This window comes from Panicum hallii, chromosome 1 (assembly GCF_002211085.1).
Source record: "Panicum hallii strain FIL2 chromosome 1, PHallii_v3.1, whole genome shotgun sequence".
Lineage (NCBI taxonomy): Eukaryota > Viridiplantae > Streptophyta > Magnoliopsida > Poales > Poaceae > Panicum > Panicum hallii.
This window is the reverse complement of record NC_038042.1, coordinates 9,341,964-9,484,365: the sequence shown is the minus strand read 5'-3', so window position 1 is coordinate 9,484,365 and position 142,402 is coordinate 9,341,964. Positions and strand designations below refer to the sequence as shown.

General features: G+C 45.8%; 10 protein-coding genes, 1 long non-coding RNA gene and 1 pseudogene across 12 annotated transcripts; 7 read left to right on the top strand and 5 right to left on the bottom strand.

Moving 5' to 3' along the window:
- The first annotated feature begins 46,221 nt into the window (after positions 1-46,221).
- Positions 46,222-49,941, top strand: LOC112885733 (abscisic acid receptor PYL3). The gene is made up of 3 exons (XM_025951368.1): positions 46,222-46,624; positions 47,972-48,187; positions 49,265-49,941. Exons 1-3 carry the CDS (start codon positions 46,415-46,417, stop codon positions 49,478-49,480), a joined length of 642 nt encoding a protein of 213 aa, XP_025807153.1. The 5' UTR covers positions 46,222-46,414; the 3' UTR covers positions 49,481-49,941.
- An 8,686-nt stretch (positions 49,942-58,627) lies between these two features.
- LOC112872513 (probable polygalacturonase) lies at positions 58,628-62,665 on the top strand. The gene is made up of 4 exons (XM_025935583.1): positions 58,628-59,903; positions 61,171-61,345; positions 61,633-61,703; positions 61,813-62,665. Exons 1-4 carry the CDS (start codon positions 59,420-59,422, stop codon positions 62,445-62,447), a joined length of 1,365 nt encoding a protein of 454 aa, XP_025791368.1. The 5' UTR covers positions 58,628-59,419; the 3' UTR covers positions 62,448-62,665.
- A 5,757-nt stretch (positions 62,666-68,422) lies between these two features.
- LOC112895688 (RING-H2 finger protein ATL39-like) lies at positions 68,423-69,070 on the top strand. The gene has a single exon (XM_025963677.1). The coding sequence runs from the start codon at positions 68,423-68,425 to the stop codon at positions 69,068-69,070; it is 648 nt and encodes a 215-aa protein (XP_025819462.1).
- A 1,610-nt stretch (positions 69,071-70,680) lies between these two features.
- Positions 70,681-71,352, top strand: LOC112895680 (RING-H2 finger protein ATL39-like). Its single transcript, XM_025963666.1, has one exon. The coding sequence runs from the start codon at positions 70,681-70,683 to the stop codon at positions 71,350-71,352; it is 672 nt and encodes a 223-aa protein (XP_025819451.1).
- Positions 71,353-76,423: 5,071 nt separating this feature from the next.
- LOC112895671 (ABC transporter F family member 4-like) lies at positions 76,424-77,176 on the bottom strand. The gene has a single exon (XM_025963655.1). It carries the CDS (start codon positions 77,174-77,176, stop codon positions 76,424-76,426), a length of 753 nt encoding a protein of 250 aa, XP_025819440.1.
- A 3,091-nt stretch (positions 77,177-80,267) lies between these two features.
- Positions 80,268-81,613, bottom strand: LOC112873909. The gene has a single exon (XM_025937007.1). The coding sequence runs from the start codon at positions 81,546-81,548 to the stop codon at positions 80,541-80,543; it is 1,008 nt and encodes a 335-aa protein (XP_025792792.1). The 5' UTR covers positions 81,549-81,613; the 3' UTR covers positions 80,268-80,540.
- A 7,088-nt stretch (positions 81,614-88,701) lies between these two features.
- LOC112895661 lies at positions 88,702-89,103 on the bottom strand (annotated as a pseudogene).
- A 3,387-nt stretch (positions 89,104-92,490) lies between these two features.
- Positions 92,491-96,164, top strand: LOC112900189. Its single transcript, XR_003230159.1, has 3 exons — positions 92,491-92,587; positions 93,117-93,980; positions 94,659-96,164. It is a non-coding gene; the product is annotated as an uncharacterized LOC112900189 (long non-coding RNA).
- Positions 96,165-96,825: 661 nt separating this feature from the next.
- Positions 96,826-111,901, bottom strand: LOC112902819 (sulfate transporter 4.1, chloroplastic-like). 2 transcript variants are annotated; one of them, XM_025972102.1, is made up of 18 exons: positions 111,153-111,901; positions 109,836-109,884; positions 109,530-109,731; positions 107,542-107,710; positions 106,489-106,554; positions 106,272-106,379; positions 104,240-104,347; positions 104,101-104,166; positions 103,694-103,754; positions 103,448-103,575; positions 99,350-99,391; positions 99,084-99,200; positions 98,938-98,989; positions 97,889-98,027; positions 97,708-97,793; positions 97,471-97,547; positions 97,334-97,385; positions 96,826-97,217 (listed from the first exon to the last, which is right to left on the bottom strand). In XM_025972102.1, the coding sequence occupies exons 1-18, from the start codon at positions 111,447-111,449 to the stop codon at positions 97,114-97,116; spliced, it is 1,923 nt and encodes a 640-aa protein (XP_025827887.1). In that variant the 5' UTR covers positions 111,450-111,901; the 3' UTR covers positions 96,826-97,113. The 2 variants fall into 2 exon arrangements, with proteins under 2 accessions (XP_025827887.1, XP_025827818.1); XM_025972033.1 differs by having other exon boundaries at positions 96,826-97,385; positions 111,153-111,900.
- Positions 111,902-119,047: 7,146 nt separating this feature from the next.
- Positions 119,048-119,815, top strand: LOC112880107. The gene is made up of 2 exons (XM_025944595.1): positions 119,048-119,098; positions 119,190-119,815. Exon 2 carries the CDS (start codon positions 119,289-119,291, stop codon positions 119,697-119,699), a length of 411 nt encoding a protein of 136 aa, XP_025800380.1. The 5' UTR covers positions 119,048-119,098; positions 119,190-119,288; the 3' UTR covers positions 119,700-119,815.
- Positions 119,816-124,769: 4,954 nt separating this feature from the next.
- On the bottom strand, positions 124,770-126,234 carry LOC112875505. The gene is made up of 3 exons (XM_025939384.1): positions 125,756-126,234; positions 125,407-125,652; positions 124,770-125,310 (listed from the first exon to the last, which is right to left on the bottom strand). The coding sequence occupies exons 1-3, from the start codon at positions 126,137-126,139 to the stop codon at positions 125,023-125,025; spliced, it is 918 nt and encodes a 305-aa protein (XP_025795169.1). The 5' UTR covers positions 126,140-126,234; the 3' UTR covers positions 124,770-125,022.
- Positions 126,235-128,314: 2,080 nt separating this feature from the next.
- LOC112874339 (protein THYLAKOID RHODANESE-LIKE, chloroplastic) lies at positions 128,315-133,604 on the top strand. Its single transcript, XM_025937618.1, has 8 exons — positions 128,315-129,063; positions 129,873-129,975; positions 130,066-130,131; positions 130,271-130,345; positions 130,452-130,526; positions 130,648-130,728; positions 132,965-133,201; positions 133,290-133,604. Exons 1-8 carry the CDS (start codon positions 128,456-128,458, stop codon positions 133,335-133,337), a joined length of 1,293 nt encoding a protein of 430 aa, XP_025793403.1. The 5' UTR covers positions 128,315-128,455; the 3' UTR covers positions 133,338-133,604.
- The last annotated feature ends 8,798 nt before the right edge of the window (positions 133,605-142,402 follow it).

Here is a 142,402-nt window from a genome sequence, read left to right as displayed (position 1 = left end):
TCGATTTAGTCGCACTGGACCTCAATGCGCCATGGAGGAAGAGGGCCTAGAATGAGCTCGCCCCTGCTATGTCCGGCGGCCGACTCCGCTCCGCTCTAGCTTCAATGTGTGCTAGTACCAGTAGCAAGAGTCGAGGCGCCGCCTGTCATCGTCCCCTGCCTACCCCGTCCCTGCCCCACCTGCAAAGTCATCTTCGTCCATCCTCTCCAATCTCCATGGCCTGCGTGGCTGCGTCACCGCCTCCTATCACTCTTTGCTCCATGACAGGTGGGGATGAAATTGCCATGGTGTCATGTGTATCCCACGTGTTGTGCCAAGTCAGTAAAACCGGATTGCAAAACCACCTAAAGGGGTTAGATAAGTGGTTTTTAGGAGTTTAGGGTGTAAAAAAGCCGGTTTTGAAGGTCGGGGGTGAGGTGAACCACCATCTATAGATTGGAGGGTTATGTAGACTTTTTCCAGGAAGCTTTGTTCATGCACGGTCATATTGGTCTCGATCTCAAATCGCAAGCAAAAGTCGGAGCTCAGGGAGTCGGGGCAGCAGTGGTGTAGGTGAAAGTGCATTTGGCCCCCTAAGTGGGTTTTGGTATTGATGACATGTATAATTAAGGAGATAATATGGTTATCGAGCTATGAACAGGTTAAAATTCAATGAAATGATTTATATGCGTGAAAAGACGCCAATTTACTTGATAGAATGTGATGGAGCTCAAAAAAAGATCTTTATTTATTTTTTAGTTTGAATTTGAGTATAGGAAATACCGTACTACTAAGAGGGATGCGAATGGATAGATTGAAGATGTCAAAGTGCTTAATTGAGATGCTAACTACCCAAGAGAGACACAAAATCACACACTTGTGCTCTAAGTTTTCTCACTGACTTAGTGTGTATCGGAAGTTCCGACCTGTGTTGGAAGTTGGTTAATAGTTCTGACAGAGGGTCCTCGGCTGGCTATTTTTAATAGGGTCGGAAGTTCCGACTCTGTGTCGGAAGTTCTGACAATCACTTAACCAACACACTAACGACTAATGTTTGGGGGTCGGGTATTCATACCCCTCCGCCCCCCTCCTCACTTGATGTTGTTCTTCCCTGAGAAAACACCTCCACAAGCTTCTAGTCCACTCTGCAATCTTTCCTTTGAGCAAATCTTTGAGTTGATTCAAGTTAGGGCTTGGGTGAGAGTAGGATTGAGATGTGAGACTTGAGCATTTGAGTGAGAAGGCAGCCACGTTCATCTCAAGAGCACTTGGAGCATCTTATCCATCGATTCACGTTTGTTACTCTTGAAGCTTGCTTCTAGACGATTTGGTGTCGCCTGGTTGAGCGTTGTCGCCCGGTTGAGCGTCCTCTCGTGTGTGCGCGCCCCGGGAAGTTTGTATTACCCATTCTTTGTGGATTTCATAGTAAGTGACTCAATCCTTTTTTGTGGTTGATTGAGTGAGATATTGGGTTAGTGGAAGATCCAGCTCTTTATAAGCTCCTCAACGGAGACGTAGCTTCCTTAGTGGGAGTGAATTTCGGGAACAATTCTCTTGTGTCTTGTGCTTATTGTATTTATTTAGTTCTTGTTGATGTAGAGTTTGTTTTATGCCGATCTATGTACTCGAGTTGTTATGATTGCAAAGATCGCCTGCAGAAGTCTCCTAGTATCATTGCGCAACTTTTAATTCAGCCAGGTTCTGAAGTTTCAAGTTTAATTTTGAATTTTATATAAGAACTTTCCTTTTGTCGGAAGTTTCGGTCCAGTGTCGGAAGTTCTGACCCATCAGAACTTGCTACACAATATCGGAAGTTCCGATTGATTTAATTGCTGCAAATAATTTTTTCAAGTTTTTCAGATATGCCTATTCAGCTCACTCTAGGCGTCGCCAAGATACTTTCAATTGGTATCAGAGCCTAATCTTTTGATTAAAGCTTAATCGCTAAGGGATATCAAGATGTCTATAGTTGAGGATGGTGCCGCCGCTGCCGCTGCTCAAGTCGCTGCCGATACCGGGTTAGTTGGTGCTGGAAATTCCTTTAGGCAAGCAAGCTGTCCACCCTCCACTCATGATGCCGACTCAAGTTCAAGTAACGAAAGCGAGGGTGAGATATTGAAAGCAAGAAGAATGAGAAAAGAGAAGATGAAGGCTAAAATTGAGAAGAAGGCCGAGAAGTTGATGATGAAGCGAATCAAGGAAGAAAAGCGAGAAGCATTCTTTCTTCGGGTTACATCAAGTTCCTCATAACTATGCATCATCTCAATATCCTACTTCTCAATTTCAATCAGTCCACTTGGGAAAGCCTCCTTTCTTTGATGGGATGGATTATCCCAAGTGGTCTTATGACATGAAAATGCATCTCTACGGGCTTCACCCCTCTATTTGGGAAGTTTTGGTTGTAGGTGTGACTCTTCCTACGAATGGTGTACCCACGGCCGAACAAGCTGAAGACTACTTCTACAATGCACAAGCCGTGAGGGTCATCACAAGTTCTTTTTTGCGCTCAAGAATCAATAAGGTCCGCAATGTTGAAGTAGCCAAAAAAATTTGGGACACATTGAGAGAAGCTCACGAGGGGACCGATGAAGTTAGAGAAGACAAGATGGATTTGTTGCAAGGAGACCTAGAGCACTTTGTCATGATGATGAAGAAATCGTGAGGCAAATGTATGATAGACTAATGATCCTTGTATTGGATATTAGATCTCTTGGAAGCACGGAGTGGGAAGATCACAAGATGACAAAGAAGTTACTTAGGGCTTTCACACCAAGGAACCCTACACTTGCAACAAGGATTAGAAGAGATTCCAAATTCAAGATCAAGACACCTAATCAACTTCTTGGTAAAATTCTTCTTGAAGAGTTGGTTTAGAGGGATGTAGCCAAGTCGCTTAGCCACAAAGTGAACAAGAGTGTAGCACTCAATGCTAGCTCAAGTGACAAGGTTGAATCAAGCCCCAAGGCTCTAAAGTCAAGGAAGGAAGATTCAAGTTATGAAGGCTCCACCGATGAAGAGATGGCCTTGGTGTTGAGAAATTTCAAGAAGTTCATGAAGAAGAAGTACTACAAGAAAGATGGTGATGACAAGAAGAAGCCATCACAAAGAAGATGCTATGAGTGTAAAGAAGTGGGCCACTACATTGCCGATTGCCCACAATAGAAGAGTAAAGAAAAGGAGGAGAAGAGGTACAAGAAGAAGAGCAAAGATTACAAGAAGAACTATCAATATCATGCTCATGTTGGTCAAGAGTGGGAGTCTAGTCATGAAGACTCCATTCATGAAGGTATGGCAACTCTAGCCATCCCAAGTCTTCATGTAAACTCTTTAACAACATCTCCAATGATGAAGATGATGCTCCTTTTTGTCTCATGGCAAGAGGGACTAAGGTAAAAGAATCATCCACCCTTCTTTTCATCCTTCCACCATATCTAGTAGTACACAAAATAATTTTGATGATGAGGAAGAGCAATATAAAATGTTCATGGTAAAAGAATTTGGAAAGAAAGGTTTTAAAGAAATTAAAAAACTTATGGAGAAATTGGAGAAAAAATAAGGAGTGTCTCGATAGGCAAGAGGACTTGCTCATCCTTGAGAAAGAGAGAAACCTTGCCTTAGAGAAGACTCTTGCCGAAGAAAAGGTGAAGGTTGAAAAATTAGCTATTGATATATCTCTAGCTAATGATTCAAAAGAGAGAATGTCAAAGGAGACCACTTTGATAAATCAATCTCTTGCTTCCCTAAAGGCCACTCATAGTAAATTTGAAGAAAGCTTCTCATGCTTAACGACCAAGTACAAATGTCTTGAAGTTAGCTATAATGCCCTTTGTGAAAGCAAAACCAATTCTAAAGGAACTCTTGACTCCAATGTCTCCACAAGTGAAGGATGCTCAAAATGTTATAAAGTTGATGTACAAGCTTGTGTTACTAACATGGCTAAGCTAGAAAAGTTGATCCAAGCAAAAGATGCTCAACTTGAGAGATTGAACATGTTAATAAAAAATGGATATGAAGGTAATACCAAGCCCAAGCCTAAGGTGTCGGTGTTTTACCGCTTGCCCACCGAGGGGTATACCTGAGGTGGTGAGTTTTAGGTAGGGTGTCGCCGAGATCAGGAACTCGAAGGTGCAAGCAGCACAAGGTTTAGATAGGTTCGGGCCATGATGTGCGTAATACCCTACGTCCTGTTTGGTGGTTTGTATTGCCTTGGGTGTTCATGTGTTTTGAGGGGGTCCCTGCCCGCCCTTATATATCTAGAAGGACAGGGTTACATGAATTCTAGTCCGACACTAGCTTAGGAATCTTACCCAAGTACAACTCGAGTAGCTTCCTTCTGTATCGACTAGTTCTACTTTGCATGCGTGTAGAGTACAACTCAGATAAGGTATAGGGCATATCCTATCCCCTATTCCTGTACGAACTATGTTATGTACTCAGTCCCATAGTCCCGGGTCCGACAAGCCCCCGAGCTCTTCGTAGCTGAGTACTGCAGGCTCCTCAAGTACTTCCGAAGTAGTCTTCGGCTTCTTTTGAAGCTCCGTCTTGAAGTTCTTCTTCGAGTACTTCCTTGGCTGCATCGAAGCTATGAGGTGCTCATGCTCCGAATTACTTCTTTGGTATGGGATGCGATGGAAAATCGCACTCCATATGGAGTAGCTCCTGAGCCTTAGGTTGAATCAAAAAATTAGGCTGAGGGTCACATTAGTCTTGAATCTTCCTTGCTTACTTTTCGGATATATTCGAAAAATAAGTAGTCGATGCAATGTATCCCGCAGTCCCCGAGCTTTGAATCCAAATTTCTCAGGTTTGGAAAAAAGATCCAATAGTCGTGGCATGTGAAAAAATGTTCCCTTAGGAAATAATTGGTGTGATGGTACAGATGATAGAAGTTTAGATTTGGAATTCGAAAAACCCCTTTTTTCGGGACAATTAACCCTGAAAAAATGGTTAATCAAATAACCCCTCATCTTCCGAATATTCCCTATGACACCTCTTCAACTTCGAAACAGTAAACCTGTATCCGGCCGCTGGTTATTTAACCCCGCGGTAACTTAGGGTAAAACCCGTGCTTCCAATCTTCAATCGGTCGAGTAATTTCCGAGTCTCCAATTAGATCCGTGCTTCGCCTTCACCTCCTTTGACAAGCCCCAAACTAGCCAAATCTCTCCACCCCTTCTCTGCAGCCCCCGAGTGCACGCGAGTAAAGCCGCTCGTGACAAACAGATCTGAAATGGCGCCCAAGAGATCCAACGAGAAGGATGGGAAGGGGAAGGAATCGCAGCCGCTTTTCAGGGAGTGGACTTATAGTAAGTGCTCCAATAACGACCTCATGAATCTTGTTTCAGGGGATAGATCTCGTCAACAGACGCCCTTCTTTTTGCCAATCTCTTCCCATGGAGAATGTAGACAAAATCATCTCATTCTACCATTTCGCTGAATGGGGTTTGGCTCTCCCCACCTGCTCCTTCTTCTGTGGCCTTCTTTATTTCTACGGGCTTGAGCTCCATCATCTCAACCCGAACTTGATCTGCCACATTGCTATTTTCATCCACTTTTGTGAAGCGTTCCTTGGAATTAAACCCCATTGGGATCTTTTCCGCTATCTCTTCCACGTAAAACCGCAACCTACCTCCAAAAATCCATCCATCGTAGGGGGCACCGGCATTCAGCTTAGACAACAAGCCGGTGACAAATATCTTACCTACAAATTCCGCTCCAACACCCTGGATGGAAAAACCATTTGTTCTACATCGGAAACCATACCCCCCAACTTTCTGAAAGATCAGGTAAGCCCCCGGTCCTGCGGTCGGAGTGGAACACCGAGCCCTCTAAGGGGGAGATGGACCAAGTTGATGAGCTGCTAGATCTCATAGCAAACCATAAGGAAATGCGGGTGACCGGCGCATTTGTAATGTTGTCATTTTTCAAACGCCGAATCCAACCCATTCAGCAACACCATATGCTAGGCTTCGAGTACATGGGTGCTGAAGGCCCATCTTGGATGTGCGCAGAGGAATTGGCCAACGATGCCGCGCTCACCCGGATCAAGCGGGTGCTGCTGGATGTGAACACGGTTCCCTATATTCTGGAGCTGTTCTCCACACAAAATCCTCCAGAGCCTGTAAGCTTTCGACTACTTGGAATACTTTCTATTGTTCTGGAACTTCTACTAACTGAGAACCCTCTGCAGGGACACACGGCATTGTATCGGAGTTATCCGCCACAATCCGACATCCCCCGACTGTACCACCTTCTCCCCAGCGTCGCAGCTGAAGCAAAAAAGGCTCAATCGTCTGATGCTCTGCCCAGCGGCAAGACAACCGAGAGTGAGAGCCCCCTGGCGGAAAAAGCAGCTGAAGGGAAGGCGAACAAGGACAACTCCTCTGGATCAGCCATGGAGTTGGTAGAAGCCTTGCCATCGGTTCCTCGGGGTCGTCGGGTGGTGTGCAAGTGCAAAGCGAACATAGTCGAATCCACCAGGTATGGGACCGCCGTCTTGTGGAATTGTCAAGTCCTGTGGTTGTTGGATGCTTACTTTATCTGTGTTGCAGTCCTTCTTCTTCTCCTCCGGACCCCAAGCGCCAAAAGGTGGTCGGGACCATATTGCTGGGGATGATGTTCCAGCAGGTGGTTCTGCAGAAACTGCTGGGACGGACCCGTCGACTACTTCTGCAGGGGTCGTGACCATTGCCGTGGCGGGTACCTCGCCAGGGCATCTCGCACCCTCGGCTGGTGTGACCCCGCCACTGGTAATGGGTACCGTGGTTGTAAAGCCACGTGTACTGAGGCTTAAGAAGCCCGCCATGAAGAAATCCTCTCTATGAGTGCAGCTCCTTGTTCATAATGTATCTTCTACTTTTTCGACTTGTTTGATGATATATCTGATTCTGCTTTGTTAGGACTTCGTCTGCTTTGGGGTTGGATGAGCCAGAACCTATCTCGGCTACTCCAGCCCCCGAGCCACCAGTTGGACAACCGGAAGAGGAAAGCGCACAACTACCGCCGCCCGGGATTGAGGATGTGACTCTGCCCGACCCATCACATCTCGAGCCCCAGCAAACCGAATCCAATGCTGGTGGTGGTGAACAAGTTGAGACCACCGATGCCGCTCATGCGGATGGCACAGGTAAGTGTCTGACCCCCTGCGGCTAACTGCTTGGATTACAGGCTTCTATTGAACGCTTTTCGACTTGCAGGTGCCCCGCAGCCATCAACTGAAGAGGCTGCGGGTACGTCCGGCAACTCTGGAACTCTGTTAACGTATGGGAGAGGATTCAAGAACATTATCACCAATGATATGTTGGATGGTCCTCTTCTCTCGGTCGACAACATGAGGTATTTCCAGAAGATCTCGAAGGAGATGTACAAGTTTACCCTGGTAAGGCATGACTGATCTTCTGCCATTATGCTTTGTTGAGTTGTTTTGTCTTGTCAGTCTTCCCCCTTATACAGGATGTGGCCAAACGCTCTCAAGAAAAATCTGAGAAACTAAAAGCAGCCGAGAGTGGCCTCCGGGAGCTCCAAGTGAAGGATCGACGCATCGAGGAAGAACTCTGAAAGAACATTGTTCTTCGCAAAGAGCTCGACAAGCTGAAGCAGGAGTGGACATGAGAAACATGGCTGCTCAAGAACGACATCTGTAATCTTGAGAAGTCCAACTCCGAGCTGCAGGAACAGCTCAAGGAGCAGAAAAAAGCACATCAAGGCAAGTCCTTTCCTCGCTCGAGTACTTTCTCCAGCAATTGGTCTTGTATTCTGAAACACTGTCTTCACGGTAGAGCTTAAGAAACTCTTAGCTTATAAAGAAGAGTTACTTACTGACGTGAAGAATATGCTGTATCGTCGCACAGATGACGTCGTGAAGTTGCAAAAGGTGATCACGAATACGGAGAAGCAGTTCATCGATTGCCTGCAGCAGATCAAGACACTGGGCGAAGAGAAGGAACAACGCTAGAAAGAGCTGGAGGACCTAAGGGTGGCCGCTCGACAGCTGGTTGAAGTGGTGGATCCGCTGGAAGACAGCGCAGCAGACAGCTTTGTCACCGAGGCTTCCACAACATATGTTAGCCATGCCTTAGGTCTTGTAAAGTCATTTTGGTTTAAGGCTCGACTAGAGGTATTCGCACAGGGTGTACCTTCTAGAGGTCAGGCCTGTAGCTGAACAAATAGTAGAGAGTATAGAATAGAATTGAGTTATTGTAAAGACAAGTACTCTTCTCCTTGTAATATATCTGTCAGGGCTGTCTATACTATCATTGCCTTATGATTTCTGGATTGCCATCCACGTTCATAGGCTAAATAGTAGACACTACCCCGGGTGCAGCGACTCTGGGAGTAGTCGATATAGCTCCTCAAGTGAGCCCGTCAAACAAGTTAGATTGAATCCGATCAAGCGGATCTAACCTGTTCGGAGTACGCGATCCTCATCGCAACGACTATAATGCTCGTAGCAAGTAGTCAATACTACCCTGAGTACAGCGACTCTGGGAGTAGTCGATATAGCTTCTCAAGTGAGCCCATCAAACAAGTTAGATTGAATCTGATCGAGCGGATCTAGCCTGTTTGGAAAAACATGATCATCATCGCAACAACAGTTATGCTCATGGCAAGAAGTCGATTTATATGAAACTTGAACGTGGCTATAGCCTCCAAATTTTAATAGAAAATTTACATTCCTGATTCTGTGGCACATGACCTCCAAATTGAATCGGAAAGAAACCGCCTTGGCGCACGAAGAACAGCTATTACTGTGTGTCTTCTTATGGGTAAAACTTTCGTAGGTTCTGTACGTTCTAGGAATTTGGGACGTCTTGGCCCTCGGGGTATTATAGTCGATAACACCCGGTCTTGTAATCTGCTTGATGATCAACGGTCCTTCCCATCTCGAATTGAGCTTGTGTAATCCTGACTCGTCTTGGATGTGGCGTAGGAACAAATCGCCTATACTGAAAGACCATTCCCTGATGTTGCGGTCGTGATATCATCAAATCCCCTGTAGGTATCGTGCTGACTGAACAAGAGCAGTGCAGCGAGCCTCTTTGACAGAGTCTAGCTCTAGTTGCCTTGCTTCGTCCACCTCGCCTTCGTTGTACATTTCAACCTTTGGGGATTTCCACATGATGTCAGCCGGTAAAATTGCTTCGGAGCCATAGACAAGAAAAAATGGTGTTTGTCCTGTGGCTTTGAATGGATGAGTCCTGAGCCCTCAGACGATATGTGGCAACTCATGTATCCACTTTTCCACCTTTCTTGCTATTTTCATCATAGAGTCTTTTCTTGAGGCCCTCGATTATCATGCCGTTCGCCCTCTCGACTTGACCATTAGCTCTTGGGTGTGCAACAGAGACGTATTTGACTTCGATGGACGCATTTTCACAGAACTCCCAGAACTGGTTAGCTGTAAAGTTTGATCCTAGGTCCGTGATGATGGTGTTCGGGAAGCCGAAGCGATGCAGAATGTCAGAGATGAAATCAACGATTCTGTTTGGTGTGAGCTTGGTTATCGGCTTGTACTCGATCCACTTGGTAAACTTGTCGATTGCCACCAACGTATGGGTAAAACCGCCTAGCGCCGTTGTAAATGGCCCAATCATATCAAGGCTCCAGCAGGCAAACGACCAGGATGACGGTATGGTGAGAAGATCGTGGGCTGGGACGTGAGATTGCTTACCAAAGAATTAGCAGTTTTGGCATCTCCGCACAAGGTCTTCAGTATCTGACACTGCGGTGGGCCACCAAAAACTAGCTCTCTATGCTTTCCCAACTAGCGTTCTTGAAGCTGTGTGGTTGCCGCATACTCCCTCATGTATCTCCCGCAGAATGTCATAGCCGTCTTCAGCCATAACGCATTTCATGAGTACACCTGATCGTGCGCTACACTGGTAGAGTTTATTGTCGACTAGGACAAAACCTTTGCTTGTGCGCATAACACGAGCTGCCGCTGCACTTTTTGTGCACATCCCCGCTTGTAGTCTTTGGTCCCGGATGAAGTTGATGTAAGTTTCTCTCCAGTCCTCCCCGAGCATCATAACCTCCCGATCAGGCTTCTGAGGATCAGTATCGGTGGTTATCTGAGGTGAGAACTTGATGGATGGTTGCTTCAGCTCCTGGACGAAAACTCCCGATGGGACTTGTGCATGGGTGGGTCCCAGCTTGGATAGTATATCTGCGCAGATATTGTGTTCCAATATCACTTGGTGAACCTCCAGTCCAGAAAATTTGTTTTCCAGCTTGCTCACTTCTTGTACGTAGGCGTCCATTGTCTTCTTGTTGCAGTCCCACTCTTTGTTGACTTGCTGAACGACCAGGAGGGAATCTCCGTATAGAAGTAGTCACTTGATGCCTAGTGATATCGCCAAACGTAGCCTGTGGAGCAAGGCTTCATACTCGGCTTCGTTATTGGATACCTCTCAAAAGATCTGGAGGACATACTTCAGTTGTTTGCTTTTGGGGGAGATAAATAGGACTCCAGCTCATCCGCCATCGAGCTTAAGAGATCCATCGAAATACATGATCCCGTGCTCTTGCTTGTCGACTGGAGTTGGAATTTGGTTCTCTCTCCATTCGGCCATAAAATCGATTAGAGGTTGAGATTTAATTACAGTGCGTGGCTTGAAGTCGATTGAAAGAGCCCCCAGTTCCACTGTCCACTTTGATATACGTCCCGTGGCATCCTGATTGTATAGAATATCCACCAACGGAAAATCCGTAATCACAGTGATCTTGTATTCGTCGAAGTAATGGTGTAGCTTTATTGATGTGATCAGTATTGCATATAGAAGTTTCTGAACTGCCGGGTATCGTACCTTAGATTTAGAGAGTACCTCGCTAATGAAGTACACGGGCCTCTGCACTCCAAATGCATGGCTCTCCTCGCTGCGCTCGACGACGATGGCACTGCTGATGACATGAGTTGTCGCCGCAATATAGAGTAGCAGATTTTCTCCCGGCAGTGGTGCTGTGAGGACCGGGGGTGACTGTAGGTGTTGTTTCAGATCCTGCAGGGCCTGCTCAGCCTCTTCCGTCCACTGAAACTTGTTTTGGCGCTTCAGGAGTTTGAAGAAGGGTAGTTCTCTTTCCCCGAGTCGGGAGATGAACCTGTTCAGGGCTGCCATACATCCTGTTAGTTTCTGCACATCCTTGATTGTGGCCGGAGCCTCCATGTCAGTGATGGCCGTGATCTTTTTAGGATTGGCTTCAATTCACTGGTGGCTGACGATGAACCCATGCAATTTTCTTGATGGTACTCTGAAAATGCACTTTGTTGGGTTGAGCTTCCATCGGAACTTTCGTAAGCTGTTGAACGTTTCTTCCAAGTCTGCGATCAGGTCCTCAGGATTCCTGATCTTGATGACCATGTCATTCACGTAGGCCTCAACATTCCGATGTAGCTGATCGGCGAAGCACATTTGAATTGCACGTTGATAGATTGCACCTGCGTTTTTCAACCCGAACGGGGTGATAAACATGGTCTTTATTTGATCTTCTTCCTTGAGCGCGATCTGGTGGTACACCGAATAGCAGTCAAGGAAATAGAGGAGTACACAACCCGCCGTCGAGTCGATGACTTGATCGATGCGCGGTAGCCGGAAGTGGTCCTTTAGGCAATGCTTATTGAGGTCGGTGTAGTCAACGCACATTCTCCATTCATTGTTCTTTTTCTTTACAAGGATAGGATTAGCTACCCACTCTGGATTGATTACTTCTTTAATGAAGCTAGCCACGAGGAGTTTAGCTATTTCCCTTTTGATTGCCTCTTGTTTGTCTTGAGCAAACATGCGAAGGCGTTGCTTTTTGGGCACAACTTGTGCATGTACATTTAGGCTATGCTCGATCAGTTTCTTGGGCACCCCTGGCATATCCACTGGTTTCCACGCGAATATGTCTCGGTTAGTCTGAAGGAAACTGACGAGCGCGATTTTCTATTTCTCACTTAAACCTGCACCGATAACAGCGGTCTTAGATGAGTCGCCCTCCTGGAGCTGGATCGTCTTGAGGGCCACGTCATCGGTCGACTGGATGCTCGACTTGCTTGCCTTCCTTGTTGGAATTTCCAGCCCAGCTTGGGAGAGTTGGTGCGTGGCCACGAGTACTTCTCCTGAAGCATCTGGCACACGCGTAGTCGAAGCGTACTGGATGGCCTTCTTGTTGCAGTCATATGACTTCTTCAAGTTGCCTCGGAGAGTGAGTACCCCACTTCGTCCTGGCATCTTGAGAAGTAGATAAACATAGTGTGGCACCGCCATAAATTTGGCCAGTGCCGGCCTGCCCAGTATGGCGTGATATGAAGATTTGAAGTTGGCAACTTCGAATTTGATGAACTCGGTACGGTAGTTCTCCCTCGTGCCGAAGGTGATTGGAAGGACTACCGTGCCAAATGGATGCACTGTGTTGCCTGGGACAATGCTGTAGAAGGGAGACTTGCTTGGGACGACCATGTGCATTAAATCTAAGCCCATCTTTCTCAATGTGCTGGCAAAGATGAGGTTGAGACCGCTTCCACCGTCGATGAGTACTCTGGTGAGCTTGACCTCTGCCACCACCAGGTCCAGGACCAGGGGGAATTTGCCGGGCTCCGAGAAGCTGGTCCATTGATCATCTCGTGAGAACGAGATGGGGACCTCCGACCATCGGAGTGGTCGTGGTACCGCCGGCTCGACGGACATGATTTCTCGGAGTAGTAGTTTCTGTTCCCTCCTGGAACTAAACTCTTTGTCACCTCCGAAGATGATGTTGATGGTTTTTGAGGCACCTTGGAACTTCGCGTTGCGCGATTTGTCCCCTTGATCATCCTCTTCGGGCTCTTTATCCGTCAACTTGTTCTTCTTGTCATCGCTAGGGTTGCTGAATGTCTTCCAGAGGTTGTAGCAATTGATTGCAGCATGACTGGCACCTGGATGCCATGGGCATTTCTTCTGCAAGAGCTTTTCGGATTGTTCCTGCGTCATTGTCTTCCTGCCTCGCGGAGGACAATCCACAGCCGCGACGAGGTCATCTGGCTTGTGCTTTCGGGATGAACCTGAGTAGTCCCGCTAGCTCTTGTTAGTACGGTTGTCATCTGTGCGCCTCGGGTTGTTGTCATTGCGCCTCGGGAACCATTCACGCATCTTCTCCTCTTGCTCAGACCAATCATGCATCATGTCATGAAGTCCTGCAACAGTCTTTGGTCTGTTCTGCCCAAAGTCTCTATAGATGCCTGGGTCAGTGAGGCCATTGTAGAAGCAGTTGATAATGTCCTCTTCCGAGATGTTCGCAATGGTGGCTCGTATGTCGAAGAAACGATGTGTGTATGATCGTAGGAGCTCGTTGCGTTCCTGTTTACACTGAGCAAGATCATGACGAGTACCTACGCAGGTGATCGCCCCCTGAAAGTTGTTGATGAAGACTTTCTTGAGCCCCTCCTAGGAGTCGATCGAGTTGTGGTGAAGGCTCTCAAGCCATGTGAGGGGTGCAGGGTCCAGAGCCATCAGGAAGTAGATGACATTGGTGATGTCGGAGCCTCCTGCAACTTCTATGGCGGTAGAGTAACATTGTAGCCATTCTTAAGGAGCTTGTTTGCCGTCGTACTTGGTGATCCCAATTGGCTTGAAGCCCTCAGGGTACTTGTAACTGTTGATCCATGCGGTGAACACTGGAAAGCGATCACTGCAGTCGATACTTTCTGGATTGGCTACTTCACGCTCTCTGCGTCTGGAATCAGTTATGGATTACGCATCGCGTCCTTCATTGATTTTCTGGCGCAGGTCTTCAATGGGATGATTAGGTTGTCGCGGGTTGCCTCCTGGAGGTGGCTGTTGCCTCCCGCCAGTGGCCTGACTTCCACGAGCGTTGTCGTTGTTATTGCGTAGTTGATGTCGAAGATGGCCGCCTGCCGTTCGACTGTTAGACTGGCTGCGGCTTTCACCCATGTGTTCTTCGCCGATGGCTGACGCCGGATTTTGTTGATCGAGTTGGATCCATGCTCGCTCGAGTATGGCGGTTACCCTGGCGATGTTAGCCACGGGGGTTTTGAAGCCCCGCTCGCTCACGATGGCAAATTCGGCGTCCAGTTCATGATGCATAGATCGTATGCGCTCGTTGACCCTCCTTCGCCGGGACGCGTGGGCTCTGTTCCTGGCCCTTCGTGCCTCACACTCGGTGTTGTTTTCGTCGCCGGTGTTGGCTGCGGCCTCGTCTTCGGATATCATGTCAAGTGTTTCATTGGGTGAGATGCCATCGTCCTCCCCCTCTTCTGCCATCAACACTTGGCATGATATGAGTTCGTCGGAGCTCGCTTTGACTAGCTCGGTCGATTCTTCTGCCATGGTGGCTAATGGCTTGCCATTTTGAAAAGGCAAGGGCTCGAGGTGTGCCATGAGTCGGTCTTCATCTTCGAGTAGATCGAGAGTTTCATGCCCTTCCAATGCACGAAACGGCCGTCTGGGGTGGAGGTGATCATCAGACCATCGTCACCAAGGCAACCCGCAGCCCCCCGATGTGCTGTGGCTTCGGGTTTTCCAATTTGAAGTAAAAAGTCCTAGTCCTTTTCCAATGCGGAGAGGGACTCGGAATTGTTGGCCTCCTGAGGCTCAGTGGCCGAATTGTGTGACCGAGTCGTGATCGGTTATGCAAGTCCTCAGATTGGAGCGAGTCCGATCTGAGCGTGGTTGTTGCAGCACGGGGTGGAGTCGCGTGAAAACGGACTCCTCCTCGATCTTCCTGGCGGAGCCAAGGGTCAACAAGTCGTCGAGATTGTCGACAAACTCGTCGAGCTTGCTGTGAAAACTTGCTGCGAGAGTGTGACATCCCGGGAAAATTTACCAAAGAAATCATACGCTAAAAATATCTTTTTCAGAAACCTCTTTGTCGAAGCCCTAATTCCCCGGAACCCCGAACCGACACCCGAATCCGACCACTGTCACCTCCCCCTTTTCTCGCAGAGCGTGCGAACATCGCGCGCGCGTGGCCGACCAGTCGCGGTTGCCGCCGCGAATATCGCCAACGCGCGTCACCCCTTTTTCTCCCTTTCTCCCTTTCTTTTTTTTCTTTTCCTTCCACCATTTCTCTTTTTCCTTTTCTTTTTCTTCATTTTCCTTTCTTTCTCCTTCTCTTTTCTTTTCTTTTTCCTTTTCTTTCCCTCCCTTTCCTTTTCCTTCCTTTTTCCTTCTCCTCCCTTCTTCTCCCTCCTTCCTCTGTTCCCGAGCGCCGCCCGGCCACGCGCCGGTCCTGCCCACGCCACGCACGAGCCCTGCCCCGGCCTCCCTCCGCGGCGCGCACGCGCAACGCGTGGCCGTGCGCCACGCCGTGCCGCCCGCCGCTTACACCCCCGCCCCTGGCCCGCGCCTCGCCGCGCCGTGCGCGCACGCGCGCGCCCTCCCCTGCGCGTGGCCGCGCCGCCCGTCGCCTGCCGTGCCGCCCGCCGCTCGCACCGCTGCTGCCGTGCCCCGCACTGTGCCTCGCACTGCACCCACGTGCACCACACGCCGCTCCACGATAGCTGCAAGTGGCTGAACGCCATTAATGGCGCCCGCCGAGCTCGAGGACCGGCCACCGTACGGCCCCCTCCTCCCCACCGCCTCATTCCGCCTATAAATAGGCCCTCGCCCCGCTCACCCTTCCCCCACGGCCTCCACCGCCACCGCCACCGCCTTCCTAGCCCCAACGCCGCCACGCCGAGCCGCCTAGCGCCGCCGCCTCCTGCTCCCGTGGGCATGCCCCCTCGCTCCATCTCGGTCCAAGGTGAGGCCGGGGATGGAATCCCCTTGCCCCCCTCTCTCTTTTACCCCTACCCCCGGCTGCCGCTGCGCCCCAGGCCGCCGGAATCGGCCGGTGCAGGAACCCTCCCCCTCCTCTGTTTCCTGTCAACGAGAGGAGGAAGAAGGAGGGTAGATTTGCCCAAAGCGCCTGTCCTTTCCTCTATTCTTTAAGGAACCCCCACCCATCTTTAGCCTTTTCCCAAAGAAACCCCTTCAACATTTCTAATTGCAAATGAACCCTCACCCATATAAACACATTCATAAATAAACCCCTATCTTTTTCAGGATAACCCAAACCTTCCCCGAAATTCCAAACGAGTCCTTTTCAGTAATTACAAACAAGTCCCTAGGCCCTTGTTTAGACCCTAACACCCCGTTAACTTATCATTTTATGCACCAAACGATCTCCGATCGACCCGAAACTTTACCACGCCCTTTCTAGTATAGTTCTAACCATGCCATTAAGAAACCACCCAAAAATATTACCCCTATCTCCATAACTAAATTATTTCCGATTCAAGCTCAACGATAAAAGCTTATAGTTCTTTCGCTTGATTGTATGCCCGTTTGTTTGCGTCGTAGGACACAGAGTGAACGAAAGGTCCCGACTGTGATCAAGCGAACAAGGACCAGTTCTGCGACCCCGAACCCGAGGGACAGTGCTTCGATCAGGACCTCTCGCAAGGATTTGATGATGGCAAGTTCAATCCCGCCCTTTGATGCATGTTTCTGTCCTAGTGTTTATGAACGCAACCCGTTGGCCTGTTTTATAAAAATGCATGGTTTTGCTTGAGAAAACATGGTAGGATAGCCACCCTTGTTTTGTGATAACCACCCCTTGTTTTGTGATGACTATTCCTTGACCACCTGTTTTATAAATAAAAAAATGTGTGTGTGTGGGGAGAGGTAAAATGTGATTTTGAAAAATGAGTTAGATGAGATGGGTGGCGTTTCTGTGTGAATTGTCGTTGGTGTGCTCGTACCTGTGTGGTTGAGCAAGGAAGGGAGATACCCATCTTGTTACCCCTAAGGACCGAGTTGATGTGTCGTCTCACCTAGCTTCCTATCGTGCAAACCACTTGACCGTTGTATGGGCAACGGCTTAGCATAAATCCCGCTAGTTAGTCTGATAGCCATCAGGAGAGCTGAGAGCAACGGGTGATCAAGGAGAAGGGATAAGCTTTGTGTGACTTATGCCCCGGTTAAACCTCGGAGATAGGTCGAATGACCCCTTGATGGATCCCGTGGTGGCTAGTCAGGTCTAGCTAAGGTGGGTAATGGCTTTGTTGGGATCTGCACCGACACTAAGGTGATCGTACTATGGTACCCCACCTGTGGGCAATGTTGCACACCTCTGCAGAGTTAAAATCTATTCGAGTAGCCGTGCCCACGGTATTGGGCAAGTTATGGTGTGGTCACATAACTAGTGTTTCTCTCTGGGAATTGTTGGACTGGTGTGGGTTGTTTGGAAAGTGTCTGGCAGTTGTGCCGTGTGCTACGGCGGACGGGGAGTCCGGTAGCAGCTTAAAACTTGGATCCTGTGTGGATCAACACCATGTACCCTTTGGTATTTAAAAACTTGTTTCAAAAAATGTTTTTAAACAAACCTTTGCATATAACTGAGTTTTCCGCAAATGAACCCTAACCTTATCCTTGGACTGTCCTGTGCATTGATTTCTGTTATAACCCCCCCCCCCCCCGTGGGTGTGATTGGACTTGCTGAGTACATTTGTACTCACCCCACTCTTAATTCTTACAGCAGAGGATCCAACTACCTCCCCGAAGACGTCGAGTAGGGTTTCATCCTGCACCCAGTCTTGCATGTGGTCAGGGCCACCGCTGGAGTTCCGCATGGCACAAGACTCTGATGACCCTCTTTTCGTGGCTAGTGTAGTAGTGTGGGTTTTAGTTGTAATCCTCGTGATAGTGGCGCTTCACTGCCCATTACCGCGTAGAGTTGTACGGTGATGTACCATCTGATGTAATAAAAGTGTTATCAGCCTTCTGGAACTGATAAAGCATCACTTTTAAGTCTTCCCTGATAGGGGGACGCTTCAGAGAGCTTTTGGCTTCATGACGTCGATGGTGAATCGACAGAAATCACCCGCGCCGTCTGTGATGCAGACCTATGAGCCGAAAATGAACGTTGTGTCCTCGGGGAGCACAGCACTGGTGAACCTGAATGATGCCATCGAGTTCGCCGGTGGATCTTCGATGCGCACGCCTACCTGGCGCGCCAGCTGTCGGTGTTTTACCGCCTGCCCACCGAGGGGTATACCTGAGGTGCTGAGTTTTAGGTAGGGTGTCGCCAAGATCAGGAACTCGAATGTGCAAGCAACACAAGGTTTAGACAGGTTCGGGCCGTGATGTGCGTAATACCCTATGTCCTGTTTGGTGATTTGTATTGCCTTGGGCGTTGATGTTTTTTGAGGGGGTCCCTGCCCGCCCTTATATATCCGGGAGGACAGGGTTACATGAATCCTAGTCTGACACTAGCTTAGGAATCTTACCCGAGTACAACTAGTGTAGCTTCCTTCTGTATCGACTAGTTCTACTTCGCATACGAATAGAGTACAACACAGATAAGGTATAGAACATGTCCTATCCCCTATTCCTGTATGAACTACGTTATGTACTCAATCCCGTAATCCTGGGTCCGACATAAGGTAAACTACAAGGATGGAAGATATCCAAACAAAAATGATGGACTTGGACATTATAAGGGAGGCAAGTTAAATGACCGGAACATGGTCAAAAGTAAGGAATGTGTCATGTTCACCAAGGGATCAAACCTTGAAGATTTGATGAACATTGCTCATGGTGTGACCACCACAATTCCCGCCCAAGTCAAGAAAAGTGCTGAGGCTCCCATCAAGGATAAGGTTGTCAAGCATGAGCCATCACCAAGATACACTGCCGACTACATAGTGACAATGGACCATAATGGTAAAATAGTGGTCAAGTATGTTGGAGCTTACACTAAGAAGGCCATTCTTAGAAGTGTGTGGGTTCCAAAAGTGTATCCATCTAACTCTCAAGGACCCAAATCTTTCTGGGTACCTAAATTCAAAGCTTAACTTGTTTTGTAGGCCTACTTCTCGGGTGGCACTGTATGGTTGTGTGATAGTGGATGCTCGGATTATATGACCGAGGAGAAGGACTTGTTCACATCCCTAGAGCTTCATGACATATCTAAAGAATTTCTTGACGAAGAAGGAATCAAGCATGAGTTCCGCGCTTCATACACACGTCAACAAAATGGTATTGTAGAGAAGAAGAATAGAACATTGATTGAAGCCACAAGAACAATGCTTGATGAGTACAAGACTCCGGATATCTTTTGGTGCCGAAGCAATTAATACAGCTTGCCATGCTATCAACCGCCTCTACCTCCACAAATACTTGGGCAAGACACCTTACGAGATAATCACCGGTAACAAACCCAAGGTGCACTGCTTTAGAGTTTTTGGGAGTAAGTGTTTCATACTTAACAAGAAAATCAAAATCTCAAAGTTTGCACCAATGGTTGATGAAGGCTTTCTACTTGGTTATGGTACTAAAGAACATGCCTATCGTGTCTTCAACAAAACCACCGGTTGTGTTGAGGTCACGGTGGACGTAACTTTTGATGGATCCAACGACTCTCAAGTAGAACAAGTTGATAAAAACCTTGTAAATGAAGAGGAACCCCCAAGTCTATCAATCATGAGGATGGGCTTGGGAGAAGTGAGGCCTCGTGAAGTTCAAGCTCAAACCCTGAATGAAGAAAGAAACAATGATCCATCATCATCCACAAGAGTTGAACTACCAAGCTCTCAACAACCTCAAGATCAAAGTCAAGTTCATTGTGATGATCAAGTTCATGGCAATGATTAAGGGGGAGAACAAGGTGGGGAAGCTCAAGAAGATGCTCCACAAGTTGAAGATGATGATGGTGTACCCATTCAACCTCAACAAGTGCCTCATCCAAGAGTTCATCAAAGCGTTCAACAAGATCATCTTGTTGATTATTTATCCTTGGAAGTATTCAAAGAGGGGTAACTACTCGTTCACGTTTAGCAACTTTTATTGGACATTACTCATTTGTTTCCTCTTTGGAACCTCTCATGGTAGATGAAGCACTTGATGATCCGGATTGGGTAATTGCCATGCAAGAAGAGTTGAACAACTTCACAAGAAATGAGGTATGGGAGTTGGTTGAAATACCAAAGCAAAATATAATTGGCACTAAGTGGGTTTTCTGAAACAAACAAGATGAACATGGTGTCATCATAAAAACAAGGCAAGGTTAGTTGCACAAGATTTCACCCAAATTAAAGGTTTGGATTTTGGTGAAACCTATGCACCCGTAGCTAGGCTTGAGTCAATTCGTATACTATTAGCCTATGCTACTCACCATGATTTCAAGCTTTATCAAATGGACGTGAAAAGTTCATTCTTGAACAGCTTCCTATCCGAGTTGGTGTATTGTAACACCCTAATGTAATTTTCCCTAAATTTTAATGAATTTATTTTGGCTCAAATGAAATTTCCAGGGTTTTCTTTAATTTTGTGGCATTTAAAGTAATTAAAACGCAAGAAAGTAAAATTTATTATAGGATTAACTTGTTTGTGCATTCATGCTGGAGCATTGTGTTATTTGTGTTGAGTGTATAGGGTTTGAATTCAAATTTATTTGAATTCAAATAGAGTTGTTTGAATAGTTTGAGTGTGGAAAAGAGAAAGAAAAGAGAAGGAAAAGAGCAGCCAGCCCAGCCCAACAGCTCCCTTCCCTTCTCTCCTTCACGGGCTCCCTCTCCTTCTCTTCCTGGCCCAAGCCAACCCGAGGCCCAGCACTCCTCTCCCTCTCTTTTTCCCCGCGTGGGCCGCGCCAGCCCATTCCCTTCCCAGCCCGAGCCGCACCCTCCCTCTTCCCTTTCTCTCTGGCAGCTGGGGCCCACACGTCAGCTTCTCCCCCGCTCTCCCCTTCTCCTTCCCCTCCTCTGTTTCCTCCTCCGCCGGCCGGCCGCTCGGCCACTGCCCGTGGCCCGCTCCGCCACACCCTGGGCTCTCTCCCCCGCGCTCGCAAGGCCCCACTGGCCAGCACCCCAGCCTCCTCTTCCTTCTAGAAGCCGCCCGCGCTTGGATTAGGTCAACCCGCAACAAGTCCGCGGGAGGCGCGGGGGCCGTTGCGCGAACGCCCGCACGCCGAGGTCGCCCCACCCTTCTTAGCCGCGACAGCTTCCTCGCGCTCTCCCTCAGCCGCCTCTGCCTTTCCCAGCTTTTCCCCAAGCCTCGCATCGCCGTGCCACCGCTCGACCCGAGGGCAACGCCGCCGTGGAACCAACCCCCCGGCCGCCGCAATTCCACCCCGGCGCCGCCAATCCTCCACCGCTAGCCGTCGTCGCAGCTTCCAGGCGTGGTAAGGAACGCACCGCACCCCTTTTCCCTCCCTCTCTCCCTCTGCGCGAATACGCCCCCCCTCGTCGCCGTGACCCAGTGCCGCCGCCGCCGTGGGGAGCTCTGACCCGAGCCCTAATTAGCCTCCGTAAGTGCCTAGGAGTGTTTGCCGTGCCGTTCTTTACCTCTAGGGCTAGAGCTCGTCCAAGATGGGGGCCGGACGGCCGAGATCGGCCTACGCCGGCGAGGCGCCGCCGCGGAAGCCACCTCCGGCGAGGAATCGCCGCCGCCCGTGTCCCTAAATGCCTCGCACCGTCCGATCTGTAACCAACGTCCTTGATTAGATCCCGCGTACCGTTTCGCTTGGAACCGCCAGATCCAGATCCGAGCGTCCAGAATAGAAGATACCGGTTCGGTCTGCCAGATTTGCTAAAGAGCCCCTGCGCTTTTCAAGAATCAACCCGCGGTCCTCTTTAGTTCAAAAGTATTTACGTTTTAATCCTGTTTCTTCTGTTCGGCCCCCTGGAGTTATTCAAAATTGAACCCGCCATCCAGCCCTAAGGTTTTAGCGTGTTAGACCTTATGTCTAGCCTTTAATTACGTTTAAGCCCCTGGTTTTTGCGCAGAACCCCCCTGTGGCTCAGTTTTTTCTCGCAGATAGGTCCCTGGGTCTTGTTTCAAGTGTAGTTTTCGCGTTCTAGCTCCGTTTTAGGTGATCTTTATGTCCACGCGATCGTTGTGACGCGTAGAATAGTTCTAGCATAGTTTTGTGTGCTGTTTCTATGTAATGTTGTACTGTTTCTTAAATTTTGTTCTCGTTTGCATGTATGTGTATGTGCCGGACCGTGTTGTGACGTTGCGATCGTGAGTAGACGCGGAGCCTTTGGACCAGTACCAGGAGCCACCCTCGTCTGAGCAGTTTGAGCAGCAGCAGGAGGCTTTCGAGGAAGGCAAGTATAACATGAACCTCCTATCACTTTTAAATACATTTTCATACTGCATTTTAATTCTGTATGCTTTTAAGGATTTCCTAGCCACCTTACCCTTTACATTTATACCTTAGGTTGCATTTTGGTTAGTTGTGCTAGGTGCTGCGCTCTCACACATAATGGTCCTTTTAATTAAACCTGATTAATGGTATATGCAACTTAATTCTGAGAGTGGCCCTCTGTGCTGTGTGCTTGAGCGGCTCACGTCTCGTTAAAAGATGTTTTTGTTAGAAACATGGTTTAGGGGCCAGCACGGTGCTTAGTGCTTAGTTGGCCACTCTCCATAAGGACCGGTTCATAGAGCGACAACCTGGGACAACTGCGCAACCACAAGACTGGAATGGGACGGTCTTGACTTACTAATTAGGTCATTTTGGTTCGGGAGTAACTTACCTGCGTGGGCAAGAGGGGTGGTAAGCTTCAATGGTCCCTGCTCCTCCGGCTTGGTCTGTGCTGTGTGCTTGTACCCCCGGAGGTGGGCTCCATCGTCGCTGACCCAGAAACCTTAGCGGTTACACCTTACCAACGTGATCCTTTGTAACGGTCTCGTAGTGTGTTTGCTAGCCATCTCATCTAAGGAAGTGTGATGAACAACTAGCGTAGCTCATGACTTGTGGGTAAAGTTGTGCAACCTCTCGAGAGTGTAAAACTGATATATCAGCTGTGCTCACAGTCATGAGCGGCCCAGATCCTCCTTTTGATTAGTGGGGTTATCTACCTTTGATTAGGCAGATTCCACGGGTGGTTTTGGTTTGGATGGTTCTCAGTAGTTCCTAATTAATTTTTTTTGATTAATTGCTATGTAACTGGGTTTACGGTAATTCATCAACTTGTAGTAAAGAGTTTTAATAAAATTCTGCCAAGACTAAAAGCAAATGCAGTTGAGTCAGCCAACCTAGAGCCTCATAGTTTGTGTTATACTTGTTGAGTACTAGTTGGTACTCACGCTTGCCTCTCTACTCTTCTGTTCTTTTGGATATCTTCTACTGCTGCTCAGTGCCTGGCAACGTGGAGGACTACGTCAGCGGCTTCGACGACTTCTAGGCGGTTGTCTCCCAGTCGACGTCCCTGTGGCGCCCTACTCTTCATGTACTTCATTTTGCGCTTCCGCAACTCTTGAACCGATTCTTGATTCGGTTGTAATAAAATAACTCATTTACGATTTATATTATTATTATTCGTGATATGTGTTATGATATCTTGATGATTCTGTTGTATATATGCGTGACTTGATCCTGGCGCATATATGATTGCTCGATTTATGTTCTTTATAAATTGGGTGTGACATGTATGTAGAACAACTGCCGGACTTTGAAGATCCAAGATTTCTAAATCATGTGTACAAGCTCCATAAGGCGCTCTATGGGCTTAAGAAAGCTCCTAAAGCATGGTATGAATATCTTAAATATTTTCTTCTCAAGAACGACATTGTAATGGGCAAAGCCGATTCTACTCTCTTTACTCAGAAAGTTGATAAGGATATCTTTGTTTGCCAAATATACGTCGATGATATTATATTTGGTTCTACTGATAAGAAATTTTGTGAGGAGTTTAGTAGGATCATGACCAAGAGGTTTAAGATGTCCATGATGGGTGAATTAAAGTTCTTTCTTAGAATTCATGTCAATCAATTGAAGGAAGGGGCTTTCATATGTCAAACCAACTATGTGAAGGATATGCTTAAGAAGTTTGACATGGCCGATGTCAAGCCCATCAAGCTATGGCATTAAATGGTCATCTTGATCTCAATGAAGAAGGAAAGTCGGTTGATCAAAAGGTATATCGCTCCATAATTGGCTCTCTTCTTTACCTTTGTGCATCTAGATCCGATATTATGCTTAATGTGTGCATGCATGCAAGATTTCAAGCTAATCCCAAGGAATGTCACTTAATAGCTGTTAAGATAATTTTGAGATATTTGGTACACACTCCTAACCTTGGCTTTTGGTATCCCAAAGGCTCCACTTTCGATCTACTTGGCTATTCTGATTCGTATTATGCCATTTGCAAGGTAGATAGAAAGAGTACCATGGGGACTTGCCAATTTTTTGGAAGGTCTCTAGTGCATTGGAGCTCTAAGAAATAAAATTTGGTTGCTTCATCCACCGCCGAAGCTGAATATGTTGCAGTAGGTGCTTGTTGTTCCCAACTCTTATGGATGAAGCAAACGTTGAGTGACTTCGGTTATAAATTTAGCAAGATTCCACTCTTATGTGACAATGAGAGCGCTATCAAGCTAACAAACAATCCGGTGCTACACTCCTGAACAAAGCACATAGATATAAGACATCATTTCTTAAAGGATCATGAGGCTAAGCGAGATATTGCTTTATGTCATGTGAGCACCAAATAGCAACTTGCCGATATCTTCACTAAGCCTCTAGATGAGCAAAGATTTTGTGCTTTGTGGAGTGAACTAAATATCTTGGATTCTCGTAACTTGGCTTGACTTGTTACACATACTTGATTGCTGCCTAGATAGGAAAAATGAATTTTCTTGTGTTGAGTTGTTTTTTTAAAAAAATATTTGGATTTTGATCTTTGGATCAAAAACTTGACTCTTGTGATCATTGTTATGTACTGTTATTTTTGTGTCAAGTTGTCTCATATGTCTACAGCCATATCTCTTAAAATCTCCAAAATCATTCCTCTCAAAATCTATCTTTTTTTGAGAAGTTTAGACACCATCGGAACTTCCGACACTAGGTTGGAACTTCTGATCCCCTTCGGAAGTTTGAGGAAAGTCCCGACAAGGGGCTCTCGAGAAGCAGATTAATATTCATTGGAACTTCCGACACAAGGTCAGAACTTCCGACGTCCCTCGGAAGTTTCAACATTCTTCCGACCGAGGGCCCTCAGGAGTCAAAATCTATTTTCATCGAAACTTCCGACACCCCATCGGAACTTCCAACAAATCACTTACTCCTATATATACCCGTTGGACAGCCCCCTCTAAACCCTAACTCCCTTCTCAAAAGCCACCGACGCCTCCACCTCTCCTCTTTCAAATCCTTGAGGAGATATCAAGTTCTAGCCGTGGAATTTCTTTGCTCGTGGATTCTTTGGATTCTCCACTCCTCGGAAGATCCGATCCCCATCATATTTCCTCCAATTTTGCAGGAAATCTTCAAGGTAAATCATTCAAAAATCCCATCGCCCGATCTCTCAATGTAGAAGGAATTATATGATTTCTTTTTAGGGATAGTTTCTAGATGCATCATAGAACTCTTGCCTAGAATCTTGTCAAGTTTGGTGGGCTAAATCTCTCAATCCATGGAAGATTGTGCCGGCTCAGGCTCTGTCAGAAGTTCTAACGCTAGGTCGGAAGTTCTAACAGGCACCTGAGTTGCACAATCTTGACTCATTTGTCTCCATTCTTTCGATCCATCCTAATTATCATCGTATATTCTTCAGATGGCTCATGAAAAGAGAGGGAAGCAGAGGGCAGCATCACCGGAAATTGAGTCATATTCATCATCCGATTCTGAGGCAACGGATGAAGCTTCACAGATTGTTTATCGCATGACAACGAGAAAGGCTGTTCCTAACGTTCCTTTGCGCTCACGTGGTTGTGAAAGACCTAATCCACAAGGAACTTCTGCTCACGGCGCTCATCCATGCATGAAGCGTACCTCTGCTCCGGGCTCTCATATGTCATATGCTAGAGAGTCCATAGAGTATCTTGAGAGGATTATTCTTCGGATGAAGCCTCCAATTAGAGAGACTGCTTCTCAGTATAATGGGACTCGTCCAGTGGACTACACTTAGGGCAAGAACGATCTCTATACTTTGAGATATGATGATCCATCTGAGTATGCCAAAGAGCAGCAAGGGGATGTTCGCTTTTGGATGAATTTTCATGCAGATTGGTATGCCTCAGTGATCCTTTGCAAATCTCATCCTACCACCAAGATGAAATCCATCAACTGGGATTATTTATTTGAAATTGATTTGCCGGTGGTAAGGGAAGTAGAAGATGCCTATAGAATCTCTCCTCAATCATGTCCTTCAACTGTGATTGGAATGAGGAGGTCATTGCTCAGTTCTATGCAACTCTTTATGTCAACCGCTCAACCAAGACCTTTCACTGGACTATTTAAGGCAAGTCCTACGTTGAGTATGCACACTTTGCTAGCATTCTTTGATTCTCTAGTGCTGATCTCATGAGGGAAAAGATACATGAGATGGAGAATGTGTTAGAGGATGGCAAGCTCCACTACATGTATGATAGTGCTTATGGTGACATCAAGTTTGGGACTATACATGGGTTGACACCTTTTTATAACTTGCTCAACCAACTCTTCCACTACACTCTGTGTCCCAAGGGCAGTGATTCGGACACCATCTCAAATATGTCCAAGAACTTGATTGCAAGAATGGCTCTCGGGAAACTTGAATTCAGTGTTTTGACTTCATTTGGGAGAAGATTGTCATTTGTTTTGTGTCACCCAAGAAGAGCTGTCACTATGCACCTTACATATTTGCTATGATCAAAGAAGTAACAAGCGTTGAGATCTTGACCGACAAGGGTCATCAAGTATACAAACCAAAGAGATGTCATCTCGAGCGTCTTCTAAGGCTTGGAGCTCATGCACCTCATCGCTCCACTCAAGGACCATCACATGCCCCTTCTAGCTCTCATGGTCCATCTAGCTTTCATGGTCCATCCAGCTCACAAGGTCCTTCAAGCTATGGTCCTCCTCGTGCCCCAAAGAAGAAAGGGATTTTAAGCTTCATATCTCAAGGTTTATTTGCATGCTTCAATATGGGTTGCCACAATGCGGAGGAGTTGCATGCCCACAAGAAATATGTTGATGAGTAGCTCCTCAAGATTGAATCAAGGCAAAAGGAGATCATGGCCAAAAGTGATATTCCACACTCTCCTATTCGTGCCCCTATGGACTTCCCCCCTCCACCGACCTTCTACAATCCTTGGGAGGAGATGGGAGGTCCCTCCATAATGTTTGGTGCTCCCTAAGTAGATGATGACGACATTGAAGAAGATTTGGGTGGGCGTGAGGAGTCGGATGATGAAGAAGAAGAGGAAGTACCCGCTGCCAATACACCCACGGATGAAGAAGAAGATGATGATGAAGATGATGAGGACGATGAGTGATCTCTATGGAAGGGCCTCTCCTTTTTGGCGCTTGATGCCAAAGGGGGAGTGAGCTCACCATAGGCCATATGTGGATGTTGGGTTGTATCTATCTATCTAGCATCTAGTAGCTTTGAACCTTGAACTCAAAGTGCTCGTGGACAAATGAGACTTGTAGTTGTGTTATGTGTGGTGGTGTGCCAAGTGAGACTTTTAATTTGTAAGACTTATTCATGTTTTGCTATACTAGTGTAATCTTAGAACTTATTGCTTATGTGATGATCACAACTTGATGATTGTTTACTTCCTCTTTGTTGTTCTGATATCTTGTCATATGCATCACGTTGATATTTATCACACTTTGCATCCCACAAATGCAATAATATAGGGGGAGCTCCTTTAATATGAGCAAATGGCAATTGAGGTCATTTTAATTTTATCTCGAAAAATGCACATATTAAGGGGGAGCTCAACTATATCATTGGATTCAAAATGATTCGATATATTATTTATGAGCATTAATTGTGTTGTCATCAATCACCAAAAAGGGAAAGATTGGAAGTGCATTTGGCCCCCTAAGTGGGTTTTGGTGTTGATGAGCTATAAACAGGTTAAAATTCAATGAAATGAATTATATGCGTGAAAAGACGCCAATTTACTTGATGGATGGTGATGAAGCTCAAAAGAAGATCTTTATTCATTTTCTATTTTGAATTTGAGTACAGAAAATAATGTACTATTAAGAGAGATGCGAATGGATAGGTTGAAGATGTCAAAGTGCTTAATTGAGATGCTAACTCTCCAGGAGAGATACAAAATTACACACTTGTGCACTTAGTTTTCTCACTGACTCTATGTCAGAAGTTCCGACTATGGGTCAGATGTTCCAACCCCTGTTGGAAGTTGGTTAATAGTTCCGACAGGAGGTCCTCGGCCGACTATTTTTAATGGGGTCAGAAGTTCCGACTTTATATCGGAAGTTCCGACAATCATTTAACCAGCACACTAACGGCTAGTTTTTTGGGGTCGGGTATTCATACCCCTCCGCCCCCCTCCTCACTTGCTATAGTTCTTCCCCGAGAAAACACCTCCACAAGCTTCTACTCCACTCCCCAATGTTTCCTTTGAGCAAATTCTTGAGTTGATTCAAGTTAGGGCTTGGGTGAGAATAAGATTGAGGTGTGAGAGTTGAGCATTTGAGTGAGAAGGCAGCCACGTTCATCTCAAGAGCACTTGAAGCATCTTCATCCATCGATTCATATTTGTTACTCTTGAAGTTTGCTTCTAGACGGTTTGGTGTCGTCTGGTTGAGCGTCCTCTCGTGTGTGTGCGCCTCGGGAAGTTTGTATTACCCATCCCTTATGGATTTCATAGTAAGTGACTCAATCCTCCTTTGTGGTTTATTGAGTGAGGTAAAGGGTTAGTGGAAGATCTAGCTCTTTGTGAGCTCCTCAACGGAGATGTAGCTTTCTTAGTGAGAGTGAACTTCGGGAATAATTCTCTTATGTCTTGTGCTTATTGCATTTATTTAGTTCTTGTTAACCTAGAGTTTGTTTTGTGCCAATCTACGTACTCAAGTTATTGTGCTTGCAAAGATCACCTGCAGAAGTCTCCTAGTACCATTGCGCAACTTTTAATTCAGTCTGGTTCTGCAGTTTCAAGTTTAATTTTTAATTTCATATAAGAACTTTTCTTTTATCGGAAGTTTCAGTCCAGTGTCGGAGGTTCTAACCCATCAGAACTTGCTACACAGTGTTGGAAGTTCCGACAGATTTAATTGCTACGAAGAATTTTCTCAAGTTTTTCAGATACGTCTATTCACCCTCTCTTTAGGCATCACCAAGGTCCTTTCAGTAGGGCAGACCTTCACTAGTACAGAACTGGCTGGGTGGGGCGAGCAGGAAGGGGCCTTTTGTCCCGGTTGGAGCCTTGCAATGTTTCATCGCTAGGATGCGGGATCAGCTCCTTCCATAGGAAAAAGTTTTGACGATTCAAAAAGCCCTGACAAAATATATTTATGAGCAAGTCGTCAAACCAGATGATGAATTCCACTATGATGGACACAATCATGATAGAAGTAGTAAATATAGCATAGATGTTATATAAAACTTTGTTGTACCTTATATATCTATGTTTCACTTTGTTGCACTTTATTAGTGGTTAATCCCACTTTGTATGTATATGCGTGTGTGTATGTGTGTGTGTATTATATATATATATTAGTGTATTTCATACCCAGCTCAAACAAACGTGTAGGAACATATAGCAGTACTATAGAAGACTACGTAATTTCGAATATCAAAATATAACTGAAACAAAAAAATGAAACATAGAAAAAATAACCTTTAGTTCCTGTTTGTAACATCAAACCAACCGGGACTAAAGGGGCCCTGCCAGGCCGGGGTTAGGAGCTCCTTTAGTCCCGGTTGGTGTTATCAACCGGGACTAAAGGTCTCCATTAGTCCCGGTTGCCTGACCCAGAGACTTTAGTCCTGGATTGACGGTTTCGGTTGGGAAACCGGAATTACAGGATTTTCCAACCGGGACTGATGAGCATTTCTGTACTAACTGCTTATGGACCTCGCACGTAGCAGGGCATCGCCCGCTTAGCTTGTCAGTTTCACCCGTTTCTTCCTCAAGGGAGTTTACCAATTGCTTGCTTGTAATTGTAATTAAATTGATTCACAGAATAGCTAGCTCGGTATTATATCCTGATCTTGGGATTTTGCTACGACGAGGAAAACAGGGGAAGAATGAGCTGACAGAGCGAAGGAACTCCAAACTTGAGGACGTTTCTTGCGTACAAGACTAGGCGAGGCAATCCTGACGACCAAACGTGCCCATAAGTGCTTCATGCTGTCTTTCTTCAAATAAAAATAGTGCTCTCTCTCTGTGGATCGATCATCTCTCCTTCATTACATACAAAAACATACAAAATAGTGTACTCGCACGCATATGCAGAACAATCTACGGAAACACTTCCTAGAGAATCCATTAATCTCTCCCGTTCATTTCATACAAAATTTAGCCTGGAGAATCCATTAATCTCTCCCCTTTATTTCATACAAAATAGTGTACACTCTCGTGCCTGTGTGTGTGTGTGTGTGTGTATAGATGCACCAATCACAAACTACAGAAGCACTTCCTATGTAAAATTTAACCTAGAGAATCTATCAGTTTCATCAGCTACGCGATTAATGTCTTAGTTAAGCTAGCCTACACGGGTGATTGGCAAGGTACGATGCACAGGTAATTGTACGTAATTGCTAAGTTGTGTCATCGCCATATTGTCTCTTGTATCTTGCTGCTGTGTGCACGTGGCCTCGCGTGCCCTCATGTCAATGCAAGTAGCCTGCTGTCAGATGGTTCCTGGATGGACGTAAAGCTACATTAGTATGAAGCTCCAAAGGTGCAGCGGCGCTGAGCTGCCACCCAGTGTGCCGGTGCCACGGCACGCAAGTGACAAATCGCAGGTGACGCAGGGTCCGGAAGCTGTTAGCCGCAGGCCTGCAAGCTCATGTGCCTGCCTCGATGCCTTGTGTCCATGCTGCTGCTGCTGCTGCTGCTGCTCGGAGTTGGGAGTCTTGGAGAGTTGCTAGGGTGGCTGCTTTCTAGCGCGCATGCGCGTGTTGGTGCTGGTCACGCCTTTCTTGTGGCCCGGCCCCCTTATCCGATCTGCTTTTGCTGACAGGAAGAAGATACGATGTGCGCCATCCCGCTGTGTCGCGACCGAGGATGATCGATCGTCCTCGCCACTGGCTGGCGATTCCCCTCTCCGGTGGTTGCACGCGTCAGCTTTTCAGCTACGGTACATAGTTGAGAGTTTGAGTCGACAAGGTTCTGCGTTATTGACTACTTATGTTGTGTGATGGGCGCTGCTTCATCCAAACATTCAGAACAAGTCATTGGGTCGAGCTTGTTTCAGCTCGTAGATTGTGAGTTGCAGCTTTGAGACTGAAGCTGGGAGGAGCGAATTGTCACAGCTTTATTTGAACTTGTTCGTTTCGACTTGCAGACTAAGCTAACACCACGCAAGCTGCATTTTCCAACCTACATTGTCGAACAGTTAGAGGCCGAGCATTACTACACCCTTATTGCCCCGGTACTTGAAACAACAAATTCGTTGAACCTGGACACAAGACGAGCAGCCCGTCGGCCTGCGTGGTGACGAGACGAGCAGCTTTTGGATTGGATAAGGTACCTGGACAAGGCTCTAGCTCGGAGATGCGAATAATGAACAGTCTGCCCTGACCCCATAGTCAGTGGCCCGGAGTAGTAGTGTCCAGTGCAACGGCTAGGTAGCTCCCAATCCATGTTGCTGGGGGTTGGGCAGACACGAACATGGATGGCATCCTGTCGCTGTCCGCGTACACGGTCACGGCCGCCCGCCTAAGCTAGCTAGCCGCCTACCGTGATCCTCAGCAGGATCCTCCAGGCGTGCACATGACAACATGTGCGGGCAAACTGATAAGGGGTAGCATTAGCAAGCAGGGGCATCATGAAGGCAAGGCAAGCGATAGACATCGAGCCTGCCCCCAGCGCCATGCCGGGAGGGGAATCCGGAGGAGAGATACCCTAGCTGCCATTGTGTTATTCATGGAACTTGGGAGTAATTTGGCACAAGCTTGGCTAACCAAAGCTGTTGTTACCTACTAAGACGAGAGATACGCATTAACAATTGCTTTGCTTTTCCTGTCGCGCGTCAGAGTAAAGTTACGGGGGAAAAAAATGTAAGATGATACATGATGACGTGTATACGTGCACATGCCAACATGATCAAATAAGCTAAGGCAGCCACAGATCCAAGTGCCAGTACGTGAGCCCAGCCAGAAACTCTCAGGCATGCATGGTGTATAGTGGCATTTTCGAAACGAAAAAGATCATCGTCCGGCTAATCATCGAAGAGCATCTTTTCAGATTACTCGTATCTCTTTCCAATATCAAAATATTTTTTCTAATAGAAAGTACTCCAACATATTACCAATTGCATCCCTAATACTAAAATATTTTTGTGATTACTAAAACACACCTTCATCTTACTCAAATGCAGAGAGATTCCTCCATCTACTCTATACATTGAGTAATCTGCTACAACACTAGCTACCAAAACACAAAAAGTGTTATTGATGATTATCGGTGTTTCGTCCATCAGCAAGTAAATTAGCGTCGCGCTTCTCCGTAGCCCGATGGCTAACACTTAAAGATACCTAAGTGTGCTTCGCGTTCCTTGAACTCGAGTGCTGGTGCTTACAACGGGGCGCTCGCAAACGGTCAAGGTGTGTGGGTTGAAAGGTGTTCATAGAGAGAAAGAAGGCCTAGCTCTATCTTACATAGTCTGGTGGGCTGGATTACAATGCGAGAGAAGGAGTACCTCACCCGCGGGGATTGACATCCCGATGAGAAGGTACGGAGCCCTACACGCAGGGCAAAGGTAGGTTCAAATTAGGGGGTGATCATGCACCCACGAAATTTTATAAAAATAGTGATTAGATCTATTTTTCACCGTATATGTCCTCCCACAGCTCAACTTCAAGCATCCACAAGGAGAGTGCACCCCTTCAATTTGCTCTAACTTCGCCACTGCCTACACGTGTCTTGTCCTGGGCTCTCGGTTGGTTGCGCTCCATCGTATCCCAAAGCCAAGTCCTATCCGCCCGTTACGGCACCCCCTGACATGGCCTTGATCTTGTCTGCCATCCCATGGCAGGGCATGGCGTCATCGTATTTGTGGCACGTCCGCCCCGGTCCGTAGGAGCGCCTTTTTCCTGTTAGCAGGATCAGCCCGCCGCATTCCTGGTCTCGATGGTACACGGTGGGGCCCGCTAGCTCGGCACGCCTGCCTCACACTACGCCTGACGCGGGCGGCGGAGGATGACCGGTATGGCTTGTCTCGTCAATCTAACGGGGTGGCGCAGCCAGCGTGCCTGCGGGTCCACAGCGTCACGATGGCCTGGCTAACCAGAGGCGCTCCCCCGATCCTTCGGTCTGTAGGCGGCGCCCTTGCCCCGGTTGTCGGGCAGGGCTCGTGCATGCATGTCACGTCGGGACAGCACATTTAATGCCTCCCGCGCCTTTCTCGAGAGGTTGAGGGGTCGGACTTGGTTGTTGGGTCGGTGCTGGCTTCCCGACCCCGCGGAACTCGTCGCAGGTCAGGAAAGTACCACGTGTCTGGGGTTCACCCATTGGGCCTCCGGGCTGCCACTTCGTCTGGCGGGCCGGCGCTGGTCGCACCTCAGTCTTAGCAGGCCGGTTTGTATGACAGAAACCGGCTGATTCCTTCTTTAGCCCTTGAGGGCCTCTCTTTAGGGTACCCATGGTAAGTGACTCTCACAATGATGGAGAGATATAATATATATGATACGAGAGATGTTAATCTGCTGGAGATGCTCTAAGGCAATAACGCATATGCCCTCGTCCTTCTGTGTGATGGCTACGTTTTGGCAGCGATCCGATGGTCATTTTCGTCCATACAAAAAAGCGCTGTCTCACGTTACATTTTTTCACACGACAATAATGCACGTATCACTCGTCGAAACCTACAAAAAATAAGAAAAATTGTATCCATCGTCCGTTGGGCTCCGTTGGTCCCACCGGTCGTGTGTCGCGACATGTGTGCACATCATGTGCTGATCCGAGTGTGCATTAGGTGATGAGTGAGATGAAGCAAACGGAGCACGGTGTTTGCCGTCGTCGTCGATGGCCGTCCTAGTTACACGACGCACGAGCTCCTACCGGTACCGGAGAGACAGAGCGAGCGACAGGTAGAATAGAGAAATCTCCCGGGTGCTGCTGTTGTCGCCTCGCTGGACGCAACGTTCGCTTGTTCCTGTGTTGGTGTCTGCATCCTCCCCCACGTCAATGAGATTTGACGCGAGATTAACCAGAGAAGAGTCTGCCTTTCGCTCTATCACAAGCTAAGAAAAAAAAAGCTCTTAGTAGGTACATCAACATGGACTACATTGGAGCCAGGTAAAAGTCACTGGACGAGTTCTGTTTTTTTTTTTGAGACCAAGGGTTCTGTTTTTTTGGGTCACTGGACATGCTAAAAACTCTCTTCGCAAAAAAAAAAGAACAAGCTAAAAACTCATCCAGCTTGCCGCGTTGCCGGTGTCGGACGCAGAGCAACCAAAAATATGAGGGGCTCATGCACGTCTCTTTTCCTTCCTCTTCTTTTCTTCAGATGGTGCCTGCCTTATATTCCTATATGCTGCTGCTGCTGCTATGGTAGCAATATAATAATATATTCGATCATGCCTGCCCTCATGATCCATGAGCAGTACACACTTTGTTTGCCTTCACTCTCATCTATGCATTTTTTGATTTCATGTCCTGAAAGAAAAAGAGTAAAAATGCACCGTTAGTCCTCAAACTTGATTCCAGATGTCATCCCAGTTCCTAAACTGCACATTTAGATCCATAAATTTGCTAATCATATCACGTGAGGTCCAAATCATAGTTGATTAAGCTAAATCTAAAGTTATATAATTTATTTAGATAAAAAATTACATGCAAAATGTATACACACAAAAATAATTTGTCGGTACATACAGATAGGGGTACCTCCCGCTAGGGTGTCCAAGCCTTCGGCTTCCCATAATCCATACTCCTCCTCGCCTCTGGGCCACGTGGCATACGGCCTCCGGGCCTGACAGCTGGGACCGCGGTCTCCGGACCCTCCCCCGAACTCCATGAGGCCCGGGGTCTCTGCACACCCAGGTGGGCGGGAGAGCTCTCGGGTAGCCCCTGCGGACCCGGCCTCCCCTGGGAGGTCCGAGGCCGCCACGTGTGATGACCGAACCATCACAGGCCAGCCCACTCCAACCGGCCTCGGGGGCCCCGGGCCCCCCTTCCCCCGGGAAGGGGTCCGGTGCCGCCATGTGTTGCCCAGCGGGAGGAGCGGGGCTGGCCCCGCCGCGTGCCTGCGGCCCGAGGCCCCTTGCGGGTCGCCTCCCCACCTACCAGCATTTAATGCGGTAGCTGAGTCGGGCGCGCCAAAGTCAAAAGGTGCGGCCTGCCACTGACACACGGGGCAGGTAAGCTGACACCACGGTAAGCCCGTCTGATCTGAAGGCGGTGCGTCGTATCACCGTGCACAGTGCGCGGGCTGTGTGCTGTCCCGTCACGGCGCTGCGCGCGTGATGATGGCCTGTAATAGGCGAGCCACGGCGTGCGCTGTAACAGTGCATGCGCGACGAGCCAGCGCCGGCTCGCCCCCTGGCAGGAGGTTCCATCCCAACAGTGACAGCACGGTTTCACTGTTGGGCAACGCTGGCACCGGACACTGTGCAAGACAAGGCTGTACACGGCCATATCCTGGCTGTGGATACGCACATCAACTTCTCGATCGAGAGGACTACGGAGAGGAGCTCGAGGAGAAGACCTCCTTATTTCTCGTAGAACGGCCCCTGTTGGCCAGGCCCACCTGTCGGGGTCCCGCACAGTGTAAGCACTCCCCTTGAACTATAAAAGGGAGAGTGCACTCGTTAGAAGGGAGGGGGGGCTCAGCAATCAGAAACACACAAGCTTATGCTGCTTTCCATTCAGGCTCACGCAGCCAATACAACACCAAAGTGGACGTAGGGTATTACGCTCCGGCGGCCCGAACCACTCTAAATCTTCGTGTCCTTCCTGCGTTCATCTATCCACCGATCGAGCGCTCCTAAGTCTCCTCCAAACCCATCCTTAACTAGGATTAGGCGGGTGCTTTCCGCCACCCGGATGGAGAATTCCTCCGACACCATCCTTAACTAGGATTAGGCGGGTGCTTTCCGCCACCCGGCTGGAGAATTCCTCCGACATAATTCATATTAATTTACTTGTACAAATATATTCAAGTTTGTAAAACAATAACTCATATGACTGAGTTTGTAAAAAGAAACCACAAAATAAAAAGATAATCTAAAAATTGAAACACTTCCACTCTATAATTTAAAAATGATAATTTGGACTTCACGTGATACGATTAGCAAGTTTAAGAATCTGAATATGTATTTTAAAAGTTTGAGGACCGGAAGGACACTCCGAACCAAATTCGAGAACCGGCGGTGTATTTTACTAAAAAGATACTGCTCGTTTGGTGGATATCAACCGTATGTCAAGAAACCCAATCCACACGGTGAACCGCCTATTATTAGAGATACGGGTAGAAAAAACATGTCACTAATGACACTTTCGTTAGAGATGTGGGTTTGGAAAATGCATCACTGAAGGCACTCAATGGTGACGTATTTTGCCGATCCATGTCACTGATAATCATCCACATTCAAGGTTTTGATATTTTTAGTATCAATAATGATGAAAAACGAGCGTCATAAATTAGTGACGATAAAAGAACCGTCACGAGATTTATGATGAAAAAATTACTTTCGTCACAGAATACCTTTTATTATAGGGGATAGGCGACGAACGGATTTTCATCACGCAAGTGTCACATATTACGAACCATAAGGAAATATTTAGTTTCAGTGACATAAGTGAAACGTCACAGAAAGCTATACGTGTTGTAGTGTGTATTTAACTAAAAAATACTAGTCGTTTGGTGGATGTCAACCGTATGTTAAGAAACCCAATCCACGATTCCACACGGTGAACCGCAAATACGACTTTTGGCTCCAGCAAAGAAAACAATGCATGGTTCCCCCAAAAATTCAACGCCTAGATAACTCGATCCAAATTAGTCCCCATGCACAGAATCGCAGCTCGTGTCCACACGCGCATCACCCGTAGAATATACCCTAGCTCACGCTCGGCCGATCAAAGTCAACTGGCTAATTTGGCCGGCTTGCCGAGAAGCTGGAGAGCACCGCAAGCATGTGCGCCCCGTGCCGCCTATCAACCACATGCGCGCATGGCGTGGGTCACCACCGGCAAGCACGCGCGACGGAGGAGATGGTTGGTAGGGAGGAAAGCACGGGATGCATGCGGACGAAGCGAAGGGCAGCAAACTATCCGGAGGAAAGAGCTAGGAGGTCCGTCGTTATATCATGCTCATTCTTGTTTTGGTTGACAAATACTAGAATGGTTTGATCATTCTCATCCCGCCTCTCGTACACATGATTAGTACAAACATGAGGGTTGAAATCATATTTCAGCGAGATTTGATAGGTCGCTATCCCATCTAATAACTAATACTCCATCCGTTCTAAATTATAGATCGTTTTGGTATTGTATCCAGAAATATTAAAATGATCTGTAATTTGGAACGGAGGGATCAAACCAGAAGGCGGATTTTTCAAGACAGAAATAGCAAAAACTCTCTCTCTAAATATATATCAAACCAAAACGTGGATTTTCCAATATAGAAATAGCAAATACTATATATTTAGTAGTTATACAACACAGCTAATGTGTCCACCGTGAAATGATTTATTTGGCCCGGTCATTTTCAACCAAACATGATTAGATGGTTGTGTTTTCCACACGCGCTGATCCCGAGTCCACTTCCCCTTGGTTTTGTCGTGACTTGCACTATATGGCACTCGGTGTGACGACACCGCGGTACTCAATGATACAGTACAATATTACACTTATAAATCAAAAGTCTGTTTATCTTGTATCATATAAAAAATAAAAATTTGTACCTGCTATACAATACAAAACTCATGTCGTGATTTTATTTCCAGCAAGAGTCAATTTTAAGCATTTATTCGGGAACTCCATCTCGAAGTTTCGCAACGCGCATGATTACGAGAGGCTGCGTGTATGAATGATCCAAATGATGAGCTAAATCCATTATTGCAAATCGCTAGATTGTTGAACTCCATTTGACACAGGATGCATCTGATATTTTTGACGAATATTAGTATATAAAATATATTATTGTTCTTATCAGTTGGGGTCTGGGATGCCTTGCAAAGAAGCGTTCACTACTAGATTTAAAATATTTTCTGAGTGTTTTTTAGCTAATAGCCGAAAGTTATTGGTCTTCTTTACGGTTTTTTCTTACATATCTAATGGTTATTTGCTAAGTGGCCAACCCATTTTTTTCTTTGTAAATATTGGTTGACAATTCTTCCCCGTCTGAGATTAATTATAAAAACCAGGCTATAAAACTTCAGCTGTTTGTGAAAAATTAAGAAAAATAATAATCCTCGGCGATACACTCTGAAGTTCTAAATTTACCATAGTAAATATAGAACATAAATTCCATTTTACTTGTAATTGGTGTTTCCTCGAACGAAGGTGGTACAATTCTTTTTTCAACTTCTGACATTAACCATGAGCTTTCATCATTCAGGGTCGTTTTCTTCATCAAACCTTCACATGACATTTTCAAGCATTTATGAAAGTAAAACCCCATGTTGAAGCTCTGCATGCAGAATGCATGATTACAAAGACTATGTACATCATAAATGGTGCAAAGTGACACTATTAAAAAACGAAATGATCTGTAGCAATGCCCTGTTTTTTTGGGACGGGTCAAAATGTATCCCTTTCCAACAAAAAAAACGGTGTTAATGTAACAGCTGGCCCGCTGCTGAAAATACATCTTTAGGGATGGATGGCGCCATAACCCGTCTCTAAAATAGGCTTATTTTTAGGGACGGGTGATGGCGCCACCTATCCCTAAAGATGGAATTTCCAGGGGCGGGTGGCGCCATCACCCGCCCCTGAAAATATGTCCTATTTTTAGAGGCGGGTGATGGCACCACCTGCCCCTACAAATGCTTCTTCAATATTATATAAAAAATTTAATTAATTCTCAAAATATAGTAAATCACATAAAAAAACTCAAATTTATACACTAAGGCTATTGTCACCTATAGAACTAGAAAAAATACTAAATATATTTCAGTGTATATAATGCTTAAGAGTTGCAACCATAAAGTATGGCTTGAGTATGACATAGTAAGTGGGAGAATTCTGCATTGTTGTTTCAACACTCTTAACTATTATATATACTGAAATATAGTTGGCATATTTTTTTCTACTTCTATATGTCACAATATTCTTATGGTACAAATTTCACTATTTTTGGATGTGTTTTGCTATTTTTTGAAATTAATTGAATTTGCAGAACAAATTTAAAAATTATTTGCAAGGGCGGGTGACGCCCCCACCTATCCCACAAAATGCCCTCTCTATGTATGGAACCGGCGGTGGAGACTTGGATAAATTTTTGATTTGAAGTGGCCGCTGCCGCTCCTCCCCGCGCCCCACCTCCTCGCCCCGCGCCGCCACCTCCTCGCGCAGATCTACGGCCGCGGGCCCCGCGCTGCACCTCCTCCCTGCCGCTGCTCCTCCCTGCGCAGCGCCTCCTCCCCGCCAGCTTCCTCCCGCGGATCTAAGGCCGCGAGCCCCTGCAACACCTCCTCCCCACGCCTCCTCCCCTCCTGGTATGTTCTTGATTTTTTTTCTTTTTTCCATTTCGATGCACACACCTGGCGGTCGCGTCATCTGTTCCTGCAAACAGTATTTGTAGCTACGAAAAGCAGAGACGGATATCGCGCCTGCCCCTAGAAATGCTGTTTTACCCGCCCCTAAAAATATTTTACGGAGAAGTGTGATGATCTGACCGTCATTGCAAACTGCCAGATAGTTGAGCATCAACTTATAGGATATTCTCCTAAGTTTCTTTTTTTAGTTACCTTTTGCTTTGGTTACAGTAGTAGACATTTCTTTTAGAATGTGCAATGAACAAATCAGTTGTTTCGGCCGCAAAATCAACGTCGGGCGGCTGCCGAGAAGCTAGAGGCAGGCAGGCAGGTCATGCGGAGCCGCCACCCGCGTGTTCTCGGGCCGGTCAAATTCACACACTCATGCAGGCTGGCGCGTACATACGGAGCATTGACAGCATGTGAATCTGGATAAGCCTTCTTTGCATCCCTGTAGAGGAATCAGTTCCATGCATCTTGGATAGGGCTGAATAATGAGCCGGCTCGGCTCGGTCCGGCTCTCGGCTCGTTATCTTAACAAGCACAAAAGCCTGCTCGGCTCGGCTCAGTCTAGCTCGTGAGCTAGCTCGGGCAGCTCGCGACCCGAGGGTACGCTAGAGCAGCAGAGAGGATCAGGGACTCGAGGTCAACGGCAAGGTGGCGCCCGCGGAGCAAGGGGTCGGGGTCGGGGTCACGGCGGCACGCTCCTTCTCCTTGCTTTTATACTACGAGGCGCCTGCTGAGCTTCTCGTCCTCCATGGCGAGCGGTGGAGCCTGGAGGCGGCGCACCCCTGCTCGGAGCAGGAAGGGCCAAAGGGGAGAAGGCGGAGGGAGGGCAGTAGGGATTGGACCGAGGGAGGGGGAGGAGCGACAGGCGACGATGCAACGCGAATTGGGAATGGCAAGTGAGGCGGCGCGCGTCCAGGGGAATCAGGAGGAGGGGGAGAGGCGACACCCGTGACGGGAATCCGGAGGAGTGGGAGGTAGGCTAAAGGGCAGGAGCTGGTTTTAGGGGGGAGGGGCGCTGGCCGGCAGGAGCGGAACCGCTCGCCCGTCGCCCTTCGGCGGATGCAGCAGGTGCGGGAGTACGGCTATGCGAGAGTGCCGAGCGGGTCGGGTTTTGCTGGATTAACACGAGTCGGGCCTATTGGGCCACAAATTTGGACTTCTAGACGGCCTGTAACATAGATGGAACCATAGATGGAACCATATTGCACATGTAGCTCATTAGGCTCGCGAGCAGCTCGCAAGCTGGCTCGAACTTGCTTGTTATACTAACGAGCACAAAGTCCTCCTCGGCTCGTTAGGAATTGGACCGAGCTGAGCCAAGCTGGTTGCGAGTCAAGCGAGCTAACGAGCCACGAGCAATTTTTCCAGCTCTAATCCTGGATATATCTATATATGACATCCGTAGTGTTGGAACTTGGAAATGGAAAGTGAATGGAGCAGAAAACACAAAACCGTCTGATTTCGCCACTACGTACAGACTCAAAAGAAGTGGTCTCAAGCAGCAATTTATTGTTACACACAAAACGGGCTATTTATCATTACACAATTGGAATCAAACACATTACATCTCGAAACATTCTGACCAAAATTTGTTCCCTCTTTGTTTCCACCTCCCGAATAACTGGAATATGCTGAAATTCTAGTGGAACTTTAATCCCTGACTTTTAATTTGCACCATATCTGTGCTTACCTACTTGGGTGCTCTTTTGCTTTCATATACTTAATATGAAATATGTAATAGAAACCTCAAAGTGAATTATTGTATATACCATGGACTAACTCGGCCTCAATTTTTTTCCTTTAATATCTAATACTTTTTGCATATTATTTCCTTATTTTTACTAACTTTCACTGAGAGTCATTTCCAAGCATTTAGAAAACTCATCGATCATGAGATGGCACGTGTGAATGATCGAAATCATGAATCAATATATCGCTAGATTTATGATATGCATTTGATACTAGGATGACACACTCAACCTTTGGGTTGAAAATTATTAGAACCACAGGGGCAGATACAGGATTTAATGTTAAGGGGGCCAGTAAAAATATAGATAATCATGTAGGAAGCGAATATACGTGGGCGAGCACTGGATACCTCCAGTGCGCTCCAACGAGACGAGACTCGAGAGGTACGTTGGCAAGTAGCTCCAAGCTAAGATACGTTGAGGCAATGTTTGAGGGTGCACAGGCGAGTAGCTGGCCTAGAGATCAATTCATGTCGGATGTCCTTCCGGGCCGTCGTGTCTAGGGTCATAACCAACAAAGGAAGGTGACGAGCAGTGATGCAGGGTGTGGAGGAGGATGGGTTTATCCCATCCTCCCTGTTCTCCAACCAAACACACGTTTAGATTACAACTACATTTTTAGAAAAAAAGTTGTGGCAAGTGTTAAATGACAAAAATGAATGTGCACTAGAGTAGTATAATTATATCCAATTTCAACTTGAAGGGTTGGACCATATTAAGCTTTTTTTTTGAAAATAAAATCTTAAATTACGTACTGTAATTTAATTCACTTACAGCATATACTTTTCATTCAAACTATATATTTTTATCATTAAATTCAATCATACTCTGTTTCACAACTTAATATGCAATGCAAGCGCATGGTGTTAATCAACTAATATGCAAATTTCTGGTACCTATTAGAGTAGGCATCCATCCATAGGAGGGGCCATGGCCCCTGCCGGCCTCCTGGCTCCGCCACTAGTCATCCACAAAGCATGTTAAAATCATGCAATGTACACTAAGTGGGTGTTGTTGCCGGACTGCTAACTCAAGCTAAATCATAGGACCGACACTTTCTATTATGGTGTATAGATATGAAATGATTTAGCATCACTTCTTCAAAGTAGTGTCACTGTCATGATACAATTACGCAAATGATTTGTCCGGAGTACATGCATGTATCATAGCCGACCATTATGCATCTTGCAAAATCTGAACTATAGACGACCTAGTAGTTTGAGACAATCACCAAGCAGTCTTTCTCTAATCTCTACCTAGTAGGTGTCTACTAAAATGACTCAGAAGAGGTTCTTACCATGCTAACCACACAAGCAAGAGAAATTATAAGGTGTGTTTGGTTCGGTGGACATCATGGAACGGATGGGTTAATCTTTTTTTTACCTGTGTTTGGTCGGGAGATATGGGACGAAGTTGTCCACTACAGGAAAATGTTCGGCCAATATCTGGGACGAGCTGGTTGGTCATAATCGGGCGGACGGACTCGTCCCTTCCTCACGCCATGACTTCTCCATCATCTTAGGCACGCACAGCGGAGCAAGGCAGGTGGTGGCAAGAAGGAGCTCCCAGCTACATCCCAAGCAAGCTCTGGTCGTGCAGGATGTGTGGTGGGGCGAGCTCCTCTAGCAGCACGTAAGCTCTCCGACATATCAAGTTCCTCTGGCGGCTGTGCGAGCTCTCTAGCATGCCGAGCTTCTACGGAAGCTGCAAGCTCTGTTTCTTTTTCTTTCGATGAGGTGCGCCAGCTCTGGGTGGTTGGAATGTGAGCCACAGTGAGTAGTGAGCCGTGAACGAGGAGGAAGAAGAGTAGTCACATGATGATAAGTGGGACCCATATGTTACTATATCTAACACCTAGATAAATCCATCCCTACAACCAAACACTAGCGAGGATGATTCAATCTAAAAAATTAGGAGCGAGACCGTCCCATCCCACTGCATCTCTTAACCAAACATATGCTTAGTGACTCGCCTGAGTAATTTCAATAAAACCGAGTATTAACATGAAGCAACTACCTCCTGACATGTGAGTTTCTCAAAAAATAAATATAATTACATCGATTTGATTTTTCTACACATTAATTTTTTGTTGCATCAATGCACTAATCTAAACACTGATTGCATAGGCCTAGTCATGGTTAATAATTAAAGTCATTCTAGTAGTGAAACTATATATCGTGAATCCTTTATTTTTGCTCACTTCAATGTAAGCATCCTCTTCCTCCCTTTGTTGTTGATATCTATATCTTGAGGTTTCGCCTCACTCTCTTTCTCTACTTAATAACTTGAAGCACACCCGAGCCTAAAGAATAGAAAATGAAAATAGTGTCTTTGATGCCTCGCTTGAATCAATTGACCTAAACTGCTAGTACTAGTTAGCACTAGTTACTATCCCCATATGATAAATTAGTCTCAACTCCATCAGCACTGGTTATTATAACCATAAACAATAGCACAAATCAAGTGAACAAGGATCTATTACGTGTCCAATATCTTGTTCGTAATGATATGAGAGAACTACATAAAAAATAGAGATTTGCACCGTAATTTCAATGAAAGGTTGGGACATAATGATAAAAAACTAGAAAGCATCATCATGAATTGGGACAATGGGGCTACACTATTATCCTTGTCATTTGTGGAGGGTCCACTGCTCGTATAATTTGTTATTCTCTTTTATTTTTCATTTTTACTCTTTTATGTGTTGCACATCTAAAAATTGTGATATCTCGAGCATGAATGACATGCTTAACATTCACCGGCACCTCTATATAATTGAACTAAAGAATTTATGCAAATATCCCAATAACAAAAGTTGTTTATTTGTATCATGATATTTTTTCACCTTGGAACACAATAGTGAATTGAAACACTTATTTCTTCATTTTAATAATCTAAAATAATACTAAAAAATTAAATAAAAAACTTATATGCACACCACTAGTTCATAAAAGTAAATATGTAAGATTTTATTTTAAGATATTTTTCTCGCTCTTTAATTCCCTAAAATAACACAATTTAAATAAAAGAGTGTAGGTTCCACTCCAACTAAAAGAGTTTGTGTCTCTGCGTGAGAATACTACAAAATAGCATTTAACAAACGCATATATACAAAATGGTGGACAAGAGGACTTAATCAAATATCTAAATGAAAATATTAATATTATTATTCATTTTAGTATTTGTGATATTTTTCCTTGATTATGCAGCTGCAATGGTACCACATTTAATACATATTTTGATGGTGAAAAAGATGGATGCTAAATTTATTTATTTTAACTTTGAAATCACAACTGTAGTCGCTAGCCATTGTGCTTCATCATGCCTTCAATATGTGGGATTGGTGTTAGGATCATGAAGGCAAGGGATCATCACATTGAAGTAAAGTAATGTCAAATAGTTTAGTAAAGATCCACATGTTTTGTTTTATTATTATGCATAAATGGTTATATAAGTTGTTGGGCATACTGATGCCTTTTAATTTTCTAAAACACTATAAATACAAAGGTTGTATATTATTTTTTTTGTCAATGTAAGGGATCGCCCATTTATCTTTTATTATGTGGATCTGGCTAGAGTATGTAAACTCACTGTGATATAGTTTTGAACTAGTTTATCATCCATCTTTATTCATATAGTGTGTATTTTCCACTTGTGCATATATGGATTATCATTAGAATAATAGCAACAAAGAACATATATATATAGCTCATGCACACCAATTTATTCATTTAGTGTGTATTTTCCACTTGTGCGTGTGTTATTTATCTTTATGCTAGGGGTCTTTTGGCCACTCAAAATAAGTCGGGAAGGTGTTATTTTGTGAAGTTTATAAGATCAGGGGTGGATCTAGGACCTGGGCTGGGGCTTTCGCCACCCGGGTCTAGCCCGCAAAACTCCATTAACCTTCATATTGTATATAGTGAAAACCAGCCCATGTATCTCCAAACTAATCTATAATTAGTCTGTGTAAGATCAATCTCCGTTGGTTTAGCCCCGGCCCAACACCATTTCTAGTTCCGCCTCTGTATAAGATGACATGTTAGGTTAACTAACACATCCATATAAAATGTGAACAAGTGTGTCCAATAAATATTCTAATGAACATTATTGTTCATGTTATTATGATGATAATTTTTATAACATAATTTTTTAGTGATAAATTGTGATAAGTTTTATAACAATGATGATTTGGTGATAATTTTTATAACAATGATAATTTTATGAAAATATACCACATTTATGTGATGTGATAGATGTGTGTATAATTTGCTAGATTCAAGTTTAAATATAGTCGCTAACAACAATGACTTCATCATACAAATAACTTGCAAGAATCGGTGTGGGATGAGTCCAATCACAAAGCAAATGGATTTCGTATGCTAGGTGAGGAGTGATCTCGTATAATATAACAAAAGATACACATGTTTTTATTCTATAACCTTTCATAGAGATAAATATAAATAGGTATCATATTGTGCTAATCCAAGCATGACCCTATAGCGCACAAAAATAGATATGTGGGCATTTGTTCGATTGAGAATAAATGTTGCATTTTGTTTTTTATGTAGGGGTTTGTTCACCATTTTCGATCTTTCTCACTCTGCCTAAAACTTATGCAACCCACTATGATATACATCTTGACTAGCTTAAATGCACCATTACACGATCTATGGGACCTAGTTTGGAGAAAAGAAACATATCTACACCTATGACCTCCAAAACAAACAAATAAAAGGCAAGGAGATAATGTGCCATCCCTCTTGTCGTGGGGCCACCCATCAATTCACAAGCAACCTTGAACGGAAGGAAGCAAACGTGATGAACCGGAGGGCATATCTGTCACTCCTAATTCTTGCAGGCCCTTTCCTGCAAGCGCCCAATAGCATAACAACCACACCTGAGCCTGCGGCCTCACTGCCATCCAGGGGTCGTCGTCCTTCCCTCCTCCTCCTCCCCCCTCTCCCTCTCGTCGCGGCATAAACAAACCAAACCAGACCAAAGGAAAGCAAAGGCAAAACCCCACCTCCTCCGTGCCCCGCCCCCTGCTTTTCCTCGCCTCCATTACCGGGCTGCGCGCGGCGGCGTCTGGCCTGCGGCGGCGGGGATGGTGGAGATTGATGGCGCCGTGGGAGTGGGAGGAGGCGGGCAGGCGCCGGCGCCGGCGCCGCACCCGCGGCTGTGGCGGCTGGTGGACGAGCGGTGCGACCCGCGCGCCCTAGAGACGGACTACGTGCGGCGGTTCCACCGGCACGAGCCCCGCGAGCACCAGTGCTCCTCCGCCGTCGCCAAGCACATCAAGGCCCCCGTCCACCTCGTAAGCGCCTCCGAACCTGTTGCTTTTGTTCATGCCGTTGAATATAATCATTTTGGCTGCTTCTTCTTCTTCTGTTTCTTGGCGTCCGGATCTCGCTGGGCCGATCCGCCGCGGCGATGTCTTGCCGATCGGTTCCTTGATTTTTCTCCTCCGTTCTGTTTGGTCCGGTTTTGGAGTGCTGATGCGTCTCTCCTTGATTAGGAAAGACGCCGACTTGGTTCAGAGTCACCGCTGGTTTGGTCTGTTTCTTCAATCGGGCACACATCCAGGCCTGATTTGGAGGCCGTCATGAGCTGGTCCCGTTCCTGCCTGCTTATTTCTCTCATCGCCCCTCCTTTTTTCTTGTGATTGGCCGGGCAGATCAATTGATCGGAACCACGTCGCTTTCGCTGAAAGCTAAGATTTCCGTTTCCTCGCAAGAAGCCTGTGATTTTACTTTTTTTTCACTGAATCGGCGTCCAGCTTTTGCTCCCGTGCGAGGCGCGGCTTTATATACGAGATGAACATGAGATGCATGATTGGTCGCAAATGATAGCCAGCAAAGCCTGGAGGATTTTTAATTCGCCTTTCTGTACCTCGCCTCACGTGGGAAGATGCTTCCCCCACCGCCACCTCGAGATCCCCGCTGAATCTGCTTTTCGCGAGATTATTTTGGGATTTCTAGGTGTTCTTGCATTGGCTGCCCTGTATTCCTTGTTAGGCCTTGAACATTTGTAGCTTTATTCTGCAAGTAATCTAATAGAGATGGTGGAGATATGCTTCACTTGGACTCCACTCCTTTGGATGTGGGTTCAGCGCTTGCCAAAAGATTAGATGCAACTAGTAATCTTCTTAAAAAAAAAGAGGAATAGCTTTTGCAGAATTGTGAGATGCTAACTTGTGATGCATTGAGTTGATTATTTGAAAGGAAATAATCATTTTGGGCCACTTTCCGGCCAAAGTTACCAGCATATGCTGAATGGATGCTGCCTCAGTTTCTAAGTGTGAATATGTGTATACAGTCCATAGTTCTCTCAAGGCACTATACCTCATATTATAATTGTGTATCTGTGGTTAAAAGAGCTGTCATATTCTTCAATCATCCTGATTTGATTTGTACACCACTCTTCCTGCCATTTTCTTGTGATAATTTCTGGCCTTCTGGCTTCTTTTCAGCTGTTCACTGATAGGACAGGCTGAGTTATCAGGTACAGTCTGCCGGTTACGGTCTTTATGTAGCACAGTTAATAGCAATTGACCTGTGTGTTGGAAACTTCTTTCCTCGATTGTCATATGCATGTGTGTGAATTGATCCTCTTCACCTTCCTAATCATTATCTGTGTATCTGATGAAGTAATTATCTGGCAGGTTTGGTCTCTGGTGAGGCGGTTTGATCAACCACAGCTTTTCAAGCCCTTTGTGAGCCGGTGTGAAATGAAAGGGAACATTGAGATCGGCAGTGTGAGGGAGGTCAATGTGAAGTCTGGGCTGCCAGCCACAAGAAGCACAGAGAGGCTGGAGCTGTTAGATGACAATGAGCACATACTCAGCGTCAGGTTCGTTGGAGGTGATCACAGGTTGCAGGTGTGTTCTATTCTTGATCTATACTGTCCGTCTTACAATTCATTTGGTTCAGGCTTAGATGTGGTTCCAAGATGCAGACTTCCTGATCTGGTAGATTATGCTTAAGAAAATTAGCAGTGGTCATATGTACTATCAGGATTATTCATTGATCAGGCATACTAATCTCAAAAGGTCCTCACCAACTTTCATGTGGCTACCACAGATTTTTTGACCTGACTGCTGCATATATTTCTTATACACTCAGTAAAGTTCTACTAAAATTGGTTTCTTAGTTGTTGCTCAGTTGCTGCATGTCGTAATATGTAAGCGAAGAAATGTATGACACTGGGTTTATCCCTTTTTAATGGCAAGGTCAAATTGTGTGCACATGACAAGTTGATTCCCACTAATTTCCTTCAATAGCCTTTCCTTGGGTACAATGCATCTGTACATGCAAACGGTGTGCACTTGAAACAATTGACAGGTGTGCTTGGCATCTGTTGTTGTTCCCTTCTCCACCAACGATAAAGAATAATATGCTCATGCACAAATAATGGTGGGCTTAACCCATCACTTGCTAATAAAATAGTGCTCTAATGCAAAGCACCTCTACTCTCAACTCATTGGGGTGGTTGAAGTAAACACGAGAGATATTTTCCACCTCATCTCCTCATCCTGACATCTCCTGATGCATCTTGATGTGCTGCCATGCTATCTGATAGCCCCAACAAACTGTTGTCGTCTAACCAAACAACAAGCACCGGTTGTTGTTATCTATGTGTGATGTTTGTTTGTTCTCAACTGCTTGGACTAACAAGTATGGCACTGACTTGCCACCCTTTGACCATACATGCCGAATTCGTTGCATGAGGACCTGTCACTCCCTTGTCGTGCTCCATCCGTTTGCTCTCATCATCGATGGCAACAAGTGGCCATGGTCACATGCACTGCATTTGGATAGTGCAAGACACTTGTGACTTGTCTGAATCTAAGGGGGGGATGCAGTTATCCGCGCGCCTCTTAAGTTCGTTGGAAGAGCACCAGCTTTCCTGTGCGCTGACGATAACTAACTGATGTGCTTGCCATCTTCCTTTGCAGAACTACTCCTCCATCCTCACCGTCCACCCCGAGGTCATCGACGGCCGGCCAGGGACCCTGGTGATCGAGTCCTTCGTCGTCGACGTCCCCGACGGCAACACCAAGGACGAGACGTGCTACTTCGTGGAGGCCCTGCTCAAGTGCAACCTCAAGTCGCTCGCGGAGGTGTCGGAGAACCGTGTCACCAGGGATCAAACGGAGCCCCTTGACCGGTGATGGAGATGGAGTCGGTTCGTCGATTCGGAACATCTCTTTCCTTAGAATGTGCAGAGCTATTCTCCAATGGAGCCCCTAGGTTCTTGGAACTTGCATGAAAGAGTTTTGAGGAAGTGCTACTGCTACGCTGTGTTCAAAATTATGTTTCCTCCTTGCGATTGTGTTGGCTGTTCTTCTCCAGCGTTGTATGTCGCCGAAGGAGAAGAACAGAATGCTGTGCTATTGTAGTGATGAAGTAAAAGAAAAAAAAAGTTAGAACTGTGAGGCCCTGAACATCTGCAACCTGATTAATGTGGACTAGAGGGTTTCTCTGTAATTAGCTTCTCGCTCTAGATTACCGCATACTGATTTCTGTCTCTTGTGTATATCTGTGTAAATACATGCCCCTCATGTAATTCCGGAGAGGACTATGAATCGGCTACGATTGTAATCTTCGAGGAAGAACCATTGTTACTTGCTTGCTACAGATACTGTAGTTGAACTTGGTTACCATGGAGAAACAAGATTCCCAAGCATTTGGCTTTGCTGATCTCGGCAAGTTGGCAGCACAACTTTGCGGTGCTGCCGCCAACATTATTGCAACATAATGCTGAGAAGTCCAAATGTTTTCTACTGCCTAATTTGTTGGATTCTCCCTAGTGCCAACCCTTCAAATGATGATCAAGGAAGAAGAAAAGAGGAAAAAGTCCTAGCCTTCGCAACTTCTAGATAGCATATTGCAACATATATAGATAGCTCACAGTGTGAAACCGAAATGGGGAAGGGTTGAAACTTTTAGAAATCGAGCACCATATGAAACTTTCCGTTGTTGAGAATCAAATCCTCATGAAGTTGAAAAGCTGTTGATGGTGCAGCATTGTTTTGCAATATTCTATATCTTGTTTTCTTAGTGTTTATTAGTGGCAATCTCGATCTTTTGGTGTTTACTGTCTGATGGTCACTTCAGTGGCAAAAGAAAAGGCGATCGTCATGCATGGTCAATTGCTACCACAAGAAGAGAGACTTTCCTTTTCTTCTCTTAACAGTTTTTGTGGGCAGCAAAGTTTGACGTAAGGACACTAGTGGAGCCTTCATGATGTGTTTTTGCAAGCATTAGTAAGGTCAGTTTTGCCGTGTTAACTTTCCACTTGGAAACGTTTACTTCCTGGAGCATAAGAATTCCCTAGGATTAGCTTTTTTTATATTTTATTTTTTCTGTGAAGGATTATTCCCTCTCTACTCCATCTATGCTTTTTCCCTTTTGCCACTTTGGTCCTGTCAGTGTTGTTTAATTGTTGCCTCGGAAATGAAACCGCAGAAATTTGAAAAATAAATATACTAAAAAAAGTAAAAAAATCCTTAAAAGAAGAAAAATCCTAAAGTTTCAGAAGAATTCATGGGTAACTCCTAAATTCCTAAAACTTTTGCAAGAATTTCACGATGAGACCTTTTTTATATTACTTAACTTACTTTTTTTTTTGCTAAACTGTTACTTAACTTACTTAAAGGTGCACAGTATCAAATGAACTCTCCAGACAATGTGAAAGCAGCTCACACGGGGGGTAGCTTGCCCCTTGGTACTACTCAAGGGGTGACTACGTACTTCAATCAATTTGTGTGAAAACAGTCTCTATCATTCCATCGCATGAATAGAGTATATGAGAGATGGGACTATGTTCACCTTAAAGTTCAAGGGACTAAAATTGGCTAGAACCAATCTCCATAACATGATTTCTATTTTCTATATTTTTTTGTAAGTAAACTTTTAGAAGTGGCTGATATTATTTATTTTCCAAACTCTTACTTTTGTAATGAATTCTTTTTCCTGTGTTTTCCCTTAATTCACATTACTACCCGATCTATATTCTTTGTTTTTGCCACTTAATTTGGTCCTATTGGTGCCTTTTGACTGTCCGATATATACTAAAAATCATAGAAAATTGAAAAAGTAAATGCCACAAACCTAAAATATTAAGAACGTAGTACAATACCAGTATTGGTTATTACATCACTTAAATCAATTCAACAGAAATGCAGTCCCTATCATTCCTGGGCAAGAGTATATTGGGGTTTGTTCACACAAAATTTGTAGAACTCAAATCAGACGATGGAACCAATTTCTCAAAAACAATCCGTACTTTATTATAAATGTTCAAAAGTGACATTTTTTCTCTCTAAAGTTACTGGTACTGTTTATAGGTTTTTGTATTCTTTTTATTTTCCTGGATTTTCTTTTCCAATCTTTTCTCAAAGGTCAATTGATGTTTACTTCATGAAAGTGCCAACGATATGACAATGGCGGGAATAATACCAAAAGATAGAAGCATCGATTTTCTGGTTCCTTCAATGCCATAAAGAAAACTTCGTGGCAACTTTTGACCTTGCAAGATTTCGTCGTCCCATATGACCGTTAGGATCGCATTTCAACCTTTACAAAAACGAACTCTAGAAAACTGCATATAGAATAGGGTTTGCGGGAAAAAAGAACTCTTTCTCTGTTTTTAAATAGAAGTTAAAAGACCTCTGCCTCGTTTTCTAAATTCAAGTTAAAGAAAACTCTATTTGACCAAAACACAAGCTAACATTTTTTTTTTCTTTTTGAACTTCACAATTTTTCCCTGACCTCCCGATCAGCTGGGCTGGACGGGCCCACGCGGAGTCCCGGTCATGGACGGTGGCCTCTCCTATCGCCGTCTTTCAAGGTCGGCCCGGCCATCCACCATTACCTTGCTACCACCACCGGTGGCCCAGGGCACGTGGGGCCCATGATCCCCATCAACTTTGCTCAGCCAATGAGCTGGGAGCCTCATCCATTACCCCTGGGGCCACCTGCCAGTGGCATGGCGCTCAAGTCAGATGGGTGGTCAAGGAGTCATTGGGCTGCTGAATTAATTTGGCGGCTGATCGAGCGATGCTTGATCATGAACGTTGGCCTCACAAACACGAAAGGCAAAACAAGAGGTTGGCGACTGCCGACTAAAGGTGCTTTCTGGATAGAGGTTTGAAGATAAAAAAGACTCATTCGGATAAGAAAGATCAAGATCCAAATCCTCAGGAGATAAAAAAGACATTCGGATAAAAAAGACTCATCCGGATTTGAGCTGCATCCTGCTGACAGCGGTATGATTGGATCGGAAGAAGTTACCGTGCATGAACAAGACACCGGTTTATCAATATCCTGACTCCCGATAATGATTTATTTTTACGGTTGGGTACGTGGCATTTTAGCTCACATACACCCACATACTGACATACACTCACATTTATGCATATACAATCATATAAGCTATCTTATTTTCTTCGAACCAACCGAGATAGGAGAGTTATCGATTATATTTAGAAAGATATATTTTATCTCTACCAGGGCGCGTGCATGCCAGAATATACTTTGTACTATACTTTGCGAGAAAAGATAACATCCCTACTAGATTTCTTTGGAGTGGCTTTCAAAAGTACTTACAGAATATAGCATGCATATCCCTCTCCAAAATTATCAATTTCGGTCTTTACTGTCCGAGTAATCATCTTGAATTCTCGATATACCACTTTAATTAGCTACCATAATTTAAATTCCTGCACTCCGAACATCTGATATAAATACTTCTTTTCTTATCAAAGAGATCAGATCTGCCATTATCTTTGAAACGAGAGCCGAAATCTCATGTCTTGCCAGCTAAAAGATACTAGAACCAAAGTGGTCGACACTGCACACTGGCTTGGCAGAGTACGAATCGCGAGGACCTCTCGATCTCACGACGAGCAGGTGCTGCAACAGAAAATATATACTCCTTCCATTTCAAATTGTATGTCGTTTATATTGTCGGTATATACACACAAGGGTACCTCCTACTAGTACGTCCAGCCCAAGGGGCGCGAGGTTATCCGTAACCTCGCACTAAGCCTTTGGGTGACAGGGCGTACGGCCCGGGCTTGGCAACTGGGGTCACGATCTCCGGACCTCACCCCACGCTCTGACGACACCTCTACGTGCCCACGAGGACAAGTCCTCAGGAACGGCTACTGCGGGCTCGGACCACCGTGGGTGGTCTTGGGCCCCTACGTGTGGAAGCCGGACCCCCAGGGGCGTGAGGTCCGGTGCCGCTACGTGCCCCTAGGGAAGCGACCGCTAAACCAGCACCACCACGTGTCCGATGGAAGTCGGTCTTCTATGAGAAGCCAGCCCAACTACCGCATTAAATGCGGATGGTTGGGGTGCGCGTGCCCGAGACAGGGCATGGGCTGCCCACTGACACGTTGGGTAGGTATGACGGTAAGCCCGCCAGTTACCGAGGCAACGCGTCGCATCACCGCACCGCGTGCGCAGGCGAGAGGCATGTAGTCACCTCACGGCGCCACGCGCGTGAGCGAAGGGTTATTATGACCTGCTGTAGGAAGGCCGCGGCGTGTGTTGCTACAGTGTGCAGAGGCTACAGCACGGCAGGTCAACATAGCCCTTTCGCCTGTTAGCGGGAACTGACCCTACATACAGTGACAGCACGTCTCCCACTACGCATGTCACTGACAGCAAACCCTGTGCTAGCAAGACGGCACATAACCATACCCTGATAGAGGATACGCACGGGACCGAAGAGGAAGATTTCCGAATCAGTGCCATTTAAGGCTTCGATGTGTACGTTATTTAATATGTCATCGGGTCCACCTGTCGGGATCCCGCTCAGTGTACGCGCTCCCCTTGAGCCTATAAAAGGGTGAGCGCGCACGTTAGAATACAAGCTCTCAAGTTCCACGAACACCACAAGATTCACAGGCTCAAGCAATACATCTCACAGTGGACGTAGGATTTTACACTCTGGCGGACCGAACCACTCTAAACCCTTGTGTGCTTCCCGTGTTTATACGCCTCTTGATCTAGCATTACTTGATTTCCCCCAAACTCATCCTAAACTAGAATTAGGCGGGTGCACTCCGCCACCCGGCTGGAGAAAACCTCCGACATTTGGCGCGCCAGGTAGGGGCGGTGACAAGTGGTAGCACCCCGGTGATAGAAGGAGGGCCCGTCATCTGCGCCACATGCCTATCGCCGTCCTCCATCTGGGGTTGTGGCGCTCGTCGCGCCGCAGCGTGCTGCTGAGCAGGCCTCCAAGGCTGTATCGCAGTCCGCACAAAACGGGCCATTGGTGGCGGCCAGGGAGCTGCTCCGCAACCCGCCGGACGCAGCAGCCTCGCCCGACATGCCGAGGCAATGGCGTGATGACGTCGATCGCCTCCTCAACTTAGCGCAGGTCACTCCAGGCTCAGCGGGGGGATCTGTGTCCAGGCAGCGTCGCCACGGCGACGCATCCGGCTCTGTGCACTCCCCAACAGTGAGGAGTGCTCGGACCGAGAACCTGCGGGCAGAACTCAACCGCAGATGTGCGGGAGAGGACGCCCGCATTACCATCAAGCGGGCGCGCGTGCGCCGGCTCAACATCGAGGGTCGGAACCTCGAGGCCGAGCTCGACGCGGCTGGGCCAAAGCCGCAAGGACTCGCCCAGGCCCCGGTGGCCGGGGTAGGCTGCGCAGCGCTCGCAGATCACCTCTGAGCGGTGGCCTAACCGTCCAAGTTTTGGCCCCACCTGCCAAAAAGTACGACGGGTCAACCAACCCGTCAGAATTTCTGCAGGTTTACATTAGCGCCATCACGGCGGCTGGGGGTAACGATGCCGAAATGGCAAGTTATTTCCACGTAGCCTTGACCGGGCCAGCCCGGACGTGGCTCATGAACCTGACTCCAGGATCCATCCAATCATGGGGAGAGCTCTGCGCGCAGTTCACGGTGAACTTCGCCAGCGCGTATCAGCAGCATGGCATGGAGGCCCACCTCCACGTTGTGAGGCGGCAACCCGCGGAAACCCTCCGGGCCTTCATATCCCGCTTCACCAATGTACGTGGAACCATTCCACGTATTTCCGATGCATCTATTATCACGGCTTTCCGACAGGGGTCCGTGATGAGAAGGTGCTGGAAAAGCTGGCGACACACCAGGTGGAAACGGTCACCACCTTTTTTGCCTTGGCGGACAAATGCGCCAGGACTGCAGAGGGCCGTGCATGGCACTCTGCCCCTCAAGGAGGGCCCGCCCAGACAGGAGGCACTAGTGTCGCTGCCCCTAGCAGCGGCAAGAAGAAGAATAAGAAAAATCGTGGCGTGAACAAGCCGCAGACTGGGGCTCCGGTCGCTGCAGCGGCAGTAGCCAGGGGTCAGAAACTGCGTAGCAAGCGCCCGCGCTAACAGCGTACCGACCCTGGGTCGTGTCCTGTTCATCCTGGGGCCCGCCACAGCACCACCGAATGCCACGAGATCCAGAAACTCGCGGAGTGACTCAGTAACAGGCGCGACTAGGCCTCCAAGGGTGACTCCTCCCCGCCACGGCGGTCCAACAAGGAGAAGATCTCTGACACCGATGCTGCCGCGGCGGAGAGGGAGTTAGGGTACCAAACCCCAAAGAAGGACCTTAAGGGTCTTTTGCACCAGTCCGACTGCGAGTCCGGGGGGACGAGCGCCGCAAAACGTTGTACGTCATATACGGCGGCGGCTCAGAGCTTGTCTTCCGGAGGGACGTCAAGACTCTTCGCCGAGAAGTTTTCTCGGTGAAGCCGGGGGCACCGAAGGCAGCGCCCCACCAATAGTGGAGGAGCACCACCATCTCCTTCGGGCCATCCGACTGCCCGGAGAACATGACGGGGGCCGGGGTGCTACCACTTGTCACCGCCCCTACCTGGCGCGCCAAATGTCGGAGGTTTTCTCTAGCCGGGTGGCGGAGTGCACCCGCCTAATCCTAATTTAGGATGAGTTTGGGGTAAATTAAGAAATACTAGATCAAGAGGCGTATGAACACGGGAAGCACACAAGGGTTTAGAGTAGTTCGGACCGCCGGAGTGTAAAACCCTACGTCCACTGTGAGATGTATTGCTTGAGCCTGTGAATTTTGTGGTGTTCATGGAACTTGAGAGCTTGTGTTGTAACGTGTGCGCTCACCCTTTTATAGGCTCAAGGGGAGCGCGTATAGTGAGCGGGGTCCCGACAGGTGGATCCGGCGACATATTAAATAACGTACACATCGGAGTCTTAAATGCCATAGATTCGAAAATCTTCCTCTTCGGCCCCCGTGCGTATCCTCTACCAGGGTATGGTCATGTGCCGTCTCGCTAGCACAGGGTCTGCTGTCAGTGACATGCGTAGTGGGAGACGTGCTGTCACTGTAGGGTCAGTTCCCGCTGACAGACGAAGGGGCTATGTTGACCCGCCGTGTTGTAGCCTCTGCACACTGTAGCAACGTACGCCGTGGCCTTCTTGTAGCAGATCATAATGACCCTTCGCTCACACGCGCGGCGCCGTGATGTGACTACACGCCTCTCACCAGCGCATGCGGTGCGGTGATGCGACGCGCCGCCTCGGTAACTGGCGGGCTTACCATGGTGTCAGCGTACCTGACCAACGTGTGTCAGTGGGCAGCCCGTGCCCTGTCTCGGGCAGGCGCACCCCAACCACCCGCATTTAATGCAGTAGTTGGGCTGGCTTCTCATAGAAGACCGGCTCCCACCAGACACGTGGCGGTGCTAATTTAGCGGCCGCTTCCCCAGGGGCACGTGGCGGCACCGGACCTCAGACCCCTGGGGGTCCGGCTTCCACACGTAGGGGCCCAAGACCACCCCGCGGTGGTCCGGGCCCGCAGTAGCCGTTCTTGAGGATCTTGTCCTCGTGGGCACGTGAAGGCGCCGGACCTGCCAGAGCGTGGGGTGAGGTCCGGAGACCGTGACCCGTGTTGCCAGACCCGGGCCATACGCCCTGTCACCCAAAGCCTTAGTACGAGGTTACGGATAACCTCGCGCCCCTCGGGCTGGACGCACTGGTAGGAGGTACACTTATCTATATGTACCGACATATATTTTTTATTATATATTTAGATATAATATTTATCAAGATGTATAGTAAAATTTATATATATAACTTTGGAACGAAGGAGTACCTACGAACCCAAGGAACACCCACCGTATATGGCCGACGACGTCCCGTTCGGCTTCCAACTTTTGTGGGCCCATAAAGTGCACGCAGCATGGGCCTAGGGTGAGTCACATGACCACTAGCCGGCGCACCACTAAAGCCCACGGCCGTGTGTGTATGCCTTTGCCGGCCAGCCTGTTGCATCGCATTGCCATATTAATGGGATTTGGCCATAACCCTACCTTTCTGCAATTAGCTGCATCTCTCGTCAATCCTCCTTTTTCAACAATTTGTGCCTATTATCTCTTTTCTGATTCTCTAATATTTGTCAGCTGCCGGATTAGTACATACTACCTACGTTTAAAAAGTGCACTTCAAACTTTATTTTAAGTCAAACTATCTTAACTTTGACTAGATTTAATAACATGAGATGAGTTTCATTAGATTTAATATGAAATATTTTTTAAGTATACCTATTTAATATACATAATAAATATTAATATTCTTCTCTATAAACTATTAAACTCGAACAAACTTATTAAGATCATGCCGATGCATTATACCTTATTTATTTAGATGTCGTATTATATTTGTTCTAAGTAAAATTTGGCCAATTTTACCCAAATATATAGAAAAAATAATAACATTTATAATATCAAATTTATTTTATTAAAGTATATGTTAATAGTGCATATGTTGGATAGTATAGTTGTTATTATATTTTTCTATAGACTTAATCAAAGTTAGCTAACTTTGATTTAGAAAAAATCTAATAAGATATGTAAATAAAAATGGAGGGAGTACTGGTAAGTTTTAATGCGCGTGCAAATGCTTAGTTGCAGTAAAGATTGTTTTATATAGACGGCTAGACGGTTACTGTGAAATGTGTGCATTCAAGCTTCCAAGGAGGGACAACCGCAAGAAACGGCTCCGGTTGTCTGGTCCCTTTCTCTGCTTTGACGCCTTGTCCATCAAACGATAAACGGGCACGCACGAGGTTGCGCACCACCTGACCCAGGCAGGCTGTCTCGTCTCCTCCGGAGGAGCCCGTGAACCCCGATCGAGCCAGAAGAAGCCATGCGTAGATGCCGGATAGGAACTAGTAATACAAGGATGCGTAGAGCCATGCGTAGATGCAGGATAGGAACTAGTAATACAAGGATAGGAACAAAATCACACAAGGATAGGAACTAGTAATACTCCATGCCGAATTGCTGATGCAGAGATGGATCTTTTCCCATCCCAGCAATGCTGACGAAAGGCAATTGGGAAAGCAGATGTGTTGAGGGAAGAAAAGGCGAGGTAAAGGCTGGAGCAGCCAAGAAGATGATCTCACTGCTCATATTTAAAAATGATTCAAAAACAGGTGTAGCTGAAACAGGATTACAAGCTAGAACTAGGGCACTAAGATACTGCAGCTAGGTGAGTTCTTTTTTTTTTGTAGTGCCAACAATGGCAGTCTAGCCACATTTTCGTAAGATCCTTGCCAGATTGGCTTGGACCTTGAAGTTTGGTATGCATGCTGAACCCTGAGGGCAGCCACTCAAAGTGCTGAAATGGGGCAGAGGCACAACATATGGGTATGGTATGTCTGTCATGTACTCATATGTGCACCAACAAGGTCTGCATAAAGTTGCTCTGCATGCCAGAACAGAGCAGGGCTCTCTTCACAAGACACATTCCTCTAATCCTCTCCCCCCTCTGTCCCTCGCTCTCTTCACTCCCTCACTGAAAGCTGAAGAAAGTAGCCGGCCACTCCCTCGTGCCACCAGCCACCCCCATCCCTTCCCCTGGACTCATCTGCTTGGCAACGCTCGCGCCCTCCTTGGATTCTTGCCCTTGGAGCTTCCCTTCTTCTACCTCCCGGCGTTCTCATCGCCCAGCCGAGAGCGAGATTTGCATCGCTAGCTCCCGGCCCGGCGCTTTCCGTCCTAGGGATCGCCACGCGCAGGGGGGAAACGAAAAAGCCCTTCTTGGAGCCCGCTGCTTGGCCTCTCCCTCTCGTCGCAAAGCTGCATGGCAGGCAGCATGGCCGCGTCGCCGTTGCGCGGTGGTGGTCTCGCCGTGGCCGTGCTGCTAGTAGGTGCGCTCGCATTGCTCCAGGTGGCGCGGTGCGACGCCGCGGCGACGTGCGTCGGCCTGGCCCCGGCGAGGCGCCGGCCGGAGGTGGTATCCATCGCGGACTTCGGCGGCGTGGGCGACGGCCGGACGCTTAACACGTGGGCGTTCCGCAAGGCCGTGTACCGCATCCAGCACCAGCGCCGGCGCGGCGGCACCGAGCTGCGCGTGCCGGCGGGGACGTGGCTCACCGGCAGCTTCAACCTCACCAGCCACATGACGCTCTTTCTCGCCAGGGGCGCCGTGCTCAAGGCCACGCAGGACGCCAGGGGATGGCCGCTGGTGGAGCCGCTGCCGTCGTACGGACGGGGACGGGAGCTGCCGGGCGCGAGGTACGCCAGCTTCATCAACGGCAACGGCCTCCGCGACGTCGTCATCACAGGTGAGGCTCAGCTCCTCTGCTTCGTGCGTGTCGCGTTGCTACTGTTTGCTCGTGAGTCCTGAACTCCTGATGGTCGACAGACACGACGTCTCCTCATTAGAGAAGACCGAGACAAACGTACTGTCATGCTACTGCAAAATGTTCATAACGATGCATGAGAGTTCGTGGCCAAAGTAAACCTGCCGAGTTGTGACAATCTTCTAGGGCTCTTAAACTAGACTGAGCACTGGAAACAGGGCGGGTTTGGTGGCACAAGTTCAGATGGGACTTGGGAGATGCCTGATGTGGTACCACTGGTTAATATAAGTACTAGATCATAGCACTTTCAGCAGTGGCCTTATTGTTAAACTAAGTTTCAGACCCATACTCGTAGCTGCAGGGCCTAAATTGTAGCATGCTGGCATGCTGAATTGTTAAAGAAACCCAGACCTTGCTGAATCACTGAATCTTATGATGGACCTGCCATGGTACAGCCTGTTAAATCTTGCTCAGGATTCAACAGGTTGTATTGGATTGCGGATATCCAAAATATCCGCTTAAACATGGATATCCGTATCCGTATTCGATTTTAATATGGTAGTAAAGTGGATACATCCGAATCCGATTTTTACTGTTTTCCTCTATCCGATTCCACGTCTGTATTCGACAATATCCGACACTATTCGTATCCGTTTTCAGTAAAACTATTTAAAAATTCATATTTATTTCCTATAATCAATGTTATTAATTTTTATAATAAAGTTATAAAAAACTAAGTTTACTCGTAAATATTAATGTTTTATCTATTTATGGGTGAAATTACTTTATAATTTTTTATTATATATTAAGAAAAATATTTATATATTTATTGAAAATATATTTTTATTTCTAGTTTTATTTTTTATGTATTTATTTATTAAAATATTTGTTAATAAATAAGCTATTTTTAACTAGCTATCTTTATTATATTATCATACTTTAGTTTGTACATATATAACGATTCTATATTCTAAAACTACCAATAAAGAAAATAGCTAAATGTTATTCTATGTATCGAGTAAATATCCGAATTCGAATCCAAATCCGAGGCATTCATTTTGCATTCGTAATCGAGAATATCCGAATTCGTATCCATATTCGAGTTAAATTGTGGTAAAAAGTACTATCCGGATTTCAATTCCATACGCACCCGATCCACTTTCATCCTTAGTATTGACCCAGTCTACATGAAGGTATGTCGCTGTTGTGGTTATTTTTGTTGCCTTACCTTTTTCTTTTGTCACATTAGGTGACAAGGGGGTCATCGACGGCCAAGGTGAGGTGTGGTGGAACATGTGGAGGCAGAGGACTCTTCAGCACACCCGGCCAAACCTTGTGGAGTTCATGCATTCCACTGGCATTCACATCTCCAACATCGTCCTCAAGAACTCACCCTTCTGGAACATTCATCCTGTTTATTGCGAGTAAGCTCTACGATCATCCACCTAGCTATTGCTACCTGTAAATAGAAATGTTTTTCTTTTCCAGTATTTCCAATCAGTGTGGTTCTGGAAACAGAGTAGCTGTTCAGAGTTTCAGACTTGCACGAACACCCTATGAGCAAAGAAGATTGAAAATTTTTGAGTAAAAACATGACCCAATTATGAATCCTGAATCATTGACACCAAAATTGACGATTTCAGTTCCAATCTTAACCATTACCATGTGCCACAGAGAATGAAACACTGACACTACTCTTTTCTTCTTTCAGCAATGTGGTCGTAACCAACATGATGATCTTGGCACCACACGACTCCCCGAACACCGACGGGATCGACCCAGGTATGCTGTCCATCTACAGCTTTTGTAGCCCGTGCTCAAAGAAATGTGTTACCTTTGCCTTCAGCCATGGATTCATTCGGAATAACAAGGCAGCTGCATCCTCGTGCAGATTCTAGCACCAACGTGTGCATCGAGGACTCGTACATCTCCACCGGCGACGACCTCGTGGCGATCAAGAGCGGCTGGGACGAGTACGGGATCGCCTACGGCCGGCCGAGCTCCGGCATCACCATCCGCCGCGTGCGGGGCTCGTCCCCGTTCAGCGGCATCGCCATCGGCAGCGAGGCATCCGGCGGCGTGCGCGACGTCCTGGTGGAGGACTGCAGCATCTTCAACAGCGGCTACGGCATCCACATCAAGACGAACGTGGGGCGCGGCGGCTACATCCGGAACGTCACCGTCGACAACGTGCGCATGAGCGGCGTGCGCAGCGGCGTCCGCATCGCCGGCGACGTCGGCGACCACCCCGACGGCCGGTTCAGCCAGCTCGCCGTGCCCACGGTGGACGCCGTGCGGATCCGGAACGTGTGGGGCGTCGGCGTCCAGCAGCCGGGGTCCCTGGAGGGGATCAGGAACTCGCCCTTCACCCGGATCTGCCTCTCCAACGTCAAGCTCTTCGGGTGGAGGAACGGCGCGGCGTGGAGGTGCCGGGACGTGCGCGGCGCCGCGCTCGGGGTGCACCCGTCGCCGTGCGCCGAGCTCGCCACCAGCTTCGCGTCGGCTGCAGGGTCCTGCAGCTATTAGTGTTTATTGCTTCGCTTAAGTTGTGTTAGAGATTGATTTCTGTCTTGGGATCACCTTAGCCTTTCTGCTAATTGTTCAGGTAACCTTAGAGATAATTTTGTAGTATAATGCTCAGCTGCTGTGTGCTTAATCTGATGCTACGTGCAAATATGTGTCATGGACTGATTGGTAATGTTACTCTGAATGATTAAGGAAACCTTGGTGGGAGCTTAACCTCAGACTTGTGACCAAATCAAAGGGTAAACATGCACCTTATTTTCATGTTAATTCTTTTCACGTTGACGGTACTAAGTAAGGGTAAGGTGTGCAGCGTTAGAAATATAGGTGTTTTAGTATATTTTAGTTTCAAAAATTAATATTTTAATCATGATAAATTTCAGTTATCTTGTAACCATATTATATGTGCATGTGTTCAAGTTTAATCTTCTATTAAATAAGAACACAAGACAAAATATGAACCAGAGAAGGATCGAGCAGTACCCTGAGACGGGTCCTCTGCTGGAAGCATTGGATGCGCCGTCACCAACTGGAATAGACATACTACTTGGTTGGTCTGGCTCGAAATAACCGAACTTAGTTGTTGCAGGAAGATGTACGCAATGCAGTCTCGCGAGCGACCTTCTTGATGTAGCAGAGGAAGTAGTCGAAGTAGTCATACAATCGTGTTGTAGCCGAAATAGTCGAACAAGTGGCGTTGTAGTAGGAAGTAATCCTACTAGTTTGGTTGGAGCATAAAGTAGTCCCACACGTGTGTGTTGGAGCTCGAAGTAGTCGTACAGCAAGCAGTCACATATTCGTACACTTCTAAAAATCTTATTGTCCATCTATCCCGAGCAAGATCACGTAAACAAGGAGGTTCCGGAGGTCTGCTCACGTGAACTTATGTGTGTGCAAAAGTTGCGTTGAGAATAAAGAGTAAATTCTTTGTATGACCTAAAAAAATGACAGTCCCTTATTTGGTCACGCCTAAAAAGTTCAAACTCCCTTCTTTAACCCTATCTTTATCTTCTATTGATCCTACCGTGAGCTACCCTGAGCTCTGTTAGCCAGTTCCGTTAAGGCCGCGAAGGCTGGCTGGCGGCTGCAGCCGTGAAGGCCGTCGTTCCCCGCCGCGACCGCCCCTGAGCCTGTTGCCCGCGCGCGCTGCACTCCCTGAGCTCCAGCGCGCGCTCCGCCGTGGCCCCTGCCAGCCCGGACGCTACCACCGCCTCCACGGCCGCTGACGCCGCGCCGGCCTCCACCGTGGTCTCCCGGTTCCCCTCCAGCAGCACCACCAGCACCCGCCGCCTCCATCTCCCGCTCCACCGCCCGCAGCGCCGCCACCACCTCCCCTGCCGCCGCGAATTTCTCCTCCGCGCCCAGCAGCACATCCACGTCGCTCGCGCCTGAGCCCGCCACCGCGGCCGCCCCGCTCGCGCAAGAGGAAGGCGGCGCAGCAAGGGTGGCCAGCCGCCCAGCAGGCGCGCTGAGGCCAGCGCGGGGCGGTGGCCGGCTCTCGGAGCCCGTGCCGCGCGCAGAGACCAGCGTAGCGCGGGATGGCGGCGGCCGGCCGGCCGGCCGCACCACAGGCACCCGGAGGCCGTGCCGCGCGAGGCAGCGGCGGCGGATGGCAGGGGTGCGGAGGAGAGTGAGCGGTGGAGGCTGGGTGAGAAGGAACTTCACAGCCTTCGCGGCTGCAGGCGCCGTCCTTCACGGCCTTTAACGGAACTGGCTAACAAGCTCACGGTAGAACAAAGGAAGGGGACCGAAGAAAAAAATAGGGTTAAAGAAAGGAGTTTGAACTTTTCAGAGCCAAATAAAGGACTGTAATTTTTTTAAGACCATATAAGAAATTTACTCGAGAATAAATATGCAGCAGAAGAAGAACAAAGGGAGAAGTGAGATATCTCTTTAGCAGAAATATCATAATTTTGTGAGACCGTTTGGAATGAGAGGGGTTGCGTTCTTATATAGGTGCATGTCCCTATGTGTACTAATGGCCATCAATTTGCACCATTATTCCCTACTATCAACACCATTTAACAGCCATTAATTCATGGATCTTTTAACAACCATTTAACATGGAAAAACCGTTACTCATAGATCATAACTCACTAGAATTAATTCGCGGGTCTTTTAATTCTCCGTTCATTATTAAATAAATGGATCTAGTCCGAATATTCCAGCATGCACGAGTGTTATACAACTTGTTAGACTTTTGCAGTGGCGGATTGAAAGAGCAAGGAAAATGACTTGTCGCAAGGCTCTGGTTCAGTAGATAAAATAAAGTAGAACTCGGCAAGCATCATGGCGTGGTAGTTACGTGTTCTACCTCTTATGTTGTTAAAAGTATCAATATAACTGTTGGAGCTCGAGTTTACCGAGTCTACGGCGCTGCCCAGGTACTCCGCAACGCCACATCTCCGGGGCAATTTCTATTTATCGCGCGCGCGAATAGGATTGGAGATATCGCACGCAGGACTCCGTTTCCAGCTTTTATACGTGCTGGCACATCATAGCGCTATGGCAGACGGCCGATGCATGGCAGGCAAGCTACCTCCAGCATAAGCATGGGCACGAGGACACATGCAAGGTGATCGATATTACTGCTTAGAAAACGGTTTGGAATACAAATCTTCATTACGCATTTTCTTCTAGACCGTTTCTCTGTTTTTTTTTTCGAAACCGTTTGCACCATATTGTTATACGCAGTTAATACAACAAATCAAGATCACACATGAATACATTTTGATTCTTTTACGTTCATCATATTTTAATTTAAAATAGAGTATTGGAACATTTTATATTAGCTAAAACATTTTGTTTTGTTCACAAAACATTTTCCTTTTTATTGGATATTTTTATTCAGAACAATATTTTTCTTAGAACTTGTTTAAGTTTGAGAACAATCTCTCTTTTTGACTAAGTAGACAGTATTCCAACAAATATCTCTAATATCTCTAAAAGATCTGGACAAAACAATTATAAATGTTCCCGAGCAATTATAATTGTTCCAAAAATACAACTGTTCCAGCTTTGCAAGTAAATTGTTCTTACTTTATAAAGTAATATTTTCTTAAAATGTCAATCCAGATGTGATCATTTTGAAAATGTTCTTATAAAAAATTCAGTAGTATAATGGAAACTTAATTTTAAATTATTATTTGAAAATTATGGATCATTCAGTTGCTATATTTTCTGCACGCATGTCTACTTGGTGTCAACATTCAGGTTCTTCCTATCGATGATGTGATGCATGTGTTAGAAAGCTGTCCAGCTGCTGCGAGGAATCTACGCCAAATAAATGGAAGCGCAGCAGTGGACGGTAAGTTTGCGAATCGGTGACATGCAGCAGCGCGCGTTACGAATAGACACCCCCATCTCCGGCCCTGTGCATGCAACGGATCGCACCTCCTCTCCGTAGTTTCAGCATTGCCTAGCGCGTGGCTTTCTCCACCGCTCATGTAGGGTTCCATACGCATGTACTCTGCCTATATATCTAGGCCATTGTGATCAATACAAATCAGGCATTCAGTTTCTACATGGTTTTCGCTTTGCAATCATGAGTGACACCTCTGCCGCAGCCACCAATACCTCCATGGCCGCGCTCAACAATGCCTCCGCCGCCGCCCTTTGTCTCTGCGGCTGCTAGCGCCGCCGCATCCGCCGTGGCTTCTTCTTCCTTTTCCAATTCCACTCAAAATGTGAACATCAAGAGCCTTATTCCATAACTCTTGTATGCAATCCACCTCCTATCGTAGCTGGAAGAATCTTTCCGCATTATGCTTGTCGGTACAATCTTTGTGCTCACATTGACACGCATGAGCACACCACCGACCCAGCCTGGGTGCAGGCCGATCTTACCGCCGTCGTCATGTGGCTGCACGCCACCCTCGCCGACGATATCCTCTGTCTGGATGAAGATCGAAGCCTTCTTCAACGCCAACAAGCCCAATCGCGCCGTTTACTTAGTAGGATAAGACATGCCACCTTGTTCAATGCTGTGGAACTCAGCCTCCAAGTGAACAGCGCGACCTGGCTTGTTGGCATTGAAGAAGGCTTCGATCTTTATCCAGAGCAAGCATGCGGTGGGTTCTCAGACATCACCATGTCTATGAGATTGTCGGCGAGGGTGGCGTACAGGTACATGACGACGGTAAGATCGGCCTGTATCCAGGCTGGATCGGTGGTGCGCTCATTCGTGTTAATACGAGCACAGAGGTTCTTCCAACTATGATAGCAGGTGGATTGCATATCGAGAATGTTAACATCGGATTCTGGCTGATAAAATTATATAAAATCTGGAATAAGGAAAGTAATATTCCGTAAAGACAGGATGGGTATCAGACAAGGAAACCGGTATCAGCAAGGAATTTTCATGAAACATGACTATGCAAGAAAGGCAATTAGAGTTCATGTATTTTAATATTTTCTTTTATTTAGGTATTTAGTGTTAGGCAAGTTTTGTACGTTCAAGCAGGAGCCATTAGTCCAGGGTATAAATTAAATATGTACCCCTGGCCATTGTAAAATCTATCCCTCGATCAAGTATCATTACAATTTTTTTCTTGGCTCAACGCCAAACCCTAGTAGCAGTAGTAATATAGTTTTCTCAACGAGTTTTTCAACGAGCTGGGTTGTATCATCTCGATCTCTGGTTTGCTCGTAAGCTTCATCTTTATCAGGTGTTCTATGCTTTAATTGCCGGCATATCGCTGTAATTTTGTCTAGTTTACCTACCAATTCGTCGATTCTTATCATATCTTATAAGACTGCATCATTGGACCTCGCTAGATTTGATAGAATCATAGTTATCTTGGTCTTGTTTAGATCTATCGGTTTGTATCTTTTGAATCCATTGATTAACTGCTAACAAAAGATTGATTTCTTTATAAAAGTATCGCATTAGTTCTCATTAGGTGATAGTTTCTTGCCTTAGCCTTATTTAAGATTTTATTACACTTATATTCTGTCACAACTAAATTTATCGGCTTGTAGCTTTTAATTATCATCCTCCTGCTGTCGCTGTCTTTATTATATCCGATTGGTGGTAATGGTAGATTAATGGTTATAGATTTGTTGATCCTTTTGCGATAAGATAAATGTTCAATAATTGCTCCATCCTCACCGGACCACTGGCCGATGGCATGTGTTTCATTGTTAGCTGATAGGCAACCAGGGTCAGGATCACGTCGGTCTAATCGGCCAATCGGTTCAAAACATACTTTTATTGACAAACATACTTTTATTGACAATCTGTATAAAAACCACTCTCGAGACTTGCAAAAAGAACACACTCTTGAGAATCAAATTCACGAAACTACACTCTACCATCACTCCACTCCACGAAATTTCCGTTTATACTGGTATTTGCATCGCAAGACTAACACTTTTATGGCAGTAAAATGTATAGTTTTGTTAGACGAAGTAGGTGCAAATGTGTAGTTTCATGGCATGAGCTGACCAAGAAAACGATATTTTTGTGGACTCAAAATAAAACTGGGAACTGGTTTCAGGAATGCTCTTTTACAATGTAGTGCAAGTCATGTTTTTTCGTGTCAGTTTGTCTAAGCTCCTCTTCAGTTGCCATCACCATAGCCGGCACGGCACCTGGACGCCGCGGACCCAACACGCCACGGCGACGCCCGTAGCTCTCAGTTTCGTTGTGCCTTGCGGCGGTTATTAACTAACACCCTCAATACATTAACTATTCATTTCAGATAAATTAACACATTCGCAACGAGAGGATTACCATCACTAATAATAGTAGTTGATTGTTTACTAACTATTATTAAATTAGCTCGATCCTACAAAATTGACCAAGCTGCAGCAGCGGCGAGTCTCCAAAATCTCGTGCCGAATCCCCGAGGCGAACACTATAAATTGGGGCGAAAATCTTCCTTCACGGCGGCACTCCGTACTGACTCAAGCTGACTCCTACCAGTACCAGCAGCAAGCTCGACCTCAGCTTGCATTGCACATTCTAGTCCGTCGCCATGCTCAACTTGTACCCGAGGCTCCAGCTCCAGCTCCAGGCGAGCTCCGCCGCCGACGGCGACGACGAGAACAACGACGTCGACGCCGAAGGCTACAGCGCCTTCTACGGCTACGGAATCGCCGTCGTGTGCGTGACCATCTTCGTGTTCTGCGTGCTCGTCTCCACCGTCAGCGTCTGGAAGGCGCTCGCCTTCGCCGCCCTGGCCGCGGCGCTGCTCGGCGCCGCCGGCTGCTTCGCGCCCAGGGGGTGGTTCCGCCACCGGAGGGGCGCGGGCGCGGCGGAGCTGGTCGTCGTCACGGTCACGGCGGGCGCCGCGCGCCCGGGCCACCCGTGCGCTCAGGTGGACGCGCCGCCGGCGTTCGCGTTCCGGTGCCCGCTCGAGACGGGCGGCGGCGCGGGTGAGGCGAGCTCCGTGGTGTGCTCGGTGTGCCTGGAGGACGTGCGCGGCGGCGAGATGGTGCGGCAGGTGCCGGCGTGCAGGCACGTTTTCCACGTGGGGTGCATCGACATGTGGCTGCACTCGCACCGGACCTGCCCGATGTGCCGCTGCGTGGTCCCGCTGCCGGAGAAGGTGGCAACGAAAGAGGCTGTGGCGGCGGCGGAGGCGCCGGCGTCCTCTGACGTTCACGAGTTGCCGCCGGTGTAAATAGCTTAGCGTGGCTATGTACATAAGCCATGTATGAGACTTTGTGCGGCTGTGCGTGTACAAGGTTTATGTACAATTGTACATTAATTAGCTAACACTTGACACAGTGATAGTTGCATATATACATTCTGATGATTAAAAATATTATTGTTCTTTATTTTCATGTACTTCCTTTCTTTGTAAATTTATATGATATTTTGCATACCAACATGACCTCTAATATAATTATATGACCACTACTATATTATGATTTTTTTCCAAGAAATGAAAATATTTTCTAAGATAAAGGAAAAATACAAATTGATTTTTCTTAAACTTAATGGCCAAAAGTAGGGAAGTGTGATTGTCCGCGTTCTAGGGCACTCTACATTTTGCATTTCCTGCAATTCAATTGGCTAACAAAAGCACAAAATATAATGGTCGAAGATGAATTGGAACACGTCCCACCGGAGGAGAAAAGCAATGCAAAGGTTAGGGAAGATGGTTTAAGATTTCGGAGGGTTTCACCTCTAGCTGGCCCAACAATGGCAACGAATGGAGGCTGGGCATCGATGGCAACGTCGGGTACCTCCGGCCATGTTAGGAGGACAGGTGGCGAACAATAATCATTCTGAGGGTAGTGAAAAACTTAAATATGTAGTGTTTGGTTGGTGGGATGAGAAGTAATAAGATGCAGCGGCTCTATTCTTGACATTGTTTGGTTGAAGTGGTGTGATGGAACGGTTCCAAGCGGGCACAATGGGTATCAGATGAGTAATGGCAGAAGAACACTGGCGGTAAACACTAAACAGAATAGAGGATGAAGAGAATGAAGAGCAAAAATCCATACTTCAATAGTGATCCAATGGTTGCAAATTATAGAAAGTACTACCTAAGTCCTAAGATATAGCAACTTTTAGATTTGGTCAAAATTAAAATTTTCCATCTTTAACCAATAATATCTTCAGAAATAATTAATTTTAAATAGAAAACATTATATGATAGTTGGTTTCATTATGAATCAACTAATATTATTTTTATATTGTCAATATTTATGATTTTTTTATTATTCATAGTCAAAGCTTAAAAGGTTTGATTTGGAAAAAAATCTAAAAGTCTGGAATAGAGGGAATACTACGCGAGAGCACTTGACATCCATTCTCGGTTGATCGTGATCTTGGTTCGTAGTATTATTCAGTTGACCAGATTGTGCCGTTACTGACCTGGCAAGTATGCTGCCGTACTTCTACACTGCACGGCAACGCGTCGCCGTCGAACATTCTCCGTCGCTCTCAATGCCGCCAACAAAATCATTTACCATCCCACGGCACGACCTCCATCGATCTCCATAATAAAACTTAATTAGCAGACGGCGGGCGCCTGAAACTTGACCGGGATCGACCCCTCGACCCTCCGCCTCCCGTCAAACAACCACCGTATTTCTCTGCCCCGCCGCCGGCGCTCTCCACATGAGAACGCCGCACCGCGCGCTGATCCACGGGCTCCGGCGGACGCCTATTAATTTCTTCCCGCCGCGCACCAGGCAGCACAACAGCGCAGCTCGCTAGTACTAACAAGCAAGTGCACACCGAGTCCTCGACGAGTAAGCTTCTAGTGAAGTAGTGATCATCATGCCGACCCTGCTCTCGGCGAGGTCACGCCCCACCCGCGTCGTCGGCGGCGGCGAAAGCGACGACCGCAGGGCGGGGCCCGGGAACCGCGCGTGCTACGGCATCGCGGCCTGCGCGGTGGCGCTGCTCCTGTTCTGCGCTCTCGCCGCCTCCGTCAGCGTCTGGATGGCGTTCGCGTTCGGCGGCCTCGCCCTGGTCGCCTTCGCCGTCGCCGGCTGCCTCGCGCCAGGGGGCTGGCGCGTCGGGCCGACCGCCGAGAGCGACGCCGCGGCCGCGGCCGCGGCCTTGGATGCAGCGGGAGCCGCGCGGGCCCGGCGCCGGTTCGGGACGCCCAAGGCCGCGATCGACGCGCTGACGACGTTCGCCTACATGCCTAAAGGCGCCGATCAGGGCGGCGACGGCGGCGACCTCGAATCCGGGGCGGCCGAGCAGTGCCCGGTGTGCCTCGAGGACGTCCAGGCCGGCGAGATGGTGCGGCGGCTGCCGGCGTGCAAGCACCTGTTCCACGTGGGGTGCATCGACATGTGGCTGCACTCGCACCGGACGTGCCCGGTGTGCCGGTGCAACCTCTTGCGATCGCAGCGGCACGTTGCTGCAGTAAAAGCTGCACCGGCGGCGGCGGCGGCTGCTGAAGAGGAACTGCCGGCTGAAATTGCCTTGCCACCAGTGTAAACATCTTGCAGAGTGTGCATATCAGCGCTTATTTTAGGCTTAGATTAGAGGTGACACAAATTTTCTCTGCACATATAAGCACGAAGATGTATGTACTCGTGTTCAAAAGCATAATTATTGCCCAGTAGTTAGCTTTGAAGTGCAATTGTATATATTTGCCCATTTCGTAAAAAACTATGTCCAGAAATGAATGACGTATTTTGAATGGAAAAGGTCAAATTTTGCAAACTTTGAGCAACAATTAGTTAAATTCTAATTAACTTATATGTACATTTATTGCATAAATTTTGCATCAATATATTTATATTCAAAGTGATTTTCAGCCTATATTAATTCTTTAGCTATTAACATCATTAAGAGAAATCATGGATCAAAATCTACTACGAAAGAGTTTTTGTGGTCAAAAGATGTCTAGCATTTCTGGACAGAGTGAGAATATCGATTCACAATAGCTAAAGAGTTACGATTTTAACAATACTTCAAAATAATGCATCCTACGGTCTTTTTGGTAATTTTAAGAGGTACGGCCAACTATAACACGAGAACTTGTCTGCCCAATTTTTACATACAATTTTCAACTCTCGACTAAAGATGGATAACGGGGTTATCCAACTATTGAAAATAGTCAAATTTGACCTTTTGAGAGATTTTTCATTTTTTATTAAATTAAAAAATTCTGATTTGTTCTAATAAATGCAAAACTATTTCATTTTAAATTAGAAAATTATGAAATTTGTACCAAAAGTTTTTAGAAATTAACCTATTTATTGGTGCTCTATTAGGATCTAATTTATTAAAAAATAGACATAACTATAAATAAAAATACTAAAAACATAGATAGCGATGATGAAAAAAATTGACAAGTAGAGTACTAATGGATACGTTTCATTTTTAGAAAAACGGTGGTACTACTTTCATTTTTTAATTTAAAATAAATTATTTATAAAATTTTAAATTAAAGTTGATTTAATTTCAAATTCCTCAAATGGAAACCTACCTCTAAAACCAACCAAGGGGCCAAATTTGCTCGGTTTCAATAGTTGGATGGCCACCGTTATCCAAATTTATAGTTGAAGGTTGAAAATCAAACTTTTGCGATGGTTGAAGGGGGACAATGTCAGAGATAGATCCTCTGGGTACCGCAAGGAAGCAACCTATAAGGAAAAAGAAGTCTGATTCCTACTAGGATTCCACTGTAATCCTATTAGGACTCATACCTTGTAATACTACTAGGACTCCTACCTTGTAATACTACTAGGAACCCCGTCCCCTGCGATATATAAAGGAGGGCAGGGATACCTAGATAGGCAGAGAACCAACAGAGAGCAGCCAACAGGCAACTCAACACCCAAGCGCAGGGCGCAATATACAACACCCCAAAACAGGACATAGGATATTACGCTACTCTAGCGGTCCGAACCTGTCTAAATTTATGTCTTGTGTCCTTGTGTTCACCTTCAAGTTCCAGATCCGGCGATCCCTCACCAAATAATCACCTACCTTAAAGTATCTCTAAGTAGGTCGACGGTAAAAACACTGACAGCTGGCGCCCACCGTGGGGCCGATCGTCGCGATCATTGGGCGAATTTGAAGGACCTCTTCATCAACATCAATCCACTTAAGGTTGCGGATTGCTACTTCGTACATATGCATTGGCGGATCGATTCATCGAGTTCGAGATCGGATCCTTCAGCGAATGGCTACATCGACCTCGACTACTCGGCTCGACTTCACCTCGTGCTGCAACATCGATGCACCGCGGCCGCCGACCTCAACGACCTGGTTCAACTTCGGTTTGTGCCGCAATGTTAGCGCGCAGCAGCAACGAGTTCGGCTAGTTCAACTTCGCGAGGAGGCTCGGCGGCCCGCCGGCGATCACTTTGACTTCGCGAGGACTATCGGCGGCCCGCCAACGACTACTTCAACTACTCGTCTCGATTAGAAACTAGTCGAGGGCGAGCCTCACAGCAACGACTACATCAACTATTCGTCTTGATTTGAAAACTAGTCGGAATCAATTAAGACTAATCGAGCTTCATCAACAAACCGTCGCAGCTCCATCAACGAGCTCCACGGCTTCGTGGACATTCGTCCACAAATCAAGCTAAGTGACTTATACCTTTTCCGATTTGTTCTTCATAAGATCGGCTACCTTTTTGGGTACGCCTCTAGACGGGCATGAAACCCTCGGGGGCTACACCATGATCGACTACTTATCCGTGTACGACTCTCGATGGCATTGCAACCCTCCAGAGCTACACTTCGTCGACTACTTTTTGCGCAACGCGCATTCATTCTGTCGCAATGTCGACTACTTTTGCGCACTGCGCATCCTCTTTGTCGCATGACGACTACTTTCTGCTCGTTGTCTCCTCTTAATGATCGCTAATCTACTCGAGTAGCAAATGCCTTAATCCGTGAAACCTCGAGTCTCCAGTCATGACCTAAGCAACCCGTCCTGTATGAGCGAAGGCTAGAAACCTAAGCAACTCATACATGATATGAGCGAAGGCTATAGATCTAAGAGACTTGTACATGCTATGGGCGAAGGCTAAACTGGGACCGGGTGAACGTAAAGGGTGGACTACTCGGGAGATTTAAATGGCCTAAAAAATAGCTCGACACAGCAATTTTTACACCGAATAAATTTTGGTGTCTTCACATTATTACTGAGTACTACTCGGTATCTTCGCATTATGCTACATAATGTATGCATTGTCTTTTTTTAGATCAAGTTTCGGCAACAACCCTCCAGGCAGCACGGTGTGCCATCACAGTTCCACTAGTTCCTAGGCTCGGGGGCTGGGCGATGCACACTACTCGACATGGCTCCTTCGGCTCTCCTGGCTTGTAAGCTCGGGGGTTGGACGCCGCAAAACCACTCGAAGACGACTAATATGAAGACTGAGAGTGCAAAAGAAACCCTAAGTCACCGCGCGGTTAAATAAACCAGCGGGAGGCTCAATTTCACTGTGCAGAAAGCAAAGAGTTTTTCTCGGGATTTCAGAGTAACACTAATGCCACGATTCTTGAATCCTTTTTCCGAACCTAAGGGTTTTGGATTTAAGACTCGGGGAGCTGCAGGATACGTGTCATCGACTATTTATTTTTTGAATGTACTCGAAGGATAAGAAAAGAAGATTCAAGACTAATTTGACACTCAGCTTGATTCTTCGATTCAACCTAAGGCTCGGGGGCTACTTCATATGGAGTGTGATTTTCCATCTCATCCCATACTAAAGAAGACTTGAAGCTATTCGGGGCATGAGCACCTCATAGCCTCGATGCAACCAAGGAAGTACTCGAAGAAGACCTTCAAGACGGAGAAGCTGAAGACTACTTCAGAACTACTCGAAATGCCTGCAGTACTCGGCTATGAAGAGCTCGGGGCCTTGTCAGGGATAGATCCCCTGGGTACCGCAAGAAAGCTACCCGTGAGGAAAAAGAAGTCTGATTCCTACTAGAATTCCACTATAATCCTATTATGACTCATACCTTGAAATCCTACTAGAACTCCTACCTTGTAATCCTACTAGGAACCCCGTCCCCTGCGATATATAAAGGAGGGCAGGGATACCTAGATAGGCAGAGAACCAACAGAGAGCAGCCAACAGGCAACTCAACACCCAAGCGCAGGGCGCAATATACAACACGCCAAAACAGGACGTAGAGTATTACGCTACTCTAGCGGTCCGAACCTGTCTAAATTTGTGTCTTGTGTCCTTGCATTCACCTTCAGGTTCCAAATCCGGCGATCCCTCACCAAATAATCGCCTACTTTAGGGTATCTCTAGGTAGGCCGACGGTAAAAACACCGACAGACAAAGTGGACTTTTCCCTTATGCACAAGTTTTACTATCTATTTCAGTGATGATCATATACTGTGTACCACTTGGAGACTACATTAACCATGTTTTCATGTATATCTTGTATTTCAATACATATTACTAAGTTACAGAAAAGACAACAAAAGGCCAATTTTTGAAAAGGCACCTTCAGGGTATTGACTTGTGGAGGTTAGATCGGTAGAGAAGATTGTGCTAGGAAGATGAACCTCGATTGGGCCCAAAATCATTGTCCAGGAAGATGGGTCTATTTATTTTCATCCCGGATTACACGTAATCTGGGGTGGAAACACACATAACATAAAATTTGGTTTATATAGTTAACATCATATTGGAGGACTTGTACAATCATATTGAGCTGAAGTGATCAAATGATCCGGTTTGCAAAGTTAAAGGTTAGAATCTTTGCTTGATGCCTAAATTCTCTGCAATCCTTGCTTGTGTTTCTCGATCACAAGAGCAACCCAACTAATAGCAGGCCCATTAAATCTATTCCAAACAGAGGCCGGTCCCAAACTCCACAGTGTCTATATATACCTAAGGTCGTGGCTATCATTGATCGCTAAGGGCACTAGAGGGGTCTAGAAGGTCAAGTTCTCGCCTAGGGCAGTGTCGTTGGCGACCTGAAGGCCGCGCTACCCTGCTACTGCATCTACACGACAAGAATGCCTACTTCTTCTATGGCTCACGCGTCATCAACACAGGGAGCATCAATGGCTGCTGCTACTACTAACGCTGGTATAAGATCTATCCACTAAATTTCGCATTATGTGATTGATATCATGTTTAGGCTAAGGATCCTATTTAGTTGCTAATGACGTTAATTAGCAGAAACAACGTCTGAAAAGATCTGTTTCCTGCTCTGAAAAGATCTGCTTGATTATGCTACCAAGTAATCAGAAAAGCCAAAAGGATCAACATGTACAGCTTTATTAACTATCCACGGTAGAACAACCACCACCACCACCACAACAACAGTATACATCACATCACAAATCACATTATCACCACACTGAACTCCTCAAAGCAAGCAGATCGAGGATCCTCCTGCGCCGCTGCAGAGCTCCATGGCGCGTACACAGGTCGAACAAGATAGGAGCAAACTAGGCACACCCACAAAGTTAAGCTGAAAGGAGAGGCACGATACTGATACAGATGAAACAGAGGACATGAAACCACAGACTAGCTGACCACCAGAGCTGGCCCATAGTCGCCGCTACACGGAACTAGTTGTTCACCTCTTCCTTCGCGGCCTCCTCGCGCTGGGAGCGGCGGCCGTGGCCGAACATGCTCCTGCTGATGGCCTTCCTCCACCGCTTCTCCTTCTTCTCTTGCTCCTCTTCGTCGTCGCTGTCGTTCTTGTTGTGATGCGTCAGCTTCTTCGTCTTCGTCTTTCGAACGTGGTGGTGACGCTGGATCTTCTTCTTCGTCTTCTCCTCCTCCTCTTCCTCCTCGTCGTTGCTCTTGTGGTGCCCCTTCGTCTTCTTCTTCTCCTTGCCGTCGCAGTCGTGGTGCTTCTTTCTTTTCTTCTTCTCCTCCTTGACGCCGCCGTGATTATTCTTCCTTGTCTTCTCCTCCTCCTCCTCCTCGTCTTCGTCTTCATCGCCGTCGATCTGCTTCTTCGTCTTTTCATCATCCTGCTGTTGGCCTTCAGTGGCCAGCTTCATGGCCGTGAGCTCCTCCTCGCCGTCGCTGTCCAGGTGCGACCGATCGGGGTCCGGCTCCGCGACGGGCTCCACCACCACCTCCTTCCCGGGCACCTCTCCGTCACCGGACACCGCGTCGTACACGACGCTGTCGTCGCTGTACGGCAGGAGGAGTAGTCCCTCCCCGTCTGAAACCGCGTCCACCTCAGCCGCGGTCACGGCTGCGGCGGAGGCGTCGGTGGCGAGCTCGGCTTCGTGGGGAACGCAGTGAGCGACGGCCATGAGGGAGAAGACGATGAGGAGGGCCACGTTGGCCGAGACGCGGAAGGCCATGGTGGCGTACAGGCGCAGTGGCTTGTGTGCTTGGGCTTTCGGCCGTGGGGAATGGAATGCGGTGGCGGACTGGACGGAGGAAGCGAAGACGACCGATCGAGCTGGGAGGTGGTGGTTATTTGTGCCGCAGGAGTACTAGCGTGGGGTCCACGTGATGTTGCTGGGCCCCAGTAGGGTTGCAGGCTGGGTCAAAGTCAAACACGGCTTAGCAGTTGTTCCGATCTCTCTCTCTCTCTCAACGAAGAAGATGGTCTCAGCTTAGGATAATGCCATGGTCTAAAAAGTTAAAGCCTTGATAGAACTACTAAAAATAAATATTTCAGTGGTGTTTGGTTCCTTGAAACTTATTTTAATTTAAGCCATGTCACATCGAATATTTCGATGAAAGACTAAACATAAGCTAATTCTAAAACTAATTGCATAAGTCTATGCTTATTCACGAGATGAATCTATTAAGTCTAATTAATTCATGATTAGCATATATTTACTATAGCATCATATAAGCTAATCACGGACTAATTAGGCTTAATAGATTCATCTCGCGAATAAGCTTAGGGTTTTAGAATTTATTTTATCATTAGTCTATATTTAATACTTCTAACTAGCCTAATTAGTATCCGACATCTGATGTGACAGGCTTAAAATAAGCCCGGGTGAACCAAACACCCCTCAAACAAAGATAGAGATAAATATTTGAAAGCTCTTTTTTGGTATTTTATTTGCACGAGCCTTAGATCAATGATTACTTTATTGAAGTATAATTTGTTGATCACGAATTGTTGTTACTAGGTTCGTATTAAAAAGTACACTGACTCATGATTATGTTTTTGTGTCACAATTATGACATAACGATAGGCCGAAGCATTGTCTTAACAAAACTAAATGCATCTTATATTCAATCTATACATAGGCAATTCTTTATATTTTTATGTCTAAAGTTAAAAAAGTGAAATTTTTAGAATGACGAAAATTCAGGTAATGAGATAAAGTAATTTATTTTAGGCATGTTATGAAGTGCTGGAGACCGGCTAAGAAAAGATACCACCATACGCATGCCCTCGCCGCCAGCTAACCACCGCACGTCCGCACCACATAGCCACATAGGCATCGGCCCCATGCAAGCCCATGGCAAGCCCTGTGCACTGATATGATGCGTGCTCGTCACCTTATCTCTGCTTGAATATTCCACTCACAGTCACACTCGCTCGTGTCATCATCATCAATTGGTTAATGTGATGAAAGACTAAACAGGGCAACAGGCGCCCGCACCGGCTATCATAATCACCGAAAGGTTTAGTTTTATAGAGTGCTGTACCTTCATTTGACCAAACAAATGGAACTTATTATTGCCCAAGAAAAAAAGATGAAAAGATAGCTTATTGGCCAGCAATGCGTGTTAGCACTTGGGTGGCTAGCTAGATTGCTGTTTAGTTTACTTCTTGCTTAATTCGAATGAAGGAAGCTGCCATGCATGGCGAATGCTGCTTGCACAAATGTTGTGTTGTGGCTTGTGGCTCGTGATTTTTCAATGGACCGCTGACAAGGATATGATGCTGCATTTTCTAAATAAAGGGTTAATGATCGAGGTTGGTCAAAGTCACCATTCTTATAGTCGGATCAGAAAATTTTCCAATAAGCAAGGTCAGATCACAATAGTTAGAATCGTCAATTCTACATTTTGTTGACTGGTTATCCTAGAATACGTCCAATATATGACCGTCATTACCTTGTTGGTGATTTTAATCAATCTTGAAATCTACTAGACGTGTCTCTCGGAGATCCTGATAGCGGTAGGGTTATATACGTTTATTCATAAAAATGAGTGTGCTAAATAAAAATTACGAGACGAAAACCGAAGAATCGTAGTTCACTGTAGTTTGTTGATTATGACAGATGGCTAGTGCAGTGATTGGAATTGTAATTGCTCTAAAAAAATCCAAAATACTATATTGTAGGAAAAAGGCCGGCAAAATGACAGGGCTTATTTTAGAGTGTATTACTTTGCTCCTATCAGTTTGGCCCAACAAACTTGAAGGTTCTTTCTGACCCAGGTGGTGTGGGCCGGGACAGAGTGATGCTGGAGTGGGCTGCCAAGAGGGAAAAAAAATGAGCGAGGTAGAGCCCGCGATCGTGCTACGACGATTTTTCATGCCGATATGATGTTGGGTCCAATGCTTAAACTCCATTGGATCTGTTTACAGGTCAGATTGGTTAAAAATCTTGTGGAAGAGAAATTTTGGGGTGCCTACTGCCTCAAGGTTCAGTGACAAATAAGATTCCTACAGGCAACTGCGATACCTTTTCTGCATGAGCACGGCCGTAAACCTGTCAGATCGAATTCAAATACTCACTGACTAAGTTCCTCATCACACAACCATGTACTCATCAGATAGATTAATAACTTGCATAAGCTGCCAAAACTGGAGCCGTACAGTACAGTGGTTGTTTTATCGATCTCGATCGAATTGCGCAAGCAGTGACGTACGTACGGCGTAGAATACACCCAGGCGTGACTACAGAGGCCGGAATTTTGTTTTTCCAAAAAAAAAAATCTAGAAAACGTAACAGCGTAGAAACGGATGCGTTGATCATGGTGGGCGCGTCAAACTACCGCTGCACAATAGTGCAAATCAAGAGCATGATATGCACGTCCAACCAAAGCCGGTGAAGTCAAAATAAACTCGTTTCACTCGACTTCTAACTTATAAAATGATACGGTTTCACGATACGGTATCTTGATTTGCGCAAAACAGATAAAGCTAGAATAAAGTCTCCTGAAAAGACTCTTGGCTCGTGACGGGAGCAGGGCAGCGAGCCCCGATACTACACCCATGAATTTGGAGACCATGGCGCATTCTTCATTTATTATTATTGGGTTCGGATCAGACGAGAGATGCTATGCCAACAAGTCAAACATCGCGTATGGCGACCTAAGGCTCCTAATACCGCGCGAAAGGCATGCACGCAAACATCGCGCAGCTGCAAGCACGGCATCGGATACGCGCCCAATCGAATCCTGGTACATACTACTGCAGACTGCCAATTATTACTACTTGCAGAGCATGATCCCTTTCACTGAGAAAAAGAAAAAGAAAAGAAAGGCATTTGCATGCGTGCATAGAATCACAAGGGAATCAGCCAGACGATGACAAGCACACGCCCACACTTGCACGCAACAACAAGCAGGCACACCGTAGATAATTAACAAGCACAGTATGGCACCACCGTGAATCTGCGCTGCAGCAGCACTACAGGGTGCACCAACCACGAAGGAACCAGCAGCCATGGGCCCATGGTCGTGTACGTACGTGACTCAACCAAGAAGGGCGCCGGTCGAGGGAAATGATGGACCAACCAGCTCGATCTAGAACCGGTTCATGATGAGGTCCTTGATCCATGACACCACGCCGCCCTCCTCCTGTGCGGCGTCCGCCTTCTCGGCCTCCCCGGCGTAGCGGTGGTGGTGGTGGAAGCGGCGGCCGTGGCCGGACCTCCTCCGCATGATCGCCTTCCTGAACCGCCGGACCAGCTCCTCCACCTCCTCGTCCTCGTCCTCGTCCTCGCTGTCGCTCTCGTCGTCGTGCTCACCAGCGCGACGGAACCGCTTCTCCTCCTCGTCGTGGTGGTGGAACCGCTTCAAGCCCTCTGCGCCTTCCTCCTCCTCGTCGCGGTGGTGGCGGTGGAGGCGCATGCCGTGGTGGTGGAGCCACCACCTCCGCTGCATCTCCTTCCTCCACGCCCTGACCGCCGCGCCCTCGTCCTCGTTGCTGGCTGCTTCCTCATGGGCATGGGCGCCGTCGGCGTCGCCGAACGACTGCTGCCCCTCGCCGTCACCGTCGGGGAGCGAGCGGTCCGGGTCAGGCTCGGCCACGGCCTTCACCTCCCTGGCCTCGCCCGAGGGAGAGGCGATCAGGTGGCTGTGGCTCAGAGCCTCGCCGTGGCGGTGGAACCGGCGCGGCGCGTCCTCCCCGAAGGCGCCGTGGTGGCGCGCCCACCAGAGGTGGCGCTGGAAGAGGCCGTGGCGGCAGGGCCGGTGGCGGTACCCGTGCGAGGGCAGGCGGAGGAACCCGTGCTGCCGCTGCTGCTCCGCCGGGAGGACCACCTCGCCGGCGCCCGCCTCTGTGGGGAGCGTGGGATTGGGCGGACCATTCTCGTCGTCGCCGGCCGCGACGGCGGCGGCTGATTCGGGGTCGGCTTCGAGGGGGCGGCAGTGCGCGACGGCGACGAGGGAGAGGACCAGGAGGAGGAGCGGGGCGGCGGATGACAGGCGGCGGGCCATGGTGGCGTGCGTGCTCGGGAGGGGAACGCGGTGACGGCGACGGAAGGCCCGGGTGGGAACGGTATTTGTAGACGCGAGGTGTGGGACCCACATGCGCGTCTGCGGGGCCCGGCTCGTAGGGAAGTTAAAGTGGCGGTGGCGCTGTGTCGACGGACTGTAGGTGGTGCCGAGCGGAAAAGTCAAACCGATTAGTGGATATGCATGGTGTCTCAGCAACGTAAAAATTAGCTCCACTAGACTTACCTAAAAGATATTGTCTTAATAAAGTATATCTCTAGATACTTAAAATTGTATATTTTACAAACATTGCTAGCTAGTTAACAACAACAAGCAGTACTAAATTATTGGAGACAGTGATAACACAGATTTAGGGTGTGTTCGTTTCCGATTAGAGCCCTCTAATAATTTTAGAGTATTCCCTCACTCTAAAGAATCGCAGTCTTATTAGAGACCGAATTAGAGGGTTGTTCGGTGCCGGACCTCTAAAGTTTAGATATTTCGGGTTTTAGAGCGGTGAAGCGAACACACTCTTAGCTTGTGATAGAAGAACATTTCTGACGCCGACGACCCAATGCACGCGGCGGATTCCAACTCTCAGACTCAGTGCTACATGAGCGACATGCATGTTATTACCTTGCTTCGAAACGAAGGCACCCGGCCGGTGTGCTGACTTCCGTTCAGATGCTATACGCGCCTTTCTCCATTCCTAATTATAGTTTATTTTTAATATAGCAAAATATATAGTTTTTATATGCATCTAGATAAATATGATATCTAGGAAGATATAAAAAATTAACTAAAGTTGACTGGTGGACACCAAAAAGATAGCTTTTGCCACGAGCCACTAAAAATAGATATTTTAACCACAACACACTACAATTTAGTGGCAATTTGATGCTCGACATTATAATGTTTATAATAATATATCCTCCTCGTATCAACATACTTATAAAAAGGTAAGTATACCCTTACCTTTTCACATCAACATTTCAGCAATATAACCAGTAAAAGAAAAGCCAGTCTAACACGTTGTTTATTTGATAGGACACTTACCCATTACCCATTAGGAACCTGTGAAAGACAGCGTGGTTGTCAGAGAAAATCTCGCTCAAGAACCGTGGAGGCTCCATTTGCATGTCCGAGCAGGTCCCGCCGCCCTACCTGCAGTGGCCTACCCTGGCGCCGGCCCGTGCGCCGCTCGGCACCAACCCGGATGCTCCGCTCGGCGCCGCCCTAAGGCTGTCTCCATCGGTAGCCTGTAAAGCGTTCTGTACTTTATATATAGAGAAAGATTTCGTTCTCCATTGCTCCAGCAGCGTTCTCTAAATGGTTCTCTAAAATAGAGAACGCTACAGGTTTCCTCTATATATAGAGATTCTCTCTCCTCTTCTCTATTTTTTCTTTACGTTTCAAACACTGAATTAAATAAAAATAAAATATGTCCATAGCGTTTGAGGTATGATAAATACGTACGTATAAAAATTTAGAACAAAATACGTTTCTAATATAGGGTTTAATGTATAGAGAACGAGATTTAGAGAACGTTGCTGGAGAGAAATGAGATATAGAGGAGAGAATCTTGTAGAGAATTCTATAAATGAAGGATGTAGAGGATGAGATTTGGAAGATATCGCTAGAGACAGCCTAAACCCCGCGGGACGGGCGCACCCGAGGCGCCGCCCCGTGCGCCGCAGACGGGCTCAGCACCCCATACGGTGCTGGCTAGGCGCAGCCAGCTGTGGAGAGGGGCGGTCGGAGCCCGTGAGCAGGGATGGAAGAGGGTGGGCTGCGGTGGGTCGCCGGACTGGGAGAGGCAGATGCATTATTATTATCCTGCCATTCACGAACAAGCAGGGTTGGCAACGTCGTCATTAGATTTTCAGCTGGTTAATCGGACGTCACTAGCTGTATACTCCCTCCGTCCTAAAATAAATATAATTTTAGAAGTTAGGCACGAGAATTAAGGAGGGATAAAGAAATAGAGAGTGCATGTAAAACAAGAAGGGAATAGAAGAGGAGAGAGATAGAGATAGGGTTATATTGGAAAACAAGAACTACACTTATTTTAGGATAAATTTTGAACCCTTAAACTATACTTATTTTATAACAAAGGTACGGAGAGAGTTTATATTTAGCTCTAGCCAGTGTCCCAGCTCTGATGCAGCCATCGTCCACCGACTGTTGAAGGCGCTCTAATCTACACTCACCCGCGTAAATTTACTTGTCTGGTAGTTGAATTTACGTATGCAATGACGTCAGCGTCGAGGGATCTTTAAACTCCGATTTGATCGCAACCGAGAGTCCGAGACGTATTCAAATGCCGAGGATCGAGGCTGGTGTCTACTTCGTGCGTTGGCAGCAAGATTTGGCTAGGATAATTAAGCAGGCAACGCCTAACTACTAGCCTAACGTGCGCGCGTGCATTTCTTTTATTTTATATTTTTGCATCCATGCGAAGACCAATATTGATTTAGTTTAATTTACTCGGATCAAGGCTAACATATGAAAGCATACGAAAGAGATAACCTAAAGCTGACCATCGTAATAGCATATCACCTGCTATCTCTTGCATATATTTAGTTGCATGACAAGGGTCTTTCGGAAAAAGAAAATTGTTACATGACAATAAGCATACTTGATCAGCTTTATTGGCCGTTTTGATATAGGAAAAAGTCTATTTTACTCTTTTCAACAATTCACTTTGTCCACTTAACCCCCTAAATAAAATTTAGGCTCAATTTATTTCCCGAACTATTCCAATTGGTCCAATCTACCCCCTACTGAGATTTCTCTCTTTTATTTCTCCGCATACAAGTGGAACTTGAACTTCAAATTTTACAATGTAACTTATAATATGATGCCTATAAAAATATATTATAAATTTTTTATAAATATTTTTTATGCAGAATTGTATTTTTTGATAAATTTCGTATTAAATGTTTCCAACTTATGAAAATAACCATGAAAATTTCTTAATGTATTTTTTTGACACAGGGCATCATGTTCTCTACGCACTCATAAAATTTGAACTTAAAATTCAATTTGTATGCAGAGAAAAAAAATAGCATTAGAGGGTAGATTGTACTAACTGAAATTGTTGGGGAAGTAAATTAAGCGGACAAAGCGAATTGTTGAAGGGAGTAAAATGAACTTTTTCCTTTGATATATTATGACTCGACAATTGGGCCGTCGATGATGAAACAGTGAACTTCTTTTCTGAGATCCAGCGGAAAGACGGCTCAAACATAAAACCATCGGAAAGACGATGAGAATTCGTTAAGCTCCATTTTGGCTGCGAGAGCCAGCCCAAAAGAACTCTATTATCGGGCTGGGTTTATAGTTTATTTCCATGTCGTATATGCATTTGTGGATTTCTGCCATCCTAGCTCGCTCGATCAAACAAGCCGCAGGGTTTGTTGGTTGTCGAATGCAGACGTTATTTTCACCCACACCAACACTGTAACACATCGCTCTATATGTACATGCTTGAAGCATGTACGTTTTTGCCTTTTTGGCCTTGTGTTCAGCTTGACTAGGTTGGCAACGGGCACAGACCTATTGCATTTTGCCAACCCAAACCCATGCCCGCGACGATGGATGAGAGAGACAAACAAAGAATGCAAGAAATTACAAAGGAGTTAGACTTGATCCGGAGTGCAGAAGAGATTAAGGCCAGAGATATCCAGAGAGAGGAATATTGCTGAGGGTGATAAAAATACTGCTTATTTTCAAGCTCTTGCTAATCAGAGGAAGAGAAAGAAAAAAATTAGTTCCCTCCAAGGTCCTACAGGTGAAACCTCTTAAACAAAGAATATGCTCCAAATTGCTACTGATTTTTACAAACAGCTGTTTGGCTACGAGGAAAAACCAGACATCCATTTGAGTGGATCTTTCTGGAAGGAGGATGAGAAGGTGACAGCAGAGGAGAATGAACTGCTGGCTACCCCCCTCTCTGAAGAGGAAATTAAGCATGCTATATTTGAAGCCTATGCTGATGGGGCACCTGGCCCAGATGGCTTCCCATTTCTGTTTTATCAGAAATTTTGGGACCTAATCAAGCCTGAGTTTATGACTTTAGTCAGAGATTTTGAAAAGGGTGAGCTAGATATGGCTAGACTAAACTATGTCATGCTGACTCTTATCCCAAAAGAAGCTGATGCTACTGAGATGAAGAAGTTTAGACCTATTGCTCTCATAAATTGTAGTTTTAAAATCTTCAGTAAAGCCCTAAATAACAGGCTAATTAAAATCCTTGATAGATTGATTTCATCTAATCAGACAGCTTTCGTAAAGGTAGATACATCCTTGAAAGTGTAGTGGCGGCCCATGAGATTATTCGTGAGGTGGCAAGAAAGGAGGAAGCAGGAATTATCCTAAAGGTTGATTATGAGAAAGCCTATAATAGGGTCAACTGGAACTTTCTTCTGGAGCTCTTCAAATCCAGAGGCTTTAGTGATAAGTGGATTGACTGGATAATTAAAATTATCCAAGGAGGTTCGGTCTGTGTGACGTTGAATGATGAGAATGGACCCTATACCTCCACTGCCCTTCAACCTTGTTGTAGATGTCTTCACTAAAATGCTAAGCAAAGCTGCCAATCAGGGGATCCTCGGTGGTCTCTTGGCAAACATGTGTGAGGATGATATTGTGAGCCTGCAATATAGATGACACAATCCTTTTCCTACAAAACAACCTCTCCCAAGCTGCCAATTTTAAATGGCTCTTGACCTGTTTTGAGAAGCTCTCTGGAATGAAAATTAACTATAATAAAAGTGAGTTAATCACTCTAGGGCCCACTGAAGATGAAAAATCTGCACTAGCCAGATTATTCTGCTGTAATATTGGTGATTCTTCAATTAAATACCTAGATGTCCCTTTACATTTCTCTAAATTAAAAGAGAGAGGACATCTAGCCTGTGGTTGATAGGCTGACGAAAAGGATGGCGGGTTGGAAAGGAAAGTTGCTTTCCAGTGCTGGTAAGCTAACTCTCCTGAAATCCTGCTTATCTAGTATACCCATTTACCTTTTGTCAGTTATCAAATTTCCCAAGTGGGCCATTGAGAACATTAATTCCCATATGGCAAACTTTCTTTGGCATGACCAGGAAGGGAAACATAAGTATCATCTTGCAAACTTCCAGAGCTTAGCTCAGAGAAAGGAGTATGGGGGTTGGGGGATCACTGACCTTGATCGTTTAAATATGTGCCTGCTGGCCTCTTGGATCAATAGATATCAACTAAGTGAGAATGTTATTTGGAAGCAGATTATAGATCACAAATACAACACCTCTTATCCAAATATCTTCTGCTGCTCTGAAGTGGGTGCATCTCCTTTTTTGAGAGGCGTTCTTTGGGCTAGTAAAGCAGCCGAACTTGGAGTGTGCTGGAGAATTGGCAATGGCCAGTCTGTCAGGTTTTGGGAGGACCATTGGTTTGGGCATTGCAGTTTAGCAATTCAATTCTGGGAGCTATATGTGAAAGCTGAGCAAACTAATAAAAGTGTTGCTGGGCTATGGGATGGAGAGAGCCTGAAAATCTCCTTTAGGAGAGGTGTCTCCCCTAGATTAATGCAGATGTGGTTAGATTTAGTTCCTATAGCCGAATCCATCTCCTATATTGATGACTGTGATGCCATTGTGTGGGCGTTTGATGGCAGTAGTAGGTTCTCTGTGCAAGCGGTCTATAAGACCATTAGCTTCAGAGGGAGCCAGCCAGTCTAAACTCGTGCCATTTGGAATATTAATGTTCCACCCCGGATCCATATTTTCTTGTGGTTACTAGCAAACAATAAGACCCTCACCAGGGATGAAAAAGGTGGATGATAAAACCCATCTATTTTGCACTGAACCTAAATCCATATGTCATCTTTTTTTTGAATGTGTTGTGGCTAAAACATGCTGGTCTTATCTAGTTGGCCGATGAACACATTAAAAACCTGGCGAATTCTGTTCTCAGATGGAGACTTGGAAACCTTGGACCAAGTCATGTCATCCCTGAATGCCGACCTCTACTCTTACTGGAACCAAGCCAAATGAACTCTCAACAATCAAGCTCCCAGGAGGTGCGCGGGCCACCTTCGGTGCCGTTATCTGGAAGCTTGATCGCCAACGTGATGCCGCTGAACGTCGCCGGAGCTGCTCTAGAGAGGAGCCTACTTCTGTTACTTTATGATAGTGATCAGTTCGAATGTAATAGTTAGTCCTAATGCCTCTGAGGATCTGTGTCCTCCTGATCCAGTGGGCGCGCTGTGATAAAAAACGCTGAACCTTGCTTTGTTAAAACTTTATACTTTGTTTCGGTGAAATGAAGCGGGGAAACCTTTTCTCTAAAAAAAATTCATGCCCGTCACGTGTTCATTTTAAGCACGTCTAAAAACCCATCGGGTTTCGGATTTCCGTTGCCACAGCCAAGCTTGAACCATCAACCTCTACCGAAAGCGCTTGCATTTCCTCACCCAAAATTACACGGTGGTCGAATTGCGCATGCAGTGGCGTCAACACCGATCTTCCTTCTAGTTATACATGAGCAGGTCCGCGGGACCGAAAGACAATCAAATACGAGGATCGATGTTGTGTTGGCAAAAAGATTTGGCTCGGGCATTTTGTCAAAATGTTAAGCAAACCCTAACTACCTGGGGTAGCCAGCCTAACGTGCTCTCTCGCACGTGCTTCCATGCGTCTGTGATCAAGGCTAAGCACCTTCCTGCTGGCCACTATTTGTCTTCATGGACATAATTAAGGTTCCAATATTGTGCCTTGTTCTACTAATTGGTAAATATTATTACCTCATGTACAGCATATGTAGTAAACTAGAAATATTATTATTTAGTGCGTACACAAGCTGGTTCAATTAATTCTTGACAGTGGTTAGCTTTTCAATTGGATACATGTGCCTTCTTCCTATTGTGTCAGTGCTACTGACTCTGGGCCGCTCCGTGGGCTGCAAGCAAGGCAGGCCAGCCATCATCATTAGTCTCTGGGCCGGAGTGGATGGAGCCCATGTAATGGTGTTCATGTGTTGCGTGTCCGAGCTTGGTGCAGCTGGAGCTCTGTAACGTGTTCAGGTATGCAATGGCACATTGATGCATGCGAGATCTAGCAATCGTGACAGCGACACTGCATTCGAGATCTATTTTTCAGTCATGCATGTATCGCTACTACACGTCACAAACACGGCCAGATGGCTTAATTTTATTTCTCCTCTCTCGAGAGAGGAACTGAGTGCCATTGTCCCATTAGTCAGGCATTCAGGCGGTGATGGCGATCTTCATGCCGTTCGTGCAGTGGCTGCAGACGAAGAAGCTCTTGCCGGCCGGACCACGACGCGGTCGTTGCCGGAGGCGCGCGGCGTGCCGCCGCCGACGGGCACCGTGCACGCGTTGCACGCGGCCTCGTCCACCTCCACCATGTCGTGCGCCGTCGGGTCGTACTTGAACACTGCATATCAGTCAAGAAATCAAAACCCCACAGCCCCAGCTCAGATCGATTTGAGTTGCCACAAGGCCATATTGTTTGATCAGCCGCTCCCCCAGTACATCGCCGGCCTGGATGGCCTTGCCCTTCGCCCAGCCGGCGACGCCAAAGCTCCAGGCCATGTTGTCGCCGACGACCCACGCCTGGCCGCCGCCGCGGACGACCGCCGGCGCCGTGCAGACGACGCCGAGCAGCAGAGTTAATAATGGCACAGAGAGTATGGGGTTGCATTAACAATGAAATTAAAATCATGCTAGTTTTGGACATGCATCATCCAGGATATACGGTCTTCTGTTCCGCTTTATAATCCTTATTAATGTGCTTGCATAAATTATCACCTTGGTATATATAGGATCCAAAGAGTGGCAAATGGCCTCTTGTATTAATTTATACTACTAGTCTGCTTATAGCTAGCTGTGCTTTAAACAAATGAACATTTCGCTTAGGGATTTATTGCTAGAGTATGATATTGTGTGCTCCCTATACCTTTCGAGGCATGTTTGGTTCGCTAAGATTAGTCCATTAACACTTCGTTTATGTAAAATTATACTCATAAGTATGCATTTTGTATGCGGATATAATTATTGTGTTTTACAAAGATTATGTAGCGTAATTGCCAAAAGTTTATCTTGACAGAACAAAATAATGCTTGTAATTTCAAACGGAGGGATTATCCTTTTACCAATCATCTTATCAATGTTCTTCATTCCACGAATAATATTCTTTTTTTAGAATTAGGCAAATAAAGGATAACTTTTAGTCCAGACACCACGTCTATGCTACTGATTACTTCTACGTCTATCGACCCGTAGCAAACTACAACACTTCATATAAATACGGAGCGACGAATCCAAGACTAAGAGAACTGTTCTCACTTATACATAAGCACTAAATCAAAAAAGAAATCAGAATACTTACTTACTCATACCAAAGGAAGCTAGCATCCGTAGAGGTACATGACCGAAGTAGAGTGCTGAGGAACTCAGCACTCCGCCAAGCTACTCCCTCTGACTCTATTCAAAGCAATATTCGAAGCAATAGACTAGGCAGAGGTTCGTCATGGAGTGGAGAACCACATCTTCAAGTGAAGGTGTCGGGGGTATTTGTGGTGTGTGTTGTGAGGGGCTCTCCTTCTCCTAATATAGCCTCCTAAGGGCGGTTCTGAGGGGAAATATTTAGGGGAATCACCCACAACCGACGTAGCGAGATTCGAAGTGAGCGACACGTGGAAGATGGGATTGAGGGGCGCTAGAGGCAGTTTTGTTGAACTTGGGGTTCGGATGAAACCCCAAGGCTTCCCCTCACACCGCCTTTCGTCCAGAATACTGCCAGGTGGGTCCCAAGTGGGTACACAGTGGTTGGCGGTAAGTTTAGATGGTTTTCCCATATTTGTGGGCCCATGAATCCTTGTGCTTCCCTCTGATTGGTCAAAGGTGTGTTTCTTGGCCACTCGATAAGGGTGCGCATGGCTACAACTCCTCCCTCCACTCTAAAGAGGACAAGCGCGGCTGCCCACTCCAACGAGGATGCACACAGCTGCAACTCCTGCCTCCAGTTCGAAGAGGATGCATCCGGTAGTGGCTCTCCACTCGGCGGTGATCCGAGATACCACAAAGAGAGGATAACATTATATTTTTAGTAATGACATCATATTGACTCTCTTGGTGGTTATCATGCATCATGCCTTCACTCACTACTCTCCAAACATTCAAACCCCTAGCTTGGAAATATGCTTTCATAAGCACTTTCCTTCATTGGAAACTCGTGCCGTCGAACCGTGGAGCCATTCCTAAGAGATCCATCTCCCTTCCTCAACGAGATAACTCACTAGGCGGTGAAGCCTCACTATTCCAATAAGCTAGTTTTTCACAATTTGCCAATAAAATTAGCGAATCTTTGTGAAAGATGTGAGCTCCGGCTCTAATATCACTTGAAAGCAATCGGAACTCGTAGCGAAGAGGGGGAGGGGTGAATTAGGCAAACTTAAAAACCTTAATCTATTGCTCAAACTAAGTTGCACAAAATATAAACTAGAACATGCTATCTAAATATGCAACTACGGTTTCTCTAGTGTGAAACCCTCATCCCAAAATATGTTTTGCAACCTATAGCCGCTCCTAGCTTGGAACTACTCTAAGAAAGTAAAGGCATACAATTGCAAGTATGAAATGTGAAAATGTATAGGAGGGGATGAGAGGAAGCAAACTCTTGACATGAGAATTTATCCCGTGGTATTGGTAGTCACTAAGCCACCCCTAGTCCACGTTGTTGAATCACTCACAAAGAGTATTGTTTTCCGGTCAGCAAGCCTTTTCTAGGACACCGCTTGACTTACCACAAAGACTTGGCCACTAAGGCTCATGCCAAGTTTTCTGTCACCTTGATGACGCCTTCACACGGAGCTTCCCACAAAGGAGGGGTCTCCTCATCCTCCGCACAAAGCCGTCATCGTCGCTCCACACCAAGTCGGAGGGTTGAAGACTTGTCGGTGAGTCACCAAGACTCTAAGGGGCCGGCACACCAAGAATACAGCGGTGGTTCACTCTAGAACCATGCACAAGACAGCAACACCTTGTTCTCTTACTCTATCTATGCCTAACCTAGCACTAACCCTCTTAAAGCATGTGCTAAAGCCTTATGGATACGATCAATTAGCTCTATGGATAGCTTGGAGGTCTTCTTCAGTGTGTATGTGCTTCTCCTGAACTCCAACAGCCTCAAATAACCCGGGTGAGGCGCTTAAATAGGCTAGCAAGCCTCTCATAGCCGTTACTTGCCTTTTCCCTAAAAAGCTTAAAGCGTCGATTAAACCGGCCATAGGTGTTGGTTTAACCGGTCACACTAAACCTGCATGCTAGCAGTTGAATTCCAACGCCTCCTTCTGCTGATGTCATTGCATCGACACTTTACACTGACGGGTGTTGGTTCAACCGCTGCTAAAGGTATTACTGAGGCAGCCATCTCAAACTCCCAAAACCTTCTAAGCATTAAACGACCAAAGCACCGACGTCTCTGATAGTACAGTCGGTTAAACCGGTCAAATGCATCGGTTCAACCGGTGCTACTCGCTTTTCTGCACTTGATTGTCGTTGCAATATCCCAATGCACCGACCCGTTGTATTCTGAGACCATCGGTTTAACCGGTGCATATATTCATGCTGAACCTTGTCCAAATCATCTCAGCTGTTATTTGGATTTTTTACTATGGTTTGGACATCTCCATAGTGATTTGAACTGTTTTGTATATGAATTGGACTCCATCTATGGGACCTAGAAATCCAACAAAGATAATGTTACAAACTTGTTAGTCCCATTGACTATGTTGTCACACAATCATCAAAATTATAATTATAATCTAATAGGACCCTATTTCTTACATTGTCTTTTCAAGGTACGACGACGATGATGAATCCTTCCTTGCTACAAGATCCGTGATTGTAGCTCCTTCCTTCCTCCCCACTCGACAAGGGTGCGCACGGCTACAACTTCTCCCTCCACTCTAAAGAGGATAAGCGCGGCTGCCCACTCCCAGGAGGACGCACACAGCTACAACTCCTACCTCCAGTTCGAAGAGGATGCGTCCAGCAGTGGCCCTCCACTCGGCGGTGATCCGAGACACCCAATCCCACGCTTAGTGGCAACACCATCGACTCAGTGGAGGTGTGGAGCATCCCGTGCTCAGATATGAATCAATGTGATTTGCTTGTGCTGATTTTTGTTCACTACTAGATGTCGCGCGGAGATCTGCATGTGTTAATTTGGGAATTGTTGATGTGATTTTTCTGATGAATTCGTGATTCTGGTTTTTTTAGGTAACATTACTCAATTAGTTTGATCTAAAGTTCAAGACACAACCGAAATAACCGAACCAATTTTGCTCGGCCTTGGAAATTCGTAGGAACCGATATGTTCTAGTTTTTGCATAACCAAAATATGGAAAAAAAACCCGAAGAAACGCTTGGTTCCGTTCAATTTGGCTAAATTCCCAACCCTGGTTCTACATCTCTATTTTGATAATCTCAAGAATCCAATTGACAAGGCTCTGACGCGCGCATGCTCCGGTGTTTACTTTGCTGCTGCCAATAAGCTCGTAGATTGAATTAGATCATATAATGCTTCTTGTGTAGTTCAATTGGTGCGAATTCAAATGAAATTTTAGTGTGTTTGAAATATCTCTTTTCTTTTTTAGAAGCAGTGTACATCCGTCTATGCAGACAAGACTTCCTATCACCTCGATGTAATGCTAATGAAAACGAATAGAACTCCCCTTGTGCCCACCCCCATGACGGTGCATCTCCGCGCCCAGACGGCGGCCGCGGGCCCCTGCTCCTCCCCGCGCGCCACCTCGGCCGCCATGAGCGCTGGCGTGCCGCCAATCGGGCCATTGGAGCCCACGCGCCTGGCGCACCTGGAGTTGGCGAGCTGGGCGCGCCCGTCGGCGCCGATCACCACATTCCTCGCCTTGACGTCCCCGTGCGCCACGGACTCCTCCCCGTGGAGGTACGCGATGCCCCGGGCGACGGTCGCCGCGTACACCCGCACGGCGGCCTCCGCGAGGCGGCTCCCATTCCTCTCCACCTCGTCGGCCAGCGAGCCGCCGGGCGCGAAATCGAGGAGCAGCTGGAACTCCTCGCCCGCGGCGGCGCGGAAGCCCAGGCAGGGGAGCACGTGCGGCGGGCGCGAGGGCGGGATCTGGGGAGAAGAGGACAAGCGTGGGAAGTTCCTCCCAACGCTGCCGGCTGCCAAGGACGGCAACTCGTAGGCGCCGCGGGAGCTGATGCTTCTCCAGCGCTTCTCTGTTCCTCGACCTCAAGCACCACTTGCTCGTGGTGGTGGTGCTGCTTCTCCTGCAATCACCAAAGCAGAGGGATCCTCGAGCAAGAAGGTGTGCGGCTTCGGTGCTGTGCAGCTCCCTCGCGCCCTTGTTCAACGTCCCATGCAGCAAAGTGCGTCGGCTACTGCCCCGGGAGCTCCAGTGGCCGTTGACACGGATGATGTCCAGCAGCTGCTCGAGGAAATGCCTCTACGGTTAGTACACTTCCTAATTTCTCAGGTGAGCAGCCAGCTGTTGTTGTTTGGATTTTTCTCATTGCATGAGCACTAAACTGAATTGTTTGTATACTTGTGGAATCAATTTATGTCATCTGATGGATGATTTTAAGCATCAGTAATGCTCAACAATATAGCGGGCTCCACATGGTACTTCCAAACTGCAATGGCTCTCGTTTTCTTCTAAAGTAGATGCATCTCGATACACAATTTGTAGATGTTCAGCCAAATTAATGAAACCTGCCAAACTATGGTGATTGGTGGCCTTCCTCTCCATTCATTCCTCTCATCCTTCCTCCACCCCACCCTGGATATGCTTTTACTGTGTTGCAGTTTAAGTAGAAGGGAAATAATCTCCTTACATGCTCTTCTTCATTTGCTTCCATGCTCCTTAATTACTTGTTGAAAATTGAAATGTCAATGCAGCATATACATTTTTTATTAAGTCTGAGTTCTAAGTGGAAAACACGATTCCTAAAATTAATTGCGCAGGAACGATGCATGCTGTGCCAGAGCGCTTCTTGAGGTTGCTCCTTATGCTAAAATAACTGAAAAGTGACAAACAAAATATCTGATTGTTGTGTCAGCAGTTACTTTTTATCCATTTCTTCAATTTCAGCACGCAATCTTGTTGACCTATATGCTCAGAATTAATGACAGGTAAAAAATGTTACCTTGCTAGGTCCATTAACCTGTTGCTTGCTCAGTGGGATAAGAATTGATTCTCCATCATCGACTGCCACGCCCATTCTTCGTCTTTGAATGAAACAACTTTTCACCGCCGTTCTTGCAAATTATTCTTTCACCATCCTTGTTTTCTACTTTGCTCACTTGATATGTTAAGTAAGTGTCTTAACGGTGACATCAGTTTATTAATTTGGTTGCACATGGATAAATATATTTCCTCAAGTACTCTAATTTTTATGTGAAAACTTGGTGCTTATTTAGTGCGCAGTGCTATGACGTTATGGTCCATTGAAGCAGATTCCCGAATTTCTCCACTGTGCATAATAGAGTGGTCCTTTAGCTGGTCCTATCCTTCACAGATGCATTGCATTACTGTGTTATTTTGAAATGTGTAGTTCCATTGCTATATTAGGTTGTCTTTTATTTCAATGTATGCTACACAGCTGGGTGAAGCAATAGTTTGTCAATATTTTTAGGCTGCCTTTTTTAAATTTCTTTACACAAGTGCTTAAAATGATTTTGTTCTAGGAGGTATTATCAAGCAATGATTCATGTTCCATACTATGGAACACAGTCCACATTTTGCTTATCCACATAGTTCTGCTTCAGACTCCTTTTTGAATTGCTCAGAGCAACCAGCTCCTTAAACCATTTCTTATGTTGTTGTTTCCATTAATTACTTCTTCCAATCTATCTGCTAGCACGGACGTGTTTAATTTCTTGCTAACATCTCTGCTAATTTCTTTTCAGGTAGGAAATGAAACATGTACTTTAACCTGTATAGCAAACTGTCCAGAGCACCTTTATTAAAAGTTCCTATATATGGATCAATATGTTTTCCAGTTGTCTTGTCCACCAGGCGCTTTGCAATGTTTCAGAGGTGCAAATTTATTTTCAGATTCTGAAGCTTTTCATTTTGGAGAATGTTCTGCATATTTTTTCCTCCCTTGCACTTGCAACTTTGTTTTCCGCCGAGATGAGCAATAGCCTCAGATTCTTATGCTGTTCATTTATGGAGAATGTTATGTATATTTGCTTTTCTTCCTTGCACTTTGAACTTTGCCTTGCTGGGAATAGCTGCCGGCCGTCTCGATCTTGCTCCTACGGGATTGCCTCAGACCCTCAGCAATGCGGAGATCGTTGGATTGGCTCCTTTATGTTGCTTGCACACACGTGCAACGACCAGATAGTGGAGAAAAAAAATCTTCTGCAACTCCGGCTGGCGGTGCTGCTACAAGCCACAGTGATGAGCTTGGGAACTCATCGGCCCCGCTGGAAGAAGCTCCGCGTAGTAGAGAAGGGTCGGGAGGAGCTAAGGACTGCTGTGGCGGAATCAGCGAGGAAGTCTGATCGGACATTTTATATTATACGTGAGAGAATAATCAAGATGTATATAGGTAGGAGTGGTAAAAGGTCTTAAATTTTAGCTTAAATAATCTAAAGGCTGAGCTCTTATTTATACAATTTTAAATTAAAAATATATAAAGATCAAGCTGGATTACGAAGAGAGCATTAGGATCACGATCCTTTACAACTCTTAATATACATGCCATCAATATTTTTGATAGGAAAAATGCTTCATATATGATCTATTTACACTTTATATGACTTCCTAGCATACAAGCTATCGACTAACATATTGCAAATTTGGCCCATAACTGCCCAGCTGGATGAGTATCGCATGCATCGTTCGGTATGTGTTGTTGGGTGTGTTAAGGATGATAGCTGAAGAATTTAAATATAAAGTATGGTTGCATTGATGACCCGTGCGTTGAGGTTTAGTTTAGAATATAGGTAGTATCCCTCCCCGCGCGCGCGTGTTCCGCCGTTGCTAGTGGAGGGGTTTCCAGCTTTGTGAGACGCAAACAGCCAGCCTTGCGGTAAAGAAGGTTGGAACGGAACCTCACGGAAGTGGTACATACTAATAACATGTGACCTTTGGATGATACATAGCAAAGTAGTGTTTTAATAGTGTATTACTAAACTTGACATCTTTTAATGGTACACATCCAAATTTCCCAATTTTAATTACCAAATTCAGAGTACTTTTTAAATAACCATAAAATCGTTCCTCCCACCACCGCATAAATGGCGCGCCAACACTAGCGTAAAAACTAAGTTCCAACTGTTCTCAATTTATGAGAAAAAGCTCTCTCTTCCAATAAAAAGAAAAAGGTTCCAACTGTTCGTCCACATTGCACATAATATGAGTATCCTTTTACAGTGCTTTCTAACCATCGTAGGCACCACTATATGTATTAAAAAGGGGAAAAGAAACGGCATAATAACAATTGCGCGCTTCCCTTTGTTCCCTTCATGTCACATTAACAAGTTAACAACGACAAATAAATACACACAGATATAGGCCAGCGAGGGGAGTGAGTCCCTCCACGTAGTATTAGTATTACACAAGATTTTGCCGGAGCAGTGGTTGCACCTCAGCACCGGAGTCAGCGTTCCCGTTCTTTGCCTTCCACTTGAAGAAGCCATCCTGCTTTATACGCTGCTGCCCTTCCTTGGAAGTCGAAATGGAATCGGCCGAGTCCCCTGATGCCTGTGAAGCCAGCTTCAATGCACTAGAAGATGCATTCTGCACATGCTGTAGGCATACTTGCACAGCATCATGCACTCGCACGAAGCACCACGCAGCACCTATCAAGTCAAGGATACCTGATCTTGACAGCAGTAGGTGCACCTGTTGGTTCGGGTTCGCTATGGCAATCTGCAACCAGTAAAAAAAACTCAGGGTTTGAATACTGCTTACGGCGCATATTAGGGCAACAATGAAGTGTGCCCATGAGAAGAACCTGAATATGGCGTGCTCTGTATTCTTGGTGCAAGTCTTTAAGAGCTTGAACAGCACTCGAGTCAATATATGTAACAGCTGCATGACCAAAATCTTTTATCATTTTAACAAGTGATCCAGAAAGCCCAATAAAAGCTCATAACTCTTTCCGTAACCAACACAACCGAGAACAATTTGTTGCAGACAGCAATGTTTCACGAGCCTCCTGTAAACAATGCAATAGAAAATAATGTCTTACGGGACATTTCGAGGATCACAAAATAGACCCTTCCAACGTCAAGTCCCCTGTTTGAATTTGGAAGGTTGAGTTCATACTCACGCAACCTGACAACGGATTACAATTACCAGAAGAGCTTAAATTATATTGTGACAAAGACCATTTAATAGTACAATTGACAAAAAACAGACCAATTAATTACCTGTCTTTGATGTAGCTAATGTTGGCGAAGTAGATGGGTGCATCAATTCGAACTACTACTATCCCATTATACGTATAAGCCTCAGGGTACTGTAACGTATTCCTGTACACAGTGGTGCCAGGTAAACGACCCAACACAGCTGTACAAGGACCATCAAAACATGTATAAGCAAGGACAGATCAGCCCCACCCAAAAAGTTAAAAATCTTCGACACAGTTACAGAAAGAACAGTGATCCCAATGTATTAAATATTTCCAACTAATATCTGTTCCCCCACATCAGAACTAAAGAGTACCAGTTACTGGAGTGGCCTACTTTAGCAAAATTTGAAACATTGAATATATTTTGTGTTTGCAAGATTTGCAGAAGACATCAGTGAATTGTTAATCAGATTGCCACTGATATAATTTGTACTAGTAGAGTCTGGTTCTTGAGCCTTAGGGGAAAGGGGAGGGAGAGGTGTGCAAATGGACAGCCAGATGGAAATAATGGGTGAACAGGAAGGAGTCTTTACATAAAAGTAGGGTAGCAGCATAGCAAGAGGCAAGGGTGTTTGCACAATCACACCTCTGTTTCTGTTTTTGCCAGTAGACCATGGTTACTGTTGTATTGCTGTGGCATTGGCCAATGCGATGACATGACGATAGTCGATGAGGACCTGGAGGCACCTGGAGTGAGGTGGTACGGTTCTAGACCAGAGTAGGGGCTTGGGAAATAATGTAGCTATCATGGGCTGGGCTACATAGCTCTTCACGAGTCCTGACTCATCTTTTCCTTTATTAATGTTTGCTAGCTTCCTGTATGTGTTAGGTCTAGAGATCTTCTGTGGTCTTTTCGCTTCTTTTACAAGGTTTGTTCACTTGTTTATTTATTATATACACTGAAATATTTAGGCTGTCCAATTCCAGTTTGCAAATTGAAGAAGAGATGCACCCCTTAACTATTCTTGATTTTAAAAGGTTGCAAATGTAAGACTAAACCCTGAATCTAACTATCCATAATCCAGGGAACTATGGCACTATTTAGCTGACCAGAACCAGGTCTCATACCTATATGCGGATTTGCCGACTCATGGATCACAAAGGCCAATGAGAATCCAACCTACAAAGTTGAATGTTAAAGTTAACAAGATGTGGCTTTGATGTCAAATTTGACAAATCTGTGATCAGTTGAAAATAGAGAGCTTTCTAGTTACCCCAACAAGGACGCCAATCTCAATGCCAAAAACTAATGTTGTGATAAATGTGATTGCCCATAAAAAGAAATCCTTCTTATCAATACCCCACAAAAAGATGGCCTCTTCATAATCTACCTGGATATTATCGGTACACCAAATCCATGAGAAATCATATGTGAAATGTTTTACTCGCAAAACAAGAATTAAAAACAGTGAGAAAAACGCAACACAAACTATCTGTTTCAATCATTGTATGGCTAAGTATGATATTAAAATGCCCTTACCAGGCCAGTAACAGCAGAAATCACAATTGCAGCCAATGCACACTGGAAAAAAAATTAAGATCAAATTAGCAAATACGTGTACTCTGGTTTACATAATTTATTTACCATAGCAAACCCAAATGTACATTTTTCTCGGACGCACAGGAGAGCTGTGTATCATTGCATGAAGAGAGAAAAAAAAAGGCCAAAATAGGCAGGTACAACCTTTTGTAGCAAGAAGTAGAAGTCAAACATAAACTCAAAATTATGAACATTTACACAGCACAGCTGCGAAGTGGGTGCTGCAGTGGTACTATAGCCACAAAATATCTATTCTGGAGGTATTAGAACCCACTTGTGTGCCCCTATTAGAAAATAGATAAGAACTTTTAGCTTCCTTGTTAGTTGGATTTATGTCCTTATAGATGTCATCCAATATGACGAAGGAGCACTAATAGGTGAAGCAGCAGCAACAGACACTGATCCTCTAGGAGCAGGTGTTGTACCACAATCACGAGCAGCACGGTGTGCACGGTACTCAGACCAATCTTCGGGTGCTCAGAGAAATACTTCTGCTACTATGAGTAATCTTGCCATAGTGCTTACATTAGCTCTGAAGAGGCACCTTTAGGTGCAAGTCCTTTGAGAAGCTGCCTACACACTGTGAGACACGACATATAAGGAGCAGACATAGACCAGAGGTGAGTCTCTTCAGCAACTAATTCAGACAAAGGACTTGCCATGGTGACATTAGGGGAGTCGTGAAGTAGCCTTGTACGAATGGAATCAAATTATTCCCTTACCTCCATGAGAAAACTATATATAAAGGACTTCTTAATAAATTGTGTTTTGGACAGTCATCAGCTGTACAATCACCTATCATTGAGGTCTGTGAGCACATCAGACGATCAAAAGCAGAGTAGTACTCATCAATGGACATACCATCGGCCAGATTACAAGTTTGCTGCATGAGAGTATGTGAAAGGGCACCACTATCCTGGACAAATCTCTCCTTCAAAGGAGACCAAATGGCTTTGGCTGTTTTGAACTTAGAAAAACCCATAATCATAGATTTCTTAGCGCTATTGACAATGGTAGATATCACTTTTCCATGATTAATTTGCCAATCTTTAATTTCTATAGCATTAGTACCATCAGCCTGGAGTGCAGGTGCATCATTAGTTAAGTGAAAAAGCAGAACAGTGCCCCTCAATGCAGTCTGTACACAGAAAGCCCACTCAGGATAATTCTGATCATCTAGAGTGATAGTGATAACAAAGGCATTGATTTGCGGCATCCTGAATCTAGTAGAGTAGTATTACTTGACCAACAGTAGAGAAACCATGAGTAGGTCCACCACTTCAGGGAGAAAAGCAGAACCCACCATGCAGTGGAATCTGGGCGGCTGATAGCACCAGGCAGCAAAACCAGTACCTCCCGTGCAGAAGAAGAGTAGAGATGGTAGCCGAAGCGTCCAGCAACCTCAGATAGGATGTGGAGGCCGTGCAGGTGGACAGGGCAGCAACGGCCTGCACAACAGAGACCTCAGATGGGCAGATGGTGCAGAATCCGTGGACAGGCAGACGGCGACGAAGGAATGGCTGAACTGGATGGGTGGATGGCCACGAAGGGGCGGCGAATCCTCTGATGGGCGGCAGACGAACGAAGCCGCGACTAGCAACTGGCTGGACATGACTGTGATAGACGATGCGAAGGATGGTGCCGCAACGGCCGGCAGCTGCAATGGGGCCGCAACGGCGGTGAAAAAACGGATCATGGGAGATTTGAGAAGATGAGTACTGCCCATTAGGGATGATGCATATATAGAGTCCTCATGGTAGAGCTGACTTGACATACCCGTAGAGACAATATCTAAACTTAAGGGAGAGTTGTCTCAGTCAAATGGTAGATATCTATTCAGACAGCAGATGGTACATCTTGCTATATCACTCACAATTGTTCTCTTTGCACTTCTCCATGCCTGATGTCTCTTCTATGCCTCAGTTGCCTATGAACCTTCTTTTAGTTGGTCAAGTAACCGAGTCCACTTTATTTCTTTGTCTTCCTCCTATCTCATCCATTGATGATGTCACCACACCACCGCCACCCGTTACATTTGTTCCTGGTCCCACTCCTTCCATCACACCTACTCCTGTTGAGCATCCACCACCTCCACCTTCTAAACCACCCATCACGCAAGTATAGACTCATCACCCCACAGAGCTTCCACCTAATCTGTCCTCATCGACCAGTCTAGACGTTCCTGCTTTGATGAATCTAAAAATATTGATGAGCCACAAGCTTTGATGAATCTAACAATATTGATGTGTTGCAGGCTGGTCCACATTCTATTTCAGATGCACATTCAATTTCTGATGAGTTACAGGCTGGTCCATGACATAATCTACGTGATCATGCCACTATTGGGCCAGCTGACAAGCATCGTCTTCCACATGTGAATGTTTTGTTGATGAACCATCCACTTATCAGGAAGCTTCTAGTGTCCCAAAATGGCAGCTTGCTGCTCTTGATTGTACAGACCTGGGATATTGTTTCATTACCGTCACATGCCATTCCTATTCCATGGAAGTTGGTATTCAAAATTAAGACCAAGTCACACAATCCTATTGAGAGATATAAAGCATCTTGTTGCCTGAGATCTTAATCAATCTCCTCATGATTGGTTTCAGCGCTTTTTCTCCGTGATACAGGCTGCCGGTTTTTCACCTAGTGATCATGATCCTACTTCATTCATTGATCTCTCTGCATGTGGACATACTTTACTTCTCCTTTATGTTGATGATATGTTGATTATGGGACATACACATTACTCATGCCAAAAAGCAGTTTTGAGCAATTTGAAATATTTGATTTGGGTGATCTCAGTTATTTCTTAGGCATTAAGGTTTTGCATTCTGCAAAGGGATATTATATTTCTTAGTGACAATAGGATGGCTGCAACACCTATGGATCTTCACTTGCAGCTTCGTCCTACTAATGGTACATTCCTAGAGGACTCATCTCGATGTAGGAATATTATGGCCAGCCTATTTATCTCACTGGTATTTGCTCAATCGGTTCATATTTTGGGTCAGTTTGTGAGTATTCCTACTTCCACTCATTTTGGACACTTGCTTCCTGTGTTGAGATACTTTCTCAGTGTTTGCTCTACGCTCGTGACAGTCTGCTTCAGCTTCATGCTTACTCCTCTTACGTAGAAGACCAAGAAGCAGACAGTTGCACCTCGATCTAGTATAGAGGCAGAACTTGAAAGCACTCACCACTACCACTTCAGAGATCATGTTGCTTCGATGGTTGTTAGCTCACGTTGATATATATTGTGATGCCCTCAAAAATTTCTTTATTACAACATTGGAGCCCTACTAATCGCTAATGATCCTGTGAAGCATGAGCTGACGAAGCATATTTGCATTGATGCCTCCATTGTCATTAGAAAACAATTGCTCTTCACTATGTGCCCTCAGAACTGCAAGTGGCAGATTTATTTCACTAGAGCACAAAATCAAAAGCAACACCGGCTTCACTTGTTCAAACTCAATGCTTAAAATCCTCCCCCTTCTGCCTTGAGTTTTGAAGGGGGAGCGGGCTGTTAAGTATATAAAGGCCCATATATAGTGTAGGCACATATGCCCCATGAGGACTATGTGATCCAAGTGTTGCAAATGGTGGTGGATGACGTTGGAGATGATGTGTGTTTGCTTGTTGTTCCATGATAGTTTTCATGTCATTAGTTTTTCTTTTTTTACTTTGTTTTATGCCATGCGTGTCTTAGTTATGCATAGGCCGGAAGTGGTCTTGGTTCGGTTGTATCATATTGATGTAATGTTCCAAGATCAGCAAAGCTTCCTTTATCAAAACAAAAACAAAAATAAAAATCAGAGACTATGTTCTATCAGCCGTGTCCAATACCCTAATTCTTTTCAAGCCATGCTGTCTACCTCTGTATGGCGGTTATCTCGAAACAGTCACAAGACAAATTGCTACGAGTGTGCGAAGCAGAAAATTTGATAGATAAAATAACAGGTTTCTAGACAAAAACACACACACACAAAGGTTATGTTTAAAACAGAGAACCATAATGACATATATCCGTCATACCTGAGGTATGTCACTAAATAAAGGTGTCATAAACAAGAGAGCACTACCAATGATTATGCCCATTATGATTCCAGATAACCCGGTTTTTGCCCCACTTTCATGATTCACAGCTGACCTAGAAAAAGAGCCTGCATGGACAGCCAGCAATATTAGATTTGAAAGTTTTGCTCTAGCAGCTAAAACGCGATATTCAGATCAAGAAGAGCACTAGGTTATTCCTCATTGTATATTGCTAAAATATTTTACCTGTGGCAGGATATGCAGAGAAGAATGAACCACAGATATTTGCTATACCCAGACCAAATAACTGTGCCAAAGAAAACATGAATGCAACAGTTACTTTGAACAAATTATATTGGGAGGGAGAAAAGGCGCATTTCTAAATACAAAAGCACATATAGTTCCATATATTTCTGTAAACCAAATTTGTTATTAAACCATTGTAAATTTGTGAATCATTAAAGCACCTTTCAGGTAGTAGTTGAGTTTGTGCAATAATTTACTAAGATTTCATATGCTATAAAATAAAGAGACCTAAGATGTCACACTAGCTCAAACACAATATGCTTTGGTGTCAAATTACATCTGTGGTAACAGTGTTCATCAGCTTCTAGCAACAAAACTAATTAGGTTAGTTATTGATAATGGCTTGCCTCTTTGTTGGAGTCCAACTCATACCCATTCTTTGCCGCCAAAGCTTTAGCAATACCAACAGATTCCTGAATCATATGGTCAATTGCTTAATAGTCACTAAGGAAAGTTAAGAAAAGTAGTTCTAAACAAATTTCTTACCAAAATGGCAACACCAGTGATAAGTACTGCAGTTGGCGTGAGCGACAATACATGCTCAAATCCTCGAGGAATGGAAAACTTGGGAAGACCTTGTGGTATTTCACCAACCTAAAACAGGAGAGATAGAGATAGCTTTACTTGTGATGTAGTTATCCATCATATTTTGACATAAACATGGTAATAAATTGAGTCATTTTTTATGTAACTATAATTATGTGTCTAATATATCAGAAAAATCCATAATTAAGATCCTTTTTGAAGAAACTACTATATACCCATTGCACCATATAATATCAGGTTTAATCATTGCTATTATCTTCTACTGGATCTAAACAGTATGCTGCACGGACAGCGAACATAATATTGAGGCACATTGTCTCTTCTTCAGTGTACACAAAAGCTTCCTCCATGTCATTGAGATTTCATGTACCATTTACACTGTCATGAACTGGCGAACCTGATCAAGCAGAGAACAACCAATGCACAGCTGACTTTGTTGATCAGGCTCGTTACTACATAAACAATGTATCAACAACATGGAACAAGCTTTTGAGCAAACGGAATGGAATATGATGGACTCAAGGTTTCTCTTACACTGCAAGTTGGGCATCCAAGTAAAAATAATATGATGATAGGCAATTGAAATGTCCAGGTTTGTGAAACATGTAGCACTAAATCTATAGTTCCTTGAAATAGGATCATAAATCTATATTTTTTAAATAGTATGGAAAATATCTCTATTTTCGTAAAATGTATTCTTGTTCATGACCAACTAAAGTTTTGATGGGAGATGTGAGCACAAGAAGGGGGTAGGGGCATTCAGGTCCAGCTGAGTAACTGACAGGGCATTTGCCTGCCATCCACTCCGTAAGGATGGTAAAAATTTAATTGTGTCAGGGAGTAAGGCTAGAGGAAAAGTAGGGGTTGCACTTGTTACAAATGAAGGCTTGATGTATTGAGATATGCCCAAAGGGCTATATATAGAGTACAGGACAGATGAGAGACCCCAAACCCTAGACTAGAGTGCAATGACTATAATACCCTTAACACCCCCTCTCCAATGCAACGTGAATGCAATGTCATTGCATTTGGAGAGTTGACACTAAGCATTAGACTCAACAAAATGAAAATGATACATCCAAAGTCCAAAATCAAAGATCTCATCAAAGCGTGCAACTCTTGGCGTTGGATCAAAAGAATAGGCCTATGGCTTCACTGATATTCAGCAAACTAGCAGTAGATAAGAGCCAATGATGCCTCTCTCTTTTTCCTTCTCCTTGGCTGCCTAAGGTACTGGGTGTTAATCAGCAAGTTTAGATGGCGACCCGAACAAGTAAAGAAAGAAGACAGAAGAAATACAAATATTAATGGGTGAATTTGGGAGGTCAGGGAGCAAAAGTATGTCCAGGCAGCAGCACAATAAGGGCCAAACTGGTTGTTAACCATAAGAAAAATGAAAGAAATTGAGAAGTACACTGTAAAACCGACCCCTTACCCCCATAGACCACATCGACAAACTACATAATGAAGCACACAAGGTAGAGGTTTTGTTGCTTTTTGACTGTAGTATATACAAACAAGCATTTCTTTTGGACAAAAATATCACATGTTTTTCTTCAGAGGAAAGCAATGTACAAGAGTGTGAAGAACAAGAGTATGAAAAAATGAAACATATTCAAATATATCACATTATCTAGTGGCATATTGGCAAAACACCGTGTTGGTCAAATTTGTGGCAAGTGCATAAGGGATGTTCTAAAAGTTTCTACAAAAATCACAGAAGTATAAGTCATGTGTGAGCACATGAACTAATCCACACTGCAGATTAGACAAAGATAAGGCAAACACTACATATTGGCCTATTGAATTTGAGTAAGGCATGGTAATAAAAAACACAATTGACATGTATAGCCTCAAAACATTAAAGAATGCTGTTATCAGATTAAATTTGCAATTTGTTCTTGTAAAGACCATGCATGGTGTATATCTCCTAATTAAACTACAAATAAATAAGCTGATGAGCTTATCTCACCACTGATATGGCTGGTGGATGGAAAATTTTCACAAAAATTGTTCCAAGCACAACTGCTGTAAGAGGGCCCGAAGCTCTTAGGAAATGCAATCTCTTATTAGATTTTCCCTGCAAGGTTTTAAGGTCACAAACATGACACAACAATAATGGAACATAATATTTGGAGTCAAGCAGTTAGCTGAAAATTTCTATGATAAAAAAAGAAATAAAAACTTACTAGATTTTTCATAATTAGAAGAACCGCAAGAAAAGCTGATCCCATGACAAATGGAGGCCAGGAGAACTGCGAAAAGGAACTAATATAACAATCTGAAGGAAAAAAATAAGGCATTAACATTATTAGGCGGTGTGACTAAGCACGGTCGGTTACAATGTAGTCTAAGCAATATGGACAGTAGGGTGTTAAACGTAAGCATAGTTCACTACAGTTAAAGGAAACATAATAAATTGTAATTTACAAGGACAATACAATTTAAATCTTAGTCTCATTAAGTTTTTTCAATAATCAGATTTTTGAATCAATACATGACTGCCAATGGTGTTGCTGAGGCTTGTTGGCTCCACCAGCTCCTTCACGAGCTTCATAGTCTTTTGTCAAAGTGTACGCTGGTTTATTGTGACAACGTCAGCGCCGTCTACCTGTCAACCAACCCAGTTCAGCATCAATGAACAAAGCATGTTGAGATTGATCTCCACTTTGTTCGTGAGCGAGTTGCCATTGGTGATGTTCGCGTTCTTCACGTCCCCAAGACTTCGCAGTTCGTTGATATTTTCACCAAAGGATTACCCACTTCAGTCTTCACAGAGTGCCACTCCAATCTAAATGTCTGTGCTATCACCGACGATTACACTAGGGGTGGGGGGGGGGGGGGGGGTTAACGAGGTCTCCTCTCCTCCCTCTGTGTGGACTTGTTCCGTGTCATCACGGTGTGGCCCTATATGGCGCTGCCTGCCTTGCATGGCTGGGCATGCCTGCCATATCACGCATGATCTCCTAATTCTGTTGCTATAAGTCAGAGACTAAGATATGGTTGGTGATCTATATGTTGTAACCTTTGCCTTGCGTTGCAACACGATTCAGTTTTATTCGTGATGTCTCCGCTATCACTTATCAATTCCCTTCAAGACACAATTTAGTATCGACAATCCAATGCAATGCAAGATTAAGGAGCAAAATGAAAAGGTAAAAAAATACTAAGAGAACAGTGAAGAATAATATCGGATGGGGTATAGGCAAAAAATAAAATCATGGGGACACAAGGAAACCCACCTGATCAGCTCCTGCAATTATGCTCTCAATAAGTGGTATAATTTTGCTGCTTCTTGTGACATTGTAACCTAAGAAATACTTGATCTGGGATAAACCAATAACAATGGCTGAAGCTGTAGTGAACCCAGATATTACAGAATGGCTAATGAAACGAATAAGCCAACCAAGCCTGTATACAGAATAAAACATATGAAATAGTCATATATTCATAGTGAGAACAAGCATACCAAGATGAAATATTTGTTCTGCTCCCCAAAATAAGAAAATAGTTAAGTCAGAGAGCATAGGATGAAGTCACATTGCAAGGACAATTTAGGTCAACTACACGGAAAAGTATGACTTACGTTGATATAACCCTAGAACAGAACCATTATTTCTCTCTCTCTAATCACCGCCAGATATATGTCTCTTTACACTAAAAATAGAATAGTTCGCTCCTCGTTCCTATCTGAGTATAATTTTGAAAAGAAATTATTGATAGGTGAGTGTTGTGCTTAAGCACCATATCTGCAAGAAAGAGTTGCATATTTTGCAAGGCTGAATAGCAGCCCACTTGCTATGTGAACACCAGCAAATTTTGTAGGCTGCTGATGTTCCTTAGCAATTTACTTAGCTCTCAAGGTAGTTGTGCTCAGGTAAGGAGTTAATTTGGCTTTGGCCTGCTGGTATCCAGGTCAGTAGCAGCCAGAAGAGTATTATGTCGGTTTGACACAAACTGGCAGCATGGGTGTAAAACTATCAGCCAACAGGTTAAGGGCTGGCACTGGCACCCAATTCTCACTCTTTGTACGAACAACAAAGATCAGAAATTTGGACCAGCTGGACATGCGTGTGGTACATGCATCACTCACCTGTCCGTAGCACTCTACACCTATAATTTCACTCAACTTTCTAAAGCAGGAATCCTTCACCCGTCCAAATTTCCAATGTTCCACAAATTGGTGTTTTCCTCATAGGGACACCAGGTACTCTCCAATTTCCATAGCTATAGAACCATTCCAGTCCTTACAGCCTTGTTCCTGAAGGTCTTGTCTTTCAGTTGCACAAACACAAATTGCTGGGTTGATACTCTCACGAACAATTGCAAAAGAGGTTAACTGCAAACTTAGTGATAGGCAAACTAATTTTATCCTTAAATTTTGAAGATTGTGCTGCACAGTAGATTTAACCTTGTACTTCTCGATGCAACAGTCCAGCTTTTAGCTTTCAGTAAACCAGGTGGTATGACTACATAGCTGTGCTTGCTACTGCAAACAGCAAAGTAGTCGTACATGTACGTGCATATCTGCATGCGGCTGTTTTCTTTTCTCAAATTCTTGTTTAATATGTTGTGGGCCCAACATAGACACAAAAGGAAAAGCAAACAGGCAGACATACTACAACAAAAAGCCAACTTATCTCTGGGACAGTGTTGTGTTGTTATGGGAACCAAGTGCTCTATTTCTGCAATGACTGGGGATTAATGTTTGTGATAACATGTAGAGGGAGGATTTTTTTTTTGATAATTAGAGGGAGGAAATTAAAGTTTGCGTCTGGAAGTAGAGTGACCTACATGCTACCTTCTGAGATAAATGTTGCTTTTGGATATGCGCTTTTCCCCTTCAATGTAAGACTTCATGTGCACTTTTGCTAAAATTACCAGGAATAGCACCTTAGCACTTTGGCCAAAACAATTGCGAAAGATAACATGATAAATAATAGAGATTTTTAGCTAGCAGGTTAAATGTTAAGCTATTGTTTCCTCAAAAAAAAATGTTAAGCTATTGGCATTGGCAGTGCTCTACTGCTCAGAGCCTCAGACAATAAGCAATAGATGATTATTTTCATGTTTCCACCTTTGGACTTCTGGAATTGTGGTACAAGGGTAAACCTATATACACATTTCAAACATTCTTCTCTGTAATGGTCAACTTCAATACTTCAAATTTCAAATGCTCTGACATCAAAAATAAACAGGAGCTCCAATTTTCCTGGGTAAACAGAATTACCTTAGCAATCCCATCAAGCACTCCAATATCCCAACCATGAATGCCAGCAATATGGCTAATTCTGTGTACAGCTCACTAGATGAATTAACTATACCCCCAAGAACATTGGATACAAGCAGAGAAACAAGTGCCACTGGACCAACTGCTAGTTGTCGTGATGAGCCAAATATTGCATATACAAATAACGGGACAAAGCCTGTGTCTGTTCAGAAGAAATGAAAAGATATGGTTTGCATTTACCAACTGAGATCACTTGAGAACATAAAGGAAAATATGGAGAAGATCTTTAAAGATGGGAACACTTACAGAGCCCATAAATTGGGTGAAGGCCTGCCAGTTTTGCATATGACATTGCCTAGAGTATAGCACAAGAAAAAAAATTATGTTCTAATTTTGGAGAAAAATTAAGAGGGCCACATTTAATAGCAAGATTCATCTAATAAGATGTTTCGATTATCATAGGCCTTGGCTGTTTTATTGACCACATTTATGAACATAACATATTATCGAATATTTGCAGTCTGCAACAGAAAGATAATAGACAATTTATCATTCTATTTAGAGGTTCAATAAAAGTAAAGGATGAACCCTATCGAAAGTTGCACCAAATCAAGCAGCAACAATGACATGGAAAAACTGTGGATGCAAGCAAACAATCCAAATTGTAATCCTGAAGGTTAACAACAGGCACATTCGACTTGTCATTTAGGCAAGCTCCTGTAATTTAATAAATGTAGCTTTCATCTAAAAACTGAACGAATAGAAAACTATTGTTTACCAAGAACAATGTTTATCTCAAAGCCACATGTGGGGGATGTGACCCCCGGGTACCCACAAGAAACAAAGAAGATAGAGTCCTACCAGATCTCCTCACGTAACCCTACCCCCATACCCCAAAAGTTATAAGGGGGCAGGGTTCCCCTAGGTTGGCACCTCAATTCAAGTACTCAACAATCAACACCCGAGCGTAGGGAGCAATACAACCCACCCCAATAGGATGTAAGGTATTACGCTACTCTAGCGGCACAAACCTGTATAAATCTTATGTCCTCGCGTCCCTATACTACCATCGACCTTCAGATCCAGTGATCCCCTCCAAACAATCTACCAGCTGAGGGGTATCCTTTGGTGTACTACTGGCATGAACAGCAACACCACATGACAACATAAAGGCAGGCTCCATTAGTTATGCACCCAAACAGCTTATACATGGGATCCCCAAGATCTTCACAACAACAGTGCAACTTGAATAGCTCCATTAAGGTGCATTAACACATTAGATATCAGAACCAGAACTCACAAAGCTCTAAATTTAGGATAGCCTTTTACAACATTCTGTGGCCACTTCGGCACAAAAGGAAAACCAAACATACACTCGTGTAAAGGCAGGCACGGGAGAAACCAATAAATTAAGGAGCTCAATAAGGAAAAAAATGGGTACTTCGCGATAATAGCAAAGAACATGCACCAAATTGGCTAGACGATTTTTCTAATACGCGATTATCCTAAAACTCTACATCTGTGTCGAGTGCAAATAATTTGCGACTTCGCGACACTAACTATTGGAAGCTCATTTCGCCAAAGAGATACTCAATCTCCTCACGAAGCAACAAAAAAATATACCTGGGGCACAAGCATGACGCCAACGGTGATGCCCGCGGCGAGGTCAGCCCGGAGGTCCTCCTTCCACCTGTACTTCTGCATCCACGCCACGCAAGGCAGGGCCGCCTCTGCCCATTCCACTGGCCCCATGCCCCGAGCCCTTCCCACCGCCGCCCGCCACCAGGGCGACGACGAGGAGGAGGAGACCGACCCAAAACCCGGTGGGTGCCGCAGCGGTATCACCCTCACCGGCCTTCCGCCTCCGGACGCTGCGTTAGCTAGCTCGCCGGAGCTCCTTGACGCGTAAGATCTCTCCATTTGATTCGACAGTTCCACCTTTTTTCAGTTTCAAAAGAATCAATTGTGTTTCTGGCTTCAATTGCGCGCCGGCGGTGGAGCTCCGCAAATCCCCGCGGCTCTTCCTCGTCGCTTCCCACTTTTGACCTTCGGAGGGGCTCGCGAGTGGCGCGAGGCGCGGGTGGAGGCCGGCGACGCAAGCAGGAAGGCGCGGGCCGAGGCCACCGCCGCCGGGAGTAGGAGGCGCGGGCGGAGGCCGCCGGCCGGTGGGAGAAGGAGGCGCGGCCGGTGGGAGCCGGCGACGCGAGACGAAGCGGGGGCGGGAGCCAGCAGCGAAGATGGCCGGCGGGCAACCGAGGAGGCGGCGGAAGCGAGCAACGGCGAGGAATTTTCTTTTGTTTTGTTTTTTTTTTTAGAGTAAGAGTACTGGTCGGCCACCAGAATTCCGAACTGGAATGGCTCGTGGCTGTATGTTTCCCCGCAATATGAACGGCTGGGTCATCAGAAGCGATTCGACTATCCTGATTGGACAACTGGTCCATGAGGTGGACCATGGAGGCGTTGATGTACCTCACGGAATCCACAATCTGGGCATCGTCCACGATCGCGCGATGTACCTGGACGGGATGCGCGAACCGGTGCATTTTAGGGTGCTTGTGGTTCAGTACGAACTATGGCATATTTGGTTGGATGGCCAACCTCCAACCAGGCCCTCACAGCCTCACAGGCCACCTGGGCCGCATTTGATTGGGTGGCCACACCCTTTAGCTAGGCTCTACTTGTGCAATTAAGTCCTTTTAGTCTGGCTCCGCGGGAATGGGCGGAACCCACGTATTAGCGTAGCCAAGCTGAGCTAAGCAGGCCGCTCCCCCTCGACACTGCGGAGCCACACCCCGCCGGCGTATATAAGCTAGCCTCAGCGTTAGGGTTACCGCTCGAACGCCCCACTGTTCACTTGCCCGCCGTCTCTCACAGCGCTCGCTCTCTCGCCCGGCTCTCCTCTCCAGGCGAAGGTAGGGTTTTCCCGGTCCAATGGCAAACCTAGGCCCGGCGACCCTAGCCACGGCTCGCCCGGCAAATGGTTTGAGCTGGAATAACTATAACAGTTTGGATTTTGCTTTAGTCTTATTGAGGCTGGATGCTAATAAGCCAACACTACAAACGAATTGATTTTGTATGGGTTCCAAGATGATAGCAGTTTGGTGCGTACTGGTGCGAGATTGTGACTATTCAATTTCTAATGAGTAGTAACCATGGGTTGTATGTAGTTTTATCACAATGGCCCGCCTGTAGCGAGCAGTCAAGCCCATCCCTAGCTAACTACACATCAGACTCTGATTCTCCATTCAGCAAACCCTTAGCCTCCGCCTCCTGCCACCACCACCGTCGTCGCTACCTCCGCCGTGAGCACCTCCACGCACCGGGCGAGCAGGTCCGCGGCAGGCCTGGCCGCCTCGCCGCCCAGGAACACAGCGCACGACCGCAACACTTTCGCGGCACGCCCGTGGTCTGTGGCCACCTCCTGGAAGAAGCAGTCCTTTGCGGCGCAGGCCAGGCCGCAGGGTCCCCACCCCGTGCCCAGCTCCAGCCAGCCTGCCGCCGCCAACGCACAAGCTTGCAGGGGACAGCGCCGCCACCACCTCGTCGGACCCGTCGCAAGATGCAACGGCATGGACGAATGCGTGCGCAAGAAAATTCTCATTCCAGCCCATTGTAAGTTGGCACTTCCGCTTCTCTTTCCTCTATTCTAGTTTGTGCAAATGTCGCTTGCTACCTAATGATATACCGATATCGCAAATCCTCTTTTCCCCTGCACGTGAGCACTATCTGTTTTGGGGACTTCTCTCTATTCCATTGCACTTTCATCTAGCAAATTAATACATGTTGAACATGTGATTCTACTTTAAATTTGTTTTCTTATATGTTGTTCTTGCATAGGGATATTGTTATCTAGCCTATTACCTTAATATGTCTGCAAACACATCGGAAAGCTCTGATGATAATCATTCAACCCAAACACGTGTTAGAAGGTCCAAGTTTGGGAATATTTTGAGCAAAGTCTAGTTGAAGCTGATGATGATTTTAATGTTGTGTGCAAGTATTGCCAAATCCATATAAGCACTAAGTCTGGCATATTTCTTATTATTGTCATGCAATTGGGGAAGCTGATAGGAAAAGGTTTATAGCAACCTTGAAGAAACCTATAGAGAACTTTGTGTTTGACCATCAGCTATAGCGTGAGCGTATGATTGAGTTTGTCATACATGCTGAAATCCCATTTAACAAGTTTGAAGATCCATACTTTGAGCTATGGGTCCAAACAATGCAGCCAACTCTCACTTGTGTGGCCCGCCAAACTACTCATAATGATTGTCTAAAAAATATCAAAGCATGAAGCAAGATCTTCAGAATGAACTTCAAAGCCTGGACTCTCATGTGTGCCTAACATCAGATATGTGGACATCCATACAAAACTTAAGCTGCATGGTTATAACAGCTCATTATATCACTCCTAACTTTAAGATAAAGAAGAAGATAATAAGTTTCAAGAAGGTGAAGTATCCACACACAGGTTTTGCCATTGAAGAAACACTTATGAGTTGCCTAACCGAATGGGGCATATGAAACAAGTTGTTTACTCCGACAGTGGATAATGCTAGTAACAACAATAGCGAGTTGGTAGATACTCACAAGCACGTGCTGATGTTTGAGGGTGCACATTTGCATGTAAGATGTTGTGCACATATCTTGAATATTTTAGTTTAGAATGGGATGAAAATTATTCATGAGGGGATAAAGAAGATTCAGAAGCTCTTGAAGCACATTGACTCTTCACCTTCACGAATTCAAGCTTTCAATGAAATTGCAGTGGTGAATGGTCTTTCTACAAAACGTGATATTGCTCTTGATATACCGAACCATTGGAATTCCACCTTCAAAATGGTTAGAGAAGCACTCAAGTAGAAGGTTGTTCTCAATACCTATGCAAATCAAAATGCTGAAATTTTCCCCAAGTGAACAAGAGTGGAAAAAAGCTAAATCAATTTGTGAGTTTCTTAAAACCTTTGAAGAGGCTACAAAGGCAGTATCGGCTAATAGGAAACCAACTTCATATATGTTCTTGCCTTTGATTCTTTTGATTAGGTAGGCCTTGGATGGCCCTACTTGGCAAACAAGTGTGGTGCTACAAGAGTTGGCAGCGGCCATGAAGATCAAGTTTGAAAAGTTTGGGCTCGGGTGTTGATGATTCTAATCAGCCCAATGCTCGCAAAAAGAAAAAGGACTATGATCTAAACCTTGGTATAGTTATTGCCACATTATTAGATCCGAGGGGAAAAGGAAAATATGTGGAATTCTTCTATCAGAAGGTTTGTACGAATATGGATCAGATTCATACACGTGTCAATGCTGCTCTAAATTAGATGAAGAAATATTTCGTAGAGTATGAGCAACGTGCGAGGAGAGCCGGTGCGTACTCTATGGCATATTCAAGTGAGGCCAACAACACCATGGTTTCACTGGTGCTTGCAAAAAGACAACTAGGTCAAGAGTTCACAAATTTCAAGTCAAGTAGGATAAAGACTCGTGCACCAAAATCTGAAATCGACATGTACTTTGGAAAAGATTGTGTTGAGGAAATTGAAAATTTTGACATCTTAGGTTGGTGGAGGATTCATGTTGAGAAGTTCCCCATCTTGTCAACCATGGCACGTGATTTTCTTGCAATTCCTCTTAGTACCGTGTCTTCCGAATCAGCCTTTAGTCTTGGAGGTAGAATTCATGGGGAGTCCAAAAGTTCACTAACTCCTGAAATGTTAGAAGCCCTTGTATGCGGGATAGATTGGTTGTTCGAGAAAAAAGAAGACAAGGAAGGTATAACAATTATTGGCATAAGTTTCTTATTTTATTTTGTCTATTTTTTTCAAGTAAAAGCAATACTAACATTTGCATTGCAGGTCAAGTTCTTTGTGAAGATCAGTTAACCAATACTTCTATATTGGTCATTCCATCAGGTACAACCCAACACACTCATTCTAGATGAAAATTTAATTGTATTTTTTTGTTTCCGATATGTTGCAGTAGTAGTACTAAGTCACTGAATAATATTGTTCAATGCATCAGGTACAAGTATATCATTTGGAGATCAAGATCCCAGCCAAGGTCCCGCACTCTTGTGAAGTTCTGGTCCTCGTGTAAGTTCCGGTTCAGTTTGGTTAGTTGGATATTCAATGAGGAAAATGGAATCCGCAATTCTGCCCAACTAAACTAAGCAGAATTATCTTCTGATTATCTTAGTATCCTTTCCTTTTTGCTGATAACTCATGCACATGGAAGACAGAGTTAACTTCCTGTTCTTTGGTGATTTTGTCAAAGAGCTAATAAGAGTGCAAGTGCTTCCATTGTATTCAAGTGAGAAGAGCGCTCAAGGCACTTCCAACCGCTTTACATGACTTGCCAAATTTGGTTTCCATTGTCATTTTCACTATGCAAGAATATGTTAAAATCTCTATAATATGTTAAAATCTCTTGCTGCCTACAAGAGATGCTATCGTTTCATTTTTTGTACTACATTTTGTGTCCATGTATCTGCTTTGCAGACATATAACTCCTAACTTAATCGGCAGATCTTTGTGTAGCCTTACCAGCTCATTATTTTAAGCCTGCATGCCGTATATTGACTTAGCAATATTTTTGGGTTTGAAGTGATGTTGTAATACAGCTGCAAGGCACCTTCTTTATACCTTGCTCGCTGATAAGACAGGCCATACACGCTGTCACTGTGGGTGCGGCGTTAGCAGAGCATCCTAGTTACTGTACATAGACACAACAGTTCGAGAAATGGTTTCTTCCTGGTTTGTAACTGTAGTTTGGCCAATTGTTTATTACATTATGCACTGAAAAGTTTGGGGTGGTTTGGCATCTGATGGTGGAGGTTTGGAGTGGGGTGGGTTATATTTATTCCCCTCGTGAGAATGGATGGACGTGGACAGAGTTCAGTTCCCAACCCACTTGTAGGACAAGCCACGGCCCGGGCTCATCTACTTTATTTCCATTAGGTCCATATAATTAGCAGCCTCTATATTATAAAGGTTAGGCATAATTTATAGCTTACTCTACTAAATCGTCGTTGCTTCATCTTTCTATCGCATCCTGTTCTCCTTCATCCTCCGCTCCCTCTTCTTGTTCTTCTTCTCCTTCTCTGCTAATCACGTTCTTGTTCATTGCTAGGGTTGGAGTCTGTTCGTCAGCTTCGTTCATCTGGTGAGGCCCTGCTTCAGCACATGAAGGTTCGGCACCTCTTTCAGTACCTCTCCCCATCTTTTGTTGTTCTTTCCATTCTTGTCCATGCTATTTGTTATCCATTTCATCAGATCTACATGTGTACGTCTTAGATTTGTTTCTTTGGTAAACAAATTGTGGCTCGGACAGTGTGATGATCTTGTAGATCTATCTTTTTTTGGCATAATATACTCTTTAGGATACTGGGTGTACCTGCTGAAAACACAGTCGTGGCTATTGGTATTTACAACTAGATATTTTAGTTTGCTGTATCAGCATCACTATTGTTTGGTTGCTTTGCCTAATTTTGTGTTACTAAACTATCTTTTAGACATGGACCCTGGTGGCATGCGTCGACAGATCATCCGTATGGATACAACTTTGGTTGTTGTGTTGAGTGCTTGGTTCTTTGTGAGGTTTAGGCGTCTGTACAATTCTAGATCCTCTGTCACCTATGGCCCCATGTCTGCCAAAGAGGAATAGTGTCAAAATAACCTTAGCTACATGTATAACTCCAATGACACTCAGTGTGTTCACCTTCTTAGGATGAAAAGGGCTCATTTCTACTATCTTTGTGATCTGTCCTATAATAGGGTGTTGCTTACTGACACGATACACTGCACTATTGAAGAAACAAGTAGCCATATTTCTTCATGTTGTGGGTCACAACCAAAGGTTCACATGCATCAACCTTACATTTAAGAGATCCACAGAAACAGTTAGTAGGCACTTAGAGGAGGTTCTCTATGCTGTTGGTGAACTCATAAATGAGCTTATTCAGCCACCAACCACTATAGTACCAACTAAAATTCAGAATAGTCGCAGGTGGAGTCCTTACTTCAAGGCGAATACATAACACAAGCACCCACTACTTATATTGATATTAATATGCCCATCTCTACACTATTGTAGGACTTTGTTGGTGCAATTGATGGCACACATGTGCTACCAAGAGTTTCAACTAAAGATAGACATCCTTTCTTGGGAGGAAGCACACCACAACCTGAATGTTCTAGCTGCAGTAGACTTGGACCTAAGGTTCATATATATGATTGCTGATTGCGAGAGATCAGCTCATGATGCACTTATTCTAGTTGATGCTTTGCAAAGGCCAGATGGACTAAAAGTTCCACAAGATAATAGACAATGACAGAACTAGAGTATAGTACATTAGCAACCTATAGTTATAATCCGACCTATAGTTTTGTCTATTTTACTAGGTAAATACTACCTAGTAGATGCAAGCTATGCTGCACAAGCCTGGATTTCTTCCACCGTATAGAGAAACTAGGTATCATCTAAGGGAGTATGGCACTAGGAGTTCACAAAACCCAAGAGAGTTGTTCAACCTTAGGAATGAACTCTTCACTTAGGGTAACAGTGGAGAGAGCTTTTGGAGCTCTGAGAATAGATTCAAGATACTGTACAACAAGCCTTTTTATCTTTACTCAACACAAGTAAAGCTAGTTCTTGCCTGTTGTATCCTGCAGAACTAGATCTTAAGGCATGGCTTAGATGAGCATGTCCCTCCTGAGATTGAGAGGCAACCTAATCCTTCAGATGAAACCATACCCAATGATGTCCTGATGAACAATGGTTCTTGGGCTACTAAAAGGGACATTTGTACTGAACATATGTGGGCCAATAGGGTAGGAATGAGGAATCGATGTATTGTTGTGTAATTCTCCCTTCTTCCAGTTGGGTTAAGTAGTTCTTAACAAATTAGTGGTGTTGTCTGCTTTCTGAAACTTCTATGATGTAATGAATCGGATGTTATTCACTGAGACTTTTTATTTTATCACTTAAGACTATTTGAAGTGGTTCTTATATGTACCTTCTTGGTTTGTTTTATCTGTGGATGGTTGATAAGTGTTCACATTTTCTATCTTGTATTGCTTTGATACACATTTTCTGTGGCTGCATTATTGATTTACAATTATGAGAATGGCTAGTGTGGTTGACTTGAGTGAGTTGGTGAATGCACCACAAGCTGAACCTATTGAGGTTGTGCCTATGGGTGATGGCAATGCTGCTCAGGGGAATGGTCACCCTGCAAGGCTGACCTTGGACAAATGTCATGTCTAGGTTCATCCTTTACCACTTTTCTGACTTAGTGAGAGAAGGGCTCAAAATTTACAAGGGATTCAAAGAGGTTAACCTCAACCAGGTTTCCAAGGACTTATCTGAGTTTGCCCATGTGGAAGTAGCTAGCACTCAGGTGAACAACCATCTTACGAAGTGGTGTGCCAAGTGGGTGAAGATTTGCAGGCTGAGGGAACTATGCCAAGTGGGTGAAGATTTGCAGGCTGAGGGAACTAAGTGGTGCTCTATGGAATGAGGGGTTGTTTATCATCTGGCTGGATGATGAGCACTACAATGGGAATGTCAAGGTGAGGTTGTAAATGCATTACTTCTTTTACTTATTTCATGATCTTTGTTTTGTTTGCTGATATACTAATGCATGACTCGTGCCAATTTTAGGACCACCCAAAGGATGCAGAGTACCTCAACACTCCTTTGGCCAACTATGTTGAGATGTAGAACATTTTTGGAAGTGGGGTTGCTATAGGCAGGTATGCAATGGGCTCCAACAAACCATTGGGTGAACCACAAGAGCAGGAAGCAATTGACTTAGATGCTGATGCCCCCAAATCCACCCTGCCCTCCCCACTAGCTGACAACGAGTGCAAGTCTAATGCCCAGTTATCATCTGGTTGCAAGAGGAAGAGAGGACTGAATAAGGAAGAAGGGTCACTATTTGAGGGTCTGATCAAGTCTGTTGATGGGTTTGCCAATGCTATGAGAGAGGAGACTTTTAGAATTTACAGGGTTGTGATGGACTACCCCAACTTCAACAAGGAAGACCTGATGCGCTGTCTCAGCTACCTGATGAAGAACAAAGGAATTGCAGAGGGTTTCATGGAGATGGATGAGGTTGATAAGGATTTTTGGCTGAGGGACCATCTGTCCAACACCAACTTCTATGCATGAAGTGACAGTGGATGAGAGCCTCTTTGGTTGACATGAGTTGACACCGCGTAGAAGATTCCACCTCTGAGGGACCATCTGTCCAACACCAACTTCTATGCATGAAGTGATAGTGGATAAAGAGCATTTTTGGTTGACATGAGTTGACACTGCACAGAAGATTCCACCTGATATTTTTTTGACCAGTTACAATTAACATTAACTTAGCTGTGCATGAGAGTAGTTTGTCTTTGTGTTAGATGAATAGAATGGTTGTAAAGTACTCCCTCCATCCTAATATATGAGGAGTAACCACTTTATACTCAAGTTCCATGATATAAGGCACGCTCTCTCTATATGCACGTACATCGATGCAGTAATGCTAGTGTTGATAGAGAGAGTTAAATACGTTCTTTGGTCTTTGAATCAGAGGTGGTTACACCTTATATACTGGGACGGAGGATGTAACATAGGTGATGCATGCATGGTTGCATACTGAAACATTCGGTATGTTTGGGATCCATGATGCATACATAAACATTGGTGTATGCTCCAGGTTAAAGCATACATGAAACATTGTTGTATGCTCTTGATGAATACAGACTGAATTTGCTGGCTTACTATTTTTGAACTTTATACTTATGTTTCTATGGTTGATAAATTGTCTCACTGTATGATGTATGATTCAATTATTAGGGTAAATGGCATGGTATGTGGTGTTCTGTGGGAGAATAACTGGTGATTTTGAAGATTGGTCCTCTTGTCAAGAACAAGTTATCAGACTCGGGGCCACGGGACTGCGCATATGGTATAGAATATTCTGAAATAAGGAATGGAGCATGTTATATCTGTTGTAAGCTACTCGGACACGAGTAGGACTAGTTGGAACATAAGGAAACTACCCGAGTGGTATTTGGGTAGGATTCCTAAGTCGTATCTGGCTAGGATATTTGTAACCTTGTCCCCCCAAACTATATAATGGCGGGCAGAGACCTTCAAACCAATCCACATCTAAGGCAATACAAACCACTACACAGGATGTAGGGTATTACGAAGCTTGCAATCCAAACCTGTCTAAATCTTTATATTCCTTGCATCTTTAAGTTTCTAATCTCGACGACACCTCACCTACAACCTACCACCTCGGGGTATCCCTCGGTGGGCTTGGCGGTAAAACACCGACACAAGTGACAGGGTACAACCACTCCTCGTACATGGAGTATCAAAGTCAAGAAGATGCAATTGTGGCATACCAAGCGTTCTTGTACAAGAGAGCTGTTGCAAGCACAAGTACATTTAGAAGACCTAGTGAAGATGCAACCAAGACTGCTAGCAAAGTAGTAAAAAAGGGCAGAAAATCGATAATCACTAGATCAACTATTCTTTTGCTTGTTCTGTTATAGGTTTTCCTCAAGAACCTGTGAGGTTGTATGTGGTTTATGACTGAGAACAATATAGTACTTTTCAGTCAAATTCGGTTATGTTCAGCATTTGAAAGCAATACTCAATCTTATTTATTTGTGCACTAGTCAGTTGAATCAATTCAACAGCAAACAAAAAACAAAACAACCATAAGCAACACCACAACAACATAAGATCAAGCTGCACCACAACGTTGCATTCAAGGCATCACTTCAAAACACAAGTTCGTACCACCACTAGGTATATTTACACAGGGCTAGTTCATCACACTAGTTCCAGGAGGGCATTGCCAACTCCTCATTACAAAATCACAACAATGGACATCACCTCCACACAACCATTGCAGACAGCATTTACATTTACAAAAGATGTTGTTATCAGTCATACTACCCTAACTACCAAGTGCATCCACAAGTGCAAAATCAGACTTACCTCCTTAGCCGCATGATCCACAAAAGTGCAGCAGCAACTACTTTAACAATTACTTCATCTTGAGTAGAACCACAAGCAGGACAACAAGCACACCAAGCAATGCCAGCACAACCTTCCAGATCCTCTGCTTCTCTCCAAGTGCCTTCCTGGTTGCTTGTTTCAGAGCTAAGTTGCATCTCTAGGCAAACCTCCATCTAATGTTCTGAGCATCATTGTTCTACTTTAGAACCTCATTCTCTTGCTCTAGAGCTTCCTTCTCTCCCTAAAGAGCATCCTTCTCCTCCTCTAGGGACTCATTCAACTGCTTGAGGGCTTCCTTCTCATAGAACAATGCCTGCTTTTCCCTAAGCAGTCCCTCATTTTCTTCCAAATGCTCCTCTTTTTCCTCCTCCAAACCATGCCCCATTGCTTTTTCTACCATCAAATCCACTCCAATCCTGTTTGCCTTCTCCATGAACTGATCAACCATATCCCACAAGGTGCGCAATACCTGTTGCACTCTTGGTGGCCATTCATCTTTAACCCACTGAAGGAACCTGCACCTCTTTGATTTCTCCTACACACAATAGCACAAAACTGTAAACACTAGCACCACAAAATTTTATAATTTGAATAGAACAGAATGACATAACTTACCTTCAATGGGCACCCCAAGAACCTCCTACTAGTTTGCCTACCTTCCCAGGCATACAAGCGCCTTGGGTGTTTACCATGGCGGCACCTAAGCAAAGACCTTGTGGCAAGCCCTCCCCACTCTAAATCCTCAAAGCCTTAGGGATCTGCTCATAGATGCCGTCTACAAATGACATCAAGCACATCTAATCAACAAAACTACCAAACCTAGCGTGTACTCCTACAATTCTACCAAGGAAAACAAGCAGGTAGACCTATTTTGGGGGATTACAACTAGATTGGGGAAGGAGAGCGTACTACCGGGGTGAGTAGGGATGACTTGGTCGATAAGGAGTTGGAAGAAGTCCCTTCGGAGTCACTGACGGTGTTGGAGGAGCTCCCGCCGTGGCTTCACCTAATCTGGCTAGGGGAGCCTCCAACGACACCTCCACCGCGCACTGGAGAATACGAGGTGGTATGGGATGCGGTGCATGCCAGAGTGCTGGGAGCCACCCTCGACCTCATCTTGCCTGGGCTTGGTAGCGCAAGATGGGTGTCTGCAACGCTGCAGCCGCTCGCTTCATGAGATGGTAGGTCCAGCACCACTCGTAGACGTTGCCGGCTTCGTAGTGGAAGGGTGGAACATGATCTCGACTGAGGCGGGGGAGCTCACCTCCTCGGACCGCGCTAGACTTCCGCATCGCGAAGAAGGACTGTTGGTATTTCTTAACGGATGAATATATCCGCAAACATACGGATATACCGCTGTAGCACTTCACCCAGAGAGTATTCTAGGTATCGTATTTTCTCGGGAAATGGAGGTGTAACGGTTTTCTAACTAGATTACCCTAAAGAACAAGAGATAGAATGGCCTGGGTTGTGTGGTTTGTCTAAGGGTAAAAGATCCAGGAAGGATAAACTCAGCTATTACTCGTTTACTTCAGGCACCAGTTTGATCTTGATCTGTCAGGGACCTCCGGCCATTAGCCCTACTCCGACCCCGAACATGAGGGATTTCAAAGGACAGACATGGCTGTCACCACCTGTTGCCTACCCTGCAACACCGTGGGGGACTCGCAACAAGTAAAGGTAATCTAAAGCCCAGACACCACGTCTATGCTATCGATTACTACTGTAGCGTCGTACAAGGTTTATCCGTTTTTATCAGGGGTCCTCTACTAGAGCACTCGCTACCAGAACGGATGATGAACCCGCAAATAAATAGTAACAAAAGAATAAACTTGCCAAGAACTTTACCACTATAGATAACTCGGATACTTACTCAAATACTTCATATCCGATGAGGTACAATGGAGAAGAGAGGCCGACATGTCCGGCTCTTCTCCACACTTCTCCTCCCATACTTCGTATCCTAATCCTACAAGTAGGCCTAAGGTGGAGTCCGTCTACATCTCTTCTTCTTCACTTATATCTTGTTGTGTTGAATGAGGGGCTCTCCTCCTCCTTTTATACTCCTCCAAAGGCGGTTGCCGGCGGAGTTATACATGAAAACATGGGAAACCGACTTGAGGAGGGAGCGGGAGATCTTCCCGCCAAAGTTGGGCCCGAGAGGCGCTAGTGGTGGGTCGGCCAACCCCCACCGACTCCTTTTCCACCGTCCTTTGGTTGGACTAGGTAGGTCCTCATGATGGTTTGGGATGTTTTATGGCTAGATTTGTATGGATTAATACCACTCAAGTTATTTATGTTATTGCATGAACTTTAAAACCTTTCTTTGGGATTTATGAGCACTGACACCACTCTGCATCAATAAAAGCTAGTAATCTTCTTGTTTAGGAACCAAAACATTGTGTAATGTAGAGTTTATTATATCATGTTAGATTTAGTCTCACCCATCAGACTAATCTTTTGGGTTGAGTTAGGTTCGAGGTCTTGGTTGATTGGGCTCTGGTGGACCGACCTGGGTCTGGTAGGACGTCAGCTCATGTGTATACGGGCTGGGCCAAATTCCGCTGCGCACTCTAATAAGTGGTCTTAGAGTCAAAAGTTGGGAAATCTAGAATATCTTCGGGTCACATGGTAACGGTGGAGCTTGTGAACGTCTCCGGAAGGTTGCACGGATTGTGTGTGACTGGAGAGTTGGAATTGAGGTCTAGGAAAAATATCTTCGGGAAAATCGCATGGGTTGCTTCTAATGAAAGAGCTAGACCTGATATGTGATGGGGAAGATTGATATATTTCATGTTATATTGGAGACTATGGTGGATCAGCATAATAGATAAACTATGATAGTTCTCATCTATGGTACTAGTTTTTGGGTTGAGTTAGGCTTGAAATTTTGGTTGGACGGACTCCAATAAATCTGAACCTGGTAGGACATTAAAATATTTCTGTGAATATCTCTAATAATATTTCTGTGGCACGCGGGTCTCCAAATGTTATCGTCAGTCTGAAATGTTCAAAACTCAGTTCCAAGTGAAATGCCAGTCCAGTCCAGTCCCGTCCATCCATCCAGACATACGGGGAACAGGGGAAAAAGATTGATGATGATGCAACACGATCGAAGCATAAGAAGCTAGATGAACTGTTTAAGTTCCCTTCACGTCTGGTGAAGGGAATTCAGAAACAGCGGGTACATACTTCACTAAAATTCAGGTAAATCTGTCGGTACACGTCAGATGCGCATGCCTGTTTTATTATTCGCATAAACACGTATCCACAGCAGTAGTAAAGCTTGTTCGTTCAACCATCCGTGATGATCGATCACAATTGGGAAGTTATAGCACAGTTCGACGTCGTAAATCCAGAAAATTTACATGGCGAAATCCAGAAAATCGTCATCCGGCCGGCATCCTCTCTTCTTATTCCCGTCACGCACCCATGGCGCGTGTTGCCATTGGCATCTGCTTGCTGTTCGTTCCTAGCTGGCGCTGCTGACGAGCGCGTCCTTGTAGGACCCGTGCGGCGGCGGCGGCGGCACGGCCACGGAGCCCGGGTCCCGGGCCCCCCTCCGTCCGCCGCCGTGCTCCAGGATGAGCGGCACCTTGCCCTCCCTCTCCATGGCCAGCCGCTCCTGCGCGCCGCCGCGCAGCTTCTCCATGCCGCGCCCGCCCATTTGCTGCGTCTTGAACACCTTGAGCAGGTTCAGCACGCCGCCGGCCAGGAACAGGAGGCTCCCGGACAGGCAGAACCACGCCCAGCTTCGCCCCTGCATCCACACACACACACACACCCAGAGCAGAGTCGTTTCAGAGTGCGGTTTTGCCACGCGATCTCCGCATTTCACATCCCAATTCCTAATTACCAGTAGCGAGAAGGCGGCGGTGCGGCTGCGGCGGTCGTGGCGGTTGACGATGCCGGCGACGAGGAAGAGGGTGCTCCCCAGCAGGAGCGGGATCTGGACGCTCTTCTGCAGGAGCTGGACGTGGCCGCTGGCGCGCTCGTACACCTGGCAGATGTTGTGCACGGAGCCCAGGCACCAGAGCGCCGGCCCGGCGATCAGCAGGTTCAGGCCGTGCCTCGCCAGCCCGTGACGGTACCCTCTCTCCATCTGCATGATGCCAAGCAAATTAAATCTTCGTAACAAGACCTTGAGCAATGAACACAATTCAACCCCCCCTGATTGAGAGGATCCGATCCGAAATCGGTCGAACCTGGATCTCGAAGAAGACGACGGCGAGGAGCATGAGCAGGGTGCCGGCGATCTGCACGACGGGGACGGCGACCTCGACGAGCGCGAGCTGCGCGTCGAGCCCGGCCGCCACCCCGAGGCGGTAGTCGACGCCGGCGACGTGCGCCAGGAGGTCGTGCGCGTTGACGGCCAGCACGGCGGCGAGCCCGATCGCGGCCGCCACGAGGCCCGCCCGGCCGCCCCACGGCGCGAGGAGGAGCTGCGCCAGGAACCCGGCCACCAGGAGGACCGCCGCGAACACGTACACCCCGGCGTTGATGTACTCCCACCGGTTGCGCGACGCCGTGCCGGACCCCGCGCCGAGGCTGTACGCGCGGCACTCGCGCGCCGTCGCAAGCTTCACCATGGCCGCGCGCGCCCTGAGGTAGCTGCAACTGCAATGGAGCGGATTCGAGGCGAGGTGATTGTATTGGTAGGTAGGTAGGCGGAGCCGCGGGGACGGCGAGGATACAAGGAAGGAGAAGGCGGCCTTGGTCGCTGGGTCGCCGTGCTAAGCTGGCTCGTGGGGGCGGCCATGGCGGATACGTGGCGGCATGCATGCAGCGCCAGGTGAAGAGACACGCATGGCTGTTTTGCTGAGTAAAATATGAGAGTTGGACTAGAGTCTTCGAGATAGGGTACACCAGGACGACACGACGATCTGTGTGGCCACCTCCCCTTTGCTGCTGGCTACCTGCTGCTGCGTTTCAATGCCTAACTTTTGTGTGCCGTTAAAATAGAAGAGTTTCCATGGGTTTATTATCAACCAAAGAGGATCTTGTATTTGCTAGAAACTACATTGGAGTTATAAGGGCTAGCCTCCAAAAAACCACTTGTCGAAGATCATAACAATCTTAAAAAAAGGACAAATATCCAAACAATAAGCTCACCAGAAGCATAAAAAAAGAATCAAAACCAACCATGAGCAAACATGCTTTTACTTCTTCTCTAGAAAAAGCATGATTTTATTTCCAGTTACACACACCATTAGTTCATCATGTCAACACACACCATCAGCATACCACGGCTGACTAATTGTTTTCACTCACAATCTACCTCACACAGACAACATGTCGGAGTTTCGCAAGCGCCGCCCACATGGATGACCTTCGGATTCCTAAAATACTTGTCATGGCAGAGGCCCCAACACTTCGTGTCATCGCAGGTGCCCTGGCTAGCGATGAAGTTTCTGCCACAGTATGGTGTAGCACTTGCATCCACTGGGTACTCAGTGAGGCCTCCAGCCTCTGCAGCACCTGCACAGACAGAGTGATAGAAACATAGCTGAGGTCAGTGTGCAAAAGTGAGAGCATACAAATTGTGCACAATGCTGGGCCAAGAAATTGACGAACTTGAGCAGAGTGTGAGGAGGAGAATGCAGAGAGCTAAAGATGCCGCTCTGCTGGTTGCCATGGTGTTGTTTCCTTAGATGCTTATCCCCTGGTGCTAGCTTGCGGTTCAGGTGTGAGTTTGGTTCAGAAATGAGCTTGTTTAGGGGTAAAAATAGGACCTAGTTGGAGGGTCTTGAACTAATGGTTTTACATGTCTAATCTGGAGTTCATAATTAAGAACTCCTTAAATTTGTGGTGTAGCAGGGGATATGTGCTTAAATTGGTAGTAGTTTATTAGAACTCACTAAAATTTGTGGTATAGTAGGAGCTGTTTGTAAAGGAAAGGTAATGCTCGTCCATCTTAAGAAATTATTAATTACCTCATGTATATCTCCCGTGCTTAAAATTGGTAGTTTATTAAGACTAATCAGCCCACACAGATGAATATTTTTATTCTTAGGATGTGTTCGTTTCCTAGGGGAGCCGTCACATCAAAAAGAATCTTGTCATTTAGAAGTATTAAATAAAGTCTAATTACAAAACTAATTGCAGAACCCCAGGGCTAATTCGCGAGACGAATTTAATGAGGTATATTAGACCATGATTAGCGGATGATTACTGTAGCATCACTGTGGTAAATTATGGATTAATTAGGCTTATTAAATTTATCTCGCGAATTAGCACCCATCCGTGCAAAAAGTTTTGTAATTAGACTTTATTTAATACTTCTAAATGACAAGATTCTCTTTGACGTGACGGGTCTAAAGATTAGAGGGTAGAAAACGAATACACCCTTATTTATATCTTCAACATTGACCAAGGGCGCTCCAAATGACTGTACTACCAATCTACCATGTGGAGTAACTATTAACTTGAAAAATGTCTATATTCAATCAATACATGCATGAAGATCATCCTTGTTTTGAGCTTGAGCATGGAGTTAGTAGTTGGACAAAACCACTCAACTATGGTTTAGATTTCCGGGCGCCGCCGGCGAGCACCGTCGCCGGAAGGGACGTACTGCGCGGGGCAGGCCGCCGGTACGAGCACCGCGCGTACAGCGTACTGCACTCCTCTAGTCCAAAAAGCGGCGGACGAGAGCTCATCTCAGCCACGAAAAATTCCCAGCCTCTCGCTCGCACGGGCCACGGCGCCACCGGCTCTGATCTCTTTATCCACGTGGCGCTCCCCCACTGGCCGCAGCTCCCCAGGTCACCACCTCCTCATCCCCCCCGTGCCGCGGCTTCCCCTCCACCGCGCCACTGCCTCGCCGCCTGGAGTGAGAGTGACCCGTCTCGTAAACCCCGCCGCCGACCCGCCCGGAGGAGGCTGCCGCCACCACCGGTTATGCCATGGCCGTCATCCTCTCCTCCGCCGCGCCGACGCCGCTGACTCCCCCCGCTCGCCCCCGGTGGCAGCCGCCGAGGGCCCGCGGCCTCCGCGGCGGGCTCGCGCGCCTCTCCGGCGCGCTCGTCCTCTCCCACGCCGGCGCGGGCGCCGCGCTCGCCGCGCCGCTCTCCTACGAGGAGATGCTGCGCCTGTCCAACGACTCCGACGCCGGCGCGGACGGGGGCGGCTTCGCGCTCGAGCTCCCGGACCTCGGCCTCGACGGGCTCGCCGACTTCGTCGCCGAGAACCCGCTCGTCGTCGCGGCGGGCGTCGCCGCCGTGGCCCTGCCGCTGCTCCTCGCGCAGCTGCTGGGGGGCGGCGGGGCGTCCAAGCCCTACGCCGTCGCCTCCGCGAGGGCCGCGTACCAGCGCCTGCTCGAGGAGCCCGGCGCGCAGCTCGTCGACATCAGGCCGCTCAAGGACGCGCGGGAGGCCGGCGCGCCGGACCTCAGGGAGGCCAAGAAGAAGGCGGTCGCCGTGCCGTACAACGGGGAGGACAAGAATGGGTTCTTGAAGAAGCTGGCGCTGCGGTTCAAGGACCCGGAGAACACTACGTTGGTCATCCTTGACAAGTGAGGACCTCAAATCTTGGTTAATGGCTGCAATGTGCTTGGTTGTTCAGTGTGGTTGCTTCTGATTAGTCCATGCTAGGAGTCCATATCACAATCTAAGGACCCAATTTTACTGCATTTCATAGAAAAGAGTAAGTCAACAAATTGCTGTACTGTTAAGTCCTCAGTGCGCTGCGGACAATTCTATTAGTTTTTCAATCGGAACTTAAAGAACAAATTTTGTTGAGCAAGCACAGGCATTCTTGGTGTGTCACATTTTCAAAATTTAATTAAATTGAAACTTTAATCTATTACATGTCCTTTTGGGATCAAAAGTTGCCATAATAAATCCTCTCTGTCTGATTGATACGTGCTCTTTGCTTATGGAAAATTGGATCGTGACAGCATGTAGTTGATGCTTCTGAACCATGTCAACCACAGCGACTCTGTAATAGATTGCCAAAATTATTAAGATTTTGCTGATAGAACAGAGCAGAACAAAGTTACGTGAGAAAACCTGAAATGATGCCTTACATCTAGAAAGCCTAACAGTTCTTGTCCACTGCTTTAATGCAGTATTCTAGATAGCACACACTGATTTATTGGATTGAACTTAAAGGCTCATCATGTGAGTTACATGCACAGTTAGTATTAGATTTTTGTCCTTGAAAAGACCAGCGAGGTGTTATTAGCCAGCCACGCTTCTGTTTCAAGAAGAATTAGCCCACGTTTTTGTAAATACTTATTGGTTTGTCATTCTTCCATCAGTACCACAGTATACATGATATTTTTCTTCTTCTGAACATTTACATGAATTTTGTGGAAGTCAGATTTGATGGGAACTCCGAACTAGTTGCTGAACTTGTCACAGCCAATGGCTACAAAGCTGCTTTCGCTGTGAAGGATGGTGCAGAGGGAAGTCGAGGATGGAAGGTATTGACGCTTTAGGTAGCTCATGTTTTCTGCCGAATAACCTTTTTATTCACTCGACAAAGTGTCACCATTGCTAGTGTCCCACTGCAGAGCAGTAATCTTCCCTGGAAGCAGCCTGCAAAGGGGTTTAGTTTCGACTTGGGCGAGCTATTTGGGGTGAGTTATCATCTCGACAATTTTTAGGGTTCTTCGTTTGAAATCTGGATTGTACGGATTATAAGGTTTCAATGCATCGATTTTGGTTATTTTTATTTTCTTGACTATTGAATGCTGAATCTGCTAATTAAATTTACAGGATGGTTCAGACGGTTTACCTCTGACAATTGGTCTTGCTGCAGCTACTGGTTTGGGAGTACTTGCGTACACAGAGGTAGTAACACTTGGATGTTTCAACTTCAAAAACAAAACACTTGGATGTTTCTTTTCTTCAGAAGAAGCATTTGTTTTCTTACACATCATGTATGACCATCCTGCAGATTGAGACGTTGCTACAGTTTTTGGGTTCAGCCGCTATTGTTCAGCTAGTGGCAACCAAACTCTTGTATGCCGAGGTGCATAATTTATTCCTTTCTTATATTAATTGGCTTCAGGGCTGTGAACAGGATCTTCATTCTTTGATAGAATATCTTTTTTTCAGTGATGAAATCTTACATATATTTATGCTTCTCACAGGATCGACAAAAGACCCTTAAACAGATTGACGAGTTCTTTAATAAGAAGGTTGCTCCAAAGGATCTTGTTGATGAAATAAAGGTATCTAGCCATCTTCTTGATTGTTTCTTGTTAAATACTTAAACTATTTTTTTCAGAATCATCCAATCCATAGATTGGCTCCTGTCGGAGGAAATCTCCAGCCGGGTGGCGGAGTGCACCCGCCTAATCCTAATTTAGGGAGAGTTTGGGGGAGACCTAGGAGCGCTTGATCAAAGGGCAGATGAACACGGGAAAGACACGAGGATTTAGAGTGGTTCGGGCCGCCGGAGCGTAATACCCTACGTCCACTTTTGAGTTGTATTGCTTGAGAGAGCTTGTAACTTCGTTGAGCCCCCCCCCCCCCCCCCCCGGTCTACAGGTGGGCCCGGCCAACTGGAGCCTGTGATATGAGTAATATGGAGATCTTCCTCTTCATCTCCTCTCTGTAGTCCTCTCTATCGGGAAGTTAATGTGCGTATCTACAGCCAGGATATGGTCTTGTGCCGCCTTACCGGCACAGTGCCTGCTGTCAGTGTTACGCACAGTGGAAGACTTGCTGTCACTGTTGGGCTAGAACCCTCTGACAGGCGAAGAAGCTGCGTTGACCCGTCGCGCCGTCGCCTCCGCGCACAATGTAGCAGCGCACGCCTCGGCTCTCCGGCACCAGACCATCGTTACCCACGCGCGCGCGGCGCCGTGAGTTGACTGCACGCCGTTTGCCCGTGCACAGTGCACAGTGATGCGACGCGCCGCCTTGGAAACAGGCGGGCTTACCGTGGTGTCAGCATACCTACCCAGCGTGTTAGTGAGCATGCCATGCCCTGTCTTGGGCACGCACAATCCACCTACCCGCATTTAATGCGATAGTTGGGCTTGCGCTCCACAGGAGGCCTTCTGCCACGGGCACGTGGCAGGGTTGGCCCTGCAGCCGCCTCCCAGGCAGCTTGAGGCGGCACGTGGCGGCTCCGGACCCCTTCCCGGGGGAAAGGGAGGTCCGGACCCCCGAGGCTAGTCCGGATGGACAGGACCAGAGGGGTCTGGCCCCCACACGTTGCGGCGCCGGACCCCCTGGGGGGTCCGGGCCTGTAGAGGCCAGACCCGAGCACCCTGTCCTCACGGGCACGTGGAGGCGCCGGACCTATATGAGCACGGGGGGGGGGGGGGGGGGGGGAGGTCCGGAGACCATGATCCCAGCTGTCAGGCCCGGGCCGTATGCCCCGTCACCCATAGGACAAGGACGAGGTCACAGATAGCCTTGCGCCCATCTAGTTGGTGACCCTGTCAGACGACTTCCTGTCAGACGGGGCCCGCGGAGAGGCAGATCTCCTCGCAGCGGGCCACCACGACCTTCTGGTTTTTGAGCCACTCCTTGGCGATGACGGAGGATAGGCGGCCGAGCATGTGGTGGCGTGCGTCCACCACGATGCGCTTGGCGCACACGCCGGAGCCGGACACCATCGCGCCCTTACCTGTGAGGCGGCAGCGACGCGCTAAGGGTCTGGACACCCTAGCAGGAGGTACCCCTGTCCGTATGTACCGACAGCTCCTATTTTATTTTCTGGATTATGTACTCTGATGGTCTAATGTTTTTCTAATTTGAAGTTCTTATCTAGGTTAGAGACTTTGCTTGCATGTTGGTAGACTTAAAATGCATGGTCTCTTGGTTACACTGAACAACTCAGTGGCCGCATATGCAGTTTTACCTGGAACGTAAACACTAAACACTGAACAATATCTCACTGCTTTGTTTGAAGAGAAAATCCACGGTGCTTCGTTTGAAGGGAAAAATACATGATTTTTCACAGAAAGAATAAGGAAATATGATCACTTAAATTTTTCAATACCTTGAAGTTTTCCTACAAACCCAACAAACCTATTTAAATTTCAATAATTTGCTCATCTATATGTTTTTTTAGATATTGTCTGGCCAAATATAATGTGTTCATATGGTCTTTACTTGAGAGCAACTAAAATGTTATATGGCATTCAACATTATTCCACTTAATGTTTTTCCTTACCATTTGTAATCTTTCCTTGACTTAATTTTCTACACAGTTTTGCACTGTTGTTAATTCTCAGTGCTCCTGACAACGACACAGCCATTTCCTATGAAATTGATACAAAATCCCTGGGAAAATTCTTTCAGCAATTGAACTGTTCCTGGTGAAATTCTAGCAGACTATTTGTTTTTGAAATAGCTTTATTCTGAAGCTGGGCCAACCTACATTGTTTTCCATGGATAAAGCTTTTTGAATGTCAATGTTTGTTGTTTAGAAAAGTTCGTTTTCATCTACAGGAAATCGGGCAGGCTCTACTACCTTTACCTGGTGAAACTAAGAGCACACCAGCACTAGCAAGTGCGACTCCAGCTGCTGCCACAGCAACAGCTGCACCAGCAGAGGCTGCTACCCTCGCGCCAACAGAAGCAGCTCCTGCTGCTGCACCAACACCTGCCGCACCAGCAACAGAGGAATCAGCTCCTGCAACGCCCACACCTACTGCCAAACCCAGACCTCTGTCACCTTACCCTAATGTAAATATACATCTGAAACTCAGTTCTCAATTGCAAAAAAGCACTTGATGCATCAGGCCATGCTCATCATTCTTTCATCCGTGTGCAGTATCCGGATCTCAAGCCGCCATCCTCACCTTCGCCTTCAGCACCTTAATTAGGCATGGGTACAAGAAACCGGGTCTAGAGGATATTAAAGAAATTGAGCTGTTCATATGGAGCCACCGTCTCACCAAAGGTGTATGTTGTACTATGATCCTGACTGTGTATTTATTGACTACTACGGCAGGTTTTTTTGGAGCAGTAAATATATGATGTTGTTTTTTCCAAGTGATCATTGATGTTCTCTGTTTTTCTTTTTGTATCTTATCTTGGTTCTTGTAAATGTCAAATTACTAGTGCTGCGACTGAGACTTCAAGCCTACAGATCATGATATGTTTGACCTGTAAATTTGTATTTTGGTCGTGGATTGGGAAACAACAAATTTAAGGCATTCGTTACAAATTACATTTCACTTTAGTTTTGTCGTAAGTCCAATTGCTCTAACGTTGGCTATGTTTTTAGGAAAATACATTAACATCTATAATACCAAATAAATGCACTACCGCATATTGATAGAATCGGATTCAATGAAACTAATTGGATGTTGTAAATATTGTACTTGTCGAGTTTGACTTAGGATCAATCTAAAGTGAATTATAATTTAGAATGGATGGATAGTTATAAAGTTTTTGCTTCTTCTTTATTATAGTAATTATAAAAATAAAAGTGTAATATCTTACTAATTATATACTATCTCTTTGTTTGTTCTAAATAAAAAATTTCCAACTTTAGACATTTTTATAAAAAAAATACGCCAACATTTACAACATCAATAGTTTGGTTAAATCCACCATGCAACTATGCTTCATAGTAAATTTATTTGGTACCACGGATCTTAATATATTTTTCTATAAATTTGATAAAAATTAGAAAATTTTGATTTTGGATTAAACGAACATAGCATAAATAAGGGTATGTTTGGCAAGATTCTTGCTCCTCCAAAAACAGCTCCGGCTCCGGCTCCTCCGGTGGAGTGGCTATTTTGGTAGAGCTGAAGCCATTTAAAAAAAATATTTGGCAAAACGGCTTCATCTAGTTGTTCTTAAAATACAAAGTATGAAATGACCACAATACCTTCTTTTTTATTTTTCATTCTTCTCATTTATTTTCCTTTCTTCCGTTCTCTCTCCATCTTATCCTTTCTTCTCCCCCGATCCTCATCCTCCCCACCCCTCGACGCCCGCGTGCCGCGGCAGGCTACCGCCTCAGCCTCGGACCTGCGCCTCGGGCTAGCGCCGGTGGCCGCCGCCTCCTCCGCCATGGCCCGCCGCTGCCTCCTCCGCCATGGCCCTGCCGCCGCCCGACCTCCCGCCACGCCCCAGGCCATGGGCTCCCGCTGCCGCCTCCTCTGCCGTGGCCCTGCCGCCGCCCAGCCTCCCGCTCGCCCCGCCGCGCCACGGGCCACGGGCTCCCGCCGCCTCCTAGCCTCCCGCCCTGCCTCGCCGTGCCTCGGGCTCCCGCCGCTGCCCAGCCTCCTGCAGCCGGCACGACTGGTCGAGAAGCAGTGGCCGGCCGCCGCGAGGAGGCGCAGTGCACGCGTGGGGGGCAAAGGTGGTAGTCAAGATGGAGGAGCTGGAGGAGCCACGCAGAGCCATGTTTTGTGGCTCCTCCTCCACCAAATCGCTCCAGAGAGCGGAAATTCCAAGGCTTCACTGCTAGAGCCGCATGTGTGCATCGGGTTTGGGAGGGCTCCAGCAGGAGCCGATTTTGGAGCCGCTCCTGGAGTCCTGCCAAAGGGGCTCTAGAAGGTAGATAAAGAGTAGAAACTGTTATGGGCCGATTGGTCCAGCCCAAAATGTACTTCACGGATAAAGCATTATATACAATTTAAGGGATGAACAAATTCCTACGTACCAAGCAACATAATTTTATTGATTAATAATGAAAACCATAATTTTATTGATTAATAATCAGAACCATTCATGAAGCGTTAAGACCTATATCTTGAAACATGCGTTATTTCTTCCCAAAGAACCTCCGAAAGGATAGGGGAGATTCTGCAATTCAATTAGACTGGTCCTACAGTTGCATGCTACAAGAGAGGCCGTACTCATATTTTTTATTTAGACAATAACACCACACTAGCACCACTTTTGAGAAAGTGTGTCTTAGTCTTTTTTTATGACATTTTGGTCTACATTACCTCCCTGGCAGGACATTGGGTATTGGGTTTTGTTAGGAAACATGGAACACTACACTAGCGCAAACAATAATTTAACCACGCTTGCATAGGATCACTTACGAGTCGAGGATCATGGATGTTGTACCTTCCCATCGCGCGGCGCGGCGGGAGACTTGGCGAAGCGCGAGTAGTCGATATAGTCGACATCGGGAAGTAGTCGAATGGCCTGATGTAGTGCGCAAACGAGAAGCACCTCCATAGCAGTCCACACGTATAGGGCACGAATACAAAACGTAGATGTGGTAGCACCTCACGAGCACTCGCAATCTGGAGGATACGGGCGGAAAGGGGCTGCAGCGGCACTGTTCACCCATGGTATTGTAGCGGCGGCGGTACTGTTCACCCCATTAGGGTTTTCCAATTCCCACATCCGTATATAGACGTCACTAATGGGCCTTCAACCTTTTTAGCCCATTAAAACTCCAGTACCCTAATGGATCAAATCTATCAAAGCCCATTAGCGGATCCAATCCGATTGGCTCCAGAGCATATATCCAACAGTCTCCCACTTGCACTAAATTCAACTATGCGAACAGATTTATATTCTAACCCTTTAAGTGTGTGATCCTGTAGATTCATGTAACCAACGGTCATCCGGAAACTATTTCCAGTCAATAGTTATCATTGGCCTAGACGTACTAACTCCTGAAGGTTCACGAAGATCATATCTTACATAACTTGTGACACTCGTCAATACAAATATCCTTCCGCCACACGACACCTAGCCAAGTACAAGGCGAGTGTAGTGCTACCCTTGTCAACTTAGCCATATCTCGCTCCATGTAGAACTTATTTCACCGACTAACCTTTAGTCGTGGCATTGCCATGCACTTTCAGTTCCTACACATTGAGAGGGCCCAGAGGCATCTCTCCCTGATGTAGTAGGGGCAGATTCCATCTTGACTTGATGCACCCTGCAACTTATTTCAGAACATACCCGAAAACTACCTTTATAACTACCTAGTTACGGGGTAGCGTTTGGCATCCCAAAATATGCTCTTCCACAATCCAGGACTCTATGCTGATCTCATGTCTAAGGACTTTAGTATGCGTCTCATTACAAGACTCACCGATAGCACAAAAATATTCGCGGTGTCTCAGAATGGGTCTATCCAACTATGTGTTCCTAACACGTCCATATTGTCAGTGCGATATCCTATGTCACTATGATCTATGAAACCTGATCATCTCTGACACATATGCCAGCTTTTCACTACACCACTGTCCTACATGATGGAGATATAAGCTGGGGATCTCAATTTAGTACACTATCAATATAAGCTATGGAGTTTCACAAGCGAATCACATATTCACTCAATCACATTCTATTGATAATGTCATGGAACGAATCACTAGATGTGCATTTTACATTGAGATGTCATCATCCTATGATTGCCTCCTAGGCATACATCCTCATCAATCTCCCACTTACAAGAGTGTCAATCATGCCAGCATCTCATGCCCATAGCCCTTGTATGAGCCTCGTGCTTCGCTTGAGGGAGAAGCTTTGTCAATGGATCTACCACATTCAGGTCTGTGTGCACCTTGCATATCTTCACATCTCTTTGCTCGATGATTTCTCGGATCAAATGATAGTACCATAGTGTGCCTGGACTTTTGGTGCGACCTAGGCTCCTCAGCTTGCGTAATTGCACCACTATTATCACAATAGAGGTCTATCGGGTCGGAGCAGCTAGGGACCACGCCCAACTCAGAAACAAACTTTCTGATCCATACAGCTTTGCGGCTTCTGAAGCAGCAATGTACTCAGCTTCTGTTGTTGAATCTGCGACTATCTCTTGCTTGGAACTTTTCCAGCTCACCGCATCACCATTGAGGTAGAAGACGTATCCTGACTGGGACTTACTATCGTCCTTGTCGGTTTGAAAGCTAGCGTCGGTGTAACCACTTACAACGAGCTCTTCCGCACCTCCATAGACTAGGAAAAACTCTTCAGTCCCTCTAAAGTACTTTAGAGTATTCTTTACAATGGCCCAGTGACTATCACTTGGGTTAGACTGGTATCTGCTCGTGACGCTCACAGCATAGGAGACATCTGGGCGTGTGCACAACATGGCATACATGATGGAACCAATAGCTAAAGCATACGACACATCACACATACTTTCTTGCTTATCAGGTGTCGAAGGATATTGACTATCACTTTGGTTAGACTGGTATTTGCTGGTGACGCTCACAGCATAGGAGGCATCTGGGCATGTGCACAACATGGCATATATGATGGAACCAATAGCTGAGACATAGGTATGAATCCTTTCTTGGACTCATTCATGTTGAACCGTTTCAACACCTTGTCTATGTACATGCTTTGGCTTAATCCAATTAGCCTCTTAGACCTATCTCTATAGATCTTTATACCAGCATGTAAGATGCCTCTCCAAGGTCCTTCATAGAGAAACTCTTACTCAGTGAAGCCTTTACAACCTCCATCAGAGGAATATCATTTCCGATCAACAGTATGTCATCCACATATAGTATCAAAAATACAAGTGCGCTTGCACTGGTTTTCTTATAAAAACAAGGTTCCTCCAAATTCTGTGAGAAGCCAAACAATTTGACCACCTCATTAAAACGAAGATTCCAGCTCCTAGAGGCTTGCTTTAGCCTGTATATAGACTTAATAAGCCTACATACTTTTTTAGCATTTTTGGGATCAACAAAACCTTTAGGTTGTGTCATGTACACATCCTCGCTTAGGTTTCCATTCAGGAAAGCCGTTTTAACATCCATTTGCCATATCTCGTGGTCAAAATACACGGCAATTACTATAAGGATCCGGATAGACTTTAGCATAGCGATGGGTGAAAATGTTTCATCATAATCAACCCCTTGAATTTGATAAAACCTTTGCCACCAATCGTGCCTAATAGATGTGAACATTTCCATCAGCGTCTAGCTTTTTCTTGAATATCCATTTACATTCAACGGCTCTCACGCCATCGGGTGGATCAACCAGGTTACAAACCTGATTATCTCTCATGGACTCCAATTCAGATTGCATGGCATCAAGCCATCTTTCGGATTTCGATCCCCTTACTACCTCTGTGTAGTTCTTGGGTTCATCATTGTCCAACAACAATATGCCGTATTGCCCCACAATGAGTAGCGTGTACTTTGAATTCGGGCGGCGCACCCTAATGGGTCTTCGTGGTTCAGGCACTCCTGTTTCGTCGGTGACATTCACTGGCTCATCTTGTTGAGGCTCCTCAGGAGAAGCTAGTGGGAGTTTGGCGTATATTACGAGCGACAAACACTTTTCCCTCATTGGGATTGAAGACATAAATTCCATTCCACAACAGGACACCAGAACATGCCTTGCATAAAAATAGAACAACATTTGTTCTTTATTACAAAGTCATAATGTTCTTATTAAGTGCAGGAACACAATAACAATTATTTAGTTCTAGCACTAATCCTGAAGGCAGCATCAATGGATATGTGCCGATCAGGAATACAACAACATTTGCTCCATTTCCAACGCGCAAGTCCACCTTGCCTCTTGAAAGGCGCTTAACTCTTGTCAACCCCTGCAACAACTTGCAAGTGTGAATCATCGCGCCGGTATCAAATCCCCAATCATTATTAGAACGAGTTGCAAGATTAGTTTCAATAACATTTATACCTCTAGCAGCCTTGTTCTTTTTGACCTGTTCCAAGCACTTTGCGCAGTTCCTATACCAATGCTCGGGCTCCTTACAGTAGTGACATTTATCTCTTGCCTTGGTGCCAGCCTTCTCCTTGCCTTTCTTCTGAGCATGAGTCTTACTCTCCTCAGATTTCTTGGCCTTAGTGAAGTGCTTACGCTTCTATCCACCCTTCTGTACGGTCATCACATGATCGGGAGTCTTCCTAAGACTCTCTTCTGCCTCTTAAGCATCTCATGCAATTCAGGCAGAGTCTTGTTCAAGCTATTCATATAATAGTTCAGCGTGAATGGCTCAAAACTAGGGGGAAGTGACTGTAGAATCACATTAACGGCCAGATTGTCATCCAGTGGGGAGCCTAGTCACACCAATGACTCAACATGACCAATCATATTGATCAAGTGAGGACTCACCGGTTCCCCATCTGCAAGCCTAGATCCAAATAGGGCCTTCGAGGTCCAAAATCTGTCCACCCTCGCTTGGTTCTCAAACATTCCCTTCAACCTCACGATCATATTGTGTGGGTTAGCGCTCTCAAACTGCTTTTGGAGCTCGGGACTCATACAGGCAAGCATTAAACATTGGACGTTAATAGCATCATCATTGTGCTTCACATACTGTCGGTATTGAGCCGTATTGTGTCCAACAACTTCTAGCTCTTCCGGGTGGGGAACGTACTCCTTTTTCTCTTGCGTGAGAACAATTCTCAAGTTTCGGAACCAGTCCATAAAGTTAGTTCCATTCAGTTTTTCTTAATCAAGAATAGTGTGCAAATTGAAGCTTGATGAGCTAGACATCTACAACAGAGAGATATGCAAGGACTAGCACTACCTTCGTTAACATTTATAACAAAAAGGATTTTTCAACCATTATGTTTTGCTAACGACCCTCCAACGTTGCATAACGGGATGAGATCCAACATTTTCTATGAAACTAGTGAGCTTTAGCATCGCTGCTAGCAACATGTCAAACAAGGTAGACAACATTTGTCAATCGCATCATATGCGACTCTCGTTTGTTGGGTGGCATCATATGCCCCTGCTCCCAACTCTCATACCCCGAAGCCTAAGTCCGACTTGATAGCTGTGGTGTCTGACACCATCCTATAGATCGATGTAGAAGATGACACCCTGCTTTGGCAGACCTACCACAAACTAACAAGAACCAATAGGTGCAGCTGTTGGAAGGGTATCTAAAATTCAATTTTTCACGAGGGATTCATCATATTCATCATATTCATCATAGGCATTTAATAAATATGATAAGCACAACCATATTGTGACAGCATGGCCTTTTTTTCATCACCAATGAAAAATCAGCATGCTTGTGGGCAAGCGTCGATGAACGGGAGCACGTGCACCTCTATATACTGCCTCTTGTTGCCTAGCATCCGGTCGTCGACCTGCAGCCAGCGATGTGTTACATTTATTTTTCAATTATTACAAACTAATATAAAAAATAAAATATATTACATCACAGAACATGCATCATATGTTGGTACACGGACCGATAAAATAACAGCTTCAACCCGGCTGTAATAACTTGCGACATGTAGGCCACACGAATTATTACACACAGATCATTATATGATTTTGAGGCCATACCGTCACATCATTCTCTGCAAAGATGAGTTAGGTGTTTCTTCGAATCGATGTAACGCATATTTTTGCGATGCACAATTAGCCCCGTCAGCCGGTGATGGATAGGATGGATTTTCACGTGCTGTTAACAATTAACGAATATGGCATATCTACCAGTGTAGCCCAAAACGCGGTGTACCAACCACTTCGCTGCACGAACTTGCAACCCCGTGGTCAGCCGCGCGACGCTCGCGCGCTATCATAATTTGACGGCCAGTTAGACAATCACATAATTGAGGAAGCAAGAACGGAGCAAAGCGGTCTGATTCACACATATTGCTATCCAGTAAGATGGTATGTTCTACAACTAAAAGCGCAAATTTTAGATCCAAAATCAGCACAACGTAAGCATGGCTCTAATACCACTATTAGGAAACGTGGAACGCTATACTAGCGCAAACAACAATTTAACCATGCTTGCACAGGATCATTTGCGAGTCGAGGACTATGGATCTTGTACCTTCCCATCGCGCAGCGCAGCGGAAGACTTGGCGAAGCTCGAGTAGTCGATGTTGGGAAGTAGTCGTATGGACTGACATAGTGCGCAAATGAGTAGCACCTCCACAGCAGTCCACACGTACAAGGCACGAACACCAAATGTAGATGTGCTAGAACCTCACGAGCGGTCGCGATCTGGAGGATGAGCGGAAGGGGGCTGCAGCGGCACTGTTCACCATGGTACTGTGTCAGCACGGTACGTTCACCCGCGGCTACTGTTCATCCGTGGCTGCTGTAGCGGCGGTGGTACTGTTCATCGCATTAAGGTTTTCCAATCCCCACATCCGTATATATAGACATCACTAATGAGCCTTCAACCTTTGTGGTCCATTAAGACTCCAGTACCCTAATGGATCAAATCCATCAAATCCCATTAGCGGATCCAATCCAACTGGCTCTAGAGCATATATCCAACAGGTTCACTTGAGACATGTCCTATAGTTTTTGGCTAAAGACAATTAATTGGCATGATCATGTGGCTGACTAGAGGTACAAAGCTACAATCTACCGGATAATGGAGTGGATTGAGGAGCTAAAGGAACAAATGTGGTTTTTTTCCTTAGGACTGTTGTACTCATAAAAGCTAATTTATGAGCCACTGCTACAACACAATATGTACTCTTACCTAAAAGAAATAAATGCACAATGCTGTTTATGAACCATTGGTGTTTTTTGTTGAATTATACTTTGCGAAAATTTTCTTGCTCCAAGCTGGTTATATCGCTTCTGTCATCATATCTGCAATGCACCACTTATAATGCTTGATCCAAATTTGTACCCATTTTGTATACATGTGAATCATATTAAATCTTTGAAATGACCTAGTTTTAGAAAGGAACTGAATGCATCTCACATGTGCGCCAGGATCAAGTTCCGCACATATGATAGACGATATAAGTGTATACCCAAAATAATATCATAACGAAAGAGAGTATTATAGTACTTTATTACATGATCGAAAGTCTTAATCTTAAGCGATTAAATAAACATTCATGACCAGCAGCGGACTTCAACTTCACAGGTAGATGATTAACAGACATACGCCTAGAACTCCTCAAGATCTTCAGGGAACTCTAGACAATTATCTTGTTCTGAGCAGCATTGGTTTTAATAAAGCAAGCGTGAGTACATTTA

What these genes read in the sequence shown, in the direction of transcription:
- LOC112885733 (XM_025951368.1), top strand. Translation starts at nt 46,415, where the DNA reads ATGGTGGAGATTGATGGCGCCGTGGGAGTGGGAGGAGGCGGGCAGGCG. An exon ending in TCAAGGCCCCCGTCCACCTC is followed by an intron (nt 46,625 to 47,971) that starts GTAAGCGCCTCC and finishes ATTATCTGGCAG; the next exon opens with GTTTGGTCTCTGGTGAGGCG. An exon ending in GAGGTGATCACAGGTTGCAG is followed by an intron (nt 48,188 to 49,264) that starts GTGTGTTCTATT and finishes CTTCCTTTGCAG; the next exon opens with AACTACTCCTCCATCCTCAC.
- LOC112872513 (XM_025935583.1), top strand. Translation starts at nt 59,420, where the DNA reads ATGGCAGGCAGCATGGCCGCGTCGCCGTTGCGCGGTGGTGGTCTCGCC. An exon ending in ATTCATCCTGTTTATTGCGA is followed by an intron (nt 61,346 to 61,632) that starts GTAAGCTCTACG and finishes TTCTTCTTTCAG; the next exon opens with CAATGTGGTCGTAACCAACA. An exon ending in CACCGACGGGATCGACCCAG is followed by an intron (nt 61,704 to 61,812) that starts GTATGCTGTCCA and finishes ATCCTCGTGCAG; the next exon opens with ATTCTAGCACCAACGTGTGC.
- LOC112895688 (XM_025963677.1), top strand. Translation starts at nt 68,423, where the DNA reads ATGCTCAACTTGTACCCGAGGCTCCAGCTCCAGCTCCAGGCGAGCTCC.
- LOC112895680 (XM_025963666.1), top strand. Translation starts at nt 70,681, where the DNA reads ATGCCGACCCTGCTCTCGGCGAGGTCACGCCCCACCCGCGTCGTCGGC.
- LOC112895671 (XM_025963655.1), bottom strand. Translation starts at nt 77,176, where the DNA reads ATGGCCTTCCGCGTCTCGGCCAACGTGGCCCTCCTCATCGTCTTCTCC.
- LOC112873909 (XM_025937007.1), bottom strand. Translation starts at nt 81,548, where the DNA reads ATGTGGGTCCCACACCTCGCGTCTACAAATACCGTTCCCACCCGGGCC.
- LOC112902819 (XM_025972033.1), bottom strand. Translation starts at nt 111,449, where the DNA reads ATGGAGAGATCTTACGCGTCAAGGAGCTCCGGCGAGCTAGCTAACGCA. An exon ending in AGTTGGACTCCAACAAAGAG is followed by an intron (nt 103,755 to 104,100) that starts GCAAGCCATTAT and finishes TCTTTGGCACAG; the next exon opens with TTATTTGGTCTGGGTATAGC. An exon ending in GTCGGCAAATCCGCATATAG is followed by an intron (nt 98,028 to 98,937) that starts GTATGAGACCTG and finishes GTCCTTGTACAG; the next exon opens with CTGTGTTGGGTCGTTTACCT.
- LOC112880107 (XM_025944595.1), top strand. Translation starts at nt 119,289, where the DNA reads ATGGGCTCCAACAAACCATTGGGTGAACCACAAGAGCAGGAAGCAATT.
- LOC112875505 (XM_025939384.1), bottom strand. Translation starts at nt 126,139, where the DNA reads ATGGTGAAGCTTGCGACGGCGCGCGAGTGCCGCGCGTACAGCCTCGGC. An exon ending in TCGTCTTCTTCGAGATCCAG is followed by an intron (nt 125,653 to 125,755) that starts GTTCGACCGATT and finishes GGCATCATGCAG; the next exon opens with ATGGAGAGAGGGTACCGTCA. An exon ending in CCGCCGCCTTCTCGCTACTG is followed by an intron (nt 125,311 to 125,406) that starts GTAATTAGGAAT and finishes GTGTGGATGCAG; the next exon opens with GGGCGAAGCTGGGCGTGGTT.
- LOC112874339 (XM_025937618.1), top strand. Translation starts at nt 128,456, where the DNA reads ATGGCCGTCATCCTCTCCTCCGCCGCGCCGACGCCGCTGACTCCCCCC. An exon ending in ACTTGGGCGAGCTATTTGGG is followed by an intron (nt 130,132 to 130,270) that starts GTGAGTTATCAT and finishes TTAAATTTACAG; the next exon opens with GATGGTTCAGACGGTTTACC. An exon ending in GAGTACTTGCGTACACAGAG is followed by an intron (nt 130,346 to 130,451) that starts GTAGTAACACTT and finishes ACCATCCTGCAG; the next exon opens with ATTGAGACGTTGCTACAGTT.